Source organism: Rhinichthys klamathensis, unplaced genomic scaffold (genome assembly GCF_029890125.1).
Source record: "Rhinichthys klamathensis goyatoka isolate OS25496 unplaced genomic scaffold, OSU_Roscu_1.1 h1tg000678l_1, whole genome shotgun sequence".
NCBI classification, from domain to species: domain Eukaryota; kingdom Metazoa; phylum Chordata; class Actinopteri; order Cypriniformes; family Leuciscidae; genus Rhinichthys; species Rhinichthys klamathensis.
The window spans coordinates 1-132,637 of NW_026607110.1; the positions used below are offsets into that span (position 1 = coordinate 1).

Sequence of the window (132,637 nt, forward strand, 5' to 3'; positions counted from 1 at the left end):
CATGTACCATTATATGACCCCTTTAAACATGTCTCCCTCAACGAAACTTAAATGAAGCATATGTTACAAAATAATTTTGCTACCAGAAGAAATCATCTCGGTCGGATCACGATTCCCTCGGGGTACAGCTGCGCTTACCTGCAGTCGTTAATGCAGTGATGGACAGCTGCTTCCTCAGTCGACTGCTGTTTGGATTTCATGTGGTTTCTCATTGTGGTGGTGATATTATGATAACTCAGTTTCATTAATAATTGATTAAAAGTAATTCCATTTTGTAATATCATTTTCATTTAAGTAATTCCAAACTTCGCGAGGCAGACGACGACATTATTATGTGATCAAATTCAATCCACTTGTTAAACACGCTCCACAGCGCCACCCAGTGCATTTAATTATAACTGCGGAAAAAATTCTAATAGTATTTTATTTTTCAAATATTAATTACCGATCGAATATTCGAAAATTTGAATATTCGTGCACATCCCTAGTCTCCATATCCGCGGTCGTTTTCGATTTCCCTAACCTAAAATACAATCTTAAACTCGGTGCTTAGCGTCTATGTCACGGCTCTCAGCCTGCCCTCTGTTCGTTGATTGGCCAGCTGTTTTCTGGCCGGAGGAAAACTGAGAGACATATCGACACGTGCAGCCCCGCCCCGATCTGCAGGCTGCAGCCAGGTGTACTTTACCTCTGCATACGAGGCGAGTACACTAACAATGACACTAAACACCGCATTCTTCAGTAGTCGTCAGCGTGACTCTCACTAGCTGGCCTCCATTACGCACGCAATTCAAGAGTGGATGTCTGTTTATCGTAGCAGAAGCGCAACAAAATAATGCTTCACGAAAAATAAAGCGCAGATGATGAACGAATAACAAGGAAGTAGTGCTGGGCGGTATACCGGTTCACCGAAAACCGGTGTTTATTTTTTGTGATATGATTTTTTGTCCGGTGTATGTCGTTCAAACAACGTTCGGACCGCGGCGCGACACTGTTTGAGAGGGGTCCCTTTTCACTGTTGCACTGTGGTGAGGGAACAGTTGTACTGTGGTGAGGGAACAGTTGTATGTGTTACTAAGCGTGACGGTGAAGATGGATGGGTTAAACTGTAATTGATAGCTGTCAAATTATATTAGTGTTTCCCATACATTGGTGCACAATATCAACACAGCCTGCCACAAATCCAAAAGGCTTTGACATCATTGAATAAACATGAGCACTACACGTTCCAAAGTCAAAACGTGGCGCAGGTGATTTTATATGTATCTTTGAAGGGAATGGACTGTCTTTAGAAAAGTTTCGATGTTATTTTCATTTAATCATTCTTTATCTTTCCTGCTAAAGCAGCTTTTATGAGCGCTGCGCTGCTTTGTGTACAGCCATTACCGGGGAGAGCGCCATTTCTGCTGCTCCTAAAGCGCCTCCTGCTGGCACCTCTTTGTAAACAGCATCATTTTGTGGGGCCTGGCAAACCTGTATTAACTAGTGTGAAATTGTTCTACAATATTCACTCATTAAAGTAAAATAGGGCATTCTAAGTCAATCTACTGGCAGTATTTCCTCTCTCAATCAGTATAAAATGTAGTAAACACCCAGTCATGCTTGAAAAAAAAATACTGCCATATACCGTTTAAACGCGTACAATTCTGAAAAATACCGTGATATAGATTTTTGGTCATACCGCCAAGCACTACAAGAAAGGTACGTACAGTACACAATAGTAATTACAAACTAGAGTTTGTTGTTAGTTGCCAACAACACAGCAGCTCCAGACAAACAATGACACTCAATCCCGTGTTACTCACGTGTGGAGTGGTGTCGAATCAAAGCAACCTCCGTGTCTGTTTTCAGGCCTTCCCGGTTAGCTCTCTCCGGCGATGGAAAGCTTTTCTAATATTACCGAGGGTCCTAAAGCTTTTTCCTGATCATAACCCTTCATTTTCCAGTGATTTCTTCTGAGCTTTTCTCTTTTGTATTGTGTCTTATTTCTATTTCTTCAGACTTTCTTCAAATCTCCCTCTTGTAAGTTACTGATTGGCTACACACGTTTGACGTTGTTTGTTCGTGTGACCGTCCGACTAACTTCCAAACAGCGTTTTTCAAATACAGCTTACCCCACCTAACATGACTGCTATCAGGATGTGAAGAGACTTTCAACCATAACAAAAATGTTTCTAGATCAAATTACCTACCCTGCATTTAAGCCATGAAATGCAATGACAGCATTGGAAACCAATACAAAAAGTCAAAAGGTAAAAAGGATAATGTTCCGCTATAATGCTTAACATCACAGGACAAAACACTAAGCAAATGCTACCATATCTTGTCATGGGGTTAGACCTTGTAACATCATGGTTCAAATTTTCATAAGTATCTGTAACTGCTGACAGAGAGGATGAACCACATGACATGTCTACCTATTTATATGTATAATGCTAAATACATTTTAGTGTTTTAACAGTGACGAATGTCTGCAAATGTGTGCTCACGCTGAGATTTCTAAAACACATTTGAGTTCTTCTAGTGCTAGCGTGCTGCCTTACCTCTCACTGCTGAGACATGCGTTCTCGCTACGAGATGATGTAGGGGAAACAAGAGACATTGAACACCTCTAAAGCAAAAACACGCGCCACAGATGCACGCGAGCAGCTGTCATTTGGCATCTGTGCAGTGGTAGGAAGCAAACCGGTGTTAATGACGCCATTTGTGAGAATCGCATTACGTCACCGCGGTGTCCAGTGTACCGTTCAGACTTAGGTAAAGTTGGTTTTATATTCGCATATTCACACATTCGCGGACTTCCGCGTTCAATAACTCGTGAACTAAACGTTGTTGCTACACACAACACCTATCACATATAACTACAGATAAAACACCAGAAGCAACAACATAAATTTCCTCAAAACGATCTTTCCTTCGCACTGGACAAAATACATTGATCTCTATGCGCAGGCTGCTAAGAAGGGACCATCTGCAAAGTTCAAACCCGAAGGAAAGCTCGTTTTGAGGAGATTAAAATATTAAAACAATGTTATTTGTCATGTTCCAAAGGTTGTAGTATGTTCCTACTGACCAGACTGACTTACTACAGGTGGAATTTTGACAGTACCTCCCGTTCAGTATACAAATATTAATAAAAAAATTACAGTAATTCCCCTAAAGTATTTTTTCCTGTTCCAAAGGCTGTAGTGCTTTCCTAGTGATCAGACTGACTTACTAGAGGTGAAATTTTGACAATAACTCCCTTACTGTACAATTATCAAATTTATTTATGTAATAAACATTATTACATGTGTTTATTACATATGTTTATGTAATAAACTTTAATTCACCTATAGTGTTTTTTTATATTTATATTCCAAAGGCTGTAGTGCTTTCCTAGTGATCAGACTGACTTACTTCAGGTGAAATTTTGACAATAACTCCCTTACTGTACGTACAATAAACTAATAAGTTCCAGAAAAAATTACTGTAATTCCCCTAAAGCATTTTTTCCTGTTTCAAATGCTGTAGTCCTTTCCTACTGATCTAACTGACTTACTACAGGTGAAATTTTGACAATAACTCCCTTACTGTACGCACAATAAACTAATAAGTTGAAGAAAAAATTACTGTAATTCCCCTAAAGTATTTTTTCCTGTTTCAAATGCTGTAGTCCTTTCCTACTGATCAGACTGACTTACTACAGGTGAAATTTTGACAATAACTTCCTTACTGTACGTACAATAAACTAATAAGTTGAAGAAAAAATTACTGTAATTCCCCTAAAGTATTTTTTCCTGTTTCAAATGCTGTAGTCCTTTCCTAGTGATCAGACTGACTTACTACAGGTGAAATTTTGACAATAACTCCCTTACTGTACGTACAATAAACTAATAAGTTGAAGAAAAAATTACTGTAATTCCCCTAAAGTATTTTTTCCTGTTTCAAATGCTGTAGTCCTTTCCTAGTGATCAGACTGACTTACTACAGGTGAAATTTTGACAATAACTCCCTTACTGTACGTACAATAAACTAATAAGTTGAAGAAAAAATTACTGTAATTCTTCTAAAGTATTTTTTCTTGTTTCAAAGGCTGTAGTGCTTTCCTAGTGATCAGACTGACTTACTACAGGTGAAATTTTGACAATAACTCCCTTACTGTACGTACAATAAACTAATAAGTTGAAGAAAAAATTACTGTAATTCCCCTAAAGTATTTTTTCCTGTTTCAAATGCTGTAGTCCTTTCCTAGTGATCAGACTGACTTACTACAGGTGAAATTTTGACAATAACTCCCTTACTGTACGTACAATAAACTAATAAGTTGAAGAAAAAATTACTGTAATTCCCCTAAAGTATTTTTTCCTGTTTCAAATGCTGTAGTCCTTTCCTAGTGATCAGACTGACTTACTACAGGTGAAATTTTGACAATAACTCCCTTACTGTACGTACAATAAACTAATAAGTTGAAGAAAAAATTACTGTAATTCTCCTAAAGTATTTTTTCTTGTTTCAAAGGCTGTAGTGCTTTCCTAGTTATCAGATTGACTTACTACAGGTGAAATTTTGACAATAACTCCCTTACTGTACATACAATAAACTAATAAGTTGAAGAAAAAATTACTGTAATTCTCCTAAAGTATTTTTTCTTGTTTCAAAGGCTGTAGTGCTTTCCTAGTGATCAGACTGACTTACTACAGGTGAAATTTTGACAATAACTCCCTTACTGTACGTACAATAAACTAATAAGTTGAAGAAAAAATTACAGTAATACCCCTAAAGTATTTTTTCCTGTTCCAAAGGCTGTAGTGCTTTCCTAGTGATCAGACTGACTTACTACAGGTGAAATTTTGACAATGACTCCCTTACTGTACAATTATCAAATATATTTATGTAATAAACATTATTACGTGTGTTTATTACATATGTTTATGTAATAAACTTTAATTCACCTATAGTGTTTTTTAATATTTATATTTATATTCCAAAGGCTGTAGTGCTTTCCTAGTGATCAGACTGACTTACTACAGGTGACATTTTGACAATAACTCCCTTACTGTACGTACAATAAACTAATCAGTTGAAGAAAATATTACTGTAATTCCCCTAAAGTATTATTTTCGTGTTTCAAAGGCTGTAGTGCTTTCCTAGTGACCTGACTGACTTACTACAGGTGAAATTTTGACAATAACTCCCATACTGTACGTGCTATTGTCAAATATGTTTATGAAAAATTAACTGTAAATGACTGTAACTATTTTTCCACGTTCCAAATGTTGTAGTACTTTCCTAATGACCAGTGTGACTTACTACAGGTGAAATTTTGACAATATCTCCCTTACTTTATGTGTACTATTGTCAATTATGTTTATGAAAAAATTACTGTAAATCACCGTAAGTATTTTTTGATGTTTCAAATGGTGTAGTACTCTCCTAATGACCAGTGTGACTTACTACAGGTGAAATTTTGACAATAACTCCCTTACTGTATATACTATTATCAAATAGGTTTATGAAAAATTACTGTAATTGACTAAGTATTTTTTAGTGTTCCAAAGGGTGTAGTGCTTTCCTAGTGACCTGACTGACTTACTACAGGTGAAATTTTGACAATACCTACCATACTGTACATACAATTATCAAATGTTTATTTAAAAAAAATACTCTAATTTCCCTAAATCATTATTTTCATGTTTCAAAGGGTGTAGTGCTTTCCTAGTGACCAGACTGACTTAATACACGTGAAATTTTGACAATACTTAATAATACTGTATTACATATTAATATAATACTGTAATTCACTAAAAGGGGTTTTGTTTGTTTAAGGTTGTAGTGAATGAACCTGTTCACGTTGTTGCAGCAAATCTGACAGATAATGTACAGCAAGATCAAGAATGCATTAAAGGCATTATGACCAACATGTAATTTTTGCTTCTTGTACAGCAGGAATAAAAGGGTCTGATTGCACAAGTCCGAGTCCGGTATATTTTTTGTATGCAAGGTTATCCAAAATAATGGTTTGTTCAGAGGATGCTGTTGGCATCATCTTTTCTGACACTGACTCTCCTGTCAATCTGTATGTAGTGTAGTTGTCCTTCATGGTCAATATTTTCACATATTAAGTCACATGTGCTGATATAGCCACCAGCCAACAAACTTTGTCCTTACATGACATTTACTTTTATGATCTTTCTCCCCCCTCCAAATTCAACTTAAAATTCAACCAAAGTAACGTAGAAAGTCACTGTTGATGTAAACACTGTTTTATTTGTATTATCTTTCTAATTGTCCATGGAATACAACTGTGATTATACATAAAAGTTGTAATTAATTCTTCATGGTTAGAGTAATATTTCAATATCACCTCTTCATAATTCTGCTGTTGTTGATCCTCTCTTGGTTTAAGTTGTTCTTATATTATCATAAACCCTTTAACTGATTGTTTTGTCACGTCATTTTTACTTTACTATATTTTATTTTAGTGAAGTGACGATAAAATAAAAATTGAATAAAAATAAATGTGTGTGTTTGAATGAAAATATTGTTTTCAGCACAGTTTTCAGCAACAGTGCAAAATATTGGTACCATGCCTTGGATTATCACCAGACAAGCTACCTGGAAAGATGCCCAATGGTTGTGCTCACCTTGTTGCAATATAGATTACCACTGTATACAGTTAAAGACCCAAGGACCAGATACGATTAATTAAAACCAGGCAGTTAGTCAGTCAATTTAAGACAAGAGTCAGAATTATAATAAATTAATGAAAGATTTACTGAAGATAGTTTGTAGTTTCATCATGCAAAAGTTAGCTTCAAGACTCACAAGGAGTTCGTAGGCCACTCTGTTACAGTTACAAAGATCAGCAATTATACCCTTCACCAAGGTCTAAGCTAAATCAACTGATATGACAAGATATGAAGTCTCAAGATCTCAGCACGTCGTTAAACAACTCATCAAACAGCACTTTAAGGCCATTGCACACTGAGTCCCAAATTCACATCTGAAATTTCCGCACGTTAAAAAATAAATACGACCTAACGTTATGTCAATCACGCTTGCACACTGCCTCCGAAACTTTCGTCCGTCATAAAAAAAATCGGATCTGGTTTGATTTTCTGCGTTTTTCGCATCTGTAGTAAGCAGTGTGAATGGTGTTTTGACAATTCAGAGCCACCGAATTACGAATCCGAAAAAACGCATACGACAATTTCGAGCTCAGTGTGCAATGGCTAGTCTTATTCTTATTAGCACTTATTAGCACGTCTACAGAAGTTCTTAAGAGAATTAACAGAGGTTCAGAATTTGATGACTTATTGTTTCGTTTAAGGTCACCATGATGGAGATCAGCGTTTGCTTTAGTTGGTTTCCTGACCCTTGACTTTTGAAGACAAGATTTTCTCTGTCTGCTGAAACTTGTGTGTTTATAAAGCACATTTGTTATGGCACGAAAGTCAAGAGAAAATGTGATCAGATGTTGATGGTTAAGTGTTGACGTCAGTCATCATGTAGTGACCTGATTCAATGATTTCTTTCAGTGTGTAATATCTGATTAAAAAGGGTGACAAATTATAGTTTTATTCAAAACTGTGATTTTACAGCAAAGGGCCAGCAGTGTTACGACATCAGATACAATTAAGGATTTTACAAGCAGTGTTCACAAAAAGTTTTCATCTATGGCTTTACTAAAACTAACATAGACATCAAGAATCAGCATATGAATCTCAACAATGGTGACCATTAAAAAGTGATTCATGCTGCAATGCATGCTGGGTACTAGCATAATACAAAATGTATCCATGGCTCCCAGCATGCATTGCGGCATGAATCACTTTTTAATGGTCACCATTGTTGAGATTCATATGCTGATTATTGATGTCTGTGTTAGTCTTAATAATGCAATAGATGAAAGCTTTTTGTGCGAAAATTGTTCGTAAAATCCTTTCTTTTATCTGATTCTGAATTTAAATAAATAGGCAAACCTAATAATACATCACTTGTTTAATCAGTCTCTGTAAAAGTTCAGTCATCATGTCATTTAATGATGATTTTCATCATTAAAGCACAACCATTGACACCCGATCATATTTTCTTTTGACTTTTGTGCCATAACAAATGTGTTTTATATACACATGAGTTACAGCAGCCAAAGACAAACTAATTTGCAAGGGTCAAGAGTCCAACTAAAACAACCGCTAATCTCCAATATGGTGACCTTGAACGAAACTCAATAAATCATCACCTTCTAAACCTCTGTCACTTCTTCTTGTGTCACTCCATCTATGTCTGACTCTGGTTTGACAATAAAAGGCTAAATGTTTTTGAAATTTTCAGTGCATGTTTGTTTGAGGTAAAAGGACGGAACCTCTTGAGGCTCCGCCCCCTGTGCTGGGAGCAGCAGCTCATTTACATTTCAAGTTTTTCTTTCCTTCAGTGATTGTGCCTGTTAACAGCAGGTGTTCATCACTAATGCTCAATCATTACTTAATTAGTCACTTAAATAATTGCTTAAAATAAAAATTAAATTAAGGTAATCGGTGTCCTCAAATGTAATGAGTTAGCTTAACTTAAAGGATTTGACTTTGTGTGTGATAGTGTGAGCTAGTAGTAACTACAAGCACTTAAAAGTTCATTTAAAGTTTGTAATTTCACTGTTTTTACTCAATATATAATATCAAATATCAAGATCTTTGAATGCAGAAGTTTAATTGTGTATTGAGAAATATCCTTGTTTTAGTGGATTTGGTTAAAATAAGTTCAGAGTACTCATAACTATTGTTTTTTAAACTTAATTGAATTGAGGTAATCGGTCTCAACTGAAATGAGTTTGCATAACGTGTTGGGTTTTACAGTGCACCTCTCAGATTTTCAATACAGAGAATACATGAAATAACATTTTAGATAATCACACTGGTCATTTTAAAACAAAGTACAATCTCATAAGCCTAGAGAATTCATTCAACTCCTTTGATATTTAGAAGGAAAATATTGATTAATACCTTGATTAAATTAGCTCATTAGATATACATTGAAGCAGCAATGGATTCCAGATTTGAATCATTACAATAAGATTGTTGCTTATTTCTAACGTCAAAAATATGATTAAGCTAAAATCTTTACAGTTTTTAATCAATGAACAAAATGTGTTGTACCAGGAACAGCAGTTCTAATACCTACTTTTACCTAATACATTTATCAAAATTAATTGAGTAGAGTGATCACTAGGAACATACTATAACCTTTGGAACATGAAGAAACACTTAAGGTGAATTACAGTAATTTTTTCATAAAAAATATGTATGTACTGTACTTACAGTAAGGCAGGTATTGGCAATATTTAACCTTTAGTAAGTTAGTCTGATCACTAGGAACATTCTCCAACCTTTGAAACATGAAAATAATGCTTTAGGGGAATTACAGTAATTGTTTCACAAACATATTTGATTATTGTACATACAGTAAGGAAGATATTGTCAAAATTTCACCTGGAGTAAGTCACACTGGTCATTAGGAAAGCACTACACCCTTTGGAACACAAAAATAATACTTTAGGGGAAATACAGTATTTTTTTTTAAATAAACATTTGATAATTGTGCGTACAGTATGCGAGTTGTTGTGGAAATTTCACCTGTAGTAAGTCAGTCAGGTCACTGGGAAAGCACTGCAGCCTTTGAAACACGAAAATAATACTTTAGGGGAAATACAGTAATTTTTTTAATAAACATTTGATAATTGTACGTACAGTAAGGGAGTTATTGTGGAAATTTCACCTGTAGTAAGTCACACTGGTCATTAGGAAAGTACTACAGCCTTTGGAACGTGGAAAAATAGTTACGGTCATTTACAGTTAATTTTTCATAAACATATTTTACAATAGCACGTACAGTATGTGAGTTATTGTCAAAATTTCACCTGTAGTAAGTCACACTGGTCACTAGGAACGTACTACAGCCTTTGGAACGCAGAAAAATAGTTACGGTCATTTACAGTTAATTTTTCATAAACATAATTGACAATAGTACGTACAGTAAGGGAGATATTGTCAAATTTTCACCTGGAGTAAGTCACACTGGTCATTAGAAAAGCACTACACCCTTTGGAACACTAAAAAATACTTACAGTGAATTACAGTAATTTTTTCATAAACCTATTTGATAATAGTATATACAGTTAGGGAGTTATTGTCAAAATTTCACCTGAAGTAAGTAACACTGGTCATTAGGAAAGCACTACATCCCTTGGAACGGGAAAATCATACTTTAGGGGAATTACAGTAATTGTTTCATAAACATATTTGATTATTATACGTACAGTAAGGGAGTTATTGTCAGAATTTCACCTGTAGTAAGTCAGTGTGGTCACTGGGAAAGCACTACAGCCTTTGGAACAGGGAAAAATACTTTAGGGGAATTACAGTAATTGTTTCATAAACATATTAGTTTATTGTACGTACAGTAAGGGAGTTATTGTCAAAATTTCACCTGTAGTAAGTCAGTGTGGTCACTGGGAAAGGACTACAGCCCTTGAAACGGGAAAAAATACTTTAGGGGAAATACAGTTAATTTTTCATAAACATATTTGACAATAGCACGTACAGTATGCAAGTTATTGTCAAAATTTGACCTGTAGTAAGTCAGTCAGGTCACTAGGAAAGCACTACACCCTTTGAAACACGAAAAGAATACTTTAGGCCAGGGGAATTACAGACTTTTTTTTAATAAACATTTGATAATTGTACGTACAGTATGGGAGTTATTGTGGAAATTTCAGCTGTAGTAAGTCAGTGTGGTCACTAGAAAAGCACTACAGCCTTTGGAACAGGAAAAAATACTTTAGGGGTATTACTGTAATTTTTTCTTGAACTTATTAGTTTATTGTACGTACAGTAAGGGAGTTATTGTCAAAATTGCACCTGTAGTAAGTCAGTGTGATAACTAGGAACGCACTACAGCCTTTGAAACAAGAAAAAATACTTTAGGGGAATTACAGTAATTTTTTCTTCAACTTATTAGTTTATTGTACGTACAGTAAGGGAGTTATTGTCAAAATTTCACCTGTAGTAAGTCAGTCTGATAACTAGGAAAGCACTACAGCCTTTGAAACAAGAAAAAATACTTTAGGGGAATTACAGTAATTTTTTCTTCAACTTATTAGTTTATTGTACGTACAGTAAGGGAGTTATTGTCAAAATTTCACCTGTAGTAAGTCAGTCTGATCACTAGGAAAGGACTACAGCCTTTGAAACAGGAAAAAATGCTTTAGGGGAATTACAGTAATTTTTTCTTGAACTTATTAGTTTATTGTACGTACAGTAAGGGAGTTATTGTCAAAATTTCACCTGTAGTAAGTCAGTCGGATCACTAGGAAAGGACTACAGCCTTTGAGACAGGAAAAAATGCTTTAGGGGAATTACAGTAATTTTTTCTTGAACTTATTAGTTTATTGTACGTACAGTAAAGCAGTTATTGTCAAAATTTCACCTGTAGTAAGTCAGCGTGGTCACTAGGAAAGCACTACAGCCTTTGGAACGGGAAAAAATACTTTAGGGGAAATACAGTTAATTTTTCATAAACATATTTGACAATAGCACGTACAGTATGCAAGTTATTGTCAAAATTTGACCTGTAGTAAGTCAGTCAGGTCACTAGGAAAGCACTACACCCTTTGAAACACGAAAAGAATACTTTAGGCCAGGGGAATTACAGACTTTTTTTTAATAAACATTTGATAATTGTACGTACAGTATGGGAGTTATTGTGGAAATTTCAGCTGTAGTAAGTCAGTGTGGTCACTAGGAAAGCACTACAGCCTTTAAAACAAGAATACTTTAGGGGAAATACAGTCATTTTTTTAATACACATTTGATAATTGTACGTACAGTAAGGGAGATATTTTCAAAACTGTACTTTGTTTAATGGTTTTAATGTTTTTTTTAAAGCAAATCATTCTTCTATACATCCATGAAGTAAAGAAGTTACTGTTTTCAGCCATTACAGTAATAAATACATTTAGATAATGTAATATTTTTTGATGGAAGGTGTGCCATTGAAGAACCCCATAGGACTTTTGCTAGTTTTTTAAATGTTCACCTGTTAGGGGCGCACAGTCAAAGACTCAGAACCAGATATGAAGAAATGAAGAGCAGGAGTCAGAATTATAAAAAAAGAAAAGATTTACTGAAGATAGTTTTCAGTTTCATCAGCAGAAGTCAGCTTCAAGACTCTCACAGGAGTTCGTAGGCCGTTACAAAGATCACAGAATCACTAAATGAGCAAGCACTGTTACTGCTTTCAGATATCAAATACAGACATTAGAAAATACATGAAACAAACATTTCAGTAATCATACTGGTAACTTCTAGCCTATAACTAAGTAAAATCTCACATGCCTAGATAAGTCATTCCACACATGTGATATTTAGAAAGAAAACCTTGATTATAATCACTCATTACATATACATTGAAGCAGCAGTTTATTCCAAAATCCACACCCTTCACCCCCAAAATAAACATCATGTTTGCTGTCATGCTTTCTGGGTACTTGTCAATAATCTGATGGATTCAGTGCCATGGACAGTGATATTTCTGCAGGACTGTAAACATCAATCAATGCACACGAATTGTGTTATTGTGAGAGTTTAATGTTAATTGAAGATGCTATACAACAGGAAAACATAAAATACTGTTAGGCCATTCTTTTTATTCAGCACCTGGAGAACACTGTTACACTGTAAAGTCTTTATTACACTTAAAAACAGAAAAACCGAGGTGGATAAAACAGCAAGACGTGGGCTGTATGTTCTGTAGGGTCCAGACAAGACCATCCAACTTGCTTTGGAACAGCCGGCCCATCCTTTCAAAACCTATTGAAATAAATCATATGTCATAATTAAAACCAACACCAACACTGTTCTTGTTCATTTTGATTTCAAATAAATAAATAAACATAAATATAAACAGATGTAAAATGAAGCGATTAACTATGTTCAGGAGATTACACATGATTTTCCACTTTCTACAGTCTGGATTGTTACCAGATTACAGTTCATGTTGCCTACATGTTCATTCTTTATTATTTCCTAAACACCTTTTTAAACACCATCATTATAAGGACATTCTATTGCATTAGAACACATAATGTGAGAGATATTTGCTGGTACATCTGTAGTTGGCTAAAATGTAGTTGTCTGTTTGCACACGATGAAAAACAATATAAACTTTTCAGACGGTCCCTATCTTGGTTACCACACTACATTGAATATTCAACAAAGTGTGTATGCATTAAAAATATACTTACCCATTTTGATCGATTGTAGAAAATGTTGTAGTTCACAATCTTTGTTGTCAATATTAAGTAGCTGCTTCGAATCTGAAAAAAAAATAATTCATTGACTATTTAATTGAGAAAGTTCTTTAACGCGAATGTGCGAATATAAAACCAACTTTACCTAAGTCCGTTCAGTGACTGGCAAATTCTTTCACGTGACGTACGTTGCTTAAGTTTTTTCATGACAGATTAAAATATGTTTAATTAATTATTTTACTCATTCAAGATCAGGTATAAAATATTGCAGAGGCTCACAGCAGCATCTGCAGATGAGAGACCAAAGAAAAAAGTATTTTATAATTTTGCAAATATTATGGGAGTTACTTTTGAAAATTTTCTGAACTTTCTGAAACAAGTAGCCTAGTAACATTAAAAACCCGTTAAACGAACGTGAAACTAAACCGTTCCACGAATGATGTATAAATGTTTTTGTGCTAACGTTTTGAGAACGACCAGATAACTTTGAACGAACGCTAACGTTAATGGAAGAACGTTTGCTCATAACTTTGAGACCGCCTTGCCAAAACAGTAGCCAAGTTTCAGAAAACTTTCCCTAGCTGGGCTGTGTCATGCTAAAACGCTTAATTGCCTTGAAACCGTTTTAATTCTAGATTACAAAGCAATTTCTTTGGAGGACATCCACATAGCTGGTTTTCAGTCACGTGATTATGATGACGCACGAAATTCAGATGGAGCGGGCAGGGAGTGAAGAGCGCAATGGACGAGATGGAGGAAAGTCCGTTCTGTACTTTACACGCTATTACAAGAGAAAGATATAAACGTTTAGGTCTGCTGAAGTCAACTGAAACCAGAAGCTTATTGTGGGTGCTCGCAATTCATGACGTGCACACGTAACGTACAAATTACAAGCAGAGTAGGCACGTGATCCAAGGCCACGCTGAAGTTATTTCGTTCTTTGCTTACAAGAAAGAAGTTGGAAATACCTTTAGTGCTATATCTACTGTTAACGATCATCCAGACGCCATCCGCGCTGCTGAGAGCAAATGTACAGCGGTGAGAAAAAAAGAAGAAAGCATATCGATCATGTGGATATGTTTGCACGAACTATGAAATTCACCGGCATCGACATGTGAGGTCATTAGAAGAATTACACTGTTATGATTGATTATAAAGTATAGTTGAGACTATAGACAATATAGAAGACTAGTTTGAATGAATCCCTTTCTTTGCATGACACATTGATATTACCGTATAGAATGTCTCTTTCAGCTATATCTTGAACATAGCCTAAGCATTCGTTTCATGTGTTGTAAGGTCTAGGCTATAGGCTCGCAAGAGCATGTGTATTGTCTCCTTTTGATTTTTTTTTTTTTTTTTTTTTTTTTTTTTTTAACATTCTGCAAGTTTCAGTGCACTGGATTATGATGAAGCAGGTTATTTATTCTCTAGGATATTGTCAGTGATTTTTGACTATGGTACAGCCTTATAAATATCCCGAAGAGCAAACTTCCGGCAGACTTCTGTTCCAACCCTGTTCCAACACACATGCCTGTAATTTTCAAGTAACCCTGAACACCTTGATTAGCTGGCTATTTGGATTTGGTAAGAGCAAAACTTTACAGGACAGCTTTTCAGGGTTGGAGACCCATGGCCTATAAAGGACTAACTGATCAAAAGTATCCTCAAAGTTCCTCAAAAGTATCTTGAGCTAAGTTGATCGTAGAGACCATTGGTGGAAATGGTTCTACGATCTACTTAGGCCTACGATCCTTTTGGGAAACACAGCCCATAACCACAGCCGAACAGGCCAGTCGTCCAGTGCAGTGGTTTTCATTCCTAGTCCTGGAGTATGCAAACTGCACAGAATCTGACAAATCCAGTTTAAGTTTTGTAGCCTCTATGAACTGTTGATATATATATATCAGGTGGGTTTTTACCTCCAAAGTATGCAGCAAAGGGATCTTAGGATCAAGATTGAGAAACACTCATCTGATTTTCCAACACTGCCACTAGATGGTAGTATTTGCTTATTTTAAAGTGAGGTGATGCGCACTTGCTGGAAAATTTACTTCACGAAAATTGACGTTTAAAAAGATGTAAAAATTATTTTATTTAAATAGTTTAAGTAAAAAAAAAAATGTTTCGACATTGACTGTACAGTAATTGTAATTTTAAATAAATAAGAGAGGATTAAGTAATAGAGAGGATACCTGGTCATAAAGTACCATCGTTCATTAAACACTAAACCACATAAAACATGCAGTATTTATTTTGTATCCCAGAACATTTAATATGCAGGCCCTTTTTAAGTAGCAGTTTGCATTATGGTATGATATATTTCATAGCTGGGTGTGTTGTTTGAAACAACGGATTAAACAAAGATTTGGGTGGCTTGAGCCAGCCTATTTCTATGAGTGTGTGCAAATCCACCAGCCACTGTGGTGATTACCAAAATATGCAGCTGGGCTTTAGGATCTCACCACAGAGATTCGCCAGCTATTTCCCCCTACTCAGGCGTCTGAGTGTTTTTATTTATTTATTTATTTTATTTCTCACAAAAGAAGCTTATGATGTGCATATGATCATAGTGAGGGAACGCTTATTAAACTTGCTTGTAAACCAGGTAACCTCGTAAGAATGGGGATTAGATTCAGAAACACTAACGATGCAAATACACCCGCTGTGCCATCTGTGAAACACTGCAAACTTAAATCAGCCATAGCACAGTATCTTCCTAAACACCCAACTTTTTTTCCAGCCCTCTTTGTTGTCGTAAAGCAGGGGAAAGCCGCTCCAGACTCAATGCTGGAAAGAACAAAAAGCCTTTTGTAAACTAATTACTCTGAGCTATTCTTTCCCCTACTGCAAATAAAAACATCTTTTTTATGATCAATTCAGATTTGTTCTCAATGAATCTGACTTCGCCTACACAGCAGAACTGAACAATCCATGGTGTTATTCAGCATCCCTTAAAACTTTGTTTTGCAAGGCAGTTATTTCTGAAGTTTATAAATCTTCTTTGTGACCGCCCTTACAAAAAATAAGTGTACTTCAAGTTAATTTTATTAAGTATACTTAAGTAAAGGTCAAGTATATTTTAAGTAAGTTTTATACTAATATCAATGTAGTATACTTGTAAGTGTACTATTTCAATACTTGGGACTAAATTGGCCCACTTTTCAGTATATAAAAGTATACTTTAAGTAAAAGTAATAAACTTTGAGTACACAACTAATTTACAACTACTTTTTTCGTTTGTATGCAACTATACTATAAGTGAACATATTTCTGATAGTTTAGTTAGATACTTGTAGCATATTTTTTTAGTTTATGAATTCTTAGTAAGCTACTAGTTTATACTTAAACGTTTTCTTTAAGAGACCTTAACATAATACTTATAATTTGCTATTTATATATTATTTTTTGCACTTTAAGATACTCCTATTTAGGTATACATTTTTATACCTTTAAAGGGATAGTTCACCCAAAAATGAACATTTTGTCATCATTTAATCTCCCTCAAGTTGTTCCAAACCTGTATGAGTTTCTTTCTTCTGTTGAACACAAAAGAAGATATTTTAAAGAATGTTGGTAACCAGACAGTTGACGGCACCCATTGACTTCCATATGAAAAGTACTATGGAAGTCAATGGCTACCGTAAACTGTAGTTTAACTCTGTCGCCATTGTTTTTTTGTTTTTTTAAAGTTGCAAGCCAGCATTTTTTTTTTTAAATCACAAAACTTTCATGCCCCCCAGAATATTTTGTTGTATGGATATCTGAACAATGAAACATATCAAAAGAAAGAACAGAACCTAGCGTTTAAACCGACAAACAAAAACATTTTATTCTAACTTCATAAATTCCTTCTTTTTTTTTCAACACTTGAATATGGGTAAGTTTCATTAAAAAATAAGCAACATTTGTAACAAAAAGCTGAGAAATTCACGTTTTTGTCAACCTGTTCGGATTCAGAGCAATGATCAAAACATAGATGGAGTAGGTGGCGTCCATTAACATTTTATGTAGGATATGTACATTTTATGTATTGCAAAGGTACAATATGTAGGATTTTTGCAGTAAAATATCCAAAAACCACTATAGGCCAATGTTATATATTTTGTTTAGTTGATTACTTACAATATCCCCAACGTTTCCAACTATTTGTAAATCGTGAGAAAATTGCGATTTTAACCAAGGAAACGGGACGTGTCAGCAGGGGAATCAAAAATCAGAATCAAGACCAGATTTAATGATGGAAATCCTGCAAAATCTCTTTGAGTTGAAGCAAAGTAAAATACAAGTACAATTTATGTGGGTGCCAGCCCATGTGGGACTTAAAGGAAATGAAGAAGCAGATAAATTGGCTAAACAAGCAGTAGATGAGGAAATGGTAGAAATTGAGATACCACATAGTATAAAAGAAATAAAATCAGTAATAAAAGAGAAAGTGATTAAAAAGTGGCAACAATATTGGGATAATGAGAGTAAAGGGAGACATTTATATGCAATACAAAAGAAAGTGGGAGAAGGGAGGAAAAAAGGGAGAAATAGAAGGGAGGAAAGTATAATTACAAGACTAAGAGTGGGACATACAGGTTTGAATAAAACATTACATTTAATATCTAAGCATCCAACAGGATTATGTGATAAATGCGGACAGAGTGAATCTGTGGAACATGTGATTATTAATTGTAAGGGTTATGAAGAAGAAAGAGAAGTGCTAAGAGAAGAAGTATGGAAAAATGAAGGGAAAGAGTTAACATTAAAGAATATATTAGACTCAAATGTAGGAAATAGTACAGTCAATGTGTTGTTTCAGTTTCTGAACAATACAGGTTTAATGAAAAGAGTGTAGGATTAATAAGTATAGGCTTGTAGAGAGATGTGTATGAAGTAAAGTGTGGGACAAGGAAAAGTTAATCCGAAGGTTAAGTAAGGTTTGGTGAGAAGTGGGAGTTAAAGGGAGGTGGGGTGGAAACTGGAGGAGCTGAACACGCAGCGTCAGTGGGTTAAATATATATATATATTTTTTTTTTTTTTTTTTTTTTTTTTCTTTCTCTCCTCCTCTCTTTAGGGGTGGGGAGGGGTAGAAATGTTAAGAAAATAGGAGGTGTTTCTGATCCAAGCTACCTGATGATGGCAGTAATGCACTGTAAAGTGCGGTTGCCAATAAAACAAAAAAGAAGAAGAAGAAGAAGAAGTGTCAGCAGGGGTGAGGAGTCGCCAGTCAATGGCGTCATATCCACGTTACCCTCGGTTTCCGCTCGTACTGCCATAGTAACCATGGCGACAGACGTGGACAACTGGGTTGCTTTAATAGCAGGACGCTCACGCGGTTATTGTTTTGTTCAAACATTTTGGACCATGGCAAGCAGACTTTGAGACAAAAAGAGGACTAGCTCCACGTCCGCGACTACTTCGACTTGACAGAGACGTGAGTGTTCCATGTGCTTTATTAGACAGGTGAGCAAATGTACATAAAACTAATCAATGTTATTTAGTTCAATATGATGAAATGTTAGAATATGATCTGTATGTTATTCTAATGTTGATCTATAGCTTACTGCTGGTCTCATACACAGCATTCAACACACTCAAATGCCGTTTAGTGTGATAGTGTAACTAGCAAGTGAAACAGCGCTGCGTTACCTTAAGTTTAATTCGTCTAATAAACTGACCTGTCACTGTGAGTAACTTATTAATTCAGCACGTGTAGTTCGGTGGAATGAAATGTCCTTATTCCTTTATATCCGCGGGACTCGCGTTGCGTGTGACGCTGGTATACGTCTCTCATTATCAATCGCGCCCTGCTTCACAGCCATGTTTAAAACATCACTGTATTCACTCATCCATAAAATATCCATCAGCTTGACGACAAGATCCATAATTTTTGTGCGCAAAAAAACAAACAAAAATAACGACTTTATTCAACGCAGTTCCACTACGTGAAATCTCGAGGCCAACAGAGAAGGAAATGAATAGTTGAATAAAGTCGTTATTTTAAAGTCAAAAAGTATTCTCATCGCTTGATAAACTTAAGATTGAGCCACTGTAGTCACTCGGACTATTTTAACGATGTCTTTAATAACTTTTGGGCCGGCCAGTTTCGATCCCTTAAGAAACCTGGAGGAGTGATCCAGCTCTCAGATTTAATAAAAAATATCTTAATTTGTGTTCCGAAGATGAACAAAAGTCTTACGGGGTTGGAACAACATGAGGGAGAGTAATTACTGACAGAATTTTCATTTTAGGGTGAACTAACCCTTTAATTACATACTTTTATAGCCTATATTTCGATCAATAGATTGAGTACAAGTATAGGCTAGATATAGCCTACATAGACTTTTCTGTAAGTCATTTCGCCTATACTTAAGTGTAATTTCTGAGATATATGTATATTTCTGAAAAGTACATAAAAATAGACAAATTATGCTTTCTTATTTTTAGTTTAAAAGAAGAAGACCTACTAATAGCACACTTTCTTTTGTAAGGCTGACTATTATTTCACAATAACACTCACTCATCAAAATAAACAATTCCACTATGACATATAAAGATATATTAGACACGACCTAGAAAATTGGTTTCTCAGAAATCTGGATAATAATAAATTAAAAAAAATTACTCTTGTAAGTGTATTGAAGTGTCATTTAATTTAAATTTAAATGCAGTGTTATTTTGCTCTCTATACTTATACTGAACACCTGAAAGCTCTAAAAAATAATAGTCTGATTTGTTAAAGATGATCATGGCTGTCTTGCCAACCTCAGATTATTTGTACCAGATTAATATCTTAGTTATTCCCTCTATAAAATGGTGAACTGATGACAAACATCAGCCTCTGTTATCAATGGCAGCGTTATCTGTTTCATTTTAAATGGAATGCTGGGAAGTTATAAATATGTCATGTAACATTTCAAACCATAGTGATAAATAATGCTGAATAATATATTTTATAGAGTGGAGATAATTTTGCATGGTGAGCACCTGACCAATAAAAAATCATCATACAGGCATTATACACTACTGTTCAAAAGTTTGGGGTCAGTAAGATTTATTTTTATTTTTTGAAAGAAATTAATACTTATATTTAGCCAGGGCGCATTAAATTGCATTGAACTGACAGAAAAGATAGTTAAAAAAAAAAACATTAATGCTGTTTTTTCTATTAATCAAAGAATCCTGAAAAAAAATTATCATGGTTTCCTTTAAAATGTGAAGCAGCACAACATTTTTTTAACATTGATAATAATAACTAACAAATGTTTCTTGAAAATCATCATATTATAATGATTTCTGAAGGATCATGTGACTGAAGAATGGAGTAATGATGCTGAAAAATCAGCTTTGCGATCACAGGAATAAGTTACATTTTAAAATACATTAAAATTGAAAAGTTGTATTACTGTTTTACTGTATTTTGATAAAGCAAGAAACTTCTTTTAAAAACATTTTAAAAAATCTTACCAATCCCAAACTTCTGAATGGAAATGTACATTACACATGTCATGGAAATATTATTACATTTGAATATAAAATGTAGTGGTTTGGGGCCAACAACATTTCTTGCTGAAAAGGGAAATAGAAAAAGAAAATCTACACAAATTAAAACCAATAAGCAGTATCTTTCAATATCATAGATTAGAACCTCTAAAATAACTTAAACTGCGCAATTTTAGAGTGGCAGTGCAAATCACTGTGTGTGTGGCTCCACATAACGGGGTGTTTTTATTATGCTTTCAACATGTCTCAGATGCAATATGCATGACATGTACGCCTGTAGAGGTTTTGGAGTTTCTTCTCGCTGTCCTCAGACCAGCCCCACATGCCTTGTATCACTCGCACCTCACGTCAAATCAACGGCTTCAGCTAGCTGCCCTCGGCCTCCATTACAACACCCACAGGAAAGAGACAACTGATCCCGCGGCAGCACGCAGCTGGAGGAAATGTTGCCATACCATGGAATAAAGACACTGGGATTATAGCAATGACTCACAGCTTCACTGCTCACAGTGTCCCTCCTTCTTCCCGCCATCATGGGAGAGACTGATGTCTTTATGAGGCGATGGTGATGAAATGTTGCATAGGGGAAACAAGAGGAGCCATTGAGGAGGAATCTGAGGAGGGCTGGATAAGCCCATGATTAAGTTTACAGGCTATTCAGTTGGTAGTTGGAGAGGGAAATTCACCTCTTCACTATGCATCAAGTGGGACACAATGTCATACCATGGAGATGAACCTTATCATGAAGATTTGAGATACTACTTACAGGAAATGAGTCGAATTTAGAGAATACAGTTTAGTCACTGTTAGTGCAGGTCAGTCTCCTGGACTAAAGACATATTCATGTACAAATGTGCTGGTGCGGCATGACGAATAGCAATCTCTTGCCCTTGTTTCACACGGGAGCTTCCGCATAGGCTGCGTTTGCCTTCATCTGGTAGCTGACTCTGGTTTTGCAATGTGTAATGTCACTTACAGAAGTCTCTGACCTCCGTTAACATATGGACTCCATCGATTTACCATCGCCTCCTCTGAAAACCTCAAAATCCCCTTACACACGGGAGATTTACACCCAAAACATCACGGTATAATGTTTCTCCCTTCCCCTCTCGCTCTCTTTCTTGTTCGTACTCTTTCCCTGACTTTTATACTCTGCCAACATGTTTGCATTTGGGCTGTTGGTCATGGTGCTGTGGATCCACATAGCAATGGAAATGGAGAACAGAGGTTTTTCTGTTAATACTTGGCTTGGTTTACATGTTTGTAACACCTCATTAGCCAGCACTGCAAGGCCTTGATCAAAACATATAGGCTATACAGTAAAGTTTATTCTGTATGTTTAAAGAGAGAACATCATTAACACATGAGATCATTCATGCATATAAGGAGCCTTGGATAATTTGTCTAAAAGCAACTCTGCCATCTATATCTTGTCCTTACACTTTCCGTGTATTTAAATCTTCTGCACTGTTAAAAAAAAAAGAAGTTAAATTTATGGTATAAAAAAAAGTCTAATGTTATTATGTTTGCTGCTGTTGCTGCCAGAAACACACTGTAAAAAAATATGATGACAATGTGTCTGGTATTATGGCATATTTGGTGCCTTTTATATTTTACATACTTTATTTATAACCATACACTTCACAAAGTGATATAACGTTACTATACTACCAAAATCTGCTTTTTACCTTAAAATGTATTAACAACCACTCTGATAGATGATGAATCAAATTTTATCACAAGTGGCCTGCTGTCCATAAAGCCTGTGTGGATGCATTGGAATGCAAAGACAAAACAGGGTAACACACACATGCTAAAAATAATGCAATAAATAACATAAAATGTAACACAAAACACCCTAATGTGCATTACTGATAACACAAAATTTGTAGAAACAAATGTATTTATACTTAATATAATTAAGTCCAATTCAGGGACTTCTGGGAATGTTCTTACTGTTTTCATTCATTATAGGCATATAGGTCTGACATTTGATAGTATTTTATTATCCGATTAAAATCAGAATCATCTGATAATCAAAATTACTAAACGGTGCACTTAAAGGTGATATTCAATGTTCTTCATGAATAGACCAAACTGTAAATGCCACTTGACATTGAAATGTTAGCAAATTCAACTTTAGTTTCTGTGCATTCGTAATAAATAACGAATTATTAATAAATAATATTTTGTTAAATATAATTAATAATAATTATCATATTTAACATTTCTGGTTAAGCATGGTGCTACCGATTCTAAGGTCAAACGTAATATTCTCAAGGAATACATGGACTGAAAGCAACAGGTGTGGGAAGTGGGAACAAAACTTTTCGATGGGCTTAGCCAAAAATAACAAACAAAAAGTTGCCACTGTCTAAACCCAATTGTAACTAAATAAGCCTATCAAAAGAAACTTCACTCCCTAATTACATGAAGAAGAAAAAAAACAGGATAAAAAAATTTACTAAAAGAAAAAGTGGTACCCAACCCCTACCACTTCAAGCGTAAGGAAAAATCAAGTATTTACAATATTTACACAAAAAAAGGGGGCAACACTTGTTACAATAACGAAATTGAAAAGAAAATACACTGAGGGGAAACTGCAATTGGACACAATTCAAAAGGGGAAAGAAAAAGAAAGCTTTTCACTTTACAGGGAATTTCACGTTACAAAGGAGAGTCACGAAAAAAGCAACAATTTGCAAATCAAATTGCAAAATAACACTCCTATCAAACTCTCGATAACAGAACATGGCAACAACATCCCAACTTGCTTTGGATAAAAGTAAAACAACACAATGTCCAATCAAGATACAAGAAATCAAGAGATCAGGCTGAACCCCAGCCTCTCTTCCTTAAAAAAAAAAGAAGCAGCTTTTTTTCATTGATGAATGGGAAACAAATGTGCACAGATAAACGTTTTTTTTTCATATGGGAGAGGAGAACAGTTCAAGAACAGCAAAGATGTTTCTTTATCCACATCCCTCTTTTTCCTGCATGTCATTAAAGTCAACTGTGTCAAATGTGTGCCTTCAGTGAGTCACAAACATCACAGTGAGCTGAGTGCAAACATTCATATTTTGCTCTCTGGCTGTCCAGCGAGTTGCATCATAAAGATGGATGTCAGTGGGATGATCCAGAAAATGCTATTTACAATTTGCAGATTGTATATGCAACCTACACATTTAACTGTGACTCTGAAATGCTCTCCAAAATCACTTTGGAGTTTTGCTATTTTTTTTCGAAACACTAGTGTTAGTCATGGAATATAGAGGGAAATTCAATATACAGGATACACATATCAAAAATAGCTACAGCTCACTGTCTATGTTTGAAAATATATAATCTAATCACAGTTAGAAAGGCCTCCGAAAAAGAACTCAGAAGATGATTCACGCTGATTCAGTTTGTTTTAATTTTGAACGGCTATTTGTCCCTCTTAAAAGGGTGAAAATTGATGTTTCAGCCAATTGACCAATGAAGACATCCAGTCACTGTCCGTGCGTCACAGCTGGAGAGGCTGGCTGAACTTTTCTAATGCAGGTCAGTGGAGCTGTGTGTCCATCTTTATAGGCCTCTCTCACTCAACGTGCAAAGCAAACCGTGTCGGTAGCCAGCTATACAATACGTGAGCATCGTGGGATGCGCTGGAAGGACAGTGGAATTCAGCTGCTATCTCAGGCTTGTGCTGTGCATGGCGCCTCTGCTTCCACGGGATTTGCTCACCCAGTTGCTCCCTGATGTCTGCTGTGGGCTATACTGTCAGTGATTTAACCATTACATGGCTGTGCTGTGTCTATAAATGTGATTATGGAAAGATTAAAGAGTAGCGATCAGTTAGGAACTGAGAACCGGATTATATTGAGTTATATCCATTTTAAATAAACAAACAAATAAATAAAAAATGCAACTGAATCACGTTCAGTAAACAGTTTGTGCATACGCATTCTTCCGCCTGTTCGGATGGAATATCTTAATAATATAAGCACTTCTACAGAGTTTCATGAAATACTTAGTACTGAACAACAGCACCGAAAACAATGGGAATGAATCTACAGCTTGAAACAGACAGTAGCACTGCATCTGAAATTCGAATACTTCCCTACTATTTAGTATGGGAAAAAACAGAATGCCAAAAGAGTAGCAGTCTAATCGATATGACACCAAAGTACCGAGCCGTTTGCTCTCTAATCACTCTTATGGTTTGATGTCATACATCGATTAGACCGCGCCGCTTTAAGTCGAACACACCTATGCTGTGTCCGAAATCACAGAGGAGGTACATTTGAATTTGAACTTACTTTGCTACCGTTAAAAAAGTAGCCATTCTAGTATGAATGTGTGAATGAAATTCCATAGACAGTATAAGAAGTGGACAGAGCCATCTCATTGGAACTCAGTTGAGACAGTTGAAGCCCATTTTTAGCGATTTTTGAGCACTTCCGTTCCTGACGCGCAGACTCAAACCGACTCAAACTAAAGGCCAATTTATACTTCTGCGTCGAGTGTACGCCGTAGTGTACGGCGTAGGCTACGCACGTAGGCGACGGCGTCATGAGCATTTATACTTCTGCGTTTAGGTCTGCGTTGCTCTGCAGTACAGCGCCGAAACGCTAGTTGGCGGCGGAGGGTTTTAATGTTCCACTGTGTTTAGATTCCTCGCGGCAAGAAGAAGAAGATTCCTCGCGGCTGTTTTGAGTTTAGGTTACTACAAGCAATGGCGACTGAAAGAGAGCAGATCATGTTGGAGTTGGAGCTTATCGAGGTGGAAAAGGTAAATTTTTAGTTTTTTTAACAGTTTCGCTGTACTTAGAATTTAAAAATGGCGGGCGGTGCAGAAGAACACGCCGGAAATGCATAGGAGGAAACGCGATGCTACCAAGCCGACCAATCACAGATCTTGCGGTCCGCGTCGTCGCGACGTGTAGTTACATTTTTGAGGAGGTGCGCGTCAGGTTACGGCGAAGGGTACGGCGTATGGTACGCGTCTGTGCGTATGCTACGCCGTACCTACTGCGCGCACCCGACGCAGAAGTATAAATTGGCCTTAAGCTTGATGACGTGAGCAACCTGTCTGACAGACGTTAATCTTCTAGTAGCTGTGCGTGAAAATTGCCAACGTTAATCTTGCAGAGACGGGGAACTTGAGCAAAGAGTTCTTTGGCATGAGTGAGCAGGAGTAAGTATTCTGATTAATTATTAATTTGTATAGTATTTATTTTAAAATGTGCTTCTCCCTTGACGGGACGTCCCCCCCCCCCCCCCCCCCCGATTGCCTGTGAGCTTCTCCTCCTGTCTGTACGGTCATTTCTGTACAGCGCGACAGAGAGTCGAGCGGTTATGACGCAATCGTTAGCCTATTTTTACAAAAACTGTTTCTACGGGGCCATAATGTAACATAGAAAGTAATGGAGCCCTTTATACATTGTCGTGTTTCTTTAGAAATAAATAATGGACAAATGGAGTCTTTAAACGCCTCAGATGTAAAGTTATTCGCTGTCAAAGTGACGCCAAAATGAATGGGAGTCAATGGAAATGCTAACGCAAGTGAAGTTCTGCTACAAGATGGCGGAACCCGGCCGGCTTCAACTTCCGGTCGATGGATTACCCCCTTGTGAAATTCAGGCATACTACTTCAGCCATGTTGTTACTGTAACTTGACCTACCAGCGTCAGTTACGTCACATTACTCTACCAATCATAAATCCTCTCCCGTGGCCTCATGGGATAGTGTCCAGTGAATGATCGGTCTGCACCGCGCCGCTTTAAGTCGAACACCCCTCGTCATCAGTCTAGTTCGGTTAACAAACAAATGACCTTTACGAGCCGGTTCTTTTTAGTGAATGAATATCACAGGCTGCGTCTGAAATCGCTGCCTAATTCATGACTGCTAAAAGAGTGTGTAGTATTGATGTAATCCAGACATACATTCACCATGTTCTCATTATCATGTGACCTACCAGCATCAGTTGTGTCGGTTCACTGCCATTCACAAATCCTCTCACGTGTCCATATGGGATAGTAAAGTGTCCATCATAACGATCATATGCACACTTCAGAATCAGAAGAAGAAGGTCATCCAGGTACTTCCTACTGTGAATTTGGACATGCTACTCTTGTCACATACTGTTTTTCACCTTTTAGGGTAGGCGATTTCGGATGCAGCCATAGCCTACCTCGCAACCAGTGTTTCCTGAATGAGTGATTCATATGAGCCGATTCAAGTCCAAACCAAATGTAGTTGCATGTAGCAGTTCATGAAAGCGTGTAAAGATATATGCGTTTTATTTGTGGGATTTTATAAATGAATTAAATGTACCATCGTCGTTAGGCCACTAATTCTGCTTCTAAAGCCATGTAAACACACATTTGTTTTAAATGTAACATATTTATTGTTGGAATTCTCATCATTTGGCAATGGAATGGCTTTTCCTTTTTCAAAATATTTTTTTTTTTTACGAATCGTAAATGGAACCTTTAAGAATAATATGTAATTCAATAATTATTATCCCTAAACGGGTGCAATACAATATCAAATCAACAGAGGGCACCCTTATCAATTATAGGGGGCTCCAAAGACGCTAGTGCAGTGGATATGACCTAAATATGTTCAGCTAGGACTGAAGAGTTCATCCTGCTCTAAAAATGTTTAAAATATCCTTCCTGTAGTTCAAGACAGAATCTACATCATTCTATTCACATGTTTTCAAGCTATAAAATGTCTTCAGGCTTAATCCTCTACATTCACCGCTCACCTCAAACCTTCCCCTGGACACTTTTGACTTGTGTGGTACACATTTTCCAGACATAAAATATGTTACTGGCTGATCACAGGGAATTTACAATGCTAGGTTAACTGATAGAAACAGCTGCACTTCAAGCAGGTGTTTGGTCAAATCTCACAGTAAATTTTCATTGATATTTTGCTTTGAGATTATCCTCACACCAAACGCACTGTCACAAACACCCCCGTCCGTCTGTGTTTAAGTGACATGAGAAACCCTGCGCAGATACCCTGCACAGCCTTGCAGGCTCGACGTCATGAGCGGAGGGCTATCGACAAGCTGCTTGTATATTTATTAGCCAAATCCAATGCAGAAAAATGGATCCCTCTGCTTATCAGCGTGGTGCTTACTGTGGCTGCTCATGAGCCAGAGGTCAGAGACATGACACCACATTATGGGCACTGTAGACTTATTATATTGATGGAGAAGATGAAGGAGGGCGAGATGGGAGGGTTCGGGTGAGGAGGGTGGGGGGTTAAGAGGATACTGAAGATTAGGAAGGGAATTGCCGCAGTACACTGGCTGCTTTTGTGAGCCCAGTGTCCGAGGGGAAAATATCTCCTGGGGCAAGAGCAGTCTGCCACAAAGCTCTAGTCCTATTATAGATACAACAACTTGTTTTCAGACTCCTCAATGTGAGACACCACGTTTTGAATGGTAGTTTGAAGAGACGGCCATGTGAGCAAGGTCATGTAAAATAATTGTGGGACACAAATAGATGCTGGATATGATGTTTACAGACAAAAACAGTCCCAAAAAAAAAATTAGCTGAAGGGAGATTGGCGTTGTATGTCAGTGGTTCACTTACAGTAGTTCTTTTACCAGACATACTGTACACTGTAAAGACAAAAATATTGTAATCATTTTAAATGTAAAAGACTGTAAAAAAGCTACAGTAAAAACCTGTTAATTGCATAACAGTAAATTCCCTTTTGGGGAAAAAATAATAAATCTAACCATATATTTCATGTCATTTTATAGTAAAATACTCCTAAATACTGTTTTTGGAAGTAAAAAAGAACATCTTATAATTGATAGTAAAAAAAAAATTCTGCTTCCCACCGGACCTTTGGTGTGTAGGGTTTCTTTTGTTGTTAAATATATGTTTATTCCATTATTTTATATGTTGATGGTGTTTTGTATGTGTGTGCATGACACTGTGTGTACCTATTAATATAAATCTTATCTTGTGGAAAGGCTATACTCTTGATCAACTTTGATTTACAGGTTCTTCTGTAAATATCTTTACATTTTTACTATATTTTTACAGAATTATTCTGGCAACCACAGCCATCAGTTTTTTTCTTTAAAAATGACAGGATTTTCTTTACAGTGTATTGCTCCAGTAAACCTTTAACACAGGAAAGCTGAGGTGGAGATTGAAGGAGATAAATTATTTAAGGATGAGGGTGGACAGTGGAAAATTTGTTAAAATGAAAAGTCTTGAAGTACAACAAAACTTTTCAACCAGCCACCCCAGAACAGATTGACAAATAGTGTAAAAACCCAATAAAGCCCCCCAAAGGGCTGGCGGCATCTAAAACGTATCTGGAGTACTTACAACTTTTCTTTTGATGGTGTCATAACCTTAAGCGTCAATATGAAACAGAATAAACAGACATCAAACACAAGTTTCCTCAAACGTGATACAACAATTTAATTGTTTTAGACTTAGATGGTGTGAGATGAAGGTCAGGTAAAAACAAAAACAGAAAAATTGCACACCACCTCAGTATAAGGACTACATCTGAAATAAATGAGATGAAAATGAGTTGAGGCTCTGGCTTAATTTCAGGTATGGTTTCTATGCAGTTGTTAGTGGGTATAAACTGCACAATATGAGGCAGTTAGTGCAATTATTATGACCATGGGTGACACAACAGTAAGACTACTAGTGAAAAATTTGGATTTTTTCTTTAATGTTTTTGAAAGAAGTCTCTTAAGGCTCCATTTGTTTGATCAAATACCCAGTAAAAGTAATAAAAAACAGTGCGAATTTAAAATCGTTTTCTATTTGAATATATTTTTCAAATGTAATTTATTCCTGTGATGGCAAAGCTGAATTTTAGTGTCACATGATCCTTCACAAATCATTCTAATATTCGAATGCTTCTCGTGGACACGCAAATGTGTTTGGAGTCTGTTTGGATGTGATGGGGTCAAGGGGTTTCAAAGTGTTATGTTACTGAAAATTTCATCTATGAAAATAAACAAAAGCTCTATGGCTCTGTAAGTCAGTATTCATAGAAAGTAATGCCTTTTCTCTTTAGCTCCAGTGTGAGTCTCATCCCTCCTATTTGATTGCAGTAAAACCCCTCTCTCCCTGTTAAGGACCGAAGGGTAGTTCACAGTCTCAGGAAGCTGCTTTGTAATGCCCCACTTATTAAAAAGCAATGCTTGGGGTCCCTGAAGTGGCTCGGTATGGTCTATACACACAGGCACAGAAAGGGAGATGTTTGGTTTACGTGGTTCATATTAGCATGGACGGTGATCTAAGCTCCATAACGAAGCCTTCGAGTCTCTCTCAAACAGAGGGCCCCTTCTCAGTGCTCACATCACAGTGGGGCCCTATCAGACATCACATCTCCTCTGAAGACATATATATGATATAGATCTATGGACTCTCTTTGCAAATGAAGGCTTAATGTTAAAGGTAAAGCCCAGCACTCTTTACTTGAATTTCTCAATTTCCTGAATAATTTCCGGAAACTAGTATGATGATCATTAAGGTGTAGCTACTCCATAAAAACATCTAATTAGGAAATGGTTAGTATTTAGGGATGCACTATATATCGGCCACCATATCTGTATCGGTCGATAAATGTTCATTTTTAATGTTATCATTATCGGTCCAATAAAACAAAAACGTGGCTGATATATTAAAGCCAATAAATAATGGATTATTTCCTTCAGCTGAGACACTTCAGATATGCACTGTTCGCCATGATGGTTTTGAATTGCTTGAAATGTGATTGGAATCCGTTCAAAAAAGGAACAGTAAAGTGCAACGTGCAGCGAAAGTCTGTCATATAGGCTGGATAAAATTATGAGAACATCATTATAAGTGTGTGCTTGGGACATGGGTTTTAATGGTGAGAATTTTGTTTTTATAATCAGGCTCTCAAAAATTATATAAAAACTTGGATTTAGATTTATCGGCTTATATATATATAATGGTTATCGGCTTTCAAGTATTATTGGTTATCTGTATCGGCCAAAATCTTCATATCTGTGCATCCCTAGTATTACATCTATTGTTTTATCATTAAATAACTAACACACTGTTTGTTATATAATGCTAAGATATTTTTAAGTATGTCTTCTACAAATATTAAGTGATCTTAAGTAATCTATATAATTTTCACAATGTTGTATTTTTCAAAGGGAAAAGCTAAGTGTCTTGTCTTAAAAAGGTCTGGTATAATTTTATATATTTTAATTGAACTTGACACAGTCATGAGGATCTTCAGGGATTATTCTATTTTTTAATAACTCAATTGATTGGACAAAAAAAGAGAGCATCATGACATAATCAATAGCAAAGTCAAATCCAGACACCTCACCTTTCCTGACATCCAGATCTCTCTCACGCTCTCACACTCGCAGCCTCTCACTGTGTCGTCTACTGGGGGCCAGCTGCCCTCTGATGACATCACACACCCTTCCAGCTGCAGTACTGATGGTGATAGGAACAGATGTTGGCTTTTGGGGGGGGCCTGTGTCCTCTGACAACCACAACTTTCTCTACCCACCTCCAGTTACAGGGCCAAGAGTACTGTTGACATCTGCTCTCAGCATTTCACTCATAATAAAGCCTTTGGCCAGGACTAAATTTGTGGGAAACCACCCTCCAGCTTGCCACGTCCAATGCATTTCATTTTTGATGGCACTATGAAGTTAAGTTTGTTCTCATGATGCATCCAAAAATGCATTTAAAATAGTCAGGGCATTCAAACTGCCAGGAGTCACATGGCCCAAACTGATATTGTAGGTAAACTGAGCATATGAATTGTATTATCCATATTAAGAAAACAGGACAGGATGATTTATTTGGGTTCCAAGGTTTGATAATGACCTGCTTTGGGCAAACTCAAATTACATTAAACAAATGATATCAGTAGATGACCATTTGTATCCTCTTTTAACCCTGCCATTGAAACAAAATCACTGTTTTTGAGCACCGTCAGTGAGAGGGGAAAACTGTGAATGTTGTCCTGGGACGAGGGACCACACTAAAGTTATTTTTAAAAATAAAATAAAAATAAAACATGGTCATGCGTACACCCATAAAAAATGTAAAATGTTAGCAAGAGTCCTGATTGGCACCAGACTGTTCTGGGCCTTGTAACGAAACTCAAACAAGAGATAAATGATTATGAAATATAATCAGTTGTTTCTCGTGTATAAAATACGAATTCTTAACATATCGTTCATAAAAAAAAAACCTGAACACTGAAACCTCAGAGAACAGAGCTTCAGCCCGGCTGCTTGGGTACCCTTACCGACACATGGAAGGGCCGCAGCTGTTCAGACGATCTCTCTTTATGCATGTGGGAGAAAAAACATTAAGCAGGAATGGGCATTCTCCCCACTTTTCTCATTACACAACTTTCCCCGTTCTGGCACAACATCACAACCTTCCCTCACACACATCTGTGGGCACAATGAGCTGTCTCTGGCCTAAAGGATGGGGGAGGACGGAATCTCAGCTGTTCTAGTTGTCAGAACCCTGGGAAAGTGTTCTCTCCTCTCTTGCTCCCTCTTTCTATGCCCTCTCTCCCTATTGCTCTTTTCTCTTCCCTTCCCCCCTGCCTCATATTTGATGCCCTGAAACCTGAGGACTTGCCCTTGATCATAATTTTAAGTAAGACCCAGTGAGGGAAAAGAGAGAGGTACCAACAGGCTTAGAGGAACATTTATACTGAGGCACGAGATCCCTTTAAATTTGATTGATTGCTGGTTCTGCTTTGAGTTGTGATGTTGATCCCACCTCAAATTGAACAGGCGGATCTTTTTGATGGTTGCTCCAGCTGTACACATTTTGTCAGTGCTGTTGTCTTATATAGCCTACACATAGGAATGTACTGGTCAGCAAAACCAACTGAGGTGGAGAGCTAGAGTTATACTCGTTCTCATTCTTAATGAGTAATTCTCATTAAGAAACCGCAATTAGATCCAAATAACCTAGCAAATTACAGACCCATTTCAAATCTTCCATTTATGTCTAAAATACTAGAAAAAGTTGTGTCCGCTCAATTGTGTTCTTTCTTGCAAGAAAATGATATCTATGAAAAATTTCAGTCAGGATTCAGACCGCATCATAGCACAGAAACTGCGCTAGGTAAAATTACAAATGATTTACTTTTAGCTTCTGACCAAGGCTGTATCTCAATACTAGTTCTACTCGATCTTAGCGCTGCGTTCGACACTATAGATCATAAAACACTCTTGGATCGACTACAAAACTACACTGGTGTTCAGGGACAGGCATTAAACTGGTTTAGATCATACTTATCAGACCGTTACCATTTTGTCTGTTTAAATGGGGAAAAATCGAAGATAACGTCAGTAGACTATGGGGTGCCGCAAGGATCGGTGTTAGGCCCTCTGCTATTCTCAATATATATGCTGCCACTTGGTAATATTATAAGAAAACATGGAATTAATTTCCACTGTTATGCTGATGACACTCAATTATATATTTCATCACGACCAGATGAAAACACTAACTCATCTAAATTGACAGAGTGTCTTAAAATGCTGGATGACGTGTAATTTCCTGCTATTAAATTCAGATAAAACGGAGGTATTACTTATTGGTCCAAAAAACTACCCACAAAACCTCTTACAATACAACTTTAATTTAGAAGGATGTCCTGTTACTTTATCCACTACAGTAAAACACCTGGGTGTTATACTAGACCACAACTTGTCTTTCGAAAATAATATTTCATATGTTACAAGAACAGCCTTTTTCCACCATAGAAACATTGCTAAGCTACGTAACATGCTATCTGTTTCTGATGCAGAAAAGTTAGTTCATGCATTCATGACCTCGAGACTAGATTACTGTAATGGTTTATTAGCTGGTTGTCCTGCCTCCTCAATAAACAAGCTACAGTTAGTGCAAAATGCAGCTGCTAGAGTTCTTATAGGGCAAGAAAATATGATCATATAACACCAATTTTATAATCTCTACACTGGTTACCTATTGAAGTTCCGTATCAATTACAAAGTACTACTATGACCTATAAAGCCCTAAATGGTTTAGCTCCTGTGTATTTAATGGACATTCTATCGCCCTACAATCCATCGCGTTCTTTAAGATCACTAAATTCGAGGCTTCTGGTCATTCATAGGATATCTAAGTCCACTAAAGGAGGGAGGGCGTTCTCACATTTAGCTCCTAAACTCTGGAATAGCCTTCCTGATACTGTTCGAGGCTCAGACTCGCTGTCCCAGTTTAATTCACATAATGCTTACCTTTTATACTACTGTTGAATCAGATCGAATGCATTAATATTATGAACAGCAGCTATGCTAATTATTTCCCATCTGCTTTTCTGCTGTTATCTCGGGACGCCAGTCCCGAGGTAAATAGCGTTCGTCAGCTCCAGTTTGTATCCAGCCTCTTACGGAGACTTCAGATGCCCCAACACCTGCGATGAGATGACAAGACAAGAAAAAAAAATGTAGAGAAGGATTTGATTTTGTCCATCGCGAATGGATTGTTGGTTGCTAACAGCTGAGATCTCATATGAGTGGCAGGTTGCGAGGAGGGGAAGTTAATATTTTTTGTTTTGTTTGTTAAATTAGGCATATTTATAATAAACACCACAATTTTCCATAAAAACATGTCAAATTTGTTATGTATTCAGTATTCCTATATATTTAAAGCTTTACTCCTCAAATTAATATTGTTTTAAACAAAGCCACAGCTGCCTTAACCCTTCTGCATCTGTCAACCCAAATGCTCAAAATAATTAAATGGTTTGAGTAGTGTAAACGTAAATTAAACAAATGAGTTCAATCAAATGAACTTTTATGAGTATATAACTCTTTCCTTTTCTTTTGAATTCACAAAACTAACACATTTTAAATCCTCTGAATTGTTTCATTGTTTTGAATTTTAATGAACTTGTTTCTTTAATTTAAACAAACTTAAATTTAACTGAAACTGAACTTCACAGCATGCTTTGCCGTGACACTCGAAAGGGAGAGTAAATGCTCAAATGATGTGTTATTTAATGTTTTTTGTGCAAGATTAATGTTAAGTTGGAGATTTAGTAGTATTTAGTGTTTACAGTGCATTTTCGGCCACGCACAGTGGTGTTTTGTTCCTGAATGTCAGTGTTTTTAAATTAATTGGTTGAGAGAATGATTTAAATCACTCATATAGGCAGTCAACTGTCGCTACCTACTGGCAAATCTATTCTTCCAGAATAATAGGAGTGATATAAGCCTGGTTTCGCAGACAGGGCTTAGTAAAGCCAGAAGTAGGCCTTAGTTCAATTAGGGCATTTAAGGAGCTTTATAAAGTGTCTTAGAAAAAACTACTGGTGTGCATCTTGAGACAGACAATGGCACTGACATATTGTAAGTTATATCAGTGTAAGTTCCTTTCAGTTAAAACAGCTCAAACATGCATTTTAGTCTCGGACGAGGCTTAAGCCTTGTCTGTGAAACCAGAAGTGTATTTCTAGTTGTAGCTTAAGTATATACTGTAACTAAAATACATTTGAATTTGAATGTGAAAGAAATGTGAATGAGATTAATGTGAAAAAAGTGGTTAAAATATTGTTGCGCTGATTATAGACAAAAGTGGTGTAATGCGACTACGATGTAATGTGACTGTAAATAATTTTGATGGTTCACAGGGTCGAGGTACTAAGCAGTTCAGCTGTGCCTCTCCTTCAAAATGTATAGACGTTTTATGATATTCTTCATCAAAGAGCTGTCTAGGTTTGAGCTCCTTCTTTGAAAATAAGTACCTAAATCTCAGTCATCCCACTGTGTTCTGAAACATTTGACGGCATCATGTCTGTACAATCAGGTTGATCTGAATGGCTCTAATCCTTCAAATTAAAATGTTCTCCCCCTTCTGTGCTATTCTTAGATCAGTACCAAATGCCTGTGTGTGCAATTGTAATGAGGGAGGAGAATTCTATAACTGATATAAGGCCTTGTAATCCCACTCTCGTCTAGATGTTTAATTCATTTGTAATTGCCCTTTTCCCAAACACAGGTCTGCAGACGTTCACTATTCCCCTGACTGCATGCGGGACAATGCAAGGGGGATTTCTTATTTTCATCCCAATGAGACTCCAGAGAGCATAAAAGATTTAATACAGGTGTTGAGCATGAGACAGACGGCAACTGATTTGCCGTCTCAGGGATTAACATATCCTCAAGAAGTGACGGACAGTCCCACAAGACATTCTGAATATGTTTTCATACTTAAGAGTCATTACTGCTAAAGGCCCCGATATATTCATGACGATGTTCTTTTCATTCTTTGCACAGGGGTAAAAAGAAGTAGCATGTAGAGAGAGTAGGCTATATGACAGTCAGAGAAAAAACTTGCATGCATAAACCATTTTTAAAGACAGTGGTATTGGCTTTTCAAACCTTGTAAATAACAACGGTCAATGGAGTGTAGCTACTTTCAATGTCTTGCGTGCTCAATAGTGCGCTAGAAAAAGATGTAGGCTAGGCCAGGGCTTTAAAGTCACAATTGACTAATCAAAATGGACAATTCTTGTTTTTTATGGAATATATTCATTATAAATGATATCGTGCATTCTTATTATTATTATTATCCATGTGTCCTTGAAATCTTTAATCAAAGTAGCCTAACTTTGATTAAACAGCAACATCTCGTCTCTGATGATGTGTTTACTGAGTGACATCACAGCGATAGCAAACCACAACGAACCAACAATCCAATCAATTCCTGATGAACAAAATCAAGTCCCTCCCTACTTTTTATTTTCTTAATTGTTCTAGAAGCCGTTTCACTCGGATATACGTCACACTAGAGAAGAAAAGATTATCGCAATTTCTGTTTCATGATGACTTTAACTGGTATAAAGCTAATGTATTTATCATTAGGTCACAATCAATTATAAATTATTTAAATTTATAAATGATTTAATACTTTCACCTGTCTCAAAAATAGAGCACCTGGACTGACTCAAACACCTGGACTCTCTGAAATACTTGATTCTGACTGGCCAATCGTGGCATTCAGCTATTTGCTGAAATATCTCTGTGGTCCATGGCAATGCTGTATAGAAAGATACATAGTATCGCCCATCACTGCATCCACAAATAATGAAGATTAAGCCTTTAAATGCTTAACAAGAAAGTCTTCCATAGTATTTATGTGTGTGAGACTTCACGTTCTTATAGATTACTTGTAAGCCTCTATTCTTTATCTAATATTTACACAATCAAAGCTTGTGAGAACATCAAAACAATGTGGCTCAGCAAGAAATGTGGAATGAAGATCTATGCAGAATAAAACCATACTTAAGACTCTTCATCTCTCAAGACCGCAGGCTTTACACGACGTATGGGACCCCTCGTCACAATTATTCTTCCTTCCATTCAAACTTGTCCTCTACAAAAGAAAAACGCACTTGTGCGCCTTGGAGAACTGTTGCTGCACGTATTGTAAACTGCATTAAGACGTAGCAATTGGCCTCAGTGTCCAAAAGCCTGTTGGTGCTACATACAATACTGTCCCTCCAGCCTGAATGCAAAGAAAGACAAGCCTCCATTTAACAGAGAAAGATTCCTTGCACTGGCGGAGGCTGACTGGCACAACACAAGCACCTTTTATTACCGTCATAATTAATGACCCACAGTGCCTCAGATCTGAAAAGAAGCCCGTTTCCTTAAAGGGAATTAGAAAAGGCAAAACGACGGCCAAAAAGAGCTCAATTAATAACAAAGTGGGCACAGCTCTGGGATGACACAAACAAGCTGAACATCAGTCAAACGCACAGACATGTTGGATAAACAAACGCTTGATTCATTTCTCCAGCCCGATGGGACTACTGATTAAATTAGAAAGCTGAAGAAGCGACAGTCAACAATGCTAGTGCGCTGTAGGGGGAAAACAAAATGAAACACAGAAACATTCGATGACGTTTGACACAATTCTTGAGCCCCAGCTGTGTCAACGCTGAGCATGTCACACAAAATATATATGTAAACGGGAAATGTCCACCTCAATATATGTCACACGCTGCAAAGGGTAAATGGATCCTCTCACAATGTGTGAATCAGAACATGATACTCAAAAAATAATTGGACAAATTGTTGTTGAATATTTCACCCTTTTCAATATGCATATGTCCAACATCAATTGCTTCATGTAATATTTTTGTATTTTCTTTGTGATAGACAAAACAAACCTGAATTAAAGGGATAGTTCACTTTGAAATTAATTTTTGATATGTTTTAGCTTACCTCAAGGGCATCCAAGATGAGGTGTCTTTGTTTCCGCAGTAGTTTCAATTTTGATATTTTTAGGTCAAACCGTTCTTGTCTGTCAGTCATATAATGCAGGTCTATGGTCACCACCTCAAAGAGCATGCACAGAGAAGTCCAAATTAAACATGATTTAATGACTCGTAAATGTAAGCACACATTGATGGCCTAAGACACGAAACGAGTGGTTTGTGTGAGAAAACGAACAGTATTTATATCGTTTTGACCTCTTGTAACCACAGCCACATCCAAGTGATCTGAGGGCGCGGGCGCTTCGGTCTGCGCAAGCGCCGGAAATGATCTCTCGCGCGTGTACGTCACTCATTGTTTACACAGAGATTTCGGAAGTGTTACCTTTCACTGTGAAGATCTAAACATATTTAGATATACAGGAAATCGCAATGGAAGACGATTTCGATATATCAACAGACAACGTTGGTTTTTTTTTCGCAACCGCGCGAGAGATCACTTCCGGAGCTTTCCGGCGCTTGCGCAGACCGAAGCGCCCGCGCCCTCAGATCACTTGGACGTGGCTGTGGTTACAAGAGGTAAAAACGATATAAATACTGTTCGTTTTCTCACACAAACCGCTCGTTTCGTGTCTTAGGCCATCAATGTGTGCTTACATTTACGAGTCATTAAATCATGTTTAATTTGGACTTCTCTGTGCATGCTCTTTGAGGTGGTGACCATAGACCTGCATTATATGACTGACAGACAAGAACGGTTTGACCTAAAAATATCAAAATTGAAACTACTGCGGAAACAAAGACACCTACATATTGGATGCCCTTGAGGAAAGCTAAAACATATCAAAAATTAATTTCAAAGTGAACTATCCCTTTAATCAATGGTGATGTGTTTCCTTTTAGGAAATGAATTACATTACCATCAAATTTATTGGACGATAAATGATCTGGCATTGATGGTTCCACAAAGAATCCTTAACATCCATGGAACCTTTCCATTCCACAAAAGGTACTAGTAGAAAATATGTATGTATGTATGTTGTTGTTTTTTGTATCTATATGTTTCATATTGTCTCTTAGCGTTATTATTGTTGATGAGCTCACCAGACAACTAGGTTGTTATGCCAATAAAAAAATAAAAAATATATAAAAAAGGTTCTTTAGAATAAAAATGGTTATTTTAAGAACTGTTGATTGAAAAGTTCTTTGGGGAACCAAAAAGGTTCTTTATTGGCATTGCTCTGAAAACCCCTGGAACCTTTATTTTCAAAATTAAAATAAGACTTAAAATTATTTAAAATTTCAGTAATTCAAAATAATCTGTTCTAAATATTTCTATATTTAATTTAAGGGTTTTGTGAGTGGATGGTGACATTAGTGTGCACTGCAGTTCCTCCTATAGGAAGCTGAATTTTGAAGAACTCATGCTGGGCTTTTTGAGCGAAAAGCAATTTTGCCTGCTCTCCTGCTTGTGTCAAGTTTGCAAAGTCCAATTTTCACATAATATGAAGGTCGTGACTGAATCTGCACTGGTCTTGGTAAGACATAATGGCAACAGAATGGTAAATTGTTTTTGGGGGAGGGTTGGTTAAGGTGAGGGAAATTACCATTGAGCAACGGTAACACAGTCAGGGACACTGACAAAAAGAATAGATTTTCCATCTCAGTGTGTCACATTAGATTTTCGGAGGTGCTCAGTGGCAGGTACATGGGATTAGTAACACTTTAACAATGTAATGAACTTTTTAGTTTATCCATCTTCCAGCTCAAGAATGCAAAAAGATCCACCTGCATGATGTGAATGGAGGAGAGAAGAGGAATATTTTTGAGATGGTTCAGTATCAGAATTTTATGTTAATCACAAGTGTTTTTTCTTCTAAATAGTTTTTTACTCCTTACATCCATGAGGATTTTTAAAAATACATTTACAAAAACATATTGTGCATGTTTTTTCTCTCTCTCTTTTTTTCCACATGCACTTGTCAAAGTATAAAACTAAAATTGAATTTCCACAGGAGACCATCAAAAACACGGCTCGGTTGCAATTGAAGGTCACAAAGCCCTGTTTTTAATACCTTGTTTCTGATATGCCGCAGCGCTGTGTTCTCCTTTGCTCTCTTTAGCCTTCTGGTCCTTGAGTTGAGGTGGTCAGGGGCTAAGCCTCCAGCGGGAGGACGTCTGCATTCCTCCAGCTTCCAGCAGCCCTGTTCTTCACTCGCCCTCTTTGTGGCTCACAGTGTGGTGGGGTTAGGAGACTGCCGCCTGAGCTGGCCAGAACCCAGAGCTGCCGCCTCAAACAACTTCAATGTTAATTTCCCTTTCATCTTGTGTGTGAAATTGCTGCTGGTGTGGCGCTGACCCCCAGCATTATGAGGTCAAGTGTTGAAATCTGATGTGCGCCTCTCAGGCAGACAGTGCGCAGAGATAGATAGAGGAGTGGGAGGGGAGGTATAGGAAGGGAAAAGTCTTTACAAGTTCTCTCCAGCATTGTTAAAGGCTTCATTGGGCATGAAGCAAGCCTTCACATGTGAAGAAGAGAGAGAGAGAGTAAATCCACAAAACCCTCCATCATTCCAAGACAACTGCTGCTGTTCTCCTTCTGCAATATTCAGAACTGTGTGAGATGAAAATCTATCAAAGAAAAGGTCAGCAAGGCCATATGTTGTTTGTAAAGTGGTGTCTGTTGTAATATATGTTTCAATTTGCTTGGAGAAGAAATAGGCTACACTGTAAAAATAATCGTGATTTTAACGGTAAAAGACTATAAAAATGCTACAGTGCAAAACTGTTAATTGGTTAACAGAAAGTTCCCGTACTATATACGGTAAATAACTGTGATAAATCTCATGGTACATTTAATGTAATTTTACTGTAAAATACCGTTAAATTTACAGTTTCTGAAAGTGAAAAAGAACAACTCATTGTATAATTTACAGTGAAAAACCGTAAATTGACATTCCCACAATTCCCTGTGTGACACTTCACATTTTATGTATTTTTGTTCAAATAACTGTTTCCTCATAGTTTTCTTGTTTTTTTTCTTCTAATCAGTTATCTACATTAGGGTTTTATATTATATTTTTAAAGCGAAAAAATATAAATACATGTATCAATGCAACTTTCATGAAGTAAATCACTAAAATCCTAGCTTCCTCTGGAAAAAAATAGTCCCTGGCCGTGAACAGCAACAACAGAATTATTTCGCGGCAAACACTGTCTTCGATTGAGTCAGTCAGTAGAAAATACTTTTATATTGAAAGGACAGTAACTTTTCGTAAACACTGAGAAGACGCAACTGACAAACGGGAAAACCAGGAAAACATTTTAAGGACATTCAAACGGATTTTCATTACGAATATAAGACTGACCTGAAGGAAAAGGCTACTGTAAATGCAGGTAGGCTACACTCGCTTATTCGGTCTCTCACAATTCTCTACTTTAATAGCCTAAATAATTAGGCCTAGGCCTATCAACAAACATTTGTGATGCGATCTGGGAAAACCCGTCGGATGTCGCGCTGGTATGGTTTCAGTAGATCGAATGTCAGGTTTTTTTTTTTTTTTTTAAATTGGGTTATCATTAATTTATTATTATTTAAGAACACGCACGGCGGAGGTGCAAAAAACAAAAAAATCGCCCATAGTTCTTAACAACACTACAAAGACAGTTATCAAAATAAACCACATAACAGAATAGAAGTATCAATGTGCATTTCCCGCCACTCCTGTGTAAACTACAACGGCACGCAAGTTAATTTTTTATTTTGTTTCCAACGTTATCGTGAGATGCGGAGGGGAGCACAAGCGAACAACTGTCAGTAACGTTAGCTGCTCGCTCGCTTAAAAGATCTTGCTCGCCTCTCAATCGGATGAATTTTGAGTTCGTAAGCTTTCGAATGATACAATCTATGATGATTACTAAAATATGTGATATGAAAAAAAAAGCAATAAAAAAAATTAGTCCCGCTAGCAGGACTTAACTTTTGTTACAGAAACGATGAAATAAATAAAAACAGGTTTGGAAAGGGCTTGAACCCAGCTTTAATATGGCATAAAAACATGTAATAGGTAAAATTTCCCCATGTGATGGGTAGGGTTTTCCCAGGTCGCATCACCCATTGTTTTAAACATTGCAAAGAGTGGTTGCTAGGGGTGTTGAGTAGTGATAGGCCTACAGGACCGTTGGGTGAAGCGGTCAAAGTCGTGTTTTATCTTGAATAAAACACAGCTACTGACCAATCAGAATCAATGAGTGGAACTAACCGTTTTATATTATTATATTATCCACAATAATCTCAGAATTCTACACTTGGTGATATAAAATTTCCTGAGACTGTATTTGCATATAGATGCCACCTGGTCATTGGCATGCATCTCTCTCATCATTGGAGGCTGCACTCACCTCTGAATTACATGCCTTGTTCTTTTATGCCACTTGCAATTCACCATAACTTTCCAAACGAAATGCTCAAGTTAACATCTTTTCTTCTAAAGATATTCCTAATCATAAGTAAATGCAATCTTTGGGAAAGAACAGGGGGTGCAGAGAGGAGCGAGAGAGAGAGAGAGAGAAACATCTGAGTATAGATAACCATTAGATATGATTCCCATGATAAGACTCTGTAATTTGGCTTTTAGAGATAACTCCAGGGGCTGTCAGGCTGAACGGCAGCAATTTACTGTTTGTTTTATTTTTCCCCCCCTATCCCTTTTTTACACATTTTTATCTGGCCTGTTAAAGGGCTTTTCATCTTAGATGATTTCCACTCTTTTTTTTCTGTGTTTGCCCCAGAAGGTGAGATCAGATGAAGGCTGACTGGCGTGTTTTAAAGCGATGGACAAAATACAAATATTTGAGAATGTATTTCATGGTAATTATGTCAGGTTTCATGGCCTGAGCTGTGCACTGAGGCGCTGCCTGGATGCCTTAATTTGTATAGAAATTGTAATCATTTGTTCATTTCAAGGTGAAAATTGCATTTTTTTAATTCAAATTGTATCCTGCGTGATAGGCTATTATCTAGAAAAATTGTCTTTGTGTATTAGAGTCTATACCCAGGCGTCACGCTTGTTAAGAGCTGACTGCTTTCAAAAAGGTTTATGAATGTATCTCCCACAGAATGCAGAAGCTTGTGCTCATTATTTTCATTCTGTAGTATTTCACCTCCATTTTGGACTATGAAAAAGTCTGCAAGCTGACTGTAGATTTCACTAGCAACCTGTAAGCAGCAGGCTCCATGACTTATCTCTTGTATGTATACCTGCATGTTCACCTTGAAATCCCGCCTTTTTTCCTCACTGAGGTGAGATGGCACGGAGGACAGAAAGAAATTGATGCCATACGGCAGTAAAGGGAGATATGAGACATATAGGGGGGGGATTGTTGACTGCTCCGAGACTTTTTTCAATAGGGTGTATTGAGAGCCTTTTAGACTGAGCGGGGTTAAAGCGACTCCCAGCTCCCTCACAGCTTAATTTTGCAGTGATGCTGGAGTGTGGAGATTAGAGTCTGGGGGCAAGGAGGGGCACACGGAGGCTTGGGTGAGGGATGCCAGGGTTACTATGGGGGACTATAATCTTGTATTAGGTGCCTGGAAACAGCAAATGAAAGACTGGGTTTAAAAAGGGAAAGTTCTTGTGAATTGCAAGGAGTAATAAAATTGTCTTACCCTATTGACATCTGTACAAAAAAAAAAATCCATTTCAGAAGAGTATAATACTTCGGAGAAGCAGAATATGTCGAACAATGGAGTCTGTCAAAGGGATACATTCTTCTCTCTGTAACAATCTTCTACTAAGCGCTCTACTTACCCATCCAGGTTATTAGGCAATCATGCGATCTGTCGGTGTAAGCTGATTGTAGGAATGTGGAATCCCTTCGGTGAAGATCAGACACCCGGGCTCAGGTACATAATGTATCCTGGAATAATTATGGGATTTAAGGAGATGTTAGGCTTTGTAAGTGCTTTCTTTGTTACGTTTTCAAGAGGTTGACACTGCAGAGTTTCTAAAACATAATAATAACAGCCAAAGGAGGGGGCAGGGGTGTCTTGTGGTGAAATTCTTCAGACATGTTTTAATCAGTCTGTACCTCATGGCATGTTCTTACCTCAAAATAACAACGTGTGAGTGACCCAAAATACTCATTATCATGTAAGAACCACGTCCCAGAAATTCTTTAAAAACTCCCTCAGTTGGAAATTCAGTTCTTTCATTCAATTGATGATATTGGCCATTTATTTAGTCATTATGTAATAAATTAATTTAGTTATCAGATGTATCAGTTTTTGTTCATAATAATATTGGGGGGGGGGGGGGGGGGATAATAATATATATATATATATATACTGTATATATATATATATTTCAGACATCAAGTACTTATCATATTATCTGCAAAAATATAAATATACTGTTGTCCAAATTTATCAATAAATAATCTTCTGTAATTTAGGGTCTTTTGTATTTGATTTTTTTTGTCTTATCACATACAGTAGCTATACAAATTTTCAAGTATTTTTATGTAAAAATAAAATATAGTTAAAGGACAAGTTCGGTATTTTACACTTAAAGCCCTGTTTTAAGATCGTTTCTGATGAAATAGAACGGTTAAGATTGAAATTTGGATACATGCTGCTGGCCCGAGAATTTTCGGTTTCTGTGGTAGCACCCCCAGCCCCCCCCCCAACCCCACAATGGTTGCATAGGTGCACTGGAACAATCCTTCCTAAAACGCATTAAACTTTAGTTTACAAAGACGTGAAACTCACCGAGTGGTCAAGTGTGTCCACTGATATGCTCACACAAAAATCGCTGCAAAAGATGCTTTTCCGTAGTCTTTCCTCTTTGTCGCCATCTCTGTTCGAAATCTGCAATTGCAGTTATTCGCGGAATTATCATCTTTACGTGGGTTGTGCCTCGGCACGGCACAGAATCCAATGTTTTGAAGAGAATGTGCGGCTGTCAGTCACCGCGCCGGTGTGGATACTGTCATTCGCTTCGACACTTTTTGGAAGTATGACCAACATAAAAATTTTCACCAGAAAATGTCGTCTGAACAAGTAAGTAACATCCACTTTTGTTCTGACCAACTAAGGGAAAAAAAGCATTGCAGTAAATCGCGCTGATTAAATCTAACGATCGCTTATATCAAACTGGCTGGTAAGTTTTTATTAACACCCGCCAAAATGAATTTTAACCCGCACTTGGCGGGTTGGCGGGTGTTAATTTAGAACCCTGGAACTAACACTTTAAGCTAGCCAGCAGAAAAAAAGCCGTCTCTGCGTTCATTTTGAACCCCTTCAAAACACGGAGTTCACGCCACCTTTCAAAAGCCCTTCCGATATTTGCTTGTTTTCGCATGGGCGAGATTTCGCAGTCTCTTTTTTTCTGTAGCCACTCCGAAGTCTTTTGCATTTTACAACGGGTGAATCTCCAGTTGTCACTGGTGATTGTCATTTGAACCTTTCTGGATCCGACATCAAATTGATAAGTTTAATTATATCAAGTGCTGTGAGAAAAGGCTATACATCTCCACCTCCAACATCCTCACAAACAACATAGCCTATAGCCGAGACTCCTTCTTTATGTGTACAGATGTGACGTAATGACGCAAAGACATGCTCGAATTTCCCGCGGAAATCCACCAGTAGGCCTACCACTGGAATTAAAAACGTTATTACAAGCTTACCATTTTGAATCGAGCTACGGCAAGCAGATAGTTTTGAACACTGGCTGGTTATGTACTTGCTCAAATTTATTTTGGATAATTTTTAACCTAAAAAAGTTATGGACTGCAGCTTTAAATAAAAATGCATTAATATAATATAATAATCATGACCATCCAAAAAGCAAGTTTATCAGATCATCCGAGCAGCTGCTCCCATAATAGTAATATTGGAAATATCTGAAATTACATTTTATGACATCACATAATATTAAGGACAGCTGAATCATAAAGAGGATTCCTCAGTGCAAAATCACATTCCAGAGACATTCCCTCACTGTGTGAATCCTTTAAGTGAACCCAGATGGCCACACTCAAACTTGTTTACAATGAATATTCCTTTAAAGCTCTTATTTAAACACAAGAGTTTAAAATCCATCATCAGAGAGGAGCTCATTCGGATTGGAGGTGCAACGCATTCTTCCCCATCTTGAGGCATTAATGCCGTTACACATTGGCTGGCATTGAGTGCCCAGCCTGTGCCCCCAGAAGAAGTGCAGTAAATTCCCTCAGGCCCTGCAGCTCTTCTGTGAATGCACTGCTCTGAGAGTCTCTGTTGTGACACTCAGTGGCGTCATGCCCATTCAAAGTGAGGGGGCACGTGCCCCCTCAGATTTTTCCTCCCTAGGGTGACCAGAAGTCCCGAAAAATTCGGGACAGTCCCGAAATCTAAGCTGTTGTCCCGAATCCCGAAACCGGCCTTAATTGTCCCGAAAATTATACTAAAGCAAAATCTTGATATAAAATATTAAAAACTGTCCGTGGAAGTTGAGTCGTCCTGCAGCCAGCCCCTTCCAATTGCAGCAGCCGCAGCCGCGAGGACAGTGAATGTGCAGGCAGCCAGTCTAAACTTTAGTTTTTTTACGCGCGTCATTTGCTCTTGACGCGCGAATGGATTCAAAGTGTTCACGCGTAGGCTATAACTAGACGCGGTAGGCGCGAATTTGACGCGCTATTCGCTGGAACGCAGCATTAAAGGAGTGATTGATTGGTCGCGTCACTGTGTGCAAAAAAAAACTTCGTCCGGGCCTTATAATGTCTGATGTCGGGTTAGGCCTACACAAAGCAAATCATCTACAAAATTATTTAGTTTTCCTATTTAATGACCGACAATTTAGTTGTAATAATAATTTTGCCATAAGGCTGATTAGCGTTAGGCTATAGCCTGAAAGGTCTGATTTAGCCTACACACTGTTACAACAGTAACACATTTTTTTTTCACAATGACATTTGAGTTCATGATTTTAATGTTTTTTTTTTTTTTGGCAGACTAAAGACTAATGACAGACTTTGATCTTTGAATTAAAAAATATGTTTGGTTCAGGTTTGAAATTCATTATCTTTTAATGTAGTCTAATATTAAAAGATAATGTTAAAAGATAATATTAAAAGAAATGTTAAAAGATAATATTAAAAGAAATGGAGGATCCCTTTCCCACTCTACAGATAAAGCGTTGTGAATTCCGGCTCGCGTACCCCGAAGTGATAAAATAAAACAAAATTCTGTATCAAAATTTATAGGCAAGAAAAGTAGTTTGTTTAGGCTGGGTTGTATGAATTACAAACCTGCGCACATATTTTAAAAAGCACATAACTATAGAATTCTGAATGAGCATGTGAACGCCGTCAGCGTTAATCACAGGTTCGCGTTTAAAGTCTGATCATTTCGACGGAGGTGAATCAATCAAAGTTAACTTTAGCTGGAAGTAACATTATTCAAGAACCGCTATAACGCCAAAACAATCTGTTACCTTAAATGATATGTTTATCTCTGTAAAGCTGCTTTGAAACAATCCATTGTTAAAAGCGCTATATAAATGAAGATGACTTGACTTGACTAATATCATAGTAGGACTACCCCCCAAATGCCTACAGCACAGTTGTTATACAGATCGCTAAACATATTGCATTTGATTTGATTACTTTTTTACATTTCTGTCAAATATTAACCATTTTCAAATAAACGGGGTAGTGTTAACCTTATTAAGCACTGAAATCTGTCAAACTTCTTTCAAAGTCCTTCATCACATATTAATATTAAAATAACTTAATTTCCGAGCACCACAAAGTCAGACCTCAGCACCTTTATGCAGGCTACCTTTAATGTAAGATCATTCTTAGGTCACACCAATTTAAAATCATAACATAAAAACTGCAATGGTACTGTTTTTAAAATCATGTGTAGTAGGCCTAAGTGTACAGTAAGTGTGTGTGTAAACATGCTTTAATGAAGTAGACTTCAAAAGCTTTTGAATTTGAGCTTACAGTTCTTTCATCAACCTGTCTTTTACATAAACTTACAAAATAGATACTTTAACTTAGTCCTCAGAATCAGATAGAGGAGTGTTGCTGCTAGCTCCGTTAAGGTATTTCTGTCCCTCCCAAACTGCATTGAAATAGTATGTTTCGCAGCCAGAATTAAAAAAATTTCAGGGGGAGAAACCCCCTGACCCCTCCTAACATGATCCATATCACCCGTCAGAAAACAATTGCAACGTCTCAGATTGTGCCCCCCCAGAATTTTGGCTTGCATGACGCCCCTGGTGACACTGTCTGCAACACTTCACTCTATTCACTTCCAGCGCAACTCAATTACTGGAAACTGATATTTTTAGTATCTTAAATCACCACAACTGTCATGATGCTCTTGACTTCAAAGTGGCTGTAAAAATACAGCATTGTTAAGATGGGGATTAAATCATGATTATAGCTGACAGCGACATCAAAGCAATGAAAAGAGTGTATATGATAAATGCCAATAGATTTTCATGTTTTAAGTATTACAGAAAATGAACATTACAGATTAAAAAGCTCTTCATAAATTTAGTAGATGGTAAAGCAAGCGTACATGATACTTCTAGCCATATATATCATCATTGTGTGAACTAAAATGCACAAGTTTTTTTAAATATAAAATATTAACAGCATATTTGACTATTGTATGATACATTTAGTGAGTGATGAGAAAGAAAGAAGCAGTCTGTGTTTCTTTGTCCACTTTTTTTGAGCTTTAATCCATAACAGATATGCCAGTGCTACAGTAAAGACACCAACAGGCTGAAGGTAGTAAATGCCAATACAAGTTCCCACTACGCTAGTATTTCATACAGCTGAATAAATTATGCCATGATAATATACACACATGCTGAACGGAAATATATCAAATGAAAATGCATATGAGCAAAAAGGTAAACAACGAAAGAATAAAGAGCAACTGAGTTTGAAACGATATTTCGGAAATGTGGATCGCCTAGTCAGATAGTGCTTTAAATATCCCAAAGATTCATGATTGCAGTAGAAATGAGTGCTACACACTAAAAACATGATTTTTTTTCACACTTCTTTTTTGTCTTTTTTATTTACTACAAAATATTTTAAGTGTTAAAATGGAAATGTCCTGTTGGCACATGGTCATGTGTTCATGTTTCAGTTTTTGTCCTGAATATATATGGCATTTTAGGGCACGTCTAGTGACACTGGAGCACAGTTCAGTTTCAGTTCATCTTAGCCACAGAAATCATCTCTGAGGTTTAAAACACAGCTGAGAAAAGGTGGAATAAGGAGCCACTGTGGCTATCATTAAATGTAAACACAGATCCATAAATGTGGTCATATATTCCATCTCTCAATATAATAGCTTGGAAATTTCTAAGACAGTTATTCAGAGACCATCACACTTTTGAAACGTAACCTGGCATAAGACTTAAAAGTTAATTTCTCCCTACAGATTCCCATTGTACAGTTTCAGTCCATTATTTTACAGTGACCACAGAGACAAATTAAGTTCCTCGTGAATAAAAAAAAGTGCTACCAATTTTAGTACATCCCCCTTCAAAATATCTGAAACATGAATTTACAAATCGCCTTCAGCCTTTAGATGGCTAATATCTGATTGCTTTTAAGTTCTTTGATAAATTGCAAGCTATATCAATACTTTCCATGAATAGCCAAGAAGCATATGGGAAAGTATATAAAAAGCCATAAAATGCTAAAAATGGCATTTGCCCATCAGGGCTCATTATAATGGCAATTATAGTGACCACAGAGAAGAATTTAGTCTGAGTTCATTGCAAAAAAATAATCAAAACCGTATTTTTGTCATTTGGTCATCATATTCCAGAACAATGTATGTTTTTAAGATAAAATGATCATAAATAACACTGATAATTTACCCATATAGAGCAGGTCACAGACTGCTGTTTAACCCCATATCAAGGCTCCTCCAACCCAGATGCCCCAATGACTAGCCCAGGTTTTGTGGAATGTAAGGTTTAAGATCTAAATGAACCAATCGTATACCTTCGTTGTAGATTTGCAAACAGCCTGCCTGTGTATATCCATCAGAAATGTAATGTTGCAGAGCAAGGCCTTGTGGTTAAAATAGAAACAGGAACTAAACATGAGAAAAAATACAAATGAAACATGTAAACAAAGAGTAATTACAATAGTAAATGCAACAGCAATAGGAACAACCACATTTATAATAACAAATATAATTATAATACCATCATTTTCAGTTCTATAAACAACATGGTCCGAACAGTTTGGAATGGGCAAGCAGTAACCTATGTGTGCTAACACTGGATGCCGACAGGCAGGGCTTTAGTGATTTGGGATCAGACAATTGATGCTTATTTTTCCCTCAGCTTCTTTCTGAAGCCCTGAAAGGGTCTCTTTGTTGTGAAAGAGAGAAAGGATCAGGACGAATAAGGAGATGCGGCACAATAGTGTCTGTTTTTTTGTTTTGTTTTTTATGTGGAATGGCTTTTGTATTCACACTGCTATAGGTAGAAAGTCTAGGACTGCCTGTGTTTTTTTCATTTCTCTTGGTCTCGTTAACTCCTAGTCAGATGGTCCACGTGTCGGCGCTGCAGAAAGAATGGAGGGATGCTGGTGAAACTCATGGGTGGATGTTCAGTGCGAGGTCCATCAATACGCCTGTCCCGTCTCCACCTGTAGCAGTCCGAGCACAGCCGAGTGCTCTCCCAGCTTCATCCTTCTCTGCGTGGACAAGCTCACATTCTTAGCCAGGTAATCCACCGCAGCTGCACATAGAGACCAAAACAACTCATTCATTTCTCAGAGATATGACATTTTTCACCTAAATAAAAAATATTTAAAAAATGTATGATTTAAGGTTAAGAAAATATGATATTACTTTTAAATTTAGGGTTGTACCACTGGACATTTTTTAGAGCCTTTGAATCTAAATTAAAATGAAACCATGAATACAAATGTTGCATTTCTAAATTTTTCAACTCGGACATCATTATTTGTCAGTGTTTCATATGAGCAAACTAATATTTTCATTTTAAAAACATTTTTGAAAATGATGATTACATTTAGGAAAATATTATACCACTTTTACTTCAGGGTTACACCACTTCACATTTTAGTGTCTCTGGAAAAAAAAAGTTTTTTACCCAAAATGTATTAAATCCAAATAGAAAGGGGACATTTTTACATTTTAATCTTGGACATCTTTATTTGTCACTGATCCATATAAGCAAACTAGGATGGGTTTAGTTTCGGGTTGAGTTTCAGAGCAGACACTTCGCATTACTGAGCTCTCATGAACACGCTGCTGATTCCAGAGACATGGAGCACCTGTTCCCCACTGTCACTCATTCCTGTCATAGTGAGTATTCCTCAGCACATTCCTCATTAAGTCTGTCATCCCTGTTCTCAGAATTCCACACTTTCCATCATATAACATCACATTGCGACATGCCAGTCTATTCCATCTATCCATCTTTCATTTCTTAAAAATGCCACCCAGAACACCATAAACAAAGCGTACATAAATAAATGCAAAAACAGCCTTTTCAAAGTTCTGTTTAGTTGATGTAGCTAAAACTTTTTCAGCTGTACTGAGTAGATTTAGATAATGAGTCCACTCGATTTTCTACGCCTGTGAAAATGGTTTCTGTTGATCAAGATTAGTATCTGTACGGCTGCTCAAAATGCAATAGAGAGTGGGGAGAGACGGCAGAAAGAGTGAAGAGATTCCCACCAGATAGGTGTAGCACACAAAATGGTGTGACTAACATATCACCTGAGGGCATGACTCTCATTGGATTGATCTGGAGTCTGGCTTTACTGGGAGATCTTTATCAGGAGCACGTGTCGACTCTATCCCGCGGGCTAATCCAGGGTCAGAGGGCACCCCGAGTCCCGCTCGCAACCCAGGACCTCAGCATTGATCTGCCTCCCATCTCACACTGCTTCAATTTAAATACACAAGCCAAAGACATTAGGGACATTTGATTGGTGGAAAAAGACAAGTGAATCGGGTTTGGGGTTGCGAGGACATACCAAGGACAGGATGGAAGTGGTGCGGCGCAAAAACCGCGGTAGCTCCAATTAACCCCTCTAGCCACTTCCCTTTTAAAACAGAAAAGCAACCCTCGCTGAGTCCAACTGGAATTGGCTAACTTATTAAGTTAGCACAGCGCAAGCTGTAACCTTCAGGTAATTATTTGCATAGACGTTTCCCACCTACATCCTCAAAGCCGAAATGGAAAAAATTAAAAGTGGAAACCGTCGAGCGGAGGAGGTTAAACCTGAGGGCTTTGCATTTTGAAACTGACAGGATTGACTTTTCACTACTTGCGTGTTTTTTTGGAGTTGGCATTGCGAACACAGCCACTCCTTTTCCGACAATCGGTAAACACAGTGATCATTTGATCAAAATGTCAACAACAATGACAAAATGCATCACGACAGAGACGTCTATGACTAATGGATATAAAAAGGCTTCTGAAGGTGAGCATTAGCTCACTGGCATTAGCTTCTGGGATGTCAAGTCTCTCTGATGTTTTTTGGTCGGAGGCCCTTTGATTACCCCAGTCGAGGAGGTGTTATTTGAACCTCTCCTTCCTTTATTCATCATTTGCAGAAGTGTCGAGGCGGGGCAGAGCGAGGGGTGCGTGCGGACGGTGCCAGACATCTGTCAGTGTGACAGTAAGCGCCGCACGTTAGCGTCTATAAGCAAGAGCAAAAAAGGAAGCTGTCAGGGAACGGCGGCGCGTACGGTAGCTGCCGCATACCTGTGGGTGGGCTAGCTGTCTGTACTGGAGACACTGGTGCTGACAGCTAGCAGAGAGAGTAATCACAGCTCGTTTAACCTCTCTCCCTCAGGAAGCCTTCCTTTCCTGTCAGCACCGTTTACTGCTTAAATCCCGCTCAGACTGAATCTTTACCTTCCCTAAGAGAAGCACAGAATCTGCTCTCTGACACTCACGGTCACAGCGAACACACGCAAACACGCGCCTCTACAAAGTGCGCCCCTAAGCTGTCTCACGAATTTCAATGAAATATTAGACAGGCTGGGCTAAATCAGTGATTTCGCACATCATGGAGCATTTAAAGGAACAGTTAAACCAAATTTCTGTACTTGGCTCAAATAAATTGTATAACTGAATATAAAATAACTGATTGTATATGATTTAATGAATAACTTACTTGGTACAGTTTACATGTAATAGAAAGTGAAACCATAAAAGTGGTTCATGACACATTGTACTGCAAGTCTTCTTATGTTATATGTTAGCTTTGTCTATAGGAACAGACCAAAATTTTAAGTCAGTGAGTTGAACTCGAGAACCAGATCTGCTTAATTAATGAACGAATCATTCACGTCAGTTTCGTAACTGATCAACTGATTCATTGAAAAGATCTGTTACTTTTCTCATAAACTCTCATGATCTGAGGTGCATGATTTCATTTGACTTAAAGTTCAGTCTATTTCTCAAACAAAGCTATTGTTTGGCTTTAAAATACTTAAGATATAGTACACAAGTTGTATGGACCACTTTTATTTAGAATTTTTTTTTGGGAGACTTTGGAGCTTTACAGCTAAGATATTTAGTGGCTAGGATATTAAACTAAAAATTGTCCTTTTGCGTTCCAAAGAAGAAAGAAAGTTATACAGTTTGGAACAACTCGGGGAACAAATGAATGAACTATTTCTTAAAAATGGTCCCGGGGTCAAAAGTTTATAATAATTATTTGCAATTTCTTTCTCTTTCTTTCTTGTTTAACCTTAACACATTCAGTTATTTTATGGAAGTAAATCCAGTATAACTGCAGTTCTCAACCTTTTTGACTTCCACTGTCAAAGACGAAATTCAAAAGACCCCAAGATATTCTTGGTACTTATGCTTTTTCATTCAAATATTTTTATTAACAGAAACTAAAAGTACCGAAAATAACTGCATGTTCTTCAGGTTACACGCTTTTTATTACCAGTGAATTAAAACAACTTTTTTTTTTATAGAAAACTACCCGATAAATTATTTTAAGCTTGACGTGACTAGATAGAAAAAATAGAAAAGAACCACCGCTCATCCGTCAAAAAAAGCAGGGTTCTCAAGTTTTATCAAAAGCTTGGAGTGAGATCACATGCGGTTAGGGGAGGAGCCTAAATGGAGCCCCGCCCCCACCTAGCCCCGCCCCCAATTTTATCCATTGTTCATAATTAACCAGCAAAAATTGAAATTATAACAATTGGTAAATCTGATAAATGACAGAGCAATTCATCACATAAAATATAGGCCTACTCTTTAATGTTATATTTCAAAATTAGGCTACAAATATATAACAAATTGCTCCAAAATGTTTGGAAAAAAAATATTTTTGCATTTTTCCCTGACATCTTTGAAAAATACAAATGCAATGGCAATGATTAGGCTAATGTATGTTTTGACAGGATATACAATATTACCAAGAGCACTCTGCTTTAGCTTTAATGTAACTAGAAATACTATTAATACAGTATAATATAGAATTTAAAATAAACTGAAGAAATACATCTTCATTCCTTCCCATACCCAATAACATTTCCTTAGCCAAACTGAGCCAAAGCTTTTGGCCTGGTTGCAAAGCAGTTGTAGAGTTTTTGACTGGGCTATATATTAAATGTTCTAGAACTTCTAGTCTAAAAATGTTAGGCGAGCTTTCTTCCAACTTACTTTCTCCATCACGACGTGTGTTCGCGCGATGTCGCGGTGGCCGAACTTCCGTGTGTGTTCGCGGACTTCGCGCGTCTATAAGTTGCCTAGTAACGAACGCAATCTGGCCGAGATGCGGACGCGCTGGCGGCAGGAAACTTATCTTTGTGTGCATGCGCCTCGTATACAACGTTATAAAGCTTGCAGGACAACTTGGTTGGCATTGCCTTTCAGCGTGAGAAATACACGGTGTGGCGTGTGAGCGTGTGAACTGGTTGAATTGCGTGTGTCTCACGGCCAATGCGTGAGACTTGAGAACCCTGAAAAAAGTCTTGTAGAGAGGTGCTGCTACATTAAATCATAGTGGAAAATATTGTAAAAATACAGCAGCCGCACACTCAAAACACTGTGCAAGATCAATTTATTGCAAGCTTTCGGTCTTGCGACCTTCTTCAAGCTTGACGTGACTAGAAAAATTTATATTTATTATAAAGATTTCCGTGACTTTTGCAGGAAATCACACTTTTAAAATTCCCTCATACTGTATATCCAAGACCTGCCACTGCAAAAATACTTTCATTATTCTTTTGTCAAATCAACTTAAATTAACTAATATTGCTCATATAACATAATATTTTGAGTTTCTGTTGATTAAACCAATCTCTGTCTTTGTATCAACATTTTGAGTTCATTGAAACAAAACATTTTAAGGCAACCAATTACCTTACTTTTTAAGTTAAACCAACAAAACTTTTTTAATCCCAATTGTTGAAGGAACAACAATATAATTTCAGTTTACATCTTGATTTTTAGATGTTGTCTTGATCAAGTCATCTTAAAGCCCATTTAGAAGTTTTCCTTGCCCCCATAGTGGGTCTCGGCACCCTGGTTGAGAAATCACTGCAGTATAATATTAAAAAGAAGTTACTACTAGGAGTTTAAAGGAACACATTTTAGGTTTGTTGTCAATGAAGGGGTAACTTACATTTACATTTATTCATTTAGCTGATGCTTATTTTATCTAAAGCAACTTACAAATGAGGACTACAAGTCCTACCGATGGAGCTGTGGGGGTAAATATGACAAAAAAGCAATTTAAGTAAAGAGTAGAGAGGCACTTACTCTGGCCGTACTGACTGTATTGGTAGCCTGCAGTGACGGGGTCCACGCTGTAGCTGGTGGTGCTGTACGTAGGGTGGCAGTAGGACTGGGTGGAGGTGAGGCTGTCGGCGGTCTTGATAGGCTCGGAGCGCTGGCTACAGCTGGCTGAGATGGGGTTGGAGGCCTCCAGGCCGCTGTGCAGGGGGGATATGGAGAACTCATGCTGGGACTGAGGGGCCACGGCACTGGGGTTGCTGAGGATGCTCATCACCTGGTGGGTAGAAAGGAACGAGAGGCAGGATCAGCAAAAACACATGGAAAACACTTCATATAGGCAGTAAATCTGTCACAAATCATTGTTGGTCACTGCATGTCACTCAAAGTTCAAGGCCTCATCCCTGATAGGGGTTAAACATCTTCACAACGACCCTTTTCCTGCATCCCAAGGGAGCATTTACCAGCCTGAAAACAGTGTCAGCCTAAATAACAGAGACAGAAGGGACCAGTGTAGGGCTGGGTGGTAGAGGGGGGTGTTCAGAGAGTGCCAGGATTGTCTGTCCTAAGGCTTTTCTTTATAACAAGCTCCCAGGGTGAGTTTAATCTGGAGCCTTCAGCCATCCCACAGTCTCAACCCTCATGAATGATTAAAATAATAAACACTCATATTACAGTAGATGCCCCCAGAGATTGGGAGATTAGACACTTGACAAGGTCTGTCCTTGTTTCATGTAATATTGTTTACAGCAAATGTAACCCAGTAAACTGTGCAATAGTTCTGTATAATAACTATAGTAATATTTTAATATATTCTACCACCATCCCAAATTTTGGAATCATTAAGTATTTTTTTAAGAAGCCTCTTATGCTCACCAAAGCTGCATTTATTTGATCAAAATATAGTAAAAACAGTCATATTTTCAAATATTACAATAATTTAAAATAATTTCTCTTTAATATATTTTAAAATGTAATTTCCTGTGATGGCAAAGCTGAATTTTCAGCAACACATTCTCACTCCTAACTTGGCCTTAAAACTATTGGTGGTGCAAAACATATTCTTTATAAGGAGTATGAGCTGATGCCCTTGGATAGGAGATATACGGTACCAACCTGTAAGTTGAATGGGTATAAATTCTCTCTTATCCCATTATCAATTAAATGATTGAACAATAGGTAAATATTGGTGTGTGTGGGTAGATGTGTAATGTGTTGGGTATTGTGTAATGTCTTATTTGTAGGTATAGTGTAATATTACAATTGTGAAATGACTGATATATGCCATTTGGAAATGTTATGTATGTAGTATGGATGAAGTGTGACTATTGTGGATTGTTGGGTGTTGACCTGCTCTCTCGATTGTCCTGCTCTCTAGTGTTTGAGACAAATTTCTCCTAAGGGAGACAATAAATGATTAACTAACCAACTAAACTACATTTATCACATTTATATATTCATACATACAAACACACACCGACACACACGCACACCTATTCACACGCACCTATTCACAAAAACAAAAAAACAGTGAAACAACCGGATAGAAGGGGTGGAGACCGAGGGGGGAAAAGTGTGTGAAAGGAGGTTGCTCTGCCTGCCACATGCTCTCCATCCGCAGACTGAAACAAAGCATCCTCCTGAACATCAGGTTCACGTTGTGGCTCGCTACGCCCCGCTGCCCTTTGGCCGTCTCAGGACCCAACCTGCTAAACCAATTAGCCCATCACAGAGCTGCTGCGAGCGAAATCAAGCCCACATGCACCGCTCAAAACAACATCCATGGGCTATTTGTTGAAGTCTGATACAACCCAGGAGTTGACAGAGGACTCCAGAATAGTCAGCTGCACATTGGGAAATAAACCAATGTACTAACGCAAGGAAACAACCCACCAGTGTGCATACATGCTCAGACGCATGGCCTAAACAGATAAGTGAATTTAGACTAATATCCTCCCAAAGCTTCCAGGAAAATATGGAGCACTTGAAACATATTAAATACATAAAAGGGCACTTGAAACAGTGCATGTTGGACTATTTGAGTGCGGAAAGTCCCTCTTCTCAGTTGTGATATATGATATGAGCAGGCCAAGAAGACTTCCTGTGATAAAGGTAGAGGAGAGAGAGAGGGAAATGTGTTAATTAACGGGGCAGCACATGGCGGGCTGTCACACCGCTGAGCGCTGGTGTTTGACCCTGGACACGGGGCGATGGGTCAGGGGCAAACCGCCTGCCCGACAGGGGGCTGAATGGGCAGATGGAGGGGAGACAGACTTAACAGGCGCTTAATTGAGGTCTGATTATATTCAGCTCTAGCCGTTAAATGAAATGCTCAGGTCTGAATGCAGCACTATTGTGTTGAATGTGTTGGATGCAGTTTTAAATGAAAGTCAAGTCGGTATGAAATGAAATTCAACATATATTTTCTATATGCACGCTTTTGATCTTATTGTGAACATTTCATCAATGCAGGTTTCTTATATTGTTCAAATTTTTCTCGGAATTTTTCATCAAAATGTCATAGTAGATCTACAGTAAACCCATTGTTTAAACCCCACCCCTTTCTTACAGCCAACTGCAAGCTCACTTTCAGATCTGCCTCCATCAAATCAACAACCGATGGATTGAACCATGTCACCACATTTTCACTTTTCTTATAATCCATTTCATTCAGATATACATCACAATACAAAAGAAAAGATGTCTCTACTTCCGTTTTATCACGAGTCGACTTTAAATAACAGAGTAATGTCTTATTTGTCTTTATAATATGTCATCTAACATCAATGACGTTTAATCATTAGACAAGCACTGACATCCAACCTTCACCATAGGTGCCATGTCTGATTTAACAAATTATCACAAATTGTGTTCATCACATAAAGCTATTATACGACTTGGGACATAGTGCCTGAGACGAATGAACACATTATGCTTTTGGAGCTTCCAAAAAAGAAAAGAAAAACCATCACAAAAGCATCATAAAGGTGTTCATATGACTCAGACACTATATTCCAAGTCTTTTGAAGTCATATAATAGCTTTTAAACTGTGAAATTTAAATGTGATGAACACAGTCAGATTGACAGATGTGGTCACTTTAAACACACTGGGGCAGTAACACTACACATTTTGTCCATCCATCGACTTCCATTCATACACATGCGAATGCTTCAGATTGGAAACGCAAGCTCACACGAAAAGTGTCGCAATTTGCTGCATTCCAAAGTTCAAGTTTGGTGAAGTCTGACCTGCGAATTCGCATCACAAGAAGACGTGTGACCAGTAGAAGATCGATACTTCACGGCGTGACCTCTTGGCTGAATTAAAAATATATTTTTACATTTTGAATATATTGCTATTTGTTTTATGTTGAATTCATAAAAAAAGTGTGACATCAAATCACGACCGTTACCGTGTCCATAGAAATTTTGTGTGCTCAAAGTCTAGTTTGACTCTGGCTGTATGGGAAAGTGCTTCATGATGATTGTTCATTTTGTGTTTTGGGAAAATAACAGCAAATTGGTTTAGGTCAAGAAAATAGAGTACATAATGCCACATTTATTATGTGAAATACTCTTAATATTTATTATATCTAAACCTCTGCTCATTTAAACTAGGAAAAACAAGAATTTCCAGCAATCCGCAATGAAGTCGTGAAATTCTGTAATCCTCTATATTCCCTAAATACTGACGTTTCACTGTAATATGAGGTAATTTGAGCTAATAGTAAAGCTTGAGCCTATGTAAGTTCAGCATCTCCCCAGGAGTGGAGTTTTAATCAGATGAGCGGGGGACGCTAACACAAGGGGTGTCAGCCCAGAATGTGGGCAGAGAGGTGGGAGAGCGCCGGGTGCCTGACACCTCCATTCAGCCCTTCGCTTAAGCAGCCTGTAGCCTGGGTGATGCCATTATTGTGCTGGAAGACAAATTATTCAAATCTTCAAATTTAGCATAACCTTATTGACATCAATTAAAGTGGCAAACGGAGAATATTCCAGCCCGGTGAGAGGTAGAGCCTGGCTTTTATCACGAGAGGCAGCACGTGGTGAGGCTATTGTCAGCTCAATCCTCTCGCCGCACAGTGCACCGCGGAGAGAGGCCTCCCTTAAACCGCTGCGCCCAGCCAGCTGTAATTAGGACATTCAACTTAAAGTGCACATGGAGCCACAACACAAACACTAACAAACAGCAGGACTGCCTGTGAACTCTTTACATGGGCTACTGCACTCACAGTGGGACAACCGCAAAACAGAAGGGCTTGAAACGACAGAGTCTGGCTCTGTTTTAGAAAGGGCTCATTTCTCAGCCACGATTCTGTCACGGCAATCGTTGTGCTCAATTAAAAGCTTTTTTTTTTCAGGGTTTGTGCAGATACTGTCAAATTAAATTCCAGGACTTTCAAGGACTTTTCAAGCACTGATTTTGGGTTTTCAAGGACTACAATCAGAGATCACCCTTATCAAACAATATCTTTAGGATTTTTTAAGGATTTTTTAAAACTCAAATTACAGATATAAGGTATCCAAAATACAACTTACAACGCATTTAATAATATATATTAAATACAAAGTTTATAACGGCTATTATTGTTCATTAAATAATATTTTATATTATTATATTGGCATACTTCGTATCAAGAAAGGTCTGATGGGGGCTGGAGTGTTAGTTTTGCGTGTAAATATTGTATTTGTGTTTTTATATCTTGTCATATATCTTGTATTTAAATAAGTCAAGCACTTTTCAAGTTACCCCTTCATGAATATTGCTGTTTTCAAGGGTTTTCCAGGACTTAATTTTCAAACAGTCAAATTCAAGTACTTTAAGCACCTTGCACGAACCCTGTTTTTTTAGAAGTGGATGAAATTAAATGTTCCAGTTAGATGATTAGCATATATAGAAAACAACGTTGGCCCTCAGTTTGAAAATAAAATAAAATGATAAAATGGTAAAGAATAATCAAATAAAATATATAAAATAGTACATTTGCCCCCATCTCAATGTGTATTTGGGATACCATGTGCATCAGGGTTTGAGAAAATGATAAATATGCCAAATGTGGTATTCATTTGTCATATTTATCTGTATTCATTTTTTATATTGTGTAAATAAACTAAGATTCTGTTAAAGGGCAAAAATTATAAATAATAACTTGGATGACCTTGCCTGCAGTTATAACCTAAGAGTAAGACTATAACCGAGTGGAGTTGACAGCCCAGCCGGATGCAGAGTTGTAATCTATTATTTCCTGCCATACTACCATTGCTAAGTAAAAATCAATATCCTTTCCACATGTGTAACCTTTTTTGTATCTGATAGGGCTGGTGGGAGGAAGCTGGAATATTTGCCAATCAATCTGGCTGACAAACAACATCCCCAGGCAGTGCGACTCTCCAGGCCAACAAACACCAGAGGACAAATCCAGCCCGGCACACACAAGCACACAGTACGTACACCCTGGCTGAGACACACTTAACTTTCTTGAGCCCTTTCAAAGTAACCCCACAACCCCCCCCCCAACTATTTCCTCTTTCTCTCACTCGTGCGCTCTCTTTCATTCTGTGAAGCATCCCCCCAGTAGCTAGGCTTTCATTTGTTGTCGGTCTGTGTGAGAGCTGCTAGTGCAGATAATGCCAGGCAGGATCCAGTTTAAAGGACATAGCTGCAGGCATTTCTCCTTTCCCTTGCTCCTCTTCACTTTCTGTCTCTCGACAGATAGATTACTTTATAAATAATAATAAAAAGTAATTAATTCTCTCAACTTCAGAGCCCTCTAGCCTGCAGCAGTGTAAATGTAAAACTGGAAATTGATACAATGTGCATCCTTTCAGATAAACAAACAGTGCAGCGGCAGTAAAAAGGAAAGCTTTTCACACTACCATAATTTCCTTAACTGTCAAATTATATTTTTTTGTCTGAGTCAATGTTTGACGTGACTTGGTTCTTTGTTGGATTTTTTTTTTTTGTGCCGAAATGGAACCAGGCTCATGCTTAGCTGGAACAAAACTGAAGTGTGATGACAGTGATTTTGGTCTCTAAAAGGGGGAAAACAGAGAGGCTAATTTAACAAAACTGGAACTAAACACTTCCACAGAAGACGGCTTAATAACAGTACATTGTTAACAATGTGATATATCAGTAATCACTAAATCACTACATAAACCACTGTAATTTGGGGAATTAAAAAAACAGAGTTTTAGGGCTTGCTGGAAAAGTGGTACAATACAATGTTACAGTAAATTTGGGGGTTACAGGATTTCAACCCCCTGTTCCATGTTAAATAAAGGTTAAATAATGGCCATAGAAAATAACTGACTCAAAATCTATAAATAAATACTTAAAATATATTAAAAAATTAAACGTACATTGTAAGAAAAACTATATATATATATATATATATATATATATATATATATATATATATATATATATATATATATATACTTTTTAAAATAAATCCAAAATTATTGGAGTATTCGTTTTACAAGAAAATACTAGTTCATTCTTTCTACTTCGCATGTGATTCAATGTGTTTTTTCTATTTAAATTTTTACTCTAATTATTTGTGAAATTTACTAGCAATTTCTACGTTGTATCCTACACCATTTTTTTGTTCAAATCTGTGTATACATTTCATAATATATTATACTAATATAAAGTGTGTCACATATATTACATGTATATAATATAAAATATAATTTATATAAAATATGTTTTTGTATTTTTACAAAGGAAGTTGCTTTCTGTGGTAATCAACAGCATGCTTCCAGTTATTATGTCAATAGATTATATGTTGTATTTAAACCAAAATACACCCGTAACCTGATTTGTCGGAGAATAACAAGTGTTTTGCTGTTGGATTTTTTATAGGTGAGTTAATAGCATAATAATAGCATAAATAATAGCATAAAAAGACACTGACAATACAGCCCAGAATCTGGCCTGTCCACCTGCTCAGAGAGAGAGAGAGAGAGAGAGAGAGAGAGAGAGAGAGAGAGAGCACAGAAGGACAAATGTGGGTGGAGACTCTAGGAGGACAGTGTGTGTGTGTGTGTGTCTATGTGCCAGCTAACTCAGCCCTGCATCTGCACACACACAAAATCTCTCTTTTTACGCACATTCACACTCAGCTTAATCTGCCCAAGACTGGATTTGCTGGTGTGTAAGAGAGCGGCTCTCATTTTACTGGAATATACACAGGCATGTTGGGAAAATGTCACCTGTACAGGAAGCTGGAATTACAAGGGTTGATGTCATAAGGCTATCTTGCACAGCTAAAGGTTACATGTCCTATCCTTCTAGACCTTAATATCATACTTACATAGATCAGCTGTAGTAAATAAACTGCTTTAAGGGGGATGTATGCGGTATGAATACAGTACATACATAAAAAAAGGCATTACTTCCAAAAAATTATATTGGATTTGAGGATTAGGAAACAGAGCACAATGTTCTCTTGAGTGACACGAGTATAAAAACACTCAGCGACTTCGGCATTACATTTCAGGGGCAATATGATGCAATGCCACCGTAATTAAAGAAGCACTGCCATTCTTTGTCGGGAAGTCGCTTTCCAGAGAGAAACCATAATCCTCAAACATCCCAACACCCACAATGCCAGAATCAACTAGCAAACAATGTCAAGAGGCAAGATAGCAAACAGGCAAATGCATAAATGGAAATGTGGACATTTGAGCGTGGTAGTTCCAATGCTGTGATGAGTGATGCAATTCCACCCAGATTTGGGCAACACAATCATGACTCAGTGCTGATTAGTTAAAGGTAAAGTGTGCCTTTCTGTGTGAAAGTGAAACCATTCAGAATTGTTAAAATAATTTGTTACAAATAATAATAATAATATTATTTAACACAAAATATAACAACTTAAAAATAATCTCTATAATTAAGTTTATAAATGTCTTTTCTCCAAATTCACGCCAGAGGACAATATTGTTACACTATCGTTCAAAAGGTTTGGGTCAGTACAATTTTTATAATGGCTTTGAAAAAAGTATCTGCATTTATTTGATCAAAAATATTGTGAAATATTACAATTTAAAGGACAAGTTCGGTATTTTACACTTAAAGCCCTGTTTTAAGATCGTTTCTGATGAAATAGAACGGTTAAGATTGAAATTTGGACATTTGAATATCGCTGCAAAAGATGCTTTCCAACAGGTTTTATCGTAGTTTTTGTCCAACTCCATTGACTTGACTTGGGACAAAAACTACGATAAAACCTGTTGGAAAGCATCTTTTGCAGCGATTTTTGTGTGAGCATATCAGTGAACACCCCTGACCACTCGGCGAGTTTCACGTCTTTGTAAACTAAAGTTTAATGCGTTTTAGGAAGGATTGTTCCAGTGCACACATGCAACCATTGTGGAGGTGGGGACCCGAACCACAGAACCCGAAAATTCTCGGGCCACCAGCATGTGTCCAAATTTCAATCTTAACCGTTCTATTTCATCAGAAACGATCTTAAAACAGGGCTTTAAGTGTAAAATACCGAACTTGTCCTGTAAAATAACAGTTTTCCATCTTAATATATTTCAAAATGTCATTTATTCCTGTGATGGCAAAGCTGAATTTTCAGCATCATTACTCCAGTCTTCAGTGTCACATGATCCTACAGAAGTCATACTAATATGATGATTTACTGCTCAAGAAACATTTCTTAATATCAATGTTGAAAACGGTTGCACTGCTTAATATTTTTGTGGTAACGATTTTTTTTTTTTTTGATGTATAAAATGTTCAAAAGAACAGCATTTATTTGAAATAGAAATAAATGTCTTTATTGTCACTTTTGATCCATTTAAAAGTATTCTTTTTTTTAAATGGTAGTGCATGTCGAATCCATTCAGGACACTCAAACAAACAGATTGCAATTCCAGAAATGACACCAATCACTTTTAAACATGCATTAACCATTATAAATACTCTATATAAAGTATCTTCTGTGATATTGTTCAATGTAAAGCCTCGAGATATCAATGCAAGGGGCTAATCATGCAATATATATTTGTTTCCATATATCATCCCCAACATTAGCTGGCACCATTAATAGGGGAGACACTTCTAAACATGTACATGCACTCACACAGCAGAATCAGACCATCATGACATCAGTGCAGTCGCCTTGAAAGATGAGCAGCCTGAGACACAACGCAAGACCCCCACTTGAGAGACAAAATGGCCATTTCTGAAATAAACACTATTGCATAAAATCAATTAGTGGTTTTGTCACGGCTGGAGGCAGAGGTGGGTAATTAGAAGACCCGTCTATTTACAGCGGGACCTTTGTGGGATCTCTCTCTCCCCTAGTGGCAGGGAGCAGATGACATAGATGATTTCCTGTCCTGGCTCGATGTCACTGCGTTAATTGGCCACAGCACATTAATTGAAAGTGAAAAGAAGAGTCGGCCAAAAGCGGAGAGGGTGGGGGTGGGCGTTTGACTGTGAGAGACTGTGATATAGAGTGGAAGCGGAGGGTGAGGTGGCTGGGGAGTCTTTAATTGTTTCAAATTAGGCATGTGATTGACAGTGACAGAAAGTGGGCATTGACAAGCTGGGCCCAGATGAGAACGATTAGCGTGCAACCAGACAAGCTGTCACTTCTCGCAACATGTTATCTGTTGGAAATATTATGCATATGGCTCTTTTAACCCTGTATAGTAACCCAGGGCTCTGAGAGTACATGATAAGAACCAATACGACAAATCACTTACACTGACCGCAAAATTTCTCATATTCTCCCCTCAAATCAGCACAGAAAACTTGGAAGAAGTCTGCAGATTCTATCTGGTACTTTATATTTCTTTTAAAAGGAAGGAATAGAGAGCATTGTCCAGTTCTCTGCCCAGTGTCACTATAGGCTACAACCCTTTTGTTGAAATATCTTGCACAACAATCCCTGCTAAGCGGCTCTAGTGTAATACGGACAAGGCTTTTCAGTACTACTGGACCCTAAATGTCCCAAAGTGCTACAAGACCTGGAGTTAACCAAAGGTTAATGAGCTGATATAGGAAAAAGTGTGAGGTGCAATCTGATTATTTTATTCAGTGTTTGCGGATGTGTGAGATAGATTCAGTCACAAGGAAAGAAACATCCCCCTCTGACCTCTCATCCCACCCGCCGATCTTTTCACGCCTCGCGCTGCCGGCGCCTCCGCTTCTGCCAAATGAAACGTCTGCTTTAAATGATTTCACAAGGAGCGGCTCGGCAGCAGCAAACGCCGTCCAAGAATAATGCAAGGTGGAGAGTTGGCATAGGAGGCGGGAGGAGGGGGGTGTTTGTTTGCTAAAAACAGCAGGGAGCAGGCCTATGAAGAATGTCAAGTCAAATTGTTCTTGACAGAGTTAATATCTGCTCCTCATAGGGATAATTACATGTAAATAAATAGTGAAATAGCTCTCAGCTGGAGTCTGAGGGGAGAGAGCGGGGCAGTTAGTGTCAGCCAGCTGGGGACTCCATCACTAAGGATGGTTAGGGAGGGGAAGGGGAGGTGAAAAAACCTCTGATGTTATAAAACCACATCACAGAAACTGTAAAACTACTGTAGCTTTACATACAAAATCCTAAACAATGAGACAAGCGTACAAAAGTCTGTCATTAACTGTGGAGTGGGCAGTGTGAGTGGCAGTTGTAGTTTTTGCGAGGCTGTAGTATTAATCATAACTTCACACCTGTCAGACTGGCATCTGGAGCTAACAGGAAGCATGTGCACAAAGCTGACCGCCCCGATCCATGGTGTTTTGAGCAGGTTCACAATTGTTGGAAGTTTTCTGTTAATACCCAGTGACCCACTCACTGTATGACCCTAAAATAAAATAATAAAATAGCTAGATTGCTCATTTTAAAGAAAAGTGGTCTCACACAAAGGTGCACATGTTCATGATCACACAGAAAATCTCCTCCAGTTCAATCCAGACCCTTTACATTTCTGTTTATAAAATATTTTAGCTAAGTTTACCATGTTTAAATCCATCCACACCAAAAATCAACACATCAAATGCAATATCCACAAATGTCATCCTGGCCTGTTTATGATATATTCCCTGACTCCTAAATAAATGTATATTAATGAAACTTTGAGTCTTTTGGTGAGCTAAACATTTTTTTTTCTGTTCCCAGCATGCCATATTCCCTCCCAACTGTCAAATGCATTGTTCCTTGTTTAGAAACATGTAAACATTGAGAAAAGAATGCCTTTTATTTTTATGAAAAAGTTTATTTAAGTTTTATGAAAATAACAGTTGTAGAAATGTACGTTCATATTGTTCGAGCACTTTTAATAGATATAAATAAATATATAATCATTCATACATGCAATCAGCTTTTTTTTAGACTTTGTAAATGCTGAGCTAATACTAAAAGGTAATAGTATTTTTCCATCTAACAGTTAAGTCACCCACAATGCAATGAGTGTATTGGCCTCGCTTAAATCCTCATGTCCTTATGCTGTGCCTCCGTGAGATAAATGTAAATCACATTCTCTTATATCCCGTATTTTTCAGGAAGCAACAGCTCACTTTCTCTCACACACACACAAACACTCTTGAATTTATATTGTGCTTTTATTGTCTTTTGCAGCCTTTCATCTATATAAGAGAATAAGAATCCCTCTCTGTGTAAAAGAGAAGAGAGAGTGAAATAGATGCTGAAATGAAGAAAATAAACAAAAGGAAAGGAAGGAGTCTGAGAAATTAGACTGTTTGGACCATATACATGCCATGTATAGTAAAATGAATGGAAAAAAAGAGACAAAAACAAGAGATAGACAGCAAAGTTAAAAACGTTACAACATTACAGCCTTGTTCTCATTCGCGAAAAATTACAAAAGGCATTTGCCATCCAAATAATAACATTAATGCATATAACAGATATTAAAATTCTCTAAACCCCAGTGCTGAAACGTGCCTATGTTGTGGAGATCATAATTAAATAATTCCTAATAAAAAAAAATCTGTTTTTCCCCACATACGGTTAAACAGACAGACCCTCTGAAAAACTATTTTCCATCTAGAGCCATTGGAGATGTTGAATGTGAAATTTACATATGTATTTGAGTGACCTGAGAAACCTGCTATGTTTCATTAACACATGCACAAGACTCCAATTTCACTCAGCTTGCGCTAGAGAAGGAAAAAAAAAATAGGATGAGAGAGAGAGAGAGAGAAACTAAATAAATTCATGCAGAAAACATTCTGCCAGTGGATATGATTTAAATTCCCCTGATTTTCTTGGCAGCTTCTGAGCAGGTCTCATTTTTTTTTTTAAAAAGCCTCTTACTTTTTAACTCTTGCCAAATTGAAACAGCATCTGTATTTAAGACGGGTTCTAATTAACAAGTATTTCTCCTCTGCTCTCGGAGCACGGGGGGTGATGTAAATATGCATTTATTTAGTCTTTTGATTTGTCGATGGTGACACATGCCAGCTGACACCGTGCCCGGCGAGTGGCTTAATGCCGCAGTCTTAATAATAGCAGAGACGGCACATAGATTCACTCGCTGACATTCAGGTGCACAAAGTCTAGTCAAAAATCTGGATAAAAAAAGAAGGGAAAAGGAGTGAACCAAAACTCAATCTTCTTCTTCCTCTCTCACTCTCTCTCTCGCTCTCTCTCTCTCTCTCTCTCTCTCTCTCTCTCTCTCTCTCTCTCTCTCTCTCTCTCTCTCTCTCTCTCTCTCTCTCACCCCCTCTCTCTCACTCATATCATTTTTTTTTTTTTTGGCAACCCCTGTGCAGGCTTCTTAAATATAATTCATCCAGTTTAAAGTGGCTGCTGTGCTAATGGAGGAGAGGAGAGAGGTTGGAGTCCCCCCTCCCTTATCTCTAGCAGACAGTTGTCAGGAATCACTGGTGAGGCCTGAGTTTTGCGCGTGGCTCAGGCAGGGAGGCCTGGGGATACGGATCAAAGGGAGTGCTGGTGAGCACTGCTCTGCCTCTGATCCCCCAGTGCTGAAACCCAGCCTATTCGCTCTCCCTTCCTAACATCAAATGCTAGCCAAAGTTCCTTCATTCCAAAACACAAATCTTCCAACTGCAATGGAGAGGCGAAAAAAAAAAAAAAAGATAGCCTACCTTTGCCATTTTTCTTTTAATTCTGTTACAAGTGTGTGGATGTATTTGATTGATAGAGGACTTTCTTTTGTTCTAAATACTCATTTAATGCATATATATCATATTTGGATATGTTTTTTAAATGCTTACATTTCAGTTTAAAAATTTCAGTTGAAATCTGTGTAAAAAAAGAAAGAAAAAATAGGCAAAATGAATTAAATGGAATAACACTTAAAACACATTAAATCAAAAATCATAGCACATTATATATATATATATATATATATATATATATATATATATATATATATATATATATATATATATATATATATATATCACTTGATTCAGGGGCCATTTACACGACACCATTTTCAACTAAATACTAAAATGTTTATGGGTTTTGGCCGTTCATTTACACGTCAGTGTAGGTTTGGGGGCCTATAAACACAAACTTTTGAAAAAGGGCTTCAAAGTGCAAGTATTTGACGACGATACCGTTATCGTTTCCATGTAAACTATAAAAAAAGCTAATTTGTGAAAATGGTGACGTCTTGTGCATGCGTATTACGTGTTCAGTCTATAGGCGCGTAGTGTTGCTTTACCAAGTGACATCATAGAACGAGGATCGTTTTGACGAAGTTGTCGTCTGTACGCGAAAAACGCAAAGGAAAAACATTACTGTATTTAGTACATCGGTTTCGTGTAAACGTACCCTCACTGGCCAAGTGCACAGTATTACTAGAATTTGCTTTTTTTTTTATAACATTTGTAGTATATTTAAAATTTGTTACTGTCTGGTCATGATGAATCACCTATATTGTTTCATTTAGCAGTTTTAGTCCCTTTGAAGAAAAAAAAAGATATAATAAAATATAAATATAAATGTTAATAAATATAAAAATCTTGTAAGAGAATAAAAAAATACATATAAATATTAAAATAATAATAAATAAAAAGATTAAGAACTAATATAAAAAGTCTAAATGAATAAATATTTAAAAAATGCAAGCATAAATATAAAATGTATTATAATAACATTTTAATGTTTATACATTTACAAATCTTCAAAAAGAATAAACAGAAATTACTAAAATAAAAAAATAGTTTGTTAATTTTGCGAATATTGCACTCAGACATCATAACTATGGCCTAATCATCCTGACACTACAAAGAGCAATTGCAGTAATACTCATAATAATAATAATAATGAGACACACTTGAAGCTTTACTAGATGACTCGAGTGCCTTGAGGGCTGGCGTTGTTGCTACGAGGCCCAAAACAAAAAGCATGACTGATTATAGTGAATGGTTGGTTTTAGTAAAACCTGTTCATTAAAACGGGTGTGTGTTGTGTTCCTCTCCAGTTACGACATCTAACAACAACAAAACAAACCTGTACATATCAGACACACCAAAGCAGAACGTCTCCCGTTGTAAAACCCAATCACCCGCCTGCACAAAGCATCTGTTGTAGGAGGAGGAATGACTGTAGTAGTAAAGCAGGCTACAGCTTTATTACCGCATTCATTCCTTCTCCACGTGTCCAATGTTTGGACTGGTCTCAATGTCCACCAGAGGATGAAACACTGAAAAGACATGCATTCAAGGCCATAGAAATCTGTCCATAGCTCTGACCCGGTCCAAAAGCGGGCTTAATGGAGATTAGGTCTGGCATTGCATAATTTTTATCCGAACTAAGCTGCAGTGCTGTTTAATGTGTTTTCCAGAGGTTGCAGTGAGAAAGCGCTCTGGTTCTGCTGGCACATGAGAAGAGTGAGAGCGGGGTGTGCACCTGTTGGTGTTGTGAACCCAGCAGGGTTGCATTTCATTCTGGCACACAGCCATCATAGCACATTTACTGATTCACAGCACATTTTCTCCACTCGATGGAGGCTGTAAAGCAGTCCATCCTGCACACAATTGTGCAAAAGCGCATCTAAAAATGAGCATACCTCTCTCACATTTTCGCAAACTAAAAGCCATGGTCATTTCTATCATGCAGTGCCTTTTCATGTAGAACAATGGATAAAATATTAAATGCAACGATTATAGTGGTATATTTTAAAGCATTTTAACACCTCCTTTGAGTGAATTTTGCCATTTTTGCTATATGACCCCTGCTATATATATATATATATATATATATATATATAATGTTTTAAAAGAAACTGTCTTGGAAATATTATCTTAATTAGTTAATCAGTTTGTAAGTTTCTCCCTTTTACTTTGCATCGTATTTGTCTTATGTAATTTCTCCAAATAAAATGTGCATGAGAATATTTTGAAAAATCGGAGCTCAAAAGGTTCTGCATAATAAGAATAAACCAGTGGCATAAACAGAAATATTTGTTCTATTTCTGCCCATTTCTAAGCATGGGACAGTGATTTTTCAAAAGAGTCAAGCACTTCAGAACTCAGGATACTAAATAAAATAAAACATAAATCAGAAGGAAATTGAGGTAAACGGAAAAGAATAAGTAGGATTATTTTGAAACTGTCAGTTAGATGCGCCTCAAAGAATCAGTGAACCAGTGTCAAAGAAGGGTTTGTCTAGACAAGTGAGAGAAGGCCATTACACTACTATGACAACAACTTTAGGCTATAAAGCTTTTAAAAATGGGTGATAAGATTTCCCAAGCAAACAAAACCAAACAAAAAGCTCTCTGTGCAATCCCACAATCCTCTACTATTTGACAAGCATTAGGAAAAATAATTGACATCTGCACTCTCAGTATTCAAACTACACTAGACTCTACAGAATCTTGCACACACTAGCTTATTTGCATGAACTGTCTTCATTGAAGGATAAATTAATGTGTTAAAATAAATTAGTCGAGGGGGCTTATACGTAAAAGAAAGACAGTAGAATAGACAAATGATGGAGAAAATCGTCATGTACAAAAACAGGCTTGTGTAAGGACTGCCATGTGGACTCCCTGTAGCTGAGAAGAATGGGGGGGGGGGTTTGCCTTGTGGGGCACTGGCGGCCCTTTCATGGACATTGAGGCACAGTGTGATGCTTGAGTTGAACTATGATACTCCTGTCAAAAAGAACATTAATTTTTCCTACAATAAGGGCCTGATGGAATAGCCACATGTGACATGTGGAGATGGGTGAGAGGGGCTGGACAAGGGTGGGGAGGTTAGGGGGCTGAGGAGGGGTCAGATGGAGGGTGAACCATCTTCATCTTAGTGAGAGATTCATCCAAAAATTCTTGATGAAAAATATAATTTTCACAAGTATAATTGCTCTTTTATTCTCTTTAAACGTGTAGAACATTAAATGAGGAAGCAGTGCACCATAATTTGATTATTAAAAAGCAAGGACATGTGCTATAGCAATAAAATTAAATAAATAAATAACATAAAATAAAATAGTATATTTACCTCAGATGGTCTTTTGTATTTATTCAGAATAAAACAAATTACTTACATAATCTATAGTGTAAAACAACAGAAAGCTATTATTTTATATTTGATCCATTTCTGGCTACAAGTACTCCCCCAATAAATGCACAAAAATTCTCCAGCCATGTTCCGTTATTTATGCAGGTTTGCAGCGAGAGCATTAGTACTTAAAGCCCCTCCACCACGATTAACAATCAAACATGCTGAGAAACGCTTATGTTATCCCCAACTCCGCAGTACAAGAGAAAATCTCTTTTTTGTCATCAAATCCCTAATTCTTTCCTCTCTTTTGGAAAAAATGGAGTAATACCAGTTTCCAATCTGCTTTGAGAAATATTTGGTGAGGAGGGGGAAAAATGGCCATAAAACATGTGAACAAGGGGGTAATTGTGGACAAATGCAGTATTGAATTTCATCTTCAACTCCTTACACACCATTTCAATCTTATTTTCTGCCTGTTAGTCAGATCTTCTTGGTTATGGTGGGCAGAACTGCCCACTAATGGTGAATAATTGCTTGTAATATACTCTTCACCAATGATGTGCATCAATAGCAGCCATTTTCCTATTATTTAGCTCAACCCTGAGCAAAGAGTCTTATTTTTACACGCATTGTTCAAGGTAGCAGGTAACAATGCTATAAAATGTCTATAACAAGAAGCTTCACACAGAAACACAGTCAAACTGAAACAAAACCTGTCTATTTAAATTCTATGAAACAAACCGCCATATGCCTTAAATTGAATTTACTGGTTTTCCATTTTATACTTTCCTCTATGCCATACAGAGCCTCACAAGGCAATACTTTTTTGCACTGTTACGGGTAATTAAAACATCTAGACTTATTTAAACATCTGCTAACTCTTGAAAATTACTTCCAGACAATTAAGATCCATTAGTTTGGTGAGATTATGCTCTTTTCTGAACGAGGCACAGTGCTGGCAGCTCTTTGACTGCATTTGGGATTTATTCTCTTTAGGGTATCCTGTATTGTCTGAAACTAATTTTCTTAGAATCAAACAATTAAATCTTTATTTTAATTAGGAGAGTGGGTAAAACAAAGGAATATTAATTAGAAAACATTATCTTATGAAGGGGGGTATCAACAACTAGAAGACGATTTCTCCAAAACATGTCTGCTCCGTACACATGAGACACATCTAATCACCAGACGAACACGGTAGCGCACAAAGAATATGCTGTTTTATCTTCAGAGAGGTCTCATAATTCCACTTGAAAGACTCCTTGACATGTGGCTATAGAGAAGAGTATTTAAACACTGTGGCCAGTGACCCTTACTGACCTGTGGAGATAGTCCATTGCTCACGGGATTCATGTGATTGCTGGACGCTGATTGGCTCATGAAGGTGTCGGTGTAGCTGGAGAAACCGTGGCGGTTGGACGAGAGGCCATAGGCGGAGCCGCTGTCGCTCGAGAGCCCGCCCTGATGCATGGTGGAAGGAGGCAAGGGCTGGGGCCGATGCACTGTGCCACTGACATCTGGATAGAACAGCATATTTAATTAGTTCAGAAAACTATTCTCAAGTGCATCATGGGAGCATTTATGTATTGCCATTCCTGTATTAGATAAGTTTGAGTATTAAATAAACATTAAAAAAGGTCCAATTCTTCACAAAGGGCCTGTTTACACCTGGTCACTTCATGCATTTTTACTGATTGGATAGCTACCAAGTTTGTTAAAACTGGTCCAGTTACACTTGGCCACAATAAATGGCTAAACGAATATAAATCCGATCTTCATCCCACGCTATATGCAAATTTACGTCAGCGAATGCAACAGAAATGAGCTGCATTTTATTCATCAACAGCTAATTTCAAGATCAAGACCGCAATAGGAGATAGATGGTAGGATAATTAAGTCTCACTATACTTTTGATGAAGATGATTGTGATGAGCTTCTGGATGCGATGCCAAACTTTTAGTTACTCATCTGAAACGGGCGAGTAGAGCTGTCATATCTGGTTACTGGAGCAGGTAGACTATAACACGCTCACAAGTTTATTTTTATTTATTTTTACCATTTTTGGAGGAGTAACATTTACATAGGTGTCTTCAACAACCAGATGCATTTACACTTGGCCAGTTTCATCTGGAATGCATCTCAAACCACCCCCTGAAGTGAGTTATCGGATTTAAATCCATTTCAGAGGGCATTGCTTTTCACGACCTGATAGGTATCTGATCAGAGAAAACGCATGAAGTGACCAGGTGGCCCAAAAACATTGATCAGCTTACCTTGTTGTAATGTTGATGAAGGGTAGCTGGACTCAGGAAGCTGGTATGTTGGTAGAGTGCCCATGCCTGTGGGTGGGAATCCTCCAGGTAACAGGTGGTTAAATGCCGCCAGTTGATTGGCTCCAGCTTGTTTACGCCACCTGGCTCGTCGATTGCTGAACCAAACCTAAAATTAAAAAGTTTAAAAATCAATAATAATAATAATGATAAGCGAATTATTTTCATGTTCGATAACCAAGTGATGAATGGGGGATATTATACATTTATTCTACTTGATTTTTGAAAAAAGAATGAAAATGAAAACATTGAATATATATAATGGATTGTTTGCTAAAAGGGATTTAGGCACCACAATATTTTCTTTAAAAATCTGTTTGAATTAGAAACCAGGTTATTATTCATTAACTAAAACTAAAACCATAAAAAACATTTTCATTATTTGAAATAAAATGACCATTAACTGAAAAAAATAATAATAATTCAGTTAGTTGACAAGGCAACATGTGTCATAAAACGTGATAAGAAATATATAGACATTTTAAAAAACAATAAAAGCACAAAACATAATTACTAATTTTTTTTAAAATACAATCAAAATATTAACACCTATAATATAATAACTATAAAACTATAATACAGTGTTACTAGAATAACACTGATTAGGAAAAAACTAAAACAAAAAACCTTATATTGAGGAGGGGTATAACAGGGTTACATGCATTACATTGTTATGCACCTCACTCTGCACCCTCAAGAGGTAACTCGTAAAATGGGTCAAATCTTTGCCAAAATCTATTAGTATCCCATTAATTTAGTGCAAAGTTATCTAAACCTAAAAATCTTACAATAAATAAGATCAAAATCCAAACTTTTACAGAGAATGATGAATTAAACCTAGCTAACATAGACCGAGAACCAATATGGTGCCAACTAAAAGAAAAAAATCGAATGAAAATATCTCTGGACATGACGTGTTCGAGATATTTAATGAACAAAAAGCCTTTCTTTACTGAAAGAAAGAAAGAAAGAAAGAAAGAAAGAAAGAAAGAAAGAAAGAAAGAAAGAAAGAAAGAAAGAAAGAAAGAAAGAAAGAAAGAAAGAAAGAAAGAAAGAAATGCCTCTGCCACATTAAGACACATTATCAAAGTTTCATTCTAATGTGAGGCATTGAAAGGGGGAGCACGGCCAGTAACCTGCACCTCTCTGGGGCCGAGGCACTGCCCCTGTGTATGCAAAAGAGTGAATGACATTGATCTATGCCTCAGAGGGGCCATTCTTCAGACTTTAATACACTGGCAGTGCAGTTAATCTACTGTTGTTTTTCAAATGGTCCCCTCCATTGTGAGTGGAAGTGAAAGAGGGGGACAATGGCCCTTCAATGAATCGGACCACAAAGAGAGGGCGTCCCTTTTTAAACAGCTCCTCAAGAATGACGCTTTCAGCCCGGGCATTGATCAAGGGGCTGGCATAGACATACTGTATGAGTACACACTCTTTCTCTGCCTCTCTCTTTTATCCTTCCAGGCTGCCCTTCACTCTTTGTATACAACATGACAAAGAAAGAAAAATTCTGATTATTTTTCATAAAATCTGAAATTCATATGGTAGCTAATGCAGGCACAGAGAGCTGTTTACAGCAATATATTTTTGATAAATTAAATTGATTCTCAAAAATATGTCTTTATGGTAACTGGATCAAATAAAGTGAACTAAAATAAAAAATAAATAAAATAAAATAGAATAAAACCCCACCCATAAAAAGCAACAATTTTGGCATTCCTTTAAAAACTTCCTGTTGCATTCCCATATCTAAACAAAAACTAGGAAACACCTATAAGACTTGGGGAAACACCTATAAGACCTATATAATTATTAAAACACAGGGGGACTAATTACGCACATGGTTAGCAACTGCTTTGCGTAAGCCTGTTCCCAACACCCATCCTTACCTCAACAATAGTCTACTGGCATTTTTCAAGTTAGGTTTTCTTTTTCAGTATTAATCAATAAAATCAGTTTAAATCAAATAAAAGTCAGCAGTACTCAACTATCCCCCATTAGCTGTCCCACACTGCTCCTTCAACAATGCCGTGCATCAATGACCCTTCCCATAAAACCACGAGTCCCGCTGACACAAGCCCCATTATTTTACATGTCTTAGGTTAGGATGGCTTCTGGTATTAGTGAGAACTGGAGAGTAGCACAAGGCATTAGAAAGCGTGTATCTCAGTGTTAGAGGCTAGAGCGCCTGCCGCCCTGCGCTCAATGGATCTCCTAAGAGGCTTGCTTCAGCTGGGGCTTCTGAATGCGCCATTCTGGAACCGATGGCAAAGGCACCTTGAGCAGGGATTTTCTCTCTGCCGCTCCTTCTAATTCCCCACTCTTCTCATTTCCCTGCTCAAGCCGAGACACAAAGCACACTGCCCAACTGAGATGGCCAACTCATTTCGTATTTCTAAAAGAGTTCAAAATAATTTCCTTAAAAGTGAGCGGAGTCACTTGGCGAAACATTTAAGAGAGGAGATTTCTTGGAGTGTGGCTGAAGGAGCTGTTGTCTGATTGCATTCGGTTCGGAGGGAATGGAAGTCGAAAAATTCAATTCAATATACTCTCAATCTCCGAGTGTACAGGGGGAGTGGAAGAGACAAAAGGAAGGGAGGTAAATGGAAGACAAATCTGATTGTGGACTGTGTCACGATTTCACATTCCACATTCGGCCAGCATCTCATGCTCTCATCCAATATCAATCACCCGGGCCACCCTATCAGTTCCTCTTGCTTTCTTTTTCTTTTGCCGTCTCTCTCGGACGACGATGGTTATATGTCTTCCTAGGATTACCGCTTGCCATGCACAGGGCGGTTGGTGGACAGACAGGAAGACGAGGAGTAAAACCTGGATAACGTGATTGAATTTCACAGCAAAAAAGAACATAACAGTGGCTGAGAAGCGTAAAAAAGGCCAACATCAATCTCAGTGCAGGGCTCAATCCAGGGGTTTAAGGAATCTGGATGGGCAGTGGGACAGGGTGGGTTGGGATAAAGGGTTGAGACGGGCTGGACTGGGTCCTGAAGGTAACAGTGTAGCAAGACTTTATAAAATATCACGTCTCTTCAGCAGAAACATCTGCAACTTTTTCAACAATTCAACTTTTACTACACCCAGATGCCTTGGTTGGATTGTAGAAGACTTGAGTACATGCACATCATCTTTCTTCCTTTTGTAATCATAAACAAATCCCACATTTTTACGTAGGTCAGGAGCTAAGAACAGAATTATTGGCTCCAGAATTTGCAAGGATCAATCAAAACGCACATGATATGACTCCACATCAGGGGGCTGACACTTGTGCCCTGGAAGTCTTGTTTCCAGATTGGATCAAAGGGGGCCGGATTATAGAGGGGAAGTGGAGACCTCTTCAAACCTGCTTGTGTGTAACACGTGGAAGGACTAACTCTCCTCACTCCGTGCCTGACAAGTATACACTACCATTCATACACTACCAATTTTTTAAAATTCTAATAATATTTCACAATATTACTGTTTTACTGAATTTATCAAATGATTTTTAGCTGTATTTTTATTAAAAAATTTTACCGACCTTTTGAATGGTCAAACCTAAGCCATAGTATCTATTTCAATTCATTATTTATAAGTATAAGTTTATAAGTGGAGTTCTTCCCTCCATCTGTCTATCCTTCATGAGTTCTCATACCCAAAACCCCAAACCTGATACTTCAGCACATCACAAAGATTTCATGTCTAACTGAGTTTAAAGTGACATAACTGCCACTGCCTATGAAATTTCCTGTAAATCTCAGATAATTCATCTTGTTTCTTCTTCTGGCCTTACAGATTGCAGTAAACCAGACAGACAGGCAGCAGTGCAGTGAGACCTGGAAGCACTTATCCCTTTGCTTAGTCAGATATGGATCACTTCCTCTGATTTGTCATACGGAGCAGTAAAACAGTGGAAGCATGAGTAACGTGTCTGTGTTTAAGAATAACCACAGTGACAGTGCTCAATGAAGACAGATGACATCTAATAGAAAAGCACCAAACACATAAATTAACGCCTTTGACATCATTACTGATCCATGTCTGACTTCCTCTCTTTGGCAGCAGGAAAACTCCTTCCTTCTCTCCCTGTTTCTCCCCCTCTCTCTCTCTCTCTCTCTCTCTCTCTCTCTCTCTCTCTCTCTCTCTCTCTCTCTCTCTCTCTCTCTCTCTCTCTCTCTCTCTCTCTCTCTCTCTCAGACATCTGGATACTGTGTCAGCGCAGCTGCACTCAAGTGGGTTGACACTGAGGCCGCGGGGTCTGCCAAAAGCCAACAGGGTCAGACACCTTCCCCTCCACAAAAGCAATGATCCCAGAGCCCTGGCATCTCCTTGTGAGCTATCTCGAGCCAGAGTTCCTCACACATCCTCTGCTTGGCCTCTCAAGAACCAACTGCTGGGCTGTGACAGGTTTGAGAAAACAAAACATGCGCTGTTGGGCCAATAGTCAAGGATGTGGTGGTTTCAAATGATCTTTGAATGATCTGGATATTCCATTCAAAATGGTGCCAAAATGGTGCTAAAGAGCATTTGAATTCACATTCATGATTGGATTATCAGTTTTTACAAATAAAACTCAGGTCTGACATACGCAGGTCAGAAGTGATATAATGTTTATTCACTTGTCTAATTAGCATCAGTCACCATAAACACACAAAAGGGCCAAATGTCCCATGGGGCTCCTTTCAGGGAGAGCTGAATCACTGACATGGCCAGCGAGAGATATTCTCTCTACCAAAAAGCCTGCCACGAGGCCACTCTGGGTCAACTTTTTACCTCAATGTTTTAGATCATTTGTTTTGTTTGATTTGATTGTTTGGAACACAGTTCATAAATCCAAATGCTGCTAAGTAAAACAAAGCAATATAAAGCGTCTGCAGCTAATCACAGAAAGAGTAAGATATTTGACAACTTGAAAGGTGGTGACGCCAATTTTGCCCCCCAAAACGTGGCTGAGAGGGAAAGAGAGACCGACAGCTGCATTTCAATTATAAAATGATGTCATTTAGGCAGCTTGCAAAGATCTGACATACAGTGTTAACAAATTAAAACATATAATATTGAATCACAAAATCGAATAACCAAGTCAGATTGACCTTACATGGCATTTCACTATACATTACAACATTAATGTAATGTCCAGAGCATTTGAAGGGCACAATCATGTACCATTGCAGAGGTGAAGCAGGCAGCAGGGGCATGGCGAGCGGTCATATTTTTTTACAAGCTCTTGATTGATTAATGTAACTGGTGGAGAAGGGTTCCCAAGAGAGTGTGTGGGATGCTCTCTGATATGCAGCAAATTTTACAAGGAGCGGTGGTGGGCTTGAAAGTGGTGGGAAGAAAAGATCTCAGCCAAAAGCTGAAGTGAGAAATCCATCAGGAATGCACTCTCGCTCTTTTTATCCCCCTCCCTTTGCTCCCAACAGCTGCTGCCATAACTCTACTGTATTTTCCCCCTCTCATTGTTTCAACTATCCACATGGTTGACAAGCTGTCAGGACCAGTGGTGGGAGGAGCCAAAGTTTAATGCACTTTTATCCCTCAGATAATCTTCAAAAAATGTGTTTTGTAATTTTGTCTACAAGTGTTTAGGATCCTCTATTTCTATAAATAGAAAAATTTAAGAGTTCAAAAAGTTTTCCATCAAAAGGTGCAAAGGTATAAGTTGTAATGTTATGGAAGAAGCAAAAGATCTTTTCATCCATATCGTGACGTATATCAGAGTGAAACGGGTCATTAAAAAGAAAAGAAATGTAGGGCAGGCAGGACATGGTTCAATTCATCGGTCGGATGGGGGCACATGTGAATGCGAACTTACAGTTGATTGCAAGAAAAAGGCGGAGTTTACGCAAACTAAATGATTGGAGAAGTTCAGCAAACATCACCAGAGAAGTCTGTTGTTTCACTGGAGGATCAAGTTATGACATTTTGAAGAAAAAAATCAAACGAAACATGCATGGATGAATCGTTCACACTAAGATCAATTACATGCATTTAGAAAATATATCAGGTGAATTTTCCCTTCATGCCAACTTTAACAGACGTAGTGCCATGTTAGCCACCTGATTGTGTTTCTCTCTGATATGGCTGACAGGAAGAGGCCCGCTGTGTTTTATAGCACTTTCTTTGAGATGAGCAGTTGCATTGTTACACGCATCATCAATCAGAGAACCTTAGTCCAACAGATCCAGTGACACTTTAGAGCTCTATAGACCTCAGAGCACATAGCTGAACTCTTACTGAGCTCTCATTGTGCCATCTACATCTCCAACTGAGAGCATCAGTCTTATGAGTACCATAAGTATGAGTACATCCTTCATAGATGAGCACAATTAAACGGATAATGCACCCAAAAGAATTAAAATTCTGTCAGTTACCCTCATGTCGTTCCAATGGCTTTCTTTTTTCAAAAGAAGATATTTCAAAACTAAATGGACAATATTGGACCCCATTGACTTTGATTGTATGTATGCTTTCAACAACATTCCTTTCAGAAAATTTAGTCCTAACCCTAACCCTACCCCTAAGCCTAAACTTACCCATAACTTATCCCTAAAATGAGAGGGAAATGATAGATAAATAACACTGATGTAGAAGCATCTGACCCTGGTTGTAAACCTAAACTAGACATAAACTGTAAACTTGTCCCCTCAAATCTGACTGGTTAATTGGAATGATATTAATCCTGGCATAACATACGTAGGCCAGTAAGAGCTGTGCGTGTAAACCTCACCCCCCTGGCCTTAAGTGGCGCACCAGCGGCAAGAGGCTGCGGTCTATTGCGTCCTTGTTAGCGCACCCGCCTCCCACGCCGCAGACCCCGGTTTGAATCCTACTCTGACCAGGTAGAGTAGGACCGGTGACATTTGGTGCCGTGACCCAGATGGGAGTGAGGTTTGGGGGGTGAGTGTAACAGACGTAGGCCAGTAAGAGCTGTGCATGTAAACCTCAAGAAACGAGCTAGGAACTGACGCTAGAGGCCTTATTAGCACCCACCTCCCACTCCGCAGCAACCCCGATTTGAGTCCGGGTCACACACCACGTGTAACCAGTGGCTCGTGACGCCAAGCGTGATATGCAACACCAGTTACAAACACTTTAGTTCTGGATTGTGTAGCTTGTGGAGTTGTTGGACACGGGACAGCAGGCAGCAGTTTCTCTGGATATTTTATTCCCTCTCCCATGCAAGTACAATACAAAAGGGCCAGAAAAAGAGGAGCCCGAAACAAACTCTCCGATTCAGTTACAATACAAAAGGGAAGAGGCGGAGACAGAACAGGAAGTTATGTTGATTCTTGACATCACATCAATTAAAGGGAAAAGCACTCATTTCGATCAGGCAGCTACATCAGGTATATGTAAATGACCAATTTTGTGTGATTTCTACTAAACAATACATGCAATTAACGGTATAATTACTATACCCGTTACTGGAACATGTTGCACTTGGGGAAATCATGTTTACCATGTGGGTTATACAGGTTTGGAATGACATGAGGGTGAGTAAATTATTTCATCTTAGGTGAACTATCCCTTTAAGTTTTGTATACAGCATGACAATAATGGCTCTTGATTCAATAAAGCACATTTTGAACTGCATTTCAGTCAAACCATGTGTGTCTCTAGCAACTGCAGACACTACTTTAGTATTTGATAGTGTCATACCTGTACTCTGGCCTCGGTGAGCTTGGTTCTCTGGGCTAGTTCCTCTCTGGTGTAGATGTCTGGGTAGTGTGTCCTTTCGAAGGCCTTCTCCAGTTCTTCCAGCTGCTCGGCTGTGAAAGTGGTCCGACTGCGCCTCTGCTTCCTCTTCAGGGGCAGGTCCGGTTCAGACTCCACTTCCGAGCCTTCATCCATTCGACCTATCAGAGAAGATAGAGAACGAAAGAACTGAGTGCGATGTGAACGCCGCCACTATTGGAGTATAAGGCATCTACTTTCCATAGAGATGCACTTCCCAGAAAGCTCTCTGCTCATGAACACTGTCATGATCATACTAATTGTGATGTGTGAATGAATGTAGACCCCCCCCCCCCAAAAAACAGATGGATGGCGGTGTGGTGAAATGTAATGGATTCACGTGGCTTTCAAGCAAATATTATTTCAATGCACAGCTATTTTTATAAGCGAAGCTCTTGTAAATTCAATCCCACATCAGTGCGCATCCCAGTTCGCCCCGAGGCCATTGAGGGAAAAGGGGGGAGTTAATCTCCACAGACCACCTAAGCGATCCCTGTACCGCTATTCTGTGCTAAAAATGAAACAAAACTGGCACTTTGCAAATAACTCAAGTATACGATTGAGAACATTTCATTAAATGCCATCCGCAATATATTCTTGCAGTCTTTAAAATACGAGCGGTGGATTATCTGTCAAATGCAGCCATGTCAACTATAGCATTTCTGTTTAGTGGTTAGCTGGAGAAAAGATGAGAAACAATAAGCCCAAATCTGATCTAATGCAAACCAGAGGTGTGTGGGTGGCAATTCAAGCTGAGTAGCTTAGTGATGAAACAAAACTGACACATTAGCGTATCCGTGCTGTGCAAAACAGTGACCTTTATACAGGTGTGTGAATGTCATTGCTAACTTTGCAAGTAATTGCAGCAGGCATTAATATTAATAGGTCTAGATTGATAAGTATGCGGGCAAAAAAAAACTCACTAACAATAGAGTTTCCACATAAGGACCATTTCCACATATAACAGGGAAGATCTTACAGCCTGTTTTTATCATTTCATTTGAGTTGATTCCTTATTTATTTCCAGTTTGGCTGGCACTGGGCTGATCCTTGAAAATCCCTTCAGCAGCATTGGGGGCCTAGCTCGGCAGACACTGGCCTTAATCCAGGCCATGACTTCCCGCTAAATTGAAGCAATTCTACATTAGTGATGGCTGAACCCTGGCTTCTTATTGGCTAATGCTGGTGTGGGCTTCCAATACTGGCCCCTCTGAATATGGTTGATTATATAGGAGCCGAGTGGGCTGCGCTCTGCCTTTCCTTATGCGTTAGGGATGGTTTTTTTTTTACCCAAATAATCGCAATTCATCTAAATGAATCTGATATTGATTTGTACAAATTTGAAAAAAAAAAATCTCTTTAAGTGAACATTTGACGTTCATTGAACTGTTTCAATATACAAAAGGTTCTTCAGATTATTAAAGAAAAAAAACCTTTAAGAACTGTTCCGTAAAAGGTTCTTTGGGGTACTGAAAAATGCTATTCTATGTCTTTGCTGTGAAAATTCCCTTTTGTAACCTTTTGTTTAAGAGTGTGTGTTGGTTGAAACTCTTCTCTATACTTTACAGCATTAGCAGAATGAGTATTCCTTTAAAACATTTTTAACAAAATGGACATTATAACTGAAATGAACCTGGAATCTAATCAAAATTTAATTGAATCAGGAAATCTATATCAAAGCCCAGTCCTACACAATTTAACAGTAAGCTTTAGAACATAGGCTATATTTTACACGATAAACATCCACTTTTTACCAGGGTCATTGGAAAGACTCGGTACAGTAAGAACTGGTTTTTCAGGCTAGGTGAAACACAAGAGGGATTTGAGAAGTAATTCAATGACAGTAACACTTGTAGGTGACAGCAGATCTGTTCATTCTGATTCTACACCATAGGGCACCTTGAGGCAAGTTAGAGAAATATAAATTCTTACAAAAAATCCTAATGTTTGGTTTTATTCATTTAACCAAAAAAAAAAAAAAACTTTTTTATTCCCCAGATATGAGTTAAAATGATTCTGAATGATTTGACATTTCTATATATGAAAGATGTCATGTTTTTTCTTTGCCAGTGTCACCTAACATTGGTTTGGTTACAACAACAAATGCTAACCAATGGCAACACCAGATTACAGAATGAGTAGTTTGCAAGTCACTATACTTGTTTGTTGGACAATTGGACAGTCCCAAGAATATTGGACGATTGGACAGTCCCAAGTCCCAAAAATAGCCCCCAAACAAAAGCCCAACAATGAAAGAGCCATCAAAGTGGCTTCGACTCCAGGCCAGCTCTGTCTTTTAATTAAACAAGGAATTATGGGATTACAGGGAGGTTCTCATTACAGGCCACTTGAGGAGTCCTCTGGTAGATGTCTTTTTGTCTCCCAGAGCTCACGCTCAGGAATTCCCGACGGATTACACATGGCCGTAGGACATGAGGCCGCATTAATTAAATCAATTCCTTTGCCTTTTCTTTTAAGATTCATTTTGCCAGAATTCTCCCCTCATCCAAACACTCAGCTAAAAACATACTCAAGTATACATATAAATTGGAACTCATGTTCTTTAAATCCCTTTGTTGGTTTTGGAGAAATTGTGACAAAGTGATTTGGTTTTGACTCGCCATGACGACCACTTAAGGCTGGTGCAGTGATCTATACTGATTGTTTTTACAAAAGGTAGCCACCACTTTCATTGAAGACACAACATGGAATTTATTTTTCTTCCCTACGTGCTGCTAGCACTAATACGAAAAAGAAGTTTATTCAAGTGTTCTAGTATACTTATTTAAACTAAAAAATATGAAAGTATACTTTCAGTCTACATTTTATATACTTCTTAGAAATATACTTTATGTACTTCTCGGAAATATACTTAAAATTACACTTAAGTGTACTTGACTTATACTGAGAGAAAAGTCCAAGTAGGCCTGTATTTGGCCTGTACTTATACTCAATCTTTTGATCGAGATACACTTAAAAGTATAATTAAGTATACTTGGCTTGTAGTTGTGTCAACTCTTTTGATCGAGTAGCCTATTAAATATACTTTTTTTTTACATAGTTTTTCATGTACAGTCTTAGGAAACTTACATTGTTTGAAAATATTGATTAGAATATTTATGTAAAACAAATATGTTTCTAATTCTGAGTATCTGCATTTTTTGTGTAGGCTAGTCCACTGGTAGTGTGCATAGGAATTTACTTTAATTCTACTTTACTCTTTCCCCACCATTGACTGAATTTTCCAGCTATCCATGTTTTCACTGTTACACGCTATGACACATCTTCTAGTACAGAATCTCTGGATCAAAACACAGGAGAAGAAGAAGCTGAAACAAGTGATAGAAGATTGCTCACGCAAATGTAAAATAACGTGATCATCATCAAACATTGAACAGCATGTAAATCAAACCTGCTTAATGTTACCAAATGAAATGTCGTACCCATGAAGAGAAAACGACTGTGAAGCTTTGGGGGTGTTGGACTCGATCTACTCCATCTGTGTTTTGATCATCGTTCTGAATCTGATCAAGGTGTAGTCTTTGACAAAAATGTAATTTTCTCAACTTTTTTGTTTAAAATGTTGACTTTCTTTATGAAACTTACCGACATTCAAGTGTTGATAAAAAAGGATGCATAAAGCTAATAACATGTTTTTAAAGTACAGTTAAAGGTATTTTCAGGTAGGCCTATAAAAAATAAAATCTATATTTGAACATAGTAGTAGCCTACTGTATACTGCATATAAGTGCAAAAAAATATATAAATAGTAAAATATAAGTATAATGTTATGTTCACTTAAAGAAAACTTACAAGTATACTTGCAGTATAAACTACAAAACTAGTAGTTTACTGAGATCACACTTCAGTGTGTACTTGCATAAACTAAAAAAAGTACTAATTGTATTAAAATACTAAACTACTAGTATACTTATAAGTTTACTTGTAGAACAGATGCATTACAAATGAGAAACCTAGTTGTGTAAAAGTTTACTACTGTTACACTTATAGTACACTTAAACATATAATTTTATATACTAAAAGTGGACCAATTTAGTCCCAAGCAATATTGAAATAGTACACTTACAAGTTTATTTCAAGTACACATTGATATTAGTATACTTACTACGTAAAGTATACTTAAAAATATACTTGAACTGAACATTACTTAAGTACTTCATAAAATGAACTTGAAGTATACTTATTTTCCATAAGGGTAGTAACTAGCCAGAAATAATAACCATCATGCCGTTTCAAACCAGTATTTCTTTTCTTCTATGGACCACAAAAGAAGAAATTGTGAAGAATGTTTTTGTCCATGCAATGAAAGGCAATGGGGTCCAAAACAAAACTGACATATAAACAAAAAAAAACATCTTAATTTAATTTCAACAGATGAAAAAGTCATTAAGGGTGAATAAATAATCCAATGAACAATCCCTCTACTTGTGGTAGAAAATCAAACTTGACTACCGTTTAAAAGTTTGGGGACAATTTTTTTATTTAAAGAAATTATTACTTTTATTCAGAATGGAATTCAAGTTACCAAAAGTGACAGTAAAGACGTTTATGTTACAAAAGACTTCAATCACATGTTTTTTTTAACTTTCAATTCGTCAAATTTTCGCAAAAATATTAAAACAGCACAACTGTATTCAACATTGTTAAGAAATGTTTCTTGAGCAGCAAATCAGCCTTTTACAATGATTTCACAAAAAAAAAAAAAAAAAAGTTTAATCTTAAAGACCCCAAACTTTTAAACAGTGTATATCCACCCACAATTACCAAAGCAGATATGTTTCGAGACAAGCCATCAGCTTCTCGGTTTCCACACATTTTTACCTTCAGGTAGATGAATGAAAATCAGGGCGACAAATCTAAGAAACCCAATTTTAAAGTCTACAAGCTCGATGCAATGGCCCCTGCATGACTGATGACTATGTATTCTGCCACATCTCATTCTGCCCTTGTTACAACAATTACGATGTCATTTAGCTGCCATAACAGAAAACCCACAAGCTGCTCCTCAGCCAGCCCTGCAGAGACAGATAAAACCAGAATAAGTTTGACAGCACTCTCCTGCTAAAGGTCAGCATATATCGCTCTCCCACTCGTAGTATAATGAGGACAGGATTATGGAAATGAAACAGACGCTGATGCAGATATGCGTCTAAACCTGGACCTCATCTTTGTCTCTGCGAGATCCCGCGATTGACATGCTGGGTCCCATCACACGAATGAGACCATGGCAAGTACCCAGATCTGTCGAATGTGCTGCGGCATAAATATAACGGAGTATGAAACATTTTGTCTCAGGTGGCCTGGAGCAGACAGCAGTGAAAGCTTTTGAATAAAAGGTAAATAGAGCAAAAACTGGGTTTTAGAAATAAAAAGAGCGCTTTGGCCAAACCACTAATCGGAAAAGAACAGGAACATTGAATTACAATAAGACGACACTCTTAAATCTATTAAAAAGTTGAAGGAATGCTGATAAAATGTTTTTATCTTAACTTGTGGGCTTAATTAAAAAATTCCCAGTGAATATTATTCCGTTATCCATGGAGTCCTCCAGGGTTCCCAGGATATTGTTCAACTCTATGTTTCAAGCAAAAGGATGCAAAAACACGGCATGATTTTCGAACCGAACAAGATAATCTGACAGCAAATGAGCGATGTTTTCATTCAAACAAGCTCTGACGAGAACCCAAATCCTATTATTTTCCAAACTTAAAATTGTCTCTTTGCATCCCTTCAGTTATTAAGAGTGAACGTGCCCCATGGGATCAACCTGATTTGAAGCACTTACACATCAAAGGCAGTTAATCAGAGGAGAATTGGCCTAATATATCTTGAATAGGAATTCGATTAAAAGCCCTTTGGTGAAACTGAACCAGAAGAGTGGCTGTAACACTTTCAAACTGATTCACGTAGATTTGCTTCATACAACCAACCTGACTGAGCTTTTTTGTTGACAGCTGGGCATAAAACTCCCCGAGAGGCTACACGGCGGACAGTGATTAACCGCTGCGGGTGAGGAGTGACTAAGGCCAAAGAGAAGTCATGACCACCCAACATAAGCCTTCAGACCACTTCCATCACCGATGAGCCTGTGAGCAGATGGGATATTCATCATCACGGCCACACTCAGACCTCTTTCTCCTCTCTGTTGTCTTTTTATTTTCATTCCCTCATTCTCCCTCTCTCTCGCCCTAACCTTTCCTGCCACAGTCTCTGTAAAGAACTAAAGGGCCTGGGGTAAAGTGTTCGTCCACAGCTGCACATTCCACTAAGCTTAGCATGGTAGCACACATTTACACATTTGTCTTCATCAGAGTTGGCTCTCAAAACAATATTGTACTCAGGTTGGTCCGGTATTTCTGAGGCACACAACTGGCCTCCTTGTTTCCAACACTACGAGAGTCCAACTGGGTAAATCACACCAATGATTGTCCCATTTATTTCTAAATTATTAAACGTATAAATTCAGACGTGGATCTATTTACAACTACTGTTTCATTCAAACTGTCATCCAAACATATCTGCACTCTCGGGTTATATGAATAAAATACTGTATATATTCTTGCAGCCGCTTACACATTCATTTGGTCTTGCTTCCAAACAATCTCTGCGATTTAGGGTTATAAAAACCATAACTTCCTAAAGAAAATGTCTGTGGGGTTTGCCAATCTCCACAATGCAAGGAGGTTCTAGGTCGTTATTAGTGATACACCTAAATTTTGATAACCAAAAAACAATTTGACTGCCACAACAACAACAAAAAATTTCCGTTTGGCCGAAACCATTGATCGAAACAGTGATCATCAATGACACGTTTGGACTATATCAGATATTTCGTACGAACAACATGGACTACAAGTGAACATGTTTGCAGAGTAGATGCATTAGTGACCAAAAATTATGATTAATAATTATTATAATAAGTAAAATTTGTACAACTAAAATATCGAGAGGCTGCTCATTGCTGAAAAACTGTATACGACTGGTTTATCATCTTTAAACATGACACCCTAAACAGCATAAGGAGTAATTACCCAATCACACAAATTTAAATACAGAAATCCAGTTTTGGGCTAGAGCCGAACGTTTGTCAACTTTATCTCCTGTCTATAATAAAAGATTTTTAGAGTGCATACTTTTTTTTGCAGTTTTTGGCTAAAATAATTTTAATTAAATTTTGGTGTATTAATTTTGCTGTAAGTTGGTTGCTATGTGGTATACCTACTGGCCCAAGTCAAAAGATGCCATCCCATAGTCTCTATGATATTGTGGGCCATACATATGACTGAGGACCCTTCTTCAGTGTCAGTCAAAGGGATTGTTTTCACTGCCTTATTGTCCAATAATCATACATTTGATTTACAAAGCCACAGTTTGATGAATCATTTATGTTTGCAGCACAGTGTAGGATGAGTTATGTGCCACAGTTTAATACCTATGGTTAGGAATTTACATAGTAAAACTATGAGCAAAAGTAAAGTAATGGTGATGTTACTAATTAATTTGGGTTATCCCAAAGATGAATCAAATCAAATACATTGCAATGCTGAAAAACTGATGATGGTGTAACACAGGTTAAATAAAGTTAATTTAATTTAAACACAATTTAGTGATCTGTTCCCTTAATAAAAGTTGATAAGAGATGAAAAAAGTGAATAATATAAAAATGAATAAATATTCAAATTCATTCTAGATAAAAGCTCAGTGATCAACCAATGAGAGCTCTTTGTCATTTGAGTCATGGGTGTCGACGAGCATGCGCAATGACAGAAGAGACGAGCTTGATTGAGAAGAGCAGACGCAATCTGATCGTCGTGATCCGTTTCTATAAATCTTAGATTGAGAATCTGTGGAAAGAGTATGAGAAAGTCGAGATTTTATTAATTTGATGCATTCTGAATAAGAAGTCGATTGAATAGAGGAATACATTCTACCTGGTGAGTCAGTATCATATAATTAATGATAAAAAGACTGTATTACTTCATAATAAGATAGAATTACTGCTACTAAACCGTAAATTAGTTGCTGTGGACTGGTTATTTTCTCTTTAAATTGTATTTTGATCCGAGTAGTCATAAATGTCTGAAGTAAACCGCGTGGTCATTGTACATTGCAGTTCACCGACGCCATTTTATGATCACGCAGGCCTGTAGTTGCGCCTGTGTGAGAGCAAAAGAAAGAAACGATCACCAAGGTAAATAATTAGTTAATCAATTCTGTGAAAAAAATATATTTGTACTGTATGTCTACTGGTTATGTGATTACTTCAGTTTGAGCGGTTATATTGAACCGCGTGGTTATTATTTGTTCATTTCAGAGTTCACCGTCGCCATTGTTGGCAACGTGTCTGTATTAGAAAGAGAGCTATTGATTCAGAGGTAAATTAATGTGATTATATTATTTCATGAAGAAATGGTAATTGTAAATGTGTATTAGATGTTATTCTGTATCTTTGATGTGGAACTTATTTTGAAATGTACTAAATGAATGTACTGGTCTGTGATCAGGCCAGGTTTTTTTTTTTTTTTTTTTTTTTTTTTTTTTTTTTTTTTTTTTTTTTTTAAAATGTTAAAATGAAGCACTTTATTTATTTTCATTTACTGGGACAACCATAAAGTACATCCAGAATAGAAAAATAATATGCGCTTGGTTGCTTTGGGCTCATTTCCACTCAGCAGAAACCACCCACTGTAATCATTCTGCTCTTTAGTGGGCCAACAACAGGAAAAACATAAAAAACTAACTAAAGAATTCACTGCCTTCCAAACAATCCCAGATAACACACTATTGGAAAAACACAGTATCCAACTCACACTATTCTGACACATTACAATCACTCTGATATAAAGTACCCAGGACTCAGAATGGACAGGACCTCAGTCAGTGCATCTTTAACAGGGTAACTGCCTTGGTTTCGTTTGCAACAACAAAGAACATGGCCCCATTCACATAAAGCTACCCTGGTAAGATTACACAGAGATCATAGAACGAAGCATCAAGATCAAATCAAATAAAAACAAATAAGTCTGAAAGAATATTATTCAGGAACTAAACTGATATGCACGCGCTAATTTAGATGCATGCGCAGATGAGACCAAACTAAACAAAATATATATTTAACAAAACATATCACTGTTTGTCATGGGAACAATGTTCTCTGAGTTTTTCTGAGATGCGGTCCCGCCATTCTTGTGGCACGGGGGACTCACCGAAATTCAAGGCGAAATTGGATCCCTGAGTAGGTAAGTGCTCACTAGCCGGGGAAACACTCGACTGAGGAAGCACGGACTCAACTGCATGCAGCTCTGCTATTATGCATAGGGCGCGACCGATCCATCCGCAAGATCTGGAAGCCGTCCGCAAACATCTGCGCGATCTTCTTGCGAGTAACGTTATCCGAGAGTCTGAGTCGTCCTTTTCTTCACCTATCGTAGTAGTGCGGAAGAAAAACGGAGATGTACGGTTGTGCATAGACTATAGGAAGTTAAACCTACAAACCGTTAAAGACGCATATGCATTACCCAATCTCGAGGAGACGTTTTCCGCCTTAACCGGATCAAAATGGTTCTCGGTACTCGACTTGAAATCTGGGTATTACCAGATAGAGGTGGAAGAAGCAGACAAACCTAAAACCGCCTTTGTCTGTCCCCTGGGGTTTTGGGAGTTTAATCGCATGCCTCAGGGGGTCACTAATGCCCCAAGTACTTTTCAGAGATTGATGGAGAAGTGTATGGAGGATATCAATCTCAGGGAAGTACTTGTATTCCTTGACGATCTAATCATATTTTCTGAAACTTTGGAAGAGCATGAAAGACGGCTGTTAAAAGTTCTTTCTCGGCTCAGAGAGTATGGGCTAAAACTCGCCCCTGAGAAATGTAAGTTCTTTCAGACGTCCGTTCGTTATTTAGGGCACATTGTGTCTGAGCACGGCGTTGAGACTGATCCGGAGGAAATACAAGCCTTAAAAACCTGGCCGAGTCCCAAAAACCTTAAGGAGTTAAGGTCGTTTTTGGGCTTTTCGGGGTATTATCGCCGTTTTATTAAGGATTACTCTAGGGTTGTGAAACCACTCACCGATCTGACCGTAGGGTATCCGCCGACTAGGAAAAGTGTTAAACGGAGTGAGAGTAAGGGTTCATACCATAACCCTAAAGATTCGTTCGGAGACCGTTGGACCCCACTTTGTGAGGAAGCGTTTCGGTCTGTTATCGACAACCTGACTACTGCGCCTGTGTTGGGTTTTGCTAACCCTAAACTTACCTACTTCCTGCATACAGATGCCAGCACCAAGGGTTTAGGAGCAGCCCTGTATCAGGAACAGGAAGGGAGGATGCGAGTCATTGCATATGCAAGTAGAGGGTTATCCCGCAGTGAGTCCAATTACCCGGCGCATAAGCTTGAGTTTCTTGCCCTTAAATGGGCAGTAACTGAAAAGTTTAGGGATTATTTGTATGGTAGCCAATTCACCGTCGTTACAGACAGTAACCCTTTAACGTATGTTCTAACCACGGCGAGACTAGATGCGACTAGCTACAGGTGGCTTGCTGCCCTTTCCACTTTTTCATTTAAGTTACAGTACAGAGCAGGCAAGTTAAATGCTGATGCTGATGGTCTATCAAGGCGACCGCAGGAACAATTGCCTGAAAATCCTCAATCGCAAAAAGAGTACGAACGAATTCAACAGTTTATGCAGAATCATCTCGCGGAAGCTGCAGATTCGTGTGACACCGCAAGTGACGTAGTTCAGGCGATATGTGAGAAGCATCTGGTCAGACCGCCAACGGACGTTGGGTCTGGTGCTGCTTTTGTTGAGTCTCTTGCACTTCACCCTGATGCAGTACCTGATAGTTACGCACAAGAAGGTGATTTAGAGGGGTTACCTGTTGTATCTTACCTGTCAGGGAACCTCTGTGACGAGCAAAGGGCAGATCCAGTCATTCGAGAAGTAGTGTCTTTCTTAGAGTCGGGAGAAAAGCCTCCGCCAACAGTCAGGAGGGAACTCCCAGATCTTCCTTTCTTTCTAAGAGAGTGGAACCGTCTTGAGTTAAAAGATGGGGTGCTTTATCGGAAGCGGCAAGTAGAGGAATTAGTTACTTACCAACTCGTGCTACCTGAGAAACTGAGGCCCTCTGTATTGAGCAGTTTGCATGACAGTATGGGTCATATGGGGGTAGAGAGAACTCTAGATTTAGTAAGGTCTCGTTTCTATTGGCCGAAGATGGCTGCGGAAGTAGAACAAAAGATCCGAACATGCGGTCGTTGTGTGAGGAGGAAATCATTGCCTCAAAAAGCTGCACCGCTGGTTAATATCCAAGCCACAAGACCTTTAGAGTTGGTCTGTATGGATTTTCTCTCATTAGAGCCGGACAAGAGTAACACGAGAGACATCTTGGTAATCACTGACTTCTTTACCAAATATGCTGTGGCAGTCCCCACACCCAACCAAAAGGCAAGGACGGTAGCAAAATGTCTTTGGGAAAATTTTGTTGTGCATTATGGGTTCCCCGAGCGTCTTCATAGCGACCAGGGCCGAGATTTTGAATCACGTACCATTAAAGAGCTCTGTGAAATGGCAGGTGTTAAAAAATCCCGAACCAGCCCTTATCATCCCAGGGGAAATCCGGTCGAACGCTTCAATAGGACCTTGCTCAGTATGATGGGTACCTTAGAAGAAAAGGACAAGGTTCGTTGGAGAGATTTTGTAAAACCTTTAGCTCATGCGTACAATTGCACGAAACATGAGGTCACTGGGTTCACTCCCTACGAATTGATGTTTGGACGTCAACCCAGGTTACCCGTCGACCTTGCTTTTGGGTTGCCGTATCAAGATGGTCTGCGACAGTCTCATTCCGAGTATGTCAAGCATCTAAAAACCAATCTGAAAGAGAGTTATTCGCTTGCGTCACGTGGTATGTCAAAAAGTGCAGAAAGAAACAAAGCTAGGTTTGACAAATCCGTAACTCATTGTTCTTTGGAGATTGGTGATCGAGTGTTAGTGAGGAACGTTAGGATACGCGGGAAGCACAAGTTAGCAGACAAGTGGGAGTCTGAGGTGTATGTTGTGGTGAGTCAGGCAGCTGAATTGCCAGTTTATACTGTTCGTCCAGAGAGAAAGGACGGTCCTCTGCGTACTCTTCACAGAGATCTGTTGCTCCCGTGTGGGTTTTTACCGTCTCCCGAAGTTGAACCACCCACTCTAAACAAATCCATCTCAAGACCTCGAACACGACAGAATCCTAAGGTTCCGTTAATTGATGACACTTCTCTCTCTGATCCTGAAGAAGGAAATTCGTATTGTGAGTACAGTCGTACTCCAAATATAGAGACAGTACGGTTCTCTACAGTTCATGATATCTGTGCGGAAAAAGAGACTGTGAGCGCTGATTCTGCTGATACCTCAGCCGAACAAACTTTCTCAACCGGCGAAACTTTGCAGGGCGACCAGAGTAATAATTTACTTATTGAAGCCTTACCAGTCGGTAATCCTGATGAATACTTACCTTTCGATACACCTGGTGAACACTTACCTCTTAATGTTCCCGGTGTCCTTGAACAAAGTAACTTACCTGATAAGGGCCAAGTCGATGCTGTAATGGGTAGTTCTGTTGATGAAGTTGAAGTAACCAGTGTTGTTGAAAGTTCAGATGTTCCTGTAAAAGCAGAACAACAATCAGAAGATGAGATAGACACCTTACCGAGGCGTTCTGTTAGACAGAGAGGAGAACCAGAGCGACTTACTTATTTTCAGCCAGGAAACCCATTAATATATGTGGTCCAATCTTTGTTCCAAGGTCTGAATTCGGCTTTTGTTAAATCTCTTGGTGGAGATGAAAATCTGAATGTCCTTCCCTTGCTGCCTAATGGTTTACACAGTGTGGTCACCAGTCAGCCAAGCAGAACATGCAAAGGGACTTGCATGAATTTAGGAGGGGAGAATGTAACACAGGTTAAATAAAGTTAATTTAATTTAAACACAATTTAGTGATCTGTTCCCTTAATAAAAGTTGATAAGAGATGAAAAAAGTGAATAATATAAAAATGAATAAATATTCAAATTCATTCTAGATAAAAGCTCAGTGATCAACCAATGAGAGCTCTTTGTCATTTGAGTCATGGGTGTCGACGAGCATGCGCAATGACAGAAGAGACGAGCTTGATTGAGAAGAGCAGACGCAATCTGATCGTCGTGATCCGTTTCTATAAATCTTAGATTGAGAATCTGTGGAAAGAGTATGAGAAAGTCGAGATTTTATTAATTTGATGCATTCTGAATAAGAAGTCGATTGAATAGAGGAATACATTCTACCTGGTGAGTCAGTATCATATAATTAATGATAAAAAGACTGTATTACTTCATAATAAGATAGAATTACTGCTACTAAACCGTAAATTAGTTGCTGTGGACTGGTTATTTTCTCTTTAAATTGTATTTTGATCCGAGTAGTCATAAATGTCTGAAGTAAACCGCGTGGTCATTGTACATTGCAGTTCACCGACGCCATTTTATGATCACGCACGCCTGTAGTTGCGCCTGTGTGAGAGCAAAAGAAAGAAACGATCACCAAGGTAAATAATTAGTTAATCAATTCTGTGAAAAAAATATATTTGTACTGTATGTCTACTGGTTATGTGATTACTTCAGTTTGAGCGGTTATATTGAACCGCGTGGTTATTATTTGTTCATTTCAGAGTTCACCGTCGCCATTGTTGGCAACGTGTCTGTATTAGAAAGAGAGCTATTGATTCAGAGGTAAATTAATGTGATTATATTATTTCATGAAGAAATGGTAATTGTAAATGTGTATTAGATGTTATTCTGTATCTTTGATGTGGAACTTATTTTGAAATGTACTAAATGAATGTACTGGTCTGTGATCAGGCCAGGTTTTTTTTTTTCTCTCTCCTTTCGTTTTTCCGTTTTCTTTTCTTTTCTTTCTTCTTGATATCGTGGAGATGTGATGACTGCACGACCTTCTGTGACGTCTTGTAGATTCCGTGTTTGATGGCGAGCCAACCCAGTCTTTAGAAAGGGAGAAGACATCACGTTGTGGAGAGGAGGCCGATATCCTTTCCTTGAGTTTCCAGTGCTACTCGTACTCGATCACAAATTTGATTTTAAGAACTATTTTTCTTCTTTTTTTTTGAGGGTCAACCACAATCCAGATTTGAGAGACATTGGGACTTTTACGTGAGACACTTAAGGGTCTCAAGAGAGAGAGATTATACTCTTTTCTGTTGCATCTTGTTTGTTATTTTCTATTTTCTTTCTGAGTGTTAAACTGACTATGTGAGTATATATATGAAAACACCGACAAGAGTGCACTCGAGGTGGGAATTTTCATAGTCAATCGTGTTGACTATTGTTTGTGATTTTGTGATTTTACTTTCTTTTACTTGACAAATTTTCTATTTTTTATTTAAAGTGAAACCAATTATACTTCTAATCTTGTGTCTGTCTGTTACTTTTCATGACAACCCGCTGTCTCCTTAGCGATACCTAATCCTTCTGACGAAATTCAAATCTTATCTTTATTATAAAACTAAAGTAAAAAGAATATCTACTAAATTACTGCTAATAATTCAGACAAGTGCTACAATGGTCAAACTTAATAGCATTTATTATTCAACACTAAAAACTATAACACCGTTAACCGTAATGAATACTGTTTTTTTTTTTTTATTATTAAACTGAATGCTACATACAAAACCAAAACACAATAGTCCTGCTCAGTTCAGATTTGCTTTCTGCTTCACATTCATTAATTTCTTTCCATGGAATAAAAGAGGGAAAGCGACGTAATTTTGGCTCCCACAACAAACAATTAGCCCTCTTTTCTTTTTGTAGCATTCAAAAACATTTGAGAGAAAGAGAGGGAAGATGTGAAGGAGAGGTGATGGGTGATGCTCTTTTATAGGTCCTGTCATGTGTATGAAGGCTCAGTGGGCTTTTTGTCCAGCGTGCCTGTGTGAGAGTGTGCTCACCTTAAACAACAGAGAGACTCGGGGGCCTCAGTGGCCTTTCAGGCCCAATAGAAGACGCACCTTAGGGGGCCATTTAAGCCTGAAAAGAGGCCTGACAACCCTGTGCAGCTCTGAGGGCATCAATAAATGCTGACATATTGACTCTCTGTGCCCAAGCTCCACTGGAAAATGCTGCCTGAATATGAATCCATTTAGGAGCAGGGAAAAGGGGGTGGCAGTGCAGAGAGACAGCGAGAGGGAGACTCTAAGGATGGCTTGTGTCTCTTGGGTTTTGAACGTTCTGGAATGTGGTAACTGAAAGGGAGTTTTGACAATGAAACTATAACTATTGACAGATAGGATAAAGAATGTGGAATATGTTAGGATGATAAGACCTACTTTGGATATCATGTTAAAGAAATCATGTTTTGCTTTAGTTATCAGATCCACACAGAACATGAATGTGAAGATCACATCTGTTCTGCTGTATTAGCTGAATTTCGCTACACTGCTGTTTAAGAACAACTCTGAAATGGTTCTTAAAATATCTTTAGGCAATTGGGAGGTGTGTGTGTGTGGGGGGGGGGGGGGGGTTCTTTAGATATGTGCAGCGCTGTCAATTTGGTGGGAAGTGCTGACTTAACTTGGTCAATGGAAGCCGGAGAGAGCTCTAATTTAGTTTCTAGCTGCGAGAAACTGAAAGGCAGGTGTCCGTTTACTTCCCATCTCATTCTTTCTTTTTCATATTGAGTTTTCATTTCCTGGGATTGAGATCCCGCTAATTGAGGTCAAAAGCAATCAGCACCGTGGAACTTAATCAAATATCTAAAAGGTGAGAAAGACGACAAAATCAGCCATTTATCCTACCGTGCCTATAGCTTATTAAACTACAGTGTGTGTGTGTGTGTGTGTGTGTGTGTCAGAGAGGACCGAAAAATGTTTTAATCCTTCAGCACATATCAGTTGGAACAGGAATCTGTACACCATGTCAGATTTTAACTGCCCCACATGATACATTATAAGCAGAAAATGAATTTACTCATCTTCATGTTGTTTCAAACTGAAAAAAATGTTTGGTGTAGAATTTTCACCCAGAAATTGCTAGCAAATTTCACAAATAATTACAAAGAAATGGCAAGTAACAGTATTCATCTTAAAATTGAAGTAGAAAGACTGCAATAGTATTTTCTTGTAAAACGTACTCTAAAAATCTTTACTTTATTCTCAAGGTCAAAATTTATTTATTTTTACAGTGTGTATGACTTTGTCTCTTGTATGGAATACAAAAAAAGTCATTTTTGTCCATACACTAAAAGTTATTATGGTACAATGTCATTTTGGGCCCATTTTCTTTCATTGTAGAAGAAAAAAGAAAGTAATAGAATGACATGAGAGTGAATAAATACATTTTCTGTTTTTGAGTGAACTATAGTTCCCCAGTCATAAATATTAGAACTAGCTCTGACACAAAATGCCATTGTTAATATCCATTGGCCTCAGATAAAAGTTTCCTTGCATTACTGCAATAAAGTAAATTTGCAGAAAACTTTATGCTTCTCCATGTGAGGCCTTCCCTGTAAATACTTACAGTAAAACTGCAGCTGAACTTAATTCCATCCTCACAAAGATGTTTGTGTTATCATGGCTTTATGTCTTAGCAAACTACCATTTATTAAATGCAAAGCCTTTATCCGCTTTTCCCACAGCAGTGGCGTGTGTCTCTTCTTGAGATAAAACAGTTGCATAAACAAAAAAAATGCTGAATGTCAATTTTACCACTGACTTAGCTTATGGGAAATAAATCTTAATATATCAATGTGAGCTTTAAGTGGACAGCCTAGGGCTTAAATACAAATGCCAAAAGTGAAAATAAATAATCATAAAAAGGCATAATCATATTTCCTAAAGAAAAGCAAATAAATAGTCAGAGATGAAGAAAAAGTGATTTGAAATGCATCTATATAGTGCATCTTAAAGAAGAGGTAAGCTTTTCTTTGAGCGGTCTGTCAAATCACAGACCCTCTAACATAAATGAGGGGCTCTGATGTCTTTACGTGCAAACCTGCTAAATACAATTCAATGGGGGGCCATAATAACTCAACGCTGCAACACTGCACCCAGAACAGTTTTGAAATGACAAATCTCATATCAAGAGATGCAAAAAAAAAAAAACTGTGAGCAGTACTTGCTTTTGTATACTGCAGGGTGAGAGAAAAAAGTCCATGTGGAAAGAGTAGCCTGAAGAAAAACTGACAATAGCTGCATAAATAAGCCCATTAGTTAAAAATGTACGACAAGTGCCCTGTTTGAAGCCAGCATGGGGAGAGGGGAGCGGGCTAGACTCCCTCACAGCTGCCTGGCCCCTCTGCTGCTCTCACACTGCCCAGCACATTCACCATTTAAGTTGGTGGAAAAAATCTGAGCAAATTTCTGATTTGCAACACTCTAGGAACATGTTTATTGTCTTTGTGTGAGTGCAAAACACACATATAAATAAAGCTAATGAAGAATCTCGGGGTGAAGCCGCTAAAGAGCATAAAATGAGAAATTTTATGGCCATAAGTAGCGTGGGCTGACGCTGATTTTTAAGCCATTGGACCATGTTGTTCGTCACTAATCACAGGACTGATGCAGCGCAATTGGCCTCCTCACTTAATTAGGCTACTGTTACCTATAAAATGGGCCATGCTTGGACAGATTTCTAAGGGTATTTTTGTGACCAGAACATATTATGGAAATGCCAACAGTTATTCGTAATCATGGTCTTTAGATTGAAAATACAACTTTCACCATGAGAATTTTAGGGTTAAAAGACATTTTAAAGGGCTTTACATAACACCGTTTTCAACCAAAAACAGAAAAAAAATTATCTGTTTTGGCCGTTCATTTACAAAACAGCGTCATTTTGGGGGCACGTTTTTGAAAATTATTCAGTTATCGTTTCCGTGCAAACTACAAAACCATGAATTTTTCAAAACGGTTAGTAATGCGCATGCATAGGCGTATTACGTGTTCAGTCTATAGGCGCATAGTGTTTCTTTACAAAGTGGCATCCTACTGGCCTAGCGTGCATAAAACAGCGTTTTTAGTCGTTTTCGCGGATCCGTGTGAACGAGGATCGTTTTGACAACTTTGTTGTCTGTACGCGATAAACGCGAAGGAAAACCTTTTCCGTTTTAAGCGCATCGCTGTCATGTAAATGTACCCTTTATATTACTGTACTGACTTTGTATCTTGTGCCAGACTGAGTAACATGCTGTGAACAATCATAGTTAAGATCAAGTGACTAAATTATTGCTTAAGACTAAAACAACAATCAAAACAACAGTTGTATATTATCATAGTGCATACTGTTATATTTTCACATTAGATGTCATTTCATCACAGAGAGATTCATCAACTTGTTAGCTAGTAATTATACTGATGTAAACAAAGTGCTCCAATCAAGGAATTAAATCAATTTTCAGTATCAATTCCCTTACAAACATAGCATCTTATCCATTACAATTACACAAAACAACTACAATGAGGAAAACACATAATCACTTGTTTGTACACATCGCTCTGTTTCTGAAAGACTTGTTTTTGGAGCTGGCAATGTGAAAGCCATTCTCTCATTTTTTAGCCAAAACTAAATTGCTTTGATTCATGTCTAAACAGAGTCAACATTGTGGACCGGAGAAGAATGTAATTATACTTCACGTGCCAGACAGAAAGCAATGCATGCTCCCTCAGCTTTCACTGGCCTCTTTATGGGTCCTCAAAAAATAACTCAATATAGACATGATATGTTGTTTGTGCAAAGGGACAAGTAAACAAGGCTGCTTGAAAACAACACAGAGAAGACAACCAGAGGGTATAAATGAATGCTATAGTGTAAAACAAAGAAGTTACAGAAAGAAAGAAAAGTTTCTGGCCCTTTTTTTGTTTTCACCATCAAACTGCCTGAACCTGACAACTAAATATTTAGTTGTAGCAGATTACAATAAACTCAAAATAAAGACAAACATTAGACACTGCCAATAATCTAAACCATTAAATAAATAAATGTTGTGTCTCGTGCTCTTTTAATTGCAAACAAGCATTTGAAAATAAAGCAATAAAATGTATTCAATTATTGGGTCAAATGTAGATTCTTAATTTATTCAAACAGTGCTATTTAACCAGATATGGCACTAAAGTTGAAAAATTAAACACACCACGTGTCTACATTTTGAAGCCTTAAACCTTTACACGGAAGCCCTATAAATCCCATTGCCTGCATTAAGACAAAATTCAAATCCTACAAACAGGCAATTTCAAGTCATTCACTTGGAAAATGCTCTGTTTAAAATGTCAAAAGGAGGGTGACTCTTTTCTTGTGCTCTTAGATTACCATATTTCTCTCAGGCTTGTGACACCTGCAGCCCACTGAGGGCGTGCAGAACATAGGACTTTACTTCAAACAGCCCAAAAGGCTGTGGGTTTGGGTATTGACTGGGACTGAGCTCGTCCAGCTTGGACCCCTCCTACCGCAGATGTACATTAATGCAGGAGAAATACAAATCTGGGCAGCAGAAAGAAAGGCAGTTCCTTTTAACATGCTGTTGTCTAGCTTGATCGTGTCAGTTTGAGGGAGCCCATTCAAAGGTATTCATGCATCTGCTTTTGAGGAACAATGGCAGCTAGTTTATAAACTGTCTCTTTTGGCTGCCTAAAGGCTTTAGACACCATTGTTTTGCTCCTCTTAATAAACTTTTGGAGGAGTTCATCAACTTGCCTGAATAGCCTACGCAGAGAGGCCAAAGACACAAAATAACAGACGGTTGGCTTTCCCCTTTTCTTTCTCCCTTTTGAAGTGACTGTCTTTAAATCAGGAAAGAGGGCTTTCAGACACCAGAATAATTTTTGGTCAAACAAAAAAGCAAACCGCAGAAGGAACAAAAGTTAATTCACAGAAGAATGGAGGACTTGACTTTTTTAATGAAATTGATAGAGGTGCACCTTGAAACATGGTTTAAACTCTCTAACATCACATGGTAGATTTGTTCCTACATTAATTAATGAGCTAAATGATAATTAATGGCCTCAATTATGCAAATCTTGATGGGATTTTAGTCAGAGCAGCTTGAATTCAAGTAGGCTACTTTATTTAGAACTTTTTGTCTTATAGGTCAAGTAAAAACGTTTACTACAAATGTGTCTAAACTTCAGGCCAGAAAAACAACGCTGAAATAGACAAATATGTTCGCTTTTTAACTTGTGCTTGTTTAAATTGTATTAATAAAATAACAGAGCCATACTTTTTGTCTTACTCTTTTTTTCATAAAAAATAAATAAATACACATTATGGCCAATAGGCTATTTCGACTTCCATTTTCAAACAGAGCCAATCCCGTTATTTTTGTCTATTCAATGACCCTACATTAATAGTGTTTATTTGGCGCATTTGTACACGGACACCTGCAGTGGAAAAAATGTCGGAGCAAATTCTCATTTGCCCAAAACACATACGTCGACCCATACGTTTCAACATTTGTGCTCAAAAAGTTATAGATCTATCGGCAAATGGTTACTTTTCCTTTGGTTTGTTTATGAGTGCCCTGAACCACGTTTGGCACTCCTTCTTTGTGGAAGGATTCCCTTTTGTTAGATGATCAGTCTCCCATTGGGTCTCCAGACAGGATTCTTGGCATTTGTCGGCAAAAATGAAAGAAGGATTAAGGAATGGCTACTGAACACTCCATGGTAAAGGAGTGGGCAGCAATTCACCCGATTCAACCCCTCTCCCTCCCTCCACTTTGGTAACTCCTCTTTTCGTATATTTGTATTCCCAAAGAGGCCATTAAAGCTGGTTTGAAAGCGATACGAACAATAAGATCAAAATCAACAAGTCGAGTCGTATGTTGAACGTTTGCAAGTCTTTGCTTGTTTCCTTAATTTAAACACCCATAAGGGCCAATTAAAGCATACATATATTAATTGCCTTTTTTGCCAATAATTCCGTATGATTTTTTACGCATCCTATATTGTTGAAATGCGTTTATAATCCACTGGTTGAATTTAGTCGTGTTATTTTTACTCGCGGCTACTCAATACATTCCTAATATTTTGCAGCTATAGCCTGCTATAAAATATTATGTCATGCTACATTCACGTATTTTCAGAAATAAAGTAACAATTGGCTTAATTCCATATCTCAACCGATCCGCGTTGCTGATTTCGAAATGGTATTTAAATGTATTTTGGACTAATGAATGAAACATCTAGGTTTTTAATATGGGGTCACCAAGAGTCCCGTGCTCTTCCACTTATACAGGGCACATATACAGCGCTAAAGCGATGGCGAGTCTAGGGCATCAAAAACACTTTTGTGACATTACATAGGAAGCCCGGAGGCCAATACTTTTATTAGTGTCAGCAGGAGTTTCCCCTAGTCGTTTGTTCGTTTTGTTCTTCTGGTCTAACAGGATGCCAGCCCCCCCAACTCTATAACACAGTGCAAATCTCTGACATCTAATTGTATGATTGCCCAAATCATCCTATAGGTTGCAGGTATATGTCAGGACTTCCTAATTGAAAACTTATTGGTTTCATATTCGTTTTGATAGTTAAGTATTAAGTATTAACTATTGAGTGGAAAAGGATGCGCTTACTTTTTATGAGACGGGGGGGGAGGGATTAATCGCTATGTCTTCTACAGTGGACATATGAATTTCACTAAGTAGCCATGCCGAAATGTAAGATTGTACCTTTAACAAAAAATTATAATAATAATAAAAAATGGGGTAAAAACAGCTGATATCCAAAAGTCATTCGCCTATGTGCACTGAGATAGGCTCCTTGTCCCACATGGCAAGAAATATTTTAATTAATAGACAGGCCGTCTTGAAAGCTGCACTGGCAGTCTGTAATATGATGAACTCCCATTGTCGTGGTGTCACCACCAATGTTTCCGATAAGAAAAAGCACCCAAGGATCAAAGACTATAAGCCTCTCAATTTCCTCCAGACGCCTCGACTTTTCTGCACCTACTTTCTATTTTTTTTTCTTCCTCTCTCCCTTAAACATCTGAAACACACAAAATCCTCTTCATTGCATCTAGTACAGGATCCGCCCCAGGTTAACAGGTCAGCAAAGCTGTTGAAAATAATTGCATATTAATATTCTGTTCAAGGGGACTTGCGCATTTGACATTTTCTAAATGATTAACGACAAATTTCTATTCTTAAGACTGGCTGTGATGACGCTATTCAGACACTTTGACTCGAATATTTTCGACTATTTTTGTCGTAGCCTACACAATATTTAGAAATATTTATTAAACAGTCCACATACAACATGATAGACGGAAATAATCTATCAAAACGATCCCAAAACGAATTCAAGGAGAGAGGTGTAAGACATGATTTTTAAAAGCTGTCAAAAGATGTGAGGAAAAACAGAAACTGTATTCGACATTTTCCGACATTCGATTCGTTCCACGAATTAAAGACCTGGATTTGGTGCAGGCCTGGTTTTTGTATGAACTTCATCCTGGGTGTACGTTTGGAAAATAATTTCCTCAGCAAAGTGCAGGACTGAAGTTAACTAGCATGTAATTCAGTTACACTGCAAATGTTTCACGAGGCAATGCCGTTGACACTAAACAGGCGCTCTGGTGTCATGATCTCTGGATTAGCATATTTCACAGCATAGTCTCATCATTAGACGATGCAAGATGCAAAGAGATTGCTTATACAAACGCCAGACTTGTTCTATTATTCGGCAGAATTCTTACTGTCTCTCATTGCTGTTCAACAACAGTTGTATTATGCATTTTAATAACATCTGCTAAGCATGCGAATAGCAGGAAACGCTTATAGCAGTGCCCACGTTACAACATTACCTACGTTTTACTTTGATTAATTATGTCTAACTAACAGTGAAAAGAAAAATGTATAATTACCAGAAGCTACACATAATACTTGCACATGAACTTATTCTAACGTATTTTGTATTAAACTATAATTCTGTGAATAGACATTTGTTTGAATACTGTATAATAATAATAATAATAATAATAGTTATTTATTATTATTGCTATTATTATTATTACAAAACGCCCCCCATCTCAAACTTCCAATGAAATGTGTTGGGTATAGCAGTGTAGGGGAAAGGGGAGGTTAATCCGAGTTTAATACATTGATGCACAGCGCAGGACCGCGGCTGTGATGATTGTGTTATCTCTTCCCAACATTTGGGTCTCCCTCAATTTCAGCCCAGCCAAATAGCTGCGAGAAAGTGCAGATGGAGTGACTCTCGATGCCTGAGGAAAAAATATTAATAGCTAAATAACTTCCCCATACTTTCACTAAATCTCTCTCTCTTTCTCTCTCTCTCCCCCCATTCCAGATGGATTTGTTTGAAGTGGTCTCCCGACTCATCCCATGGTCTTCTTTCTTCAAACGAAGCTTATTTCAAAGTCTCAAGTATACAGTAACTTCGGTTTCTCTACAAATATCTGGGAACGACCCGCTTGCCAACACTTTGCATTCTTTCGATGTAATTGGTATTTTGCAGCATTCTCGAATGGAATGACGAATGCTCATTAAACATTCATTAATGCCGCCTTCATCTGCTATCGGAATTATCGTAAATAATCTACTAGTTTTATAGTTAAAAAATTGGACATGAACACCCTCTCAAGTCAAAATTTGAATGCGATGAGCTCGTAATCACGACTTCAGAAGTGGGAAGTAGGGAATTTCCGATAGCATGTGAAGGCAAATTCACCACACAGCAAAAAAAAGAAAAGAAAAAGAAATTCAATGAATTTTTTTCTATTGTATTTTTGAAAGTTTTGTGTCTTACCACTTATCAGGTAAGAAATGCACGTAATTCGTTTGAACGATATCGTTCTTGTGGGATTAGTCCCTAAACGCCAATTGGTTTAACCGACTGATGTCAAATGGGCAAATCAGTCAATCTCCATTAACTGGCCGACAAATTTTTCTCGGGGTCAAATGAAATTTTATTGGTCGAGAAGGCTAAAGCACCACATGTGTGCCCGCCTTTCATACTCAGATACAAACACTGATTTAATGGTTATGTCAGAACTGATAAATAGGAGCACAACAACTGTGAAAATTCGTTAAATACAAAATGACAGGTATGCTGTGGGGACAGCTTATTTCAGAAGTTAGGCTACTAAATAGACAGACTTATGTTTTAAAACAGCATGATTAGACCCATTTATAGACAAAGAGTGGAGTTTTGGCTTGGTTATGAAGCCAGGACTCACTTCTCTTTGTTCAATAATTTCACACCCATAGTAATACAAAACTGCCCAATTTGTCCACAAATAGTCTGCTTGGGGTCTCATTCATTTGCCATGTATTTGTGCGTCAAATCAACTGAAATAGACCAAAAAAATACAATAAAACAAATATACGAACAAGTGTGAGAAAAGGGAAAAAAATCTCAAGAAATTGTGCCGAAGGCTAGCCAGTGAGGGCCGTTTAAAGATGAAAGCGAAGAGAAAGAAAAGGCTCAATTTAATCTGCTTTAAAACCTTTCAAAATAACGTTGTGCTTGGAACTCAGGCAGTGAGAGCTGATTGGGGATAAATAAGTTTCTTGCTATGCCTGTGAGCTATTACACCCATCTCCAACACAGCCGCTTGTTCAAAAGACACGTTTTCATTACGAACTCTAATAAGTCTTAACATTATTAAATGCCAGTTGGATGATCAAGTGAAACAAGCCCTGAGAAAAATCTTTTTAAGTCTTGAAAAATATTGCATTTTAGCCCCATCTCACTTGTATGACACTGGATAAAGCTAAACGTGAAAAGACATTTCACAAAATGTAAGACAAATGTGGAGTAAATTTGGAGATGTAAATAAACATGAGGCTACTGATATTTAGGCTACAAATTATTCATGAATCCTAGCAGAAATGCATGCATTCATAAGTTTCAAATAGGCCTATTCATATTCTCAACCCACAGCGTTTAAGGCAATGGCAAAAATTTCTAATCACGGATTGTCACTTCGCATATCCGTAATCCAATAGCTGTGGCTCCTGCTGGCCTATGAATTAAGTCCACAGAGGTTGTATGAGGGTTTTGAGTTTGCGCGCTCACGCACACATACGCGTAAACACAAACGTGGGTTCTAAAACGATACAAATTTGAGATCAATCGAGCACACAGTCATGTTAAAGGCCATTTTAAATAGTGCAGAACGCATCCTCTGAATAAAATAAAAAGCCCTTTGTTATATTTCAAAAATGAAAACATTATTATTCCCATGTTAAATTTTTTTTTATTGAATACGAATAAAACCGACGAATTTCCTATAGCCTACCAATAACCAATTAATGTTGCATTAATTCTAATGTTGAAATAACATAAGCGTAATGACGGGCCGAGCACCTCCTAAACCACCTCTCTAAACGTCAGCTATAGAAACACAATAGTGATTCCAAAAAGAGCAGTGGGCATTTCCAAACAAGAATAAAACATTTTGCACCCTCCAAATCTCATTCTATTCCAACAGACGAATCCATAATATTACAAAACTATCTACCAGCAGGGTGTATTGAATAATTCATCTCTCTATAGTCCTCCTCTTGGCCTTTTGTTAAAAGTTTTTCCCCCCTTTACGGGTTTTTGAATGTGAAAGGAGGGCTTCATTCCTTCTTTCGAAGCCTTGCTTTAGATTCCTCGCTCCAAAAGAACTTCAGTGAAGCAGAGATCTTTGGACTGAGGTTCATCTTCAAGTGTAAAAAAAGCGACTGTCTCAAAACGAAAATGTTTTTTAGCACGATTATTTTAAGCAAACAATACGACTTGTCTTTTTGTGGTTAATTATTCTACCGAGATAAAAAAAACATTGGACACGGCTATGACCTCAATAGCTTAGAAAAAATTAACTATTGTGTTATTTCATAATAGTGAAAAAATTTAAGTAAATTAAATCGAAACTACCTAAAAAATATTCATATTATTACAGTGTTGTTAGGGGAAATGCTCATTACTCTTTGCCAGATGGAAAGGTCTGTTAACGTGCGAATAAGCGTGCCGAATTATCGCGAGAACCAGCGGGCAATGCTGAACTTATGGGCTGTAATTGATATTGATTGCCACATCGGTCATCTGTCAGTTACCGTTTCCTCGGCGTCAAATCAAATGAGTCTGTTATACAAATAGATCAAGGCCTAAATACAATCCGTCAGAGCCAGTATAAATACACACTAGATCAAATTACTAAATGACAGTTGAACAAGCAGAGAAATCTCAAGCGATGGGAAAGACGCAGAGCACTGACACAAAAAGCACACACCGATTTATTGTGCAGATTTAACAGATGCCCAATAAACTCAAGCGCAAAATTTATTTAAACAAGTAGTCATGTGTTTTTTCTTCTTCTTCTGCATATAGCCTACAATCAGAAGACAATTTAAATGATTTACCTTTCTCTCCCAGTATGCCGTCAATGCTGTGCTTGGTTTTTTTCTCCCCACTGTCATCTTTTTTGTCGCAATCGTCCTCATCGTCTTTTTTGCCGAAACGCGCACGTAGAACCCGGCTGATAGAACTTACTGATGGGATAATTCAAATAATAATAATTATTATAGTAGGGAAATAATAATAATAATAATAATAATAATAACGTTAACATTACCTATACTTGTAATGTATAATTAGTATAAACTATTATAGCCTACAAATAATAATAAAATAATCTATTTTTATTTTCTGTTCAATTTGTTAAATTATGTACAAAATGATTGTGATAGAAATTACGCTGGAGGACATGGTAAAAAAAAGAAGGGGGTTTGCTTACCAGATGAGGCCTCACCTGAGGGAACTGTACTTCTGTCACACACACCGTCCTTCAACAGTTTATCCCGAATCTCCCAACTAAACATGCCGGGATTTTCGCGCTTGTATTCTTCGATTCGTTTTTCCACGTCAGGTGATGCCACCTGCTTTTGTGTTTGGTAGAAAAAGAGAGGAGATACAAGGAGAATGGAAAAATAGAAAGAGTGGGTGAAGAGGGAAAAAAGACAGCAGAACCAATTTTAGAACAAATTGAAGCCATACATTAACGTGCCCAGTTTAAATATCCTTTTCTTCATTTTACTTTTAATATGCTATCATCTTTTCTCAAACGAAGGTTTTAAAATGAAATCATTCAAAAGCTAGAAAAATAAAATGTACAAAATACAAAATACCCAGCTAATACTAATAATAAACTTACTCTGGGTTTACTTCCTCCTATTGCTCCAGGACGGATCGAACCAGTTTCTTGATACCGGCAGAGGATTTTGGACACACAACCGTGGGAAACGCGAAGTTGTCTGGAGATCACGCAGGGACGGATGCCGTGGTGAGCCATTTCAACTATTTTGTGACGGATATGATTTGGCAAAGGCCTGCCATTGATGAAAACTCCGCCAAGCTGATTCACTCGACCTTGACCCAGAGGAGTTGAAACTGCAGTATGAGAAACGGGAATTAAATCTAACTTTGGCTAGCTATCACTAAGAATCCAGACAAACATTTTCCTTTTTTTCGTCAAAAGGCGTCTAATAATAGGCTAGTAATAATAATAAATATAGGTTAATTATATATTTGATAGGCTATACAAATATATCAAATAGCCTGCACGAGAAGCACTTTGTACTAATGGAATCACATTTTTTTAGTTGAAATCTGTCTTACAAAAACACAATAATAAATAATGATTTTTTATTCTTCTAATAAATAAATAAAAATGCTAAAAAAAATGCTCCTGCTACTTAAATTTCTTGACAAGCTGTTTAAAATTCGCAGTAGGCTAGTTTTAAATTGTAAATTGTGTTTTCTGTCAATTACTGAAAGAAAATACTAGAGAATTTTGCATTTAATGTAATTTGCTCTTGAGTGGTCCTCTCGGCTGGATGCATCCTGCTTCATTATTCGCATGTTGTTCAATTATTAGTATAATTCTTTGTGCATTCTGTATTCACTTGCGCCACTATTAGATCACGTCAACAAATACAGTGACGGGTATGGCTTAGTATTTGAAAGTTTTATTTGAACCACTTTAAGACGATCTTTGCCAGCAAGAAAGTGGCCCTGGGAAAAATATATATATATATATTATTCTGATGCACAGAATCGCACGCTAATCATCAAAATGTAAATAAAGCCACAAAAAAGGAACATAAAAAACTTTCAGAAGCGAAATCTCGGACATTGCGTACAGCATCTCAATATATTCGATAATTTGGTACACTCGCAAGTGAAAATATAGGCCTAGGCTACACTTAAAGTAGGCTATTTAAAATAAATAAATAAACCATTTTGACTAGAATAAATCTTGCAGCCCTGATATTGTTTACAACAATTAATTACAACAAAAAAGGGTATGCTACCCTACACCTGTCCAACCAACCTTCCAAGGGGAATCCAGTGCGGGGATAGTTCTGTCCCGGAGCCGGTCGCATCATTCGCGGTACTGTTCCCGGTAAAGATGACATTCTACTATTAACAAATGACGAGGCACAGTAAGGCTGATGATTTAAATGCGAAAGCAAGTCCAGACTTGTTGTTGAATGTTTCCTTAATAACTAGAAATGCACTTAAGTCCTCTTTTCAAAAAAGGGGAAAAAAAAAAATATGATATCCAGCCAGACTATCGCGGGGATGTGAAACCTCCAAAAAAATCAAACAAAGATAAACACTGTCGTTTCGTGCGGAGGGGGTCATGAGCAAAATAACTATCGCAAGAACAAGATGCAGCGCGCGCCAGGGAGGGGGTACTCCAAACGCTCTCGAGTGAACAAAGGTTACTTAATTCTTTGCAGTGTTTTCTTAAAAGGTCTGATAGTTTTGGATGACAAAGTCTGCTTAGGGGTTGGGAGTACTTGAAGTGGATAACTTTAGCGCGCGGTGTAGGAGGGGTGTCGCGCGCGCCGATAGGCTCTCGCAGTCTTCTTTTATTCATGTGGGCATGGAGGGGAACAAGCAAGTTTTTTTCGACCAATCACAAAAAGCACAGGGTAAGACAAACACGCACGAACACGCGGAGTGCCCAGCTTTTCATTCACTCCATCAGATTGCCTTTGAGCAGAAAACAATGCAAACATTTGATTGATCGCCTGCCATTTGTTGACAAGGCCTAAAAGTCATAAGCTAATAAAGCAGCACCTGTTTAGATATGCCTAGGCTAATTATACTTAAAAAAAGTATAATTGTTCATTCATAGTCTCAGTATATTTACGGCCTACTTGGCCTTTCGTTCAACACAAAACAATTGCAACTCAAATAAGGCTGTTTCATTATAGAATCATGGTTTACCCAGTCCGTCGAATAAAATAAATCTTGTGTCTGTGCTAATTGAATTGTTCTGTTTTACTGTAACATAAAACCTTTAATTAAAGTAGCCTACAGATAAGCTAATAATGTTCCCAGTAGGACTTGAACGTTCAAACCGGGAATTGCATAAGCACTGCAACATAGAGTCGTTTTTAATCGTTTTACATTAGACATCACGACGGATAGAAAACCCAAGGAAAAACTTATTATAGTTTAAAAACAATGAGCAGAAACTGAACACAACAACACTAAACGAAAAAGACAATTTACAAAAGTAAGACAGGCCAAGAATTCGTATTGCAAGAAAAATATTTATCGTGAACCTCTTTTAAATGGCATAGGCCTAATTATCAACAAAATAGTCAGTCTTCCGATTAAACGATGAAAAAGAAAACAAAGCAATTGCATATTTTAAACATGTGCAGCTCATGAAGGCGAACGCCTAATAATATTTTCCAATAATAAATCATAACAACATTATTACAGTCAAATAGGAATAAACATTCCATTCCATTTTATATAGGTCTATTATTTATATAATTGCATAAATGTGTTAATAGTATCTTTGAAAGTTACATCTCCTGAAAGTTCTTAAGTCCTTGAATCAGATTGGCTAATGATTCATTATCATAAATGATTCCATGTCTATGAACATACATTGACAGTTCAGTCTTCTTCTTCTTCTTCTTCTTCTTCTTCTTCTTCTATAAGTCAGGGAGAATGGCTTTGAATTATAACGTTTAGTGTCTCTGTGATTAACCTCTGCCAATTAGCAGTGATTGTTTAGGCGTCCCTGCATGTGTGTGCAGGAACATTAGAATTCAACATGAAGAACAAACATGCAGTAATGACTTGAGAACTTCACTTTGATTTCAACAATGGTATCGTTCATTTGTGTTCATTGCTGGTTAATATATAGGCATAGTTCCACATGACTAGCATGTCACATCCCAAGGGACCAGTAAGGCCTTTGTGGTCTCTTAAACAGACATCGGAGTAAAGCAAGAACTCCTGTTGCCAGGAGTTATCTTCACCATATCAGTCTATGAAGAAGAGTGAGGAGATGAATCTAGTGTCTACTTTAATTGTGGCAGAGGTGTATAGAAGACATACTGTCTGGGATCATCATTACTTTTCAAAAACACTTGCTTCAAATGTATCCCTTCATTTTTTACATCGCTTCTATGGTCTGCATGGCCTATGTCAACATGTTTTATGTTATTCAGTAAAATGTAAAAAAAAAAGAAGAAAAAAAAGGAAAAGAAAAAGAAAAAAAGTACAAATGCCATTTAAAAAAACATTTGGTTTACCAACACAGTTATCAGTTTAGTGAACAACGTGTAGAATGGAATACACACTACAAAATAGATTGAAAAAGTCTCACTTTAGTTTTTTCCAATTAGGTTCCATGTGCATTAAATATCATTTAAATATGGTCTACAACAGATATACAACACTGTAAAGAAATATATGATCAATAAGTTATGACAACATATGTTTTTAAATTACTTTAATTCATCACAATAAGTTTTCAACTTCTTTAAATTTTCCACTTTTTTTATAAGTTAGACAAGATTCAACTCAACAATTCAAGGTAATTTAAGCTGAAATTACTTAAACATCCAGGTTGACTGTAGGCTACTTAAAAATTTAAGGCAGCAACTTTTTACAGTAAGGAAACACCACTTACTGAAAACTATATTTCCTCTAGACCCTTCTTTGACTTCTTTCTCCAATCATACCAGATCTACAAGAAGACATGTATACAAATATATAGATTCACACGTGGCCATTGTTGGTCTAATGTGAAAACCATGCTGCACATTACGTCTTCGTCTTCGAATGACATAATGTTTAGGACTTGACTATAACTTATACGCCACTAGATGGCGATAAAGGAGAAAATATAATTCCTCAGGATTTTCTCAGTTTTTAACTAGGATTTAGTTCCACTTTAGTTTATGTCCCATGATGTTCAGCATACACAGTCAAGCAAAAAGTGCTGACTCCATAACATATACTGTATATGGTTCTGTAATCATAGTTAACCATTCATTTTATAGTTAAATTCTTAAATCATAAATATATCTCACAAGTTTTGTTTTGTTGCCCTATACAGTATATGTACAGTGAGAAGAAGAGCAAAAGAAGTGAAAGTGCAGCGCTGCTGCATATCTGAAGCATGAATGCAAAAGAGAAGGAGAGAGAGAGGCTGAGGGAAAGAGAGCAGGTGCACCAGATCACACAAAGCCCAGCAGACTAAGGTTGAGTTCCATATGACACTTTTAGCATTGGGGCAGAATAGCATTCAGCTGGAAGCGTTTAAGGGTGTTAAATCACTAGCTTGGTAATGACATTTTGTCCCCATACATCACAGAAAGCGAGGGAAGGAATGTCTGTCTTTCTCACAGGAATTCCTACCCATTTCCACAGCACAGTAGCGTAGATGAATGTAGAGATAGTTCAAAATAACTAGCAAAACAGATGAGGTCTGGTGCAGCTTTTTAAACCCTTTTTATTTTACTCTGCTATTGCAAATAACAAATCCAGTCAGAGTGACTTTAGAGGTAAACCCTAATTGGCTAAATTATGCAGTACTGTTCAAAAGTATGGGGTGAGTAAGATTTAAAAAATTTATATATGAATACTTATTGTATAATAATATTCAATATATATAATAGGCTACTACTTTGAAAATATGCATTAAATTGTTCAAAATTTAAATTGTTAGTCAACATTTGAAGTGGATCAAAAGTTCATCAAAGTTGTCCTAAGACAAGAACGGGTATTGTTCAAAATTCATGTATAACTTTTATGAAAGGTTTTGATCCACTTCAGATGTTGACATTATATATATATATAATGTAACAATTTAACTTTAAATGCATCTTTTCTAAATATCCTATATATATATATATATCATGCATGGTTTCCACAAATATTAAGCAGCACAACTGTTTTCAATGATGATAATAATAAGATATGTTTCTTGAGCAGCAAATCAGCACAATAGAATGATTTCTGAAGGATCGCGTCACTCTGAAGACGAGTATTGATGCTGAAAATTCAGCCATCACAAGAATACATTTCATTTATTCAAATAGAAACATTATTTTAAACTAAGTCAAGTCACATTTATTTATAGAGCGCTTTATACAATACAGATAGTTTCAAAGCAGCTTTACAGTAATTACAGAAAAATGCATTTCGACTGTTGTTTAGCTGAAGTCAGTTCAGTGTTGATTCAGTTCCATTGTAAAGATCTTCAATTATTAAATTAGTTAATTTCATAAAGCAGTTCTGCAAAAAAAAAAAAATGATTTCAGCATCCAGCTCAGTTCAGTTCTCATACAACAGCGTCAGTACAGTCAGATCAATAATATTGTTGAATTTCTCATAATATATGACTGCACACAATGTTACTGTACTATTGACCAAATAAATGCAGCCTTGGTGAGCATAAGCATAATAAAAACATTAAATGTCTCACAGACCGACATTTGAATGGTAGTGAAAGTCATAAAACATATTTTTAGGCAAAAACAGACAAATCAGGTTAAGATAAAACACGAAAATAAAAGGCTTTGAAATAATACTCCATCACAAGCATGTCAGTCAGTCGGTTTTTGAAATACTGTAAAGTACGGTTAAATTGACGTACACAGTGAAGAATGACACTATTTTCAAACTACCACACATTTAATCCAAAACAATGCTACTTTAAAATTCAAACATTACACTGTATTTGAATACTACAATACTGTCTGCGGTTTTATTCTCTGCAGGTACAGTTGAAAACTCCCATCTTACAATAAATTCATAGATTTTTAGGTTTGGTGCAACGGCAGATTTATTATTCTTTCTCCTTCCATCTTTTATTCAGACACAAAATGCACCATGAAGGCTCTCGTCTACCAAGCATGTGATCTTGTCATGGAACACCAAACCACTGCACTATGAACTCTTGTGTCTCGTCTTCTGCCATGATACGTCTTCTGCTCGTCTTCTGCCCCAGCTCCCCTTTCATGTGCTGGTGAGTGCTGTGAAGTCTGACGGGGGGCATGTGTGAGCGTGAATAGGTCGTGACCAGGAAGGTCATGCTGCGTGGAGTGTTTCTTTCTCCCTTAACCCTGAATACACTGAGACTATTACAACATACAAATCAGGGGTCATGGGCAGGCTCAGTAACTCAGCTGATTTGGAATCACTTTGTGTCACTCATAACTTGATAAATAATATCATGTTGGTATTGGTATGATGTTGAGGTAATTGACCCTAGATGAACAATCATTGCATTTGACATATTTTGGACTCCTGCAAGATATATCGTACATTAGGACAACTTACAGGCTTATTTGGGTCAATGACTCATCTGAGTGTCCATTGAGAAGTAAAAAAAAAAAAAAAAAAAGGAAAAATCACCTAAAACTACAAAAGGAAACAAAACAAAATCAATATGGTATATAACATTTTTTAAGTAAAGTTTTAAAATTTCGTGTGGTTTAAAGGAACACTCCGACTTTTTGGGACTTTAGCCTATTCACCTTATCCCCCAGAGTTAGATAAGTCCATACATACCTTTTTCATCTCTGTTTGACGCACCCACCGCTAGCCTAGCTTAGCACAAAGACTGGATGGGAATGGTTGCAGCTAGCATACAAATCCAAATAAGTGACAAAATAACGCAAATATTTTCCTATTTACATGTTGTGATTTGTATAGTCACAGAGTGTACAAAAAACAAAGTCACACGAGACACAGACATATTTTAACCAATTAACCGTATAAATACTGGGAACTATATTCTCTGAAGGCGAAGCACTGCTACTTGGGCGGAGTGATAACCGCAGCACCTGAGATGCGCCGTGGTGAGGAGCAGAGAGCGCGTCGGTCTCAGGTGCTGCGGTTATCACTCCGCCCAAGTAGCAGTGCCTCGCCTTCACCTAGGCTAGCGGTGGGTGCGTCAAACAGACTTACGCACGGAGATGAAAAAGGTGTATGGACTTATCTAACTCTGGGGGATAAGGTGAATAGGCTAAAGTCCCAAAAAGTCGGAGTGTTCCTTTAACAATCAAGGAAACAATACATTTTAATGTAGACATCTCAATCTTGTTTTTCAAAAAACATTTAAAAAATATTTTAAGGCAAAAAGTGATTATTAATTAATAAATATAATACGCTTTAGGGTCACACCACATGACATACCATCATAGTTTATGTTTATTGAATTAGATTTTATTTATATATTTCTTTTTTCACTTCCATTTTAGTTATTTAGTTTTCAACATTGATGATAATAATAAAAAATGTTTTCTTGAGCAGCAAATTGCAGACTCCAAACTTATGAACAGTAGCCTAGTGTAAGTAATAAAACATATTTTTAGGAAAAAACTGATAAATAATAATATGAAAATAAAAGGCTTTGAAATAAACAGAACTAATACTCCATATCGCTGTAGACCTGTAATAGTTTTTTTTTTTAATTTAACGTTTAAGTCACAAAAACGCTTTATGGTTTTAGATTTAGTTAATGATATAATAACCCTGCACCAGATGACATTTTGCCACCTGAACTAACCTTGATTTTTCATGAAAAGGTTATATTATCTTTATAGTAAATTAAGTAAATTATAGTAAATTAAATAGTATATTTAATTATAAATCAGAAATTAAATACATGATCGTAGAAAAGGGGTATTCATCTTTCATTGTATGGGAGTATTGCATTTCTAATGCATTATTGAATAAATTAACAGATAGGACAAATAGAAAAATGTAAATAAACTGAGAAAATGTTATGGTACATTGATCTGAATCTCTTCTGTGTTTAGTGGTACGGTGAGGGGAATCTAGGCCTGCATGAGAGTGGAGGTTTACCTCCTCTAACAAGACATGTCTCAAGCTTTATCAGCATGTGATAGACTGGTTGTTTTTTGCCGTAATCAGTTTGTCTGGACCTTCCCAGAAAATGTCAGAGAAGAAAGAGGTCTGTTTCATGTAGATGAAAGTAACATCCCCAATTTTACATGCTGCCCCAATTGGTTTCACTAAATCAATCTGAAAGACTAGGGCATGCAGAGAATCATTTGATGCCCCTTGTGGCTCTCCTAACTGTGACTTTTGCCCCTTGCGTGTGTACTTGCTCTTTTAAAATGTTATGAATAAAAAAAAAAAAAAGAGGGCATTAAAAGGATGTATGATATTCTAGTGTCCAAGTTTTATCAAATGACTTGTCAGTTCCTGTTTGAAATAAGCGAACAACCTTTCTCAGCTTTACCACTCAAGTTCATGAAAAGACAAGAACCTTGATGTTTAATCTATTCATTTCACAGATTTTTTTAGTCAGTGTTATATTTTTTATGATTAAGCATGTAGAACTCAAGAGTAATTTCAATCACATAACATGCCAGTAACAATGCTAAAAGAAAAAAAGCGATTGTTAAACTAAATCAATATGTCTGGAAAGCCTAAACATTGATTTAATCCTCATTTTTACCCTAATTCGTCTGCCCTGTTTAAGGCATGCCAACTCACTCATCAACAATGAATCCAATCAAATTACTCTGCAAAATTTGTCTCAATTTGGTGTCATTCACTGTTCAGCAGCGTGGAGGTTACAGCCAAACACTGAAACACAAATATTAGTTCAATTGATAATCCAATTGAATCCAATTCCCAAATCCCCCAAAACTCAAGAAGGCCTTAGTTCTTATTTTAGAGATGGGAGTTGCATTTATAAATATCTAAAAATGACTTTAAGTAAATAAATTCATACTTTACAATCTTGAATGATCTTAAATTTAATTCGGAGAAATCAGTCAGGATTGTAAAATAAAATAAAATTGTTACAGTCTTGACTCACCTTACAAATTGTAAATGCGAGATATTTGGCTCCGAGACAGTGAATAATCCCACCATTCAATACAATGTGTGACTTTTCATTTCTTTGCACTCATAACTAATCACAATCAGATGTTGTAACATTGTAAAGGCAGAAATCACCAGATGCAATGTGAATATAGCAATCAGACAGGACTCGTGTGTAACTTTTGCGAACAAGCCAACTAAACACACAGTCTTGTGTTTGCGCAGGCGTTGTAAACGGCTAATTTAGTACGGTGGTGTATTTTTTGCGCTTTTCAGAGTGTTATCAGGTCATCCCAGCATCTCGAAGTTGTTTGTTCATAGATGATTATGACTGGAACAGACAGCCTTGGAATCCAGAAGAGCATGGGACCTTCATGCGGTGCTGAGCCACCTCCGGGATCAATGTCTGCATTTTGTTGATCAAGAACTGCAGATCCACCATGCAAGATGCATTTTGTTTGCTAAATAATTATCTGAAGTCTCTATTCATTTGCAGATTTTTCACACACAAACAGAATGCATGATAATGACGTTGTATGGTTGAATAACATCTTCAGTCTTTATTTGGCACAATAGGTGATTAACAGAGTGAGATGGCTTCTGGTGCTTCTCTATTTACTGCATGCTTTGGTTTTGCTTTATTTGTATGTTTTAATGTCAATTTCCCACTAAATAGAGTGCATTGTAGAAATATTATTAACAAGTTTGAAATGATTGATCCATTGGCCAATGTGACCATTCCACTGAGTCTAAAGGGTTTCGCCATCAGTGATGTAAATATAATTTTAATATGTTAGTCATTTTTTTAAAGATACTACACATGGACTTACGGTTGTATGTACCTTAAAGGGATAGTTCACCAAAAAATAAAAATGCACTCACCCTCATGTCATTTTAACCATTTTTTAACCAAATTGTTTTATTTCTGCAGAACAAAAGATGATATTTTGAGAATTTCTTCCCCTCCATACAATGTAACCAAACCTGGTTCCTATATCTCTTCTCTTCTGCAGAAAAAAAATAAAGTCATACAGATTTGAAAGTAGCCTACATGAGGGTGAGTAAATGATGAAAGAATTTCCCTTTTTGGGTGAACCATCCCATCAATGCTAAAAAAAGTGTTTGTAGAACTTGCATGGCCATATAATTAAGTTACATTTACTCTGATTAAACAGTTTTAAGTCTGATTATGTGAGAACAGAAAGAGTCATAGCACAGTCAAGTCAAGTAATCTTCATTTATATAGCGCTTTTAACAATCGAGATTGTTTCAAAGCAGATTAACAGAGATAAACACACAATTTACGGTAGATTGTTTTGGCTTTATAGCGATTTTTTAATAATGTTATTTCCAGCTAAAGTTAGTATTTATATTTACACCGAGTATGTATTAAGTTAACATCATCAGTTTGGCCAATTAGAAATGATCAACGGGATGAAATAACAAACATTTGTATCAACAGCACGCTTTGCATTTAAAATGAATGTAGCCTACACACTTTATGGATAAGCTGCTACCCGATTTTCACTCTCATTTGTAGCAGACAAATATGGGTTAAAACGTTACACGACTTTTAAAAGAAGAAAGATTTCTGTGTAAAATGTAAACAAAACAATTTTATATCGTGCTTTGTGAAGAGTTCAACTAAAGTTATTAATAGCAGTTCTTCCCTGTTGCTTTTTAACTGTCTAGCTTTATGCACAGCTTCACTACTTCCTGAACTTCAGCCAGCCCTTTGTTTCCTGTCTATCATTATTGGACAAACTGATTAATCCAGGTGTGCCTGATTATTGTTACTGAGGCCAGGCACACCTGGATTAATCAGTTTGTCCAATAATGACAGACAGGAAACAAAGGGCTGGCTGAAGTTCAGGAAGTAGTGAAGCTGTGGCATAAAGCCAATTGCCTCGAGTCACCAACAACACACATGCCTGGAAGTTTCAAGTAGCCTAGCATACTTAGTACTTTGGCTGTACACACTTCCCTACTATAATAGGCGAAAAACAGTATGTGACCACAGAAGTATGTCCAAATGTTCACACATAGTAGCCTATACCCATAAAAGAGTAGGCAAAAAGTACCCGAGTGACCTACTTCTTCTGAAGTGTGCATACGATCCCATGATTCAAAACAAGTACCTATTCAAGAGAGTATGCGATTTCGGACACAGCCGTTGATTAGCTGGTTTAGTCGTGTTTACTGGGGTTGGAGCTAAACTCTGCAGGACAGTGGCATCCAGGAGCAGGGTTGGACACCCCTGCTCTACAGCATGAGAATTTTGAACATAAAACAATGTTTTACCGCCATCTACTGGATAAAGGAAAAATACATCTGCACAGTGACGCACGTAAAAGAGGATACGAATCTTATTAAACATTAGCCTACTGAATACAGTTAAATAAATAATTATGCTTTATCTGCCCGTTCATCTCAAATATAAAAGGAAAATAATGTGATTGCACTAGAAGTGAACATGCAACATTAAAAATAATGAGGAGGAGGATTGTGTGAGAATAATTTAACTTATTACTCGACTGTCAATTGTCAAAAAATATTTTATTTATTCATTAATTCATCAGAATCAAACTATTGTTTGGCCAAAAAAAAAAAAACTTAAAATTTTTACGAAAGCAAATTACAAACTTTAAAACAAACGACCACTTAATCTATTAATAATCATGTTTTATATTTGCCCAACAACAGCTAAAGAAAAAAAGAAAAATATGACTGTCACTTTAGTTTGGTATAATATCATTCACATAAACAATCTTATTTAAGACATTTACTACAACTGTCTACATAAGTCACATCTGTGTAGGACGTTTGATTTAAGCTACTGATATACACTCAACAAATATTCCCGTGTGACTAGCCCGTTTTTCCTACCTTATCAGCTGTCATGTAGGCTACGTTAAGCGTGGCCTTTCCCAAAAGCACTGCAAGCCTAATGCGATCGTAAAATGTGAATGTCCTTCAAAAGCATCGTAACTTCAGTAGGCTAGATAGACTACTTGAAAACCAACGCAAATACATGCATGGCGAGTCAAATTCGTGCACCTGCAGCTGCAGGACAACACCTAAACCTAAACTTACTCAGTTCGTATTTATTTGCTGACACCTAGCGGCGTAGATAGAATCACGTGGAATAACGTTGAGTCATCGAAGCTGCGCAGAACTTTGTAGAATTCCACTAAACGCCTACAGCTTTGATTAATTTCAGAAGTGAAAATGTCCAATTACTGTAATTGGATTTCCAATTACTCGATGTGGGCTGGATCTGGGCTGACAATGTTGCTGTGTGTGACATTACGGAAACATTCCATTTTATAGCCTAACTAGTGCAATGCCCGTGCAAAATCTGTTTTTGTGTGTTTTTAGTAATTGTTGGTTTGGTATGTTTGAGTTGCTGAATAGCCTAGACACAGGAGCCCAAACTCTGAGAAAACGATAACGATAATATTCAGAATTAAACAGTGTAGCTGACTTACAGATTCAGTTAACATCCACAAATGAATAAGCGCGACGATTCAGGGGAGGTTCAGACCTTGGCTGGAGCAGCTACACAGTGAAATCCGAGAAAACGCTACGCTTGAGCAAACAGTTTGTGAGGCTACTACAAATGATGGCCGTGAATAAAATATAATATTCAGATATTTTTAAACCACAACCCTCTAATGTCAGAATGTTTATTTTGGAGAGTGGCCACTCAGCGTGCAGTGTGAGAGGGGGAGCGGCCACTCAGCGTGCAGTGTGAGAGGGGGAGTGGCCACTCAGTGTGCAGTGTGGAGGGGGAGTGGCCAATCAGTGTGCAGTGTGAGAGGGGCAGTGGCCACTCAGTGTGCAGTGTGGAGGGGGAGTGGCCACTCAGTGTGCAGTGTGGAGGGGGAGTGGCCAATCAGTGTGCAGTGTGAGAGGGGGAGTGGCCACTCAGTGTGCAGTGTGGAGGGGGAGTGGCCAATCAGTGTGCAGTGTGAGAGGGGCAGTGGCCACTCAGTGTGCAGTGTGGAGGGGGAGTGGCCACTCAGTGTGCAGTGTGGAGGGGGAGTGGCCAATCAGTGTGCAGTGTGGAGGGGGAGTGGCCAATCAGTGTGCAGTGTGGAGGGGGAGTGGCCACTCAGTGTGCAGTGTGAGAGGGGGAGCGGCCACTCAGCGTGCAGTGTGAGAGGGGGAGTGGCCACTCAGCGTGCAGTGTGGAGGGGGAGTGGCCACTCAGCGTGCAGTGTGGAGGGGGAGTGGCCACTCAGCGTGCAGTGTGAGAGGGGGAGTGGCCACTCAGCGTGCAGTGTGGAGGGGGAGTGGCCACTCAGTGTGCAGTGTGGAGGGGGAGTGGCCACTCAGTGTGCAGTGTGGAGGGGGAGTGGCCACTCAGTGTGCAGTGTGAGAGGGGGAGTGGCCATTCAGTGTGCAGTGTGAGAGGGGGAGTGGCCACTCAGTGTGCAGTGTGGAGGGGGAGTGGCCACGCAGTGTGGAGGGGGAGTGGCCACTCAGTGTGCAGTGTGAGAGGGGGAGTGGCCACTCAGTGTGCAGTGTGGAGGGGGAGTGGCCACTCAGCGTGCAGTGTGAGAGGGGGAGTGGCCACTCAGTGTGCAGTGTGGAGGGGGAGTGGCCAATCAGTGTGCAGTGTGAGAGGGGCAGTGGCCAATCAGTGTGCAGTGTGGAGGGGGAGTGGCCACTCAGTGTGCAGTGTGAGAGGGGGAGCGGCCACTCAGCGTGCAGTGTGAGAGGGGGAGTGGCCACTCAGCGTGCAGTGTGGAGGGGGAGTGGCCACTCAGCGTGCAGTGTGGAGGGGGAGTGGCCACTCAGCGTGCAGTGTGAGAGGGGGAGTGGCCACTATTTTTTAACTATTTTATTTATTTATTTAAAAGGGACAATGCATATGAATGAACATAGTTTTTAGCAATGTACATATGCCAAAATTAGCCCCCAGGCTATTTTACATTTGTAGTCCCATGTGAGGTCATCAAACATTACCCAATAACACAGCTAAACATTTAATTTAAACATGAATCGACATTCAAAAAAAAAAAAAAAAAAAAAAAAAAAAAAAAAAAAAAAAAACACGATTAACAACAACCTATACGAAATGACACAGATTGGTAAACAGGGCATCTAATATGGCATAATCATACAAGACGGGCACATGCAAAATACACATACATAGTAAAGTGCTACTTAAAGTGCATTAAGTGCTATATCAAATTCTTCAAGTGCTATTAGATGCTGCAAAATGCTAGATCTAGTTTGGTATACATACATACATACACTTATAAAGTAATACAATGAACCGTATCTATTTATCTAAATTAAAACAATTATCATTAGTGGGCACATATTTGATTTGTTTTAAGCCATTCTTTAAGTTGGTTCTTAAAACAGGGGAAGGTCGGGCTTTCTCTCACAGCAACCGGTAATTTGTTCCAGATCTCTGTCCCCTTAATTGATAGTACATATTGTCCGAAAGCTGTACGTCTGTGAGGCACCACACAATCACCTCTCGTGCAGGCCCTGGTTACACTTCTGCCTCCATCCGTAGTTTTCACTTTAATGTAGTCACTTAGTGGGGTTGGGGCTAGACCATGTAAGGTCTTATATATAGCACAGGCGTATTTGAGCTTTAAGAAATTTGCAAAGCTTAGTAGGTTATATTTTTGTAAAATTAAGCAGTGATGATATGAGAGTGGTTTCCGGTCTAAAATTTTTAGGGCTTGTTTGAAAAGTGACTCCGTTTTTTTGAGTATTGTGGCGTTTGTAAGTGACCAGTTTGTAAAACCATATTCCAGATGAGAAAGGATCATACAGTGAAGAAACATTCTGGCCGCTTTATATGACAGGGATGGTCTAATGAATCTAAAGTTAGCAAGATTAAATTTAACGGTTTTTGACAAGCTTTTTATATGATTTTTAAAAGACAGTGTTGGATCTAATACAATGCCAAGGTATTTAAATTCGTTTACTAACTGTAGTTCTTCTTGGTTTAAAAATATATTTGAGCGAGTTACTTCAATGAGCCGCTTTGAGAACATCATACAGACAGTTTTTTTAGGGTTCAGTAGTAAACATGATTCAATGAGCCACTCCTGTACACGGCTCAATGCATATGTAAGTGACTGAGAGGCTTCTTGAATAGTTTTTGCTTGTGTAAAAATTACTGCGTCATCTGCATACATTAAAATATTGATATTTTGGCATACAGTAGGCAGGTCGTTAATGTATAAAGAAAAAAGAAGAGGGGCAAGTATGGAGCCTTGTGGAACCCCTACTGGACATTCTAAATACGGAGATTTAATGTTGTCAATAGAGACACAGTGTATTCTATTGGCCAGGTACGAATTCATCCAGCTGATGGCTTGTTCAGAGAAATTGAAATGAGTTAATCTAGATAGGAGCATCTGATGATTTACAGAATCGAATGCCCTTTTCATATCTAGAAAAACAGCACCAACAACAGGATGAGTATCTAATGAATGTTTGACCTTTTCCATAAAAACATTAACAGCTGTTTCAGTTGAATGATGAGCACGAAAACCAAACTGCATTGGATGCAGAGGGGAGCCGCATATATTTAGATGTTTTATTAATTGTTTTGCTATCCATTTTTCAATAATTTTTGATATAACTGGCAGGATACTAATTGGTCTATAATTATTTATATCTAATCTACTCCCTGATTTAAAAATTGGTGAGATTGTGGCCATCTTCCAGTCTGGAGGAACAGCAGATTGTTTGATTGATAAATTAATCATATGCGTAATAGGGCATACTAACGACTCTTTATGTAGTTTAAAAAAATGAGTGTCCAATCCAAACTGATCCTTGGCTTTGGAATTATTTAACTCATCAATGATGGATGACACATCTGGTTCCGTGATTTCTTTTATCCTAAATATAGGTTGTGAGTGGTTTACAGGAGAAGAGACACATTTAGGTGTAATGAATAATTGAGATATTTCTTGGACAGAATTTTTAAAAAATGAATTAAACTCAGACGCTAGAGTGAGTGGATCTTTCACCACTACATTATTAATTTTAAGTTCAGTTAATTTATCTTGTTTATTCTGTTTGCCAGTTAGTTTATTAATGCTTTGCCATATTTTTTTCCCATTCCCTTTTGCACCGTCAATAATATTCATAAAAAAATTAGATTTGGCCTTCCGCATTATTTGTATAACTTTATTTCTTGCTGAAGTGAATTGTTGTCTGTCTGAGGTAAGGCCAGTATTAATCGCTCTTTTTAATAATTGATCTCTTCTCTTCATTTGCAAACGACAATCATTATGAAGCCATGGTATGGCATTGTCTTTCGTTCTTCTATGCCTCACCTTTTTTATAAATGATGCCATAACCATTTTAACCTTGCTATGAAACATGACGCTATTGTCTATGATATCTTCGCTTGCGATTAGATAAGTCCAATCCTGCCCATTCAGGGCTATTTCCAAATTTTGATGTTGACATTTAGGGATAATATTATGAAACAGAGAATTATTTGAAACAATGGAATTACAAGATCGTGTTTTAGTTAATTTTCGTGAAAAAAAGATTCCATTATGATCAGACAAACCAGTTAGAAGATTGTAGGTTTTAATAATTCTTTCAGGTTTGTTTGTAAAAATTAGGTCTATTGTTGTTTTGGACCGATTAGTTATTCGAGTTGGCGTTTTGATTAATTGTTCCAAATTAAAATAATCTGTTGTGTGTTTAAGGTTTTTCCTTTCTTTCTTATTATCCCAATTAATATTAAAATCACCTATTAAAATTAACTCTTTTTTCAGATTAACAAGATTGATAAGGGTTTTAAGATCACTGTAAAAATCTATTTTAGCTGATGGTTTACGATACATGCATATGACTGTGAAAGTCATTTCTTTAGAAAGTATAATCTCTACTCCCACACACTCAAGTTTGATGTCATCGGACCATACAATCTCATTACATTTAAGGGTGTCTTTAACATATAATATAACCCCCCCTCCCTTCCCCTGACCCCTATCCTTTCTAAAAACATTGTAACCAGGTATTGTTATTGCTGCCTCAGGTGATGAAGAGGTTAACCACGTTTCTGTTAATCCTAGAAAGGAAATATTTGATTGTATTAAAAGATGCTCTAACTGTTCACGTTTGGGAATCATGCTTCTAATATTCAGGTGTCCACCAAGTAGCCCTTTAGGTTTGCAGCTTGGATCCCAAATCATCTTTGCTTGATTTATAGTCTGGAAAATTATTGATGCTCTATGTTTCTTAAAAACTAGGTATTTATGTTTGACTGAGGTTATCATACCTTGGTTGTATTCATTACTGCTGTTTATACTTAATGAAGTTGATATCGTTTTGTCTTTACCGCCAAATGTCTGTACTGCTTTGCTGGTACCTTGAACTGGTCTCGCCATTTCTGCGTTGGTGTCCGAGTGTTTCGAATCGATGTTTATGTCCAATTGCTGGGCACCGTGTTGAAGGCGCAGACCCACGGGTGAGGCCACTGCCGCGCCGCCGACCCGGCGCATCCGGTTCACGCGAGCCAGGCCCAGGTCCGCCCGCGGAGCCGACCGCACGAGCGGTATGACGTTACCACCGTGCCTCCGATCGGCATGATCAGGACCCGTAGACCAGGCGTACCGTGGCGACGACCAAGCGCTCCGTGTCAACAACCGGGTGAGCTGCACCGATGGTCGACATATTAGCTGCGGTGGAAGCTGTGGTGATGGCCAGGTGAGCTGCACCGGTGGTAGCCAGATGAATTGCGGCGATAGTATCCAGGTTAGTGGCGACGGTATCCAGGTTAGCTGTGGTGGTAGCCAGATCAGCTGCGGCGAGGATCTACAAGTTGATGATAATGATAGTCCAGAGAGCTGCGGCGATGGAAGGCCGGAGAGCTGCACCGGTGGTATCCAGGTTAGCTGCAATGGTATTATCCATATTAGCTGCGGTTGAAAACAAATTAGCTGTGGTGATGGCCAGGTGAGCTGCGCCGGTGATGGCCAGGTGAGCTGCGCCGGTGATGGCCAGGTGAGCTGCGCCGGTGATAGCCAGGTGAGCTGCGCCGGTGGTAGCCAGATGAGTTGTGGCGATGATATCCAGGTTAGCTGTGGTGGTAGCCAGATGAACTGCGGCGGTGGTCTACAAGTTGGTAGCGATGGTAGGCCGGAGAGCTGCGGCGATGGTAGGCCGGAAAGCTGCGCCGGTGGTATCCAGGTTAGCTGCGGCGGTTGTATACATGTTAGCTGCGGCGTTAACCCGGTAAACTGCCCCGATGGTGGCCAGAGTTGCTGGGGAAGCTGCCTGGGTTGAGTTGATTGAATGATAACAGAGCTGTTTACAACCATAGGCGGTGGACCAGGATTTGTTTCTACATCACCTGCCAGTAGCAAAATAGCTGTGAAGTATACAAATCCCATGGAAGGGCTGAGTGTGTTGGTCTGCTGGTGTTTCGTTAAAGGGGGCCTTGCACGGCCATTGTCCAAGAATCTTGAGAACAGTAAATGTTGACTATATTTAGCTGAAAAGACTTGATCACAATTTTCGCTTTTACTATTACAAAGACGTGATACACATAACAATAAATACACGCTTGTAACAGCGGTTAAATATAGAGCAATTTGTGGAAGAGACGGAGATCTTTTTGATGGTTTTCGAGATATTTGATACAACCCCGCAGGACCTGACTGACTGCGTGAATGTGTTCCGGCGGCCATCTTTTATTCTCCACTCAGCGTGCAGTGTGGAGGGGGAGTGGCCACTCAGTGTGCAGTGTGGAGGGGGAGTGGCCACTCAGTGTGCAGTGTGGAGGGGGAGTGGCCACTCAGTGTGCAGTGTGAGAGGGGGAGTGGCCACTCAGTGTGCAGTGTGAGAGGGGGAGTGGCCACTCAGTGTGCAGTGTGGAGGGGGAGCGGCCACTCAGCGTGCAGTGTGAGAGGGGGAGTGGCCACTCAGCGTGCAGTGTGGAGGGGGAGTGGCCACTCAGTGTGCAGTGTGGAGGGGGAGTGGCCACTCAGTGTGCAGTGTGAGAGGGGGAGTGGCCACTCAGTGTGCAGTGTGAGAGGGGGAGTGGCCTCTCAGTGTGCAGTGTGGAGGGGGAGTGGCCACTCAATGTGCAGTGTGGAGGGGGAGTGGCCACTCAGTGTGCAGTGTGGAGGGGGAGTGGCCACTCAGTGTGCAGTGTGAAAGGGGGAGTGGCCACTCAGTGTGCAGTGTGGAGGGGGAGTTGCCACTCAGTGGGCAGTGTGAGAGGGGGAGCGGCCACTCAGCGTGCAGTGTGAGAGGGGGAGCGGCCACTCAGCGTGCAGTGTGAGAGGGGGAGCGGCCACTCAGCGTGCAGTGTGAGAGGGGGAGTGGCCACTCAGCGTGCAGTGTGGAGGGGGAGTGGCCACTCAGTGTGCAGTGTGGAGGGGGAGTGGCCACTCAGTGTGCAGTGTGGAGGGGGAGTGGCCACTCAGTGTGCAGTGTGGAGGGGGAGTGGCCACTCAGTGTGCAGCAGAGATGGGGGACTCGAGTCACATGACTTGACTCGAGTCAGACTCGAGTCGCAAATTTAAAGGGTTAGTTCACCCAAAAATGAAAATTAAGTCATTAATTACTCACCCCCATGCTGATAAAGCTTAATATTCATTGATTTTTAGATGCAACTCCAAACGTTCTTGGCTGCTGATAAAGACAAAATATAAAAATATAATTCAAAGTAGCCTAGTAAGTATTTACACACAACCTTTTATTATTTTTTTATTAACACTTGTTTGAGGCACGACCATTTATGAACTTTAAGAACGACCATTTATGAACTTTAATCTAGCATAGTACAACAAAGTTCCTTTTAAGTCAGTAAAACTGTAAATGCAATATTAAAATGTCCTTGGACAAAATATACATTTGGCTTGCCTAAGGGGGGCCCTACAAGACATTGTGCCCAGGGGCCTCTGAACTCTTAATCCGGCCCTGGTTCTGGCTCCTTTCTATGGTGGCTATATTGTGCAGAATGCCACATGCAGACACTATCTGTGATGCCCACTGTGGTGACTCTTAAGCACCGAAGACAGTTGAAACGTGCCTTTAGGATGCCAAAGATCATCTCTAACTTTTACTATAGTTTTACTGACACATGAGGGTCATGATAGGGGGTTATTGTGTAGGTTTTGCTCTCCTGCTAGCTTTCCTCAAAGCGCTGACACGGAAAGTAGATTGTTATCTGTTAATTTTACTATTAATTTAAAGATTCATCTCACAGAAAATAATAATTTCACATAATCTCTACCTGAACATTAAGGCTGTGAAAAGACTTTCTATTAACATAATCTGCCTCATGTTCTCCTAGAGAAGTGGAGATTGCAACATGTGTGCAGGCTATTGCTCCAATGACTCTATAGGGAATCCTATCGAGCCCGATCTCATGAAAGTGCGTATCTATACCACGAATGTCATTTCTCGTGCCATTTATACACCAAAAATGTTTTTTGCGTCTATATGATACGCCGTTTTCGCGTGCATATGATACGCACTTTATGGCGTGTAATACGCACGCACTCCCCACCCCCCTCCCCCCTAAACCTACCCAAGGGGTTTTCAGTGCGTAGCATATGCACGCAAAAAACATTTTTGGCGTATAAATGGCACGAGAAATGACATTCGTGGTATAGATACGCACTTTCATGAGACTGTGTTGATCCTATCATGAGATTAAAATAATGCTTAACATGTACTGTATTATATAGTACATTTGTGAAATTTGCTTTTTGAAAGAAAAAAAAACGTGATGTCACCCTATCAATATATTTTACCGGCAATTTTATAAAAACCCTCTCTCATGACATGGTCAATAAATGTCTGGGGAACACTATTAAACTATTAATGTACTCCTGCAAAGCGAGGACCACCTTGCGAATGGTTCGACAAACCGTGTTTTCCCCTAGATTCTGTGCATCACCGATCGTGCAAGTATGTAGGCTACCACTTGCAAAAAAACGCAACGCAATACCATTTATGGTACAGTAAGTGCATGAATTCGATGTGTTAAATTATTTTTGTGCGGCTCAAGAAGTTCGCAAAGATAAGATATTCCTTCCGCAGAAAATCTGTATCTTTCATACACTATCAGGAAAGGCAAGGGGATTTTGTCCGGCTAAAAACTCTTTCTCTACGATGTGCTAGCTCGTCTAACAATTTGCGCTGAGATGTCCACAGGATTTGAAAGAAAATGTAAAGCCATTGCAACAAACACTGGGAATTAGTTACGTCACCTATATGTTTCTTTGCTCACAGCTGATTGGTCAAACTTCAGTCTGAGATCTCGAATCCAGAACTTAACCTGCCCCGGAGCAGGTTAGCCGTGCAGCGTAAGGTACCATGGCAACGAACACCGATTAAAGCCGAGCTACTTTCATAGTACCTAAAACCCAGGGTTGGCGGAAACTAAGCTGAAACATAGCTGGCTAGCCACCTAAACCGGCTTCATGGTACAGGCCCCAGGTCAGTAGGCCTATTGTCAATAAGGAACCATCTACAAGCTTTGGAATTTGAAAACGAGCTTTGGAATTTGAAAACGTTTGTTTTAAAAAGTTTAAAGTATTTTTAAATAATACAAATTATAGGTTACGTTTACCGTAGTTGGTGGAATTGGCAGACGTTCCCCAGCATCAAGCACTGTGGAAACGCGTCAAAGCATTCTCAGGTATAAATATGGACCATTAACGCAAGTTGGTGATTTTGAATTTGAACTAATATTTAAGGTCGATATACAATTTTTACATAATGTTAAAACTAATCCTGCTATTGATATCTTTGTCAGACTGCCGACCCTATACAAAACAGTGGCAAGGGAAAACAAATATCCGGCGAATATCGAACCTAAAATTAATTTTACCGCGCTCAACCAGCGTGAGTGCATTCCACGCATTTTGTAATCGCTTGCGTTCAGCGGGGAGGGGAGGAACAAGGTTGGTAGGTCGGTCCCATCTCTGGACCAGCGAGATTCGTTGAGATGAATTAATCTATTTAATTATTAATTTATTTGAGGTGCAGGTGTTGTGCCTAATTTCGACCCCCTGCCCCTCGTTGAAGTCAGTAGGCCTACCTGATTGCCTAATCCCAACCCCGCCCTTAATCCTAACCCCTCCCCCACAACTAATCCTAAACCAATGCTAGGGCGGTAATAATTTGGCGGGGGTCGAAATTCGGCACAACACATGAACGCAGTTCCGGCCCACTTTAACCCCTTTAAGGAAGCCCATTTTTCTGCACATATCACGTTAGGACAAGAGATGGCGCTGATAGACTGTTGCTCCCCAGAATTCAAACCAATATTGCTGATGAGCTTTAGATGGCGCAATTTGCTATGGCACGTTAGCTTTATATTCATATTCAGTTTTAGTTCTACTTAAACGAAGGCGGTGACTGCTAGATAAAAATCCATGTGCTTAGACAATATTTGAATCATTTGGTAATTATGTGGTCACACACATCTGACAATAACATAAGGGAAATGACACTAATTTTGGTTGCCACAAACCCTAGACGACAGCGGTGACTCACTGAGGGCAGCTTACATTAGAAATCTTCCACTTCACTGTAACATTTAGCACATTGGTGCGATTGTATTTTAAAGGAAGTGACTATATGATGACTTTTCAACAACTGGTCGTTTCCCGGTCAACTATAAATCAATGATTTTTCAACACATTGGCAATCGCCCGGTAAACCAAATATCAATGCTTATATTAAATATCTCAATCATTAAGATACAGTAACTACATCAATGTTGTTCCAATCCAATGTTGTTGCCATCAACATTAATAACGTCAGGTTTCATCGATATGATAATGGTGAATCAACATTTATTTTGCATTGAATATCAATATCAACCACAATGATGTTTCAGATGGAAAATCAATATTTATTCAATTTTGGCTTGATGTCAGGGTCAGGCTGAAGTTCCAAAAGTTTACCCGTCTCATTACAGCTTTGAGCAAACAACAGAAAGACACAGCAATCACAAGGAAACGGATATCACCTCTCAACATATCCTTCATACCGATAGGATGTAGGCACCAGACTTGAACAGAAAGAAATACCTGTATCATTCACTGATTTCACACACACACACAGAGAGAGAGACAGAGACAGAGAGAGAGAGAGAGAGAGAGAAAATCTGGG

At 38.0% G+C, this 132,637-nt stretch overlaps 1 protein-coding gene and 2 long non-coding RNA genes across 5 annotated transcripts; 1 reads left to right on the forward strand and 2 right to left on the reverse strand.

The window, feature by feature from the left end:
- Positions 1 to 9,776: 9,776 nt before the first annotated feature.
- On the reverse strand, positions 9,777 to 10,909 carry LOC130076656 (uncharacterized). Its single transcript, XR_008805675.1, has 3 exons — positions 10,896 to 10,909; positions 10,607 to 10,646; positions 9,777 to 9,935 (listed from the first exon to the last, which is right to left on the reverse strand). It is a non-coding gene; the product is annotated as an uncharacterized LOC130076656 (long non-coding RNA).
- Positions 10,910 to 38,035: 27,126 nt separating this feature from the next.
- LOC130076660 (uncharacterized) lies at positions 38,036 to 38,613 on the forward strand. Its single transcript, XR_008805676.1, has 2 exons — positions 38,036 to 38,244; positions 38,535 to 38,613. It is a non-coding gene; the product is annotated as an uncharacterized LOC130076660 (long non-coding RNA).
- Positions 38,614 to 50,214: 11,601 nt separating this feature from the next.
- On the reverse strand, positions 50,215 to 111,242 carry pax7b (paired box 7b). Of its 3 annotated transcripts, none has more exons than XM_056241817.1 (9): positions 110,712 to 111,241; positions 109,533 to 109,768; positions 109,131 to 109,260; positions 108,742 to 108,870; positions 82,253 to 82,449; positions 74,531 to 74,696; positions 73,578 to 73,774; positions 55,825 to 56,074; positions 50,215 to 50,796 (listed from the first exon to the last, which is right to left on the reverse strand). In XM_056241817.1, exons 1-9 carry the CDS (start codon positions 110,794 to 110,796, stop codon positions 50,681 to 50,683), a joined length of 1,506 nt encoding a protein of 501 aa, XP_056097792.1. In that variant the 5' UTR covers positions 110,797 to 111,241; the 3' UTR covers positions 50,215 to 50,680. The 3 variants fall into 3 exon arrangements, with proteins under 3 accessions (XP_056097792.1, XP_056097791.1, XP_056097793.1); XM_056241816.1 differs by having other exon boundaries at positions 109,116 to 109,260; XM_056241818.1 differs by lacking the exons at positions 50,215 to 50,796; positions 55,825 to 56,074; positions 73,578 to 73,774; positions 74,531 to 74,696 and having other exon boundaries at positions 82,247 to 82,449; positions 110,712 to 111,242.
- Positions 111,243 to 132,637: the final 21,395 nt, after the last annotated feature.

Bases quoted from the DNA above. Each gene is read 5' to 3' on its own strand.
- pax7b (XM_056241816.1), bottom strand. From the start codon at position 110,796: ATGTCATCTTTACCGGGAACAGTACCGCGAATGATGCGACCGGCTCCG. The intron at 108,871-109,115 runs GTAAGCAAACCC...TTATCCCATCAG, and splicing joins CTCAGGTGAGGCCTCATCTG to TAAGTTCTATCAGCCGGGTT. The intron at 73,775-74,530 runs GTAAGCTGATCA...TGTTCTATCCAG, and splicing joins TTCATCAACATTACAACAAG to ATGTCAGTGGCACAGTGCAT.